The sequence below is a fragment of the Amblyomma americanum genome, chromosome 5 (genome assembly GCF_052857255.1).
Source record: "Amblyomma americanum isolate KBUSLIRL-KWMA chromosome 5, ASM5285725v1, whole genome shotgun sequence".
NCBI classification, from domain to species: domain Eukaryota; kingdom Metazoa; phylum Arthropoda; class Arachnida; order Ixodida; family Ixodidae; genus Amblyomma; species Amblyomma americanum.
In genome coordinates this window covers 153324348-153468526 of record NC_135501.1, presented here as the reverse complement: position 1 = coordinate 153468526, position 144179 = coordinate 153324348, and the positions used below count along the sequence as shown (strand labels likewise).

Here is a 144179-nt window from a genome sequence, read left to right as displayed (position 1 = left end):
CTGCTCTCCGACGTTCTGGAATCGGCATAATTGACTCGTTTAAATTATGCGGCGAAAATAAGTTTCTCGAACAATCTGCTTAGCTCTCGTTACTTTCGGAATGTAGCGGTCAATAACAACCAAATGCGCAACTTTTTCTCAGTAATTCTAACTTTCTGGGCACACAGGAATAAGATCTCTGTATTCATTCGCGATTTTCTTTTGGAAGAGCTATTTTTAAACGAAACCTCAAAAACTAAACTACTGTTATCTAAAATGGCGGTCTTCGGGAATCACCACCATCCACTGCAGTGACTGTGACGTCCCGTTTAAAGTCACTAAACTGCTCATTCTTAGGATGCTTCGACAAGTAAAGGTTCTTTAGTGATGGCCCCACCGTGAACCTTTATGCTCCCTTTCAAATGGCTCATCATTGTCGCGGGTGAAGAAAAGAAAGCTAGCGCATTAATGTTCTCATCAGCAAGTAATGAAGGTATTGCATGTACAATTTTACACCGTTTAGTACTGTTTCGCGATATTTTTACCTGATACTTTTAACAACTGTCAAAAGTAGCAAAAGGAAATTGAAAACAACGTTGGGAGTTTCTTAACTAACTTTCTGTCACCCGGTTTCTGCACACCTCACAAGCATTGGAAAGACATGATAATCTTAGAAAGAACAGACTAATTACATCCGCAGAATGTGTACAATAGGTACACGCTGCAGGCACTGAACATGTGCGCAAATACTTGAGGCCAGCAAGAACTCTGACATTTTTCGTTCCTAAGCCTTTCGCTCGGCTCCGGTCTCCACTTACGTGGGGCGACCCCAGGAGTAAGCAGGTGCAACGTACGCAAGTTAAGAGGGCTGCCATTAAGCTAATTTCGTTTTGCAGCTGAGTTTGGTGCGCAGACATGGATGAGGAAAATGAGAAGCTCGTACTGTCATCAGTAATGATATAACTTTCGATCGCCTTTCTTGTGACGCAATAAAAAGGGTCCATCACGTCCAGCAATACACTTGGGTGTGGCGCTAGTCAGCACCCCCAAGTTCGGGGTACAAAAACATAGTTCGAACATATTAGTTGGACCGCCTCCACAGTACCTGAGCTTGTAATGAGGAAGCAATTACTCATTAGCATCCACCCAAGCTCTGCCATACGGCTATCAAAGAAAGCTTTGAGTAATTACTTGTTACAAATCTACTCGACCTTTGGAGATTCCCTTAAACATTTGACCAGCACTGTTCCCGTTTTGAGTTATTGATCAATTCGCTATCTCACTACCCTAAGCTTGCCGTCCCGGTTAGCTCAGTTGTTAGAGTGACTGCTCCGATGAAGCGGTAGTCCCAGGTTCGAACCCCGGACCAGCGCGTATTTTCTTTAACGGCGAAGTTTCTGAGCAAGCTGTTTAGCTTATTTTTGTAGCCGTATGGCTGCGCATGGGTGGATGCCAATGAGTAATTACGCCTTTATTACAATCTACTATACATTGGGGAATTCCCCGAAAAATCCGACCAGTAGCTGTGCATCCACAGCACGCATTCAAAATTATCTCCCACTGAACGCTGTTGTCTTTTCTTCAACTTCTAAATAATGTTCTGTGTAAAATATTTTCCTGCATAGTTTCATTCTGTAATTCACCAAACTATCGATAAATAAAAGTCTTCCCTTTATTTTCCTTGGCCTCAGACTGTTGTCTTTCTTCGTGAACTCCTGTACAGTGGACACAATACGGGTTTATGGCCTTATGAGATCAGTGCAAAGCAAATCGCCGAGTCCCCGTTGTCCATACGTGGCCGATGAATGTTATCTCCGTCAGCTCCCTGTTCAACAATTTTCCAGGCCACTTAGATCAGGGTTCATGCAGCCTCCGGAGAGGTTCCTATATGGCTGTAGATGGAGTCCGGTGGACTACAACCCATTCTGAGCTCACTTGGGAAGGCATAAAAAATCCGACATTTTGCCTTGCGTAGTTATGAAGTTACAAAGAGCAGCACTATATCTCTACCGTCTATACCCTTCCCCCTCCATTGACTCGACTCGGAGCATCTTAAGAGTGCCCATTTCTATCACCGCTTTGCTCACCAGACAGCAGATGCGTCCTCGAGAATTACAAAATAAAGCTGGCCTATATCGACTGATTATCGCGTTTTAATGACTAAGAGGCTGCTTTGGGTGGAAATTCATCTCTTAATGAGCTAGACAAGATTAAAAAATACGGTTTATTTTTGGCAGTACGTTGCCAGAGAGCACTTTATCAAATAAAATTAGGTGGCATAAAGCGTTTTTTTTGTAGGTCCTTGAGGCTACACCACACAGCTAACTACTTCCGATCTACAATGGGGTAGTTTCTAACGCTATCAATAAAGTCATCGTCACGTGTTCGAGTCTGATGAACGCTGAGAATATTCTTTTTACGCTCCTAATATCGTTGCAGTAAATAATTCTTGCATTAGTATCTTCCCACGAATGAAAATTAGGTGGAGCTTGCCTCACCATACATTCCATAAGGTCTTTGACCCACCCCAAGAAATGTGAGGGTTCAGTTGGCACAGTCTACTGCCAGGATTACGCCGCTCAACCCGAAAAATGTCACCTATCCGCCGCGGTGGCTCATTATCTTTAGTGTTTGACTGCTAATCTTAAGGCCGTGGGTTCGGTCCCACCCGCAGCAGCCGCATTTCTCTGATGCGGAAATGTCCGTGCACCCTGCCATGTCAGAGCTCGTTAAAGAACTTCAGGTAGTCTAAATCGACCCTTAGCCCTTCATTATGGCGTCTGCACGGGGCACCATTTCGTTAAATCTCAGCGTGCCTTCTATATGCGTCTACACAGCAACAGCATTCTAATCGGCATGAGGATTTTGCGAGAAATAACTGTGCCCCGCCGCGGTGGCTCAGTAGCTAGGGCGCTCGACTACTGATCCGGAGTTCCCGGGTTCGAACCCGACCGCGGCGGCTGCGTTTTTATGGAGGAAAAACGCTAAGGCACCCGTGTGCTGTGCGATGTCAGTGCACGTTAAAGATCCCCAGGTGGTCGAAATTATTCCGGAGTCCTCCACTACGGCACCTATTCATCCTTTCTTCTTTCACTCCCGCCTTTATCCCTTCCCTTACGGCGCGGTTCAGGTGTCCAAAGATATATGAGACAGATACTGCGCCATTTCCTTTCCCCAAAAACCAATTAATATTATTATTATTAGAAATAACTGACATTCTTCAGTCATTTCCACAATTTCTTTCACCTCTTGGTCGTCGAGGCCAAAGCGGTCGATGGGCCGAACATCTGCAGTTTGTCAAAAGGATGGTACGCTGCGCTATGCAGGTCAAGCGAGCATTCCTGGCCTGCCGGGTGCCGCAGGAAGGCCTGGCGACAGCGACCAACTGGGCCTGGAGAGTTCAGACTTAAGCGGAAGCAAGTTTCAAGGACCACAGGCGGGTCGGCCAGGGGCGCCGGGACTTCCAGGACTGCCCGGTGAGAATCCTCCGGAGACGAGATTATAAAAATTCAGTACCACTCAAACAAAACTGTGTACAGGCTTTTGCGGTGTCACTTGTTCAAGTAGCATTATGGGACCTCTGAGACTCTATATTACGATGAAACCAGCTGCTCGCCATAAAAGTGTGTACTACTGAGAATCAAGTCACTAGATCGCTTTCTCCCGCAGTAGAAGTCCTCACAAAGTTTCCCGCGGTCAACATTTGTGGCACCTGAGGTGATACACTGGGAAATATATCCTTAAAGCGCCAAAGTCTGTATTTATTGTATCTAGAAATAATGCAAGGTACTTAGCTAGAATAAGTTCTAGCAAGAAAACGCTGCCTAAGAAGAGTGAGTAAGAGTGAGTAAGAACACGCACGTGAGATGTGCGCGTAGTCCAAACTAGTCTAATCTGATATGACTTGAGTCCTCGAACATACTTCATACTCAGCTGATATAGCTCGTTTTCCAGTACATCCAGGGTTCCATAAAGGGCGTCGAATAAGATCTCACCATGCGAGAGTAGAGGACACTAATTAAGGACTTACAGGTGGTCTTCGAACGCCTTCGTGTCTCCTGTTAATGCTAAGTGGAGTTGAGAGCTCTCAAGTGCACCGGCAGAGGCTACAAAAACTGCTTTGAAGCCTTACAGATCGAGTCAAATAGAACTGCGGAATTTCACGGGGCACAGGCGTCGTCAAAAGTGCACTGTCCGCAGGCCTCAATGTCTCGTTATTTACCAATACAATTCGTGCACTCCTGAAATTTCAAATACGCGGCGCATGGTTAAATGTCTTCTGTTTCCTGCAAATTTCTGCGGCATAAACGGCGCGTATGTGCCTTTGCTAGATTGCTCAGCAGTGAAATCTGTGACCACACTTAATGAAAATGTTCATTGCGCATGAACAAACGCTCCGTATAAGTAATACAAATCATGAATGCGTATTTTCTTTGCTGACCTGTTTGCCTTTAGTAGTGGAACCACATGCCTAGCTTCCAGCTTCAGTGGTTTGCATGTTTTCACGAAACAGCACAGCGCTTAGCACGAACCACCGTAGCGGGGTATCTTAATCGTTTCCTCCTCTTGAATTACAGGCTGCTTCTACTTCAAAGTGTACCTCCAATAAGTGCCAATTGTACCTATTGCCAGCTGTAACACTGTCTCGATCAATGACGTGTGAGCTTATCTCTATAGATAAGGCGCTGTTAACACTAGAATAAATTATTCTGCCAGCGCATCTGAATTACGGATTCATTTATAGGTTATACATAAAAACTATTTGCCACACCGTGGAAGTTTTATTTCTTTAATATTCTAGAGCGGCGCTTCAGTAAACCACTAATAAAAGGAGACGTTTGAATGCTCACATTTTGTTGGGTTTAAATAGTCTTTTAACCACGCGGAAACTTTCTCACACAGTTCTGTCATGTTCTGCTCCGGCCATTTTTGCTGGTCTTCGTCTTTTCCTCATGCCAACCGCGTATCTAAAGGCGGCTCCGTGTACCGTCACTGGATACAGCGTGAAATAACGGTCATTCATTATACTCATCTAAGTGTCCTAATTCGTGCCAGTGATTTTCCTAAGCCGGTAATGAATTTGGATTGGTTTGTGCGGGTTTAACGTCCCAAAGGGACTCAAGCAATGAAACACGCTGTAGTGAAGGGCTCCGCAAATTTCGACCACCTGGGTATCTTGAACGTGCAATGCAATCGCACAGTGCACGGGCCTCTAGAATCTCGCCCATCGAAATGCAACCGCCCAAGCCTGGATCGAACCCTAGTCTTTCGGGTCAGCGGCCGAGGCAATAACCACTGAGCCACCGAGGCGGCTTGGCAATGAAAGCCTCGCCCAACGATTTCTAATTCGCCCTTTCCTGAACTACATACGGCTACCCCATACGTTATTTGTTCACCTCACCATCTGCCACACAGTGCCGCGTTTGCTCTCTCTAAAACTACACTTCACTTCATGCCTCTTAACGGATCCTCGGTTATAACTTTTTTTCTATTACATGCCCCGCCCATGTCCCCATGTCCAATTGCTCTTCTTCATTTTATCGAGGTCACCATTATATCGTGCTTATTTCCTAACCGGCGCTTCTCACTTCCCATCTTTTAACGTTTTATCTTTTCCTTTCTTCAGCTGCAGCCCTTCTCTCAATTCTAAGTTTTTCTCATACGTCGATACCATGGAGGAAAGAATTTAAGAGAGGACATTAGACCACCATTTTTGAAGCCGGGAAGTTAGGGCCAGTCGGCCACCAATCCAACCAATCGGGGAGCTGAGAGTGACTGGTGTCTTCGTTGCTATAGCAAAGCCCCATCATGCGCCAAGAAGTTCGTGGCAGCTGCTCCTGCGGAAAACCTCTCGATCTAGCTTCGGGCAGGCGTCATTGCCATGACAACGGTCCAAAACGCCAGTGCTCTTTTCGAAAAAAGCACGTGGCTTCCGGCACGCTTCCTGCCATGCAGCTCGAGAAGCTGTGGCCTGTCCTGCGTTTCCTGCATCCATGGCCTACATGTTACAGCTCCATAACTGAATACTTAGAAGATGGAACTTTTATAAGCTTCTGTCCTCAAGAATACTAAGGAATTTCATTAGAAGATACTGGTTTATTGAAGAAAGATTCAATTAGACGTTAATGAATGGTCTGATTTATGACTTTAGAACAGTAGGAGTCGTTCTATCCCAAGCCTCTGTGCATTGTAGCAAGCATATTAACTGACATTTAATTCTTTTTGGATTCTTTGGTTTTAACGTCCTGAAGCGACTCAAGTTGTGAGAGGACGTAGCGGGGAGCTGCGTATTGATTTAGACCACCTGGGGTTCTTTAACCAGCACACGGGCGTCTTAGCATGAACCTCTGTAGCTTGGGTATCCTAATAATTTCGTCCACTTGAATGGCACGCTGCATCTACTTCAAGGTCTAACTCAAATACGTGCCAACAGTACCTAGTGCATTTATGACCATTCCTTCCCACCACTCCCGGCAGGTCAGGAACTCTCGCCTGACCTGCATGGCCAGCGTGCCTTCATTGTCACTTGCACTGAAACACAGCAGCCGATACCGGGTTGAAACCCATGACCTTCAAATCAGCAGCCGAATGCCAAAGCCACTGAGCCACTAGGCTGGTTAAGGACCTTGAGACGTATTTTGTGCATGGACGCGATCCACAACGCGCTGCCAGAGTTTGTGCTCAAACTCCGACCAAGCATTTATTTTAGCCATAATTCCTCACGCGTTACTTTGTTTACTTCTTTGTCTCCTCACTGGTGACTGAAACTCTTACCAAAAGTAACTATTGCAACCGAGGCACTGGTCCGATATCGTTTCTACAGAAAGAGTGCAGATGGGATATATTTAACCGCCAGAGGTGCAAAATACTTCGGCTGAAAACCACTCTATGATAGCAAAGTAACTTTACCATCACATGTTTTCGCGCATCTACAAAGCTAATGTGCGTGAGGTTACTCCTTTTAACAACGCCACTCAACGGGCAGCCCTGCGTAGTACAAGTTGGTGAGAGCACTGCAACTGTGTGCACCGTTTCGCCTCTTTTTAGTCACCGAGTCAATGTTGAGGGCTGAATCCTTCTTATTTGATCTGTTGCAGTTTCCAAAGCGGGCCAAAGAGGTTTACAGTATAGAGCATCAAAAGGTAATGAAGGCGCTGTTCTGAGGGGCTTAGTCCAAATGATATTCCGCCAGGCATTGCAGTTCAGCCTTGCTTATTTGTAAGACGGCACTCGCATGTATGTTGCTCTCTGCGTCCATGTTTATTTCCGTAAAACTGGCTTAACGCAGCCAACAGCGCTACCCTGACGTCGTCATCAACTGGGAACACTATTTCTCTCTTGTCTTTCTAACGCCGAAAAAACACCATCCGTTGTTGCTTTCTCAAAACCAGGAGCACCGGGGCAGGCGGGTCAACCAGGCCAGCCTGGACAGCCGGGCCAACCTGGAGGCTCCGAATCCCAGAACCCAGAGCGTAGGGCCCTCGGCGAGAAGACAGGAGGGCAGCCGGGTGCGCCTGGTGCGGAAGGGGCGCCAGGAGCTCCGGGACAGCCGGGTCAACCGGGTCAACCAGGACAGCCGGGGCAGCCAGGCGTCGTTGTGACTTTTTTGGTGACTCAGACTCCAGGTCAAAGTGTACAACTCGGTGACGGTGGTGGAAAGCCCGGTCAGGCAGGCGCACCTGGTGCGGCAGGAGGTCCAGGTCAGCCGGGTCAACCGGGACAGCCCGGACAGCCTGGGCAGCCGGCTGGCCCTGGATCACCCGGTGGCGAACCGGAGAAACGCCACATCGAAGCGAAAGCTGGAAAACCGGGTATTCCGGGTCTGCCGGGACTTCCGGGCGAGCCAGGACTTCCGGCAGTGGGACAGGAGCCGCCGAGTGGGCACGAACGACGCAGTGCCTCTGGAAAAACAGGAGGAACGCCTGGAAAGCCAGGGGCACCTGGGAAAGATGGTGAGTGAGTGTACCTCACCGGTGTTTAGAAAATATCTGGCATGAAACACTGTATTAAACAGTTTGGGGGAAACTTAACCTTTATGTAAGGGTATGACGCGATAGCCTTAATGACTCCCTTCGGTGTCCTGGGGTCCTCTTTCAGTATCACTTCACAGACACTATGGGACAAAACGCACAATGTCTCCCTTTAACCAATGCAACGAAGGTGCCTCTGTGGCCTAAGGGCCGCGTGTCTGACTCGCGATCCAAAGGGCACGGGTTGGATTCCCATCTCACTGCGACTTTCTAATCCAGTGCAATTATTTTTTACATTCTTAGATGTCATGATGTCTTTTGGCCATATTGCGACATTATGTTCAAAATTTACATGAGCTTATAATCTCTTCTCAAATCCACCGCTCCACGTATGACGTCACTACCTCTTTGACTAATCCGCACTTTCTCGCACGCCGCTGGCGCCGACGAGTTCTCCGCTGTACTCGAACCTGAACGCTAGCGCGTTAATGAAGTTTTCTGGCCATCGTGGCAGCTATGACGAATTCAACGCTGCCATTTTTGTGCACATTACATGGTCCTTACGATATTTCTTCCCACGACAGCTATAGCAAAGAAATGAATCACACAGGTGTACTGTCGTCAGCAACTTTGAGTTCACAAGGCAGACCAATGATGGGAGTTGCTAACAATTAACGCAAATGATAGCAGATATATATGCATGCTCGTGACTTCTATACGCCATAGAGGTGCAGCCAAAATTTTACGGAGCATGCTTTGGAGCCTAAATTTTCTCAAGAGTTCTGTACAGATGTTTTTTGGCTTCAGGCGCGAGTGCACCACCAGGATGTAATAACAAGTGTTTCATTAATATATCGCTACGTAAGGCGTGGCAAGTGTTCAATCGCCATTAGCGTGCTGCATATATTTTGGCCGGTATTTCCACCTAAGCTGGATAAAGCATATGACGCAACCATTCTTATCCTTTAGCAAAGCAGTGCACTTTCTTGCGCGCTCCATTTCATGCCGTCTTTGCCGCTGCCTCGGTTAGAGCGGGACAAGAAATTCCGCTAATGCTTTTTAGACTTATATTGAACTTTAAAGATGATGATGACGATAATGATGACGATGATATAGTGAATTTTTATCACGCAAGGGCATCTGTGGCCAAAGAGCGCCATGGCACAAGGTATTTTCTCTTGCTCAAGATGTAGTCAAAGACCCATTTCCCAAGCATTTCACCCTAAATAATCCGAGCTCCAGACCAGGGGAAAGCTTGTACCCATTGTGTCACCGGTGGGTAACCGGCGGCACTGGGGATCAGACCCCGCACCTCCCACATGCGAGACGGGTGTTCAACCACTAGGCCACCGCTGCGGACAACTTGAAACATATATGCTTCATTGTGACACTTGTAACCATTCAATGTAAGTTAATAACAATGTTCGGGTCCAAGTTTCGGAGCATGAAACGTTACAGGCCTCTATATTTCGCAAGTGTCAAAATGCGGTTACGTAATAAAAAATATTTAGTATAAACGAAATTTTCAATGCAGGATAACATCAACAAGTTCGGAAACAATGGCACTGTTCTCAGGTGCATGTGCCCTTAAGAAAAAAAAGCAAAAATTCAAAATCACGATTTCACCAGCCCAGGTACCATTCGGGAGTTAGCTTGTTTTTCTAGTGAGATCACCTTTTTTAATCCATTACCGAGAATTCAGCATCGCGCATAGCCAGAGCAGCTAAGACTAGTGGCCTATCGCGTTCTGTTCACCAGCCACTCGGTCAGTCTCTCACTTTATTACGTCACGGGTGATGGCAACGCGCTACATTTTAATCATCTGTGTAGATTTAAATTCTATTGCTGGAAGAAAAAAGAAAAGACTTTTGGCATTTGTACGGCCTGTAACGTTCATAGTGCCAGGGTCTTGAATTACGGAACACACTACTAACATAAGCCCTTAGCAGCTAATACCGGGAATAGTCAATAGTGCTCGTTTTCATCGTATAATTAACTTCACCCTCTAATATTCAAGTGACCCGGGCCTATTCGTTTATATGCCTTTATGAGGCAGATTTCTTCACAAAGACTGCTGAGCTTTATTTTTGCTTTTTTAACTACTTCACATACTGGAGACTTGATATTTTTATGCTTATTCGCATAGCCTAAACCTCTGGCGAACTTTGCTTCCGCGAGCTCCGTGCCGTATTTTCCTGCGTTTATAATCCCTCTGCCTCACCTGCAGGTACCCCTCACTCTTAATTTTAACCATCCCAATAAAAATAACTTCGCCTATTACTCACACAGTCTCAATGCCAAACAACAATGGAATGCTTTTATAACTTCCAAACACACTCTTTCAGAATAAGTTTGAGACATTGGTCACAATGCTCAGTAAATGGTCATGTACCGTCACAGTTTCCGCAGCCATATTTCTAAACTTAATCTTAGCTGCAGGACGTTCCTATTCAAGAAAGCTAATCTCTAGTGAAGTACTATTCTAATCTCTTGAGCACTTTCTCCGTGGAGTCTTCAATCCCAAGCTCCAGGCTCAGAAATGCGTCAACGATTATAACATTTATGCTAATAGATCGCTTTTTTCAACTTCCTACCGGATGATACGAGCTAAGCTATGGCATTAATCTGAACATTTTTCAAGTCAGTTAGATAAACTAATGCATGCAGCTACATATCCTCCCTGAAATGCGCTTGCTTAAAATATTTTAGCCACTTGGAAGACTTGGTGTCCTTTCGTGAAGTGCACACGACGCCTCCATGGTCCTCATTTACCTTTTTTGTATTAAAATCAGTTTTGTATTAAAATCTCCGTATGACAGTATTTCATTACCTTCCTCCAACAGTTTTTTTTTCAAGTTCACAGGCCGTGAACATACTTCCTCACAGTATACATTATTAGTTTTATCGCCTTTTGAAATTTGGGCGCTCTAACGCCCCAAACTAAATTTCAGTCATTGATTGCTTCAGCAACGCGCAGGTATAAATCGCGTTTTATACACACTTTCGCTGGCAGGAGCTCACGGCAGGCCCGGCAGTCCAGGAGGCCCTGGTAAGATGGGCGAAATGGGCGAACCCGGTAAGCCCGGCGAGAAGGGTGAGCCCGGACATCCTTCCATGGACGGTGGACCGCCAGGAGTTCCTGGAACCCCAGGACGCCCGGGCAAGCCTGGAATGCCCGGACCTCCCGGACCTCCAGCCGCGGCTGGACTCGACGAGGGCTCGTTGTTTTTCGAAGCCAAGATCACCAGCGGTCGAGGGGACGATGCCACGCACCAGAAGCTGGTGAGCGAGAATAACCTGGAAGGAGCGGCGAATTCCACGGCCGGAGCCCACGCTGGAGACGAGGCCGCCGTCCACAGCAGGCCTCCGGGACGCTACCGTAGGCTGCGGCAGTCCCACAAGCGACGTCACCACAAGCGCAACCACCCTCGCCTGCGCAACCTCGACCACCAGTGACACGAAAAACGACTCTCCTGAGACAGTGCACGTGTGCCTGTTCATCAGAGTAAAGGCTGCTGAGAGAGGAGGGGGGGGGGCAGTGCAGGGTGGAGAAAGCTACGGAGGTGGCAAGAAATTTGTACTTTAGCGCCAGGTAAAGATTTCATTCAGAATTTTTGTTCCTTCCGCACATATTCAGCCTCGTTCCTAAGGGTAGTCATCAGTTATAACAGTGCGACTCCCGTGATGTGTAAACGCTCTTGTTCCCCACTAAGAAACTTGTAACTGTCGTAACCCTAAGAGCTGTTTGAGTTCATCTTAAGTGGTCCACTGAGAATCCCGACAGCTTCTGATAACGCTTGTCCGGCTGACTTGGTTGAGCAGACTCGAGTCCACCACCCACGTGCAGCCTCTTTTCCCTCACCTCTCTGCAAGCCGCCTTTAAGTCATCATCATTGTCTTTCCTTCTGCGCTTATGGCTTCACTCTAAGGCACTGTCTTTTGTCGCTGCACAATAAAAGCTGAAGCCAATTTTAATTTTCTTCCTTTCGCGTACAGCCAAGTCTCTAACTTTGCAACGGAGCGTTGCGCACAGAAGAAAGGTGAAAAAGCCTCAATAGCGATGTCATGCACAGCTTCCAGTCAAGCCATACTTCCTAGCAGGATCTCCAGTCCACACAACTAAAGTAAATAGCTATAACCCTTCTAAATTCAGTGTGCCTCAGTAGCGTTCTAGCCTTTTAGCTATACACAACCATGTTTCCTGTCTCACATTTCTCTGATGACCAGCCCTTTTCTACAACCATTTCTTAAAATTTCAGTGATTACCGCTCTAGCATCGCCAACGAAATATCGAGGCACATGGATTGACCAGCAGATGCCAAAGAGCAATGATTTTTGAGTACTCGTCGTCATGGTCCGCTGCCCACGTATATCTCCAGCCGCCCGCCAGTAACAAATCAACAATCGGACACCTACAACAAACGTGCGTCAAACAGCCCTGAATTTTCCTATAAGCCAAAAGTGCTACTGGACCCGCCATTGTAACTTAATGGTTTTGGCGGCCTACTCCTGAACATTTCGCTTCCTCCATACCGGCCGGGTTGTCTTATCTAATTCCAAAAAAAAACTGTGTTCGCAGATTCGGGGTCTCGTTTAACTCCAGGCTGTTAGATCTACATCATCGTCTTAAACTGTCGTCCACAAACCTGTCTAGAGTACTCTAAAACATGAGGAGTGCACTTGCGTCATATACTAGAGGCCTAGAGCTGAACTGTTCGCGAAAACTATATATCTAACACGCCAGACGTTTGTGCCTGTCATAAATGCGCTTGAGAGCGCACCGTTCGAACGCTGTAGACAGGCCTGAGGACAACTGTACTGCATTTTGTCACTTTCGATAACATTGTGGGTTCCGTTTAGAAGAAAAGGTGGCATCCATCCGTCCGTGTCACGAAAAAGCAGGTGGCGCAACTGCCCACCGGATTGTCGACAACCTTCCCGCCATGGGAGGTGGCAAATGCGAAAAAGTCAAATGAATGTAGTTCCCACCATCACAGCGTGGCAACCTTGGTCTCGCAAGCCCCACTGGTAGCTGTCTTGAAAACAGCCGCCTGCAGGGCTAGAGCCGCATCGCTTAACCTCTGCACCACTGTGCCAATAGGGGTGCGGGACTCCGCGCGATCTATAAATCTTTGAAGGAGAAGGAATACATGCGCGGGAGGGTTCGCGTCACTTTAAGATTAATTACAATGCTGTCGCATTGCACTCATAATGGTATGTTAAGCGTCGTTCATTCTTTGTGAGGGATACCAGAATCATCCATGACTAAAAAAAAACATCTGGCTTCTTTCTGTAGCGCGGTGTGTTTTTTTTTTAGTTTGCGCTTCGTGCCTTGGCAAGCACAGTGCATTTTTTCCCTGTATTCTGATCGAAGCAGACCCTGGCTCATGTAGCTAGGAAATTCAGTTGCTCTCGGTTCTATGCTACTCGCGAAATTGCATGTTTTTTTAATCTCTATGAGAGAAATAACTTTGTTATATATAGGTGCATTTTCCAGGAGTAAGGCGATTACCATGCCTCGCCAACTAAGTCCCGGACATAATTTGTCAGGAGTGATGGTTTTGATTTAGCTGTGCATTGAAGCTATGTATTCGAAATTATTTCCAAAAAATTCTCACACCCGTATTTCTCTTAACTCACCGAGCTTTCAGGTGCCTTCATCTGGCAGGTTTCTTTTTTAGATGAATGCTGCTGAAAACGAAACTTGGTCAGGGACAATAATACATCAGGCAGATGACTATTGCTACCAAATTTTAAAGTACAGACCGATTGTGCTTTTCTATGAGCAGGCCTAATAGGAAATCATTGAGGACTTCCTTTTTCCTCTCAAATACATTTCCTTTGATTAGAGAGAAATTTTAATGAGAGGGAAGGAGGAGAGGTCGGCCGGTGGAAACATGACCTTGGCCTTTTGCTCCACACTGGGGAAAGGGGAAGGGGATGACGGCGAAAAAGCGAATGAGGGCTGATGATGGGATAATACAACGAGTTCCAAGGGGTGATGTCCACACACACAGACTGGCTAGCACCCGCATCACGGTGATTATATGCACGTGAAAACCGTGTCTTGAACGCGCACCGACGCATGTCGTTAACACATACTGGAGAAGCGGCTCCGTGAAAACACAAATGTGCGCACTCACGCATGATGTCAGAGCTGTCACTGTGTGTGCACTAACATGGTACGCTGTGTAAACCTTGTAGGCAGTGCACAGGCGGTCACAGACGGGTGTCCTGGCCTGTTTCACATAAAAATCTGAGGACGGCCTTCGTCGCCCACCACCCATCAGCGCTTTTCGCCCTGGCACCTAAAGGAGTTTCTTCATAGAAAGGGTGAGAGTATACAGTTGTCTCACGGTCGCTTCCAGTGTTCTTTTCTCTTCAGTGCAGTTCAGACACTCGAAAACAAGGTGCCCGATAGTCTCTGGAGTGTGGAACTGTATACAATTTGGGTTAGTTTTGATTCCGATCTTGTGAAGATAGTGTTTGGTGTAGGCAACGCCAAGCCGTAACCGGTGGAATAAAGTCCCTTGACGACGCATTACCCTAGATGGCGGATCTAATCGTGAGCTGGCGTCAAGCTTAGAGATGCGGTCCTGTTGATGACTCGCATCGTTCCAGCGCAACTGCATTGCAGCTTGCATTAAATGCGCCAGCAAGACTCCACCGTAAGATCTGGAAAAGGCTAGTTCAATCAAAGCCCCGTCAGGTGTGTGCCGCAAGGCATCATGTTGCGCTAGTCGGTGCTTTGATGGGCACATCCGGGCTTTCCTTCAGTCCTAATCACACGTGGCCCGTTCATACTATCTTCACCCAGCACACGATAATTTTGCGAGTGTACCTTGTTTTGTTACGTTGACAGCCTTGATAAGTCCCCTGTTCTCACAAAATATAGTCAGTTTCAGGTTCTTCATTTTGCGTGTGCGTCTTTGTGCTCTTCTTCTCCCGTCGTCTTCGCGCAGTTTTTTTTTTGGTATTCACTTAAATGCGTCAGTGTTTCAAAATTGTTTGACTGTACAAGGCAGCATTGCCAACCTCCACTGTGTGTATGTGCTACTCCAACAAAGGACAACAACAGCGCGACAGACATCGCTAGAACCTTTAGATATTGCTCAGAACCAAATAGCGATCTATAGAACCATCATAGCTTAGTTATTGAAATAGATAAAATATTTGTTCCACTAAGCTTTTCTTTAAGCCGTGGTAGCACTCATCCTTACTTATTCAAGGTGAAAGCGACTGGAAAGACAAAAAAAAGTAGGCAGTGTTCAACCACGGCTATATCCAAAGGTGGAGCAAAAGCATTTGTTCAATGGCCCGAGCCAAATTTGGACGTGTTGAGCACGCTCAGTTATGGTTGGAAGTCTATTATTGTCCAGATCGGCCAAGGTCAAAATTCTGTAGTGGGTCGGATCAAATCTTGCTATTTTGGAACCTACAGAGAATGTTCACTACATTCCAGTCAGACCGAAAGCAAGGATTTGTGCTGCTGCCGTTTAACACGAGGCGTGTTCGGCTGTGGCGATAACCTAGCACATCGAAGCACATCAAGAACCGCCAACCATTCAGGCGACCGTTCCTGCGCAGCATAAACTGCCCGCACCAAAGAGGATTGATCACTGAACAGGAACTTAGATGAACGAGCTGGTCGTGCGTGTCGATCCATCATGCTGCTCTTACATAGGCTAAAAAGTCCAATCAGCATTGCAAGGCCTCACGGAATACCGGAGTATCATCAGCATGTCATCAGCATGTCATCAGCGATGACAGTGCACGTTAAAGATCCCCGGGTTGTCGAAATTATTCCGGAGCCCTCCACTGCGGCACCTCTTTCTTCCTTTCTTCTTTCACTCCCTCCTTTATCCCTTCTCTTACGACGCGGTTCAGGTGTCCAACGATATATGAGACAGATACTGCGCCATTTCCTTTCCCCAAAAACCAATTATTATTATTATTCATCAGCACATCCAGGAACATTTTAGCGTAAGGCGATATTTCACTGTCCTTTTTTATTGTCGGCTGAAGTATGCAGGCGAAGTGCTGGCTACGAAGACATGAGAGCGTGTGTCTGCATTTCGGGATAATATGCGTGTACATAAAGCATTTCGTAGCTCAGCGGAACTCATTTTCATGCAATAAAGAAAAAACTGGCGAAAGCCTAGTTGTCTCACGCAGCATCCTGTGAAGCTGATCTGTTCGCGCCACCACGGATTCGACTCCCAGTTGTGAATGTAATTTCTTTTTCTGATTTTCTATAGAGGCATATTTTGACCTTGGCTAACCTGAAGGTATTCATAAAGCGGAGTGGTCACGTGGTGTTGAGCGGGGTTAAGGCATCCATTGAAACTAAAGATCTAAAAGAAACACGGCAACAAATTAGAAGCTAACACGAAGTAAGCTCCGATAAGTTGAAATTTCCTTTGCTTAAGAAAGCCCTCAAAAATATATTCTCTCTCTGCTAGATCTGCTTACTTCGGAAGAGAAATGAAGCACTATCCAATGCGAAGCACTTTACTTTTCACCTCTGCATTCTGGCACTCTTCTAGTGGCGCTTATAACTTTAAAAAAATTTTGCTCCTGAAGCTTATGTTTGCCGCCACAACTAGCTCCCGCTCCTAACACTCCCTTCATTAGCACAGTCTGTGCATTTTAGGCGCCACAGGAAGAAATACGACTTCTCTTGTTCTTCTGACTACAAACCACATTTTCTATTTTTTCTTCGCGTTCTATGCTCCATGCTCGTGAGTTTTTTGCGGACGTTTAAAGCAGCTCCGCGAATGCAAGTGGAATAAGAATGAGCCTTCTTAGTAAATCTTTTTTTCGCAGCAAGCTCGTTTCCATGGCACAAATAATCTACATGCTTTCAAAACGTTGCTTTAGTATGAAATGCGAGCCAACACCGCAGCTCACCTAGAGCTGTTTTCAAAGTAAGTCTTGTTAACAACAAGGAGAGAGTATACGTCAGCTCGCAACCATTGCCATAACCGGTTTGAGGCACGTCCTTTTTTTTCAATGCAAAATTACAAAACAGCGAGTTTTGTTTATTACTCTTCCGTGCCGCCGCCACAGTCTACTTCGTCGTAATTAGTAAGCGAGAACCCTACGCGTTCACCAGCTGGTCTGTAGGAATGTTGCGTTCTCCGTGAGCAAGATCAATGCGAATGCTGCTTTCTGGAGAATATGCCCTGTGGGGTCATGCGGCTCAAATGGGCCCTGAAAGGGTCGCTGCCAAAGCCAATAACATTCACATCCAGATTCATATTATGATTAGGAGCATTCCTAAAGCCCCGTTGCATAAGTAAATTCCTAAATGTTATTGGCGCTCACATCGCAGGTAATTTAACATGAACGCTCCCCACCAAATTTGCAGTTAACGGTGAAAACCGCAAGCATGAGTACCAAGCCTGCAACTACCCTACTAGTTCGTCTTCTTTACAGTTTCAGACGCCGCTATGCGTTTCCCTTCAGAAAAAAAAATTACATCATAATATCCCTGCAGACCCACGAAAACCATCCAGTCGACGTTGCAACCGAAAACGGCACAGCCATTATTTTTACAGGCAAGTGCAAAATTGTTTGCATGTGCTTCTTCTGCAGATGACCATGTTCGATTTCTACTACGGTGGTGTCAACGAACAAAAAACAGTTTTTTTTTTCGAGCGGGAACGCAGCAGGGCTAATTTACGCCCTCATAAATCAAATACTATCCCCGCTGGTAGGTGAAATTGTTAATTTGATTGAAGTAAATTGTGGTGCAGAGTCCTGGTAAACAGTTTAAAGCCGAAATTGTTTGCTTCTAAGCGGTGTATTGGAGAGGGCAGAAATAGAGTTCCTCTTCAAGATATGTGAGGCGCTTTCAATGCACAACGACCCATGTTGCGTAGCTCTAAGTTTTCGACAACTGGTACACCTGCACAAAGGCCGCTCTAGCGTTCGCGTTAGCTCATGCTTCCTTTGTTGTCAATGAGGAGTTTAAATATACTGAACTGCAAAAAATACTGCCTAACTTGAAGGAGTTAAAAGACAAAAAGACAAAAAGACAAGAACGTTTCTCTCTTCCGGCCAATTTTCTTTCTTCCTCAGCCAGTGTAGTCTAAAGGAAGACGAAGAAGTCTTGAAGCAGTGTCTGCGGCTACCTTCATGATTACATAAGTGCAACTGATCGATTACCTTGTTAGCTGTATACAAAATTTTGTCGCATGTCCAAAAATACTCGATTCTATTCCTGGTAATTCATATTTCTTTAATTCATTTGACTGTTTCAATTTTTATATTGATTTAGTCTTCTCACATCTATTTTTTCCCGCGAAAATACCTCATTGGAATTATCTACTGAACCTTGGCCAATCCCCCTGCCTGCATCTTCTGGTGGTTCCGGCTTGTTCATCCTTGGTGAGCCCGTACTACGTTGGGGGGTTTTGGCCAAGGCGTAGTTTAAGACGCAGTTCATGTGAACCTGAGAGTGCGTTTTGCTGAGAGATGTCGTTGACCTCCCCAGGTGGAGGGTCGGCAGCTTGGTTTGCCAGCTTGCCAGCCCAAAGCCTGCCACTTGAATTTTTCCACAAAAATGACATTGATGCGGTTCCCGTGGCTATCGTCCCAATCGGTGAGGGTGCGATCAAAATGAAAACCCCCAAACTAATTCAACAGGAGCTAAGATTATTGACTGCCCAATACCTGCAGATCTCTGAAGTGCGTCCATTTGGCCGTCGAGGAATTGTGTGCAAGTCCTCGGACATCGCTTGTGTTGCAGACTTGCTTAAGTGCACAATTTTCAGCTCGCTGCCGGTGAAAGCATTCATTCCCGAACAGCTTGCATGTGTCAAGGGTATCGTAAGAGGCGTCGACCCAGCATCATCCCCGCAAGAAATTCTACAGGAATTTCAGGATGCAGGCGTTGGGGTCCTTTCAGTCTACCGCTGCAGTAGAGAGGTAAACGGCTCGCGTGTTGCTACTGAGTCTGTAATAACTTTTGCTGGCTCTTCCTGCCCTGGTGAACTAAAAATCTGGCCGATTGTATACCGTGTGGACCGTCTAGAACCCCGCACTCTTCAATGCACCAACTGTTGGCGGTTCGGGCATAGCGGCAAAGCATGCAAGTCGGAGACCCGCTGCCGTTTATGTGGAAAAGGTCATTCTGCTGATAACTGCACCTCAGAGCAGCCTCATTGTTGCCTCTGCAGCAACATTCACTCAGCTGATGATGCCATCTGCGCAAAACGTAATGAAGAGCGTAGCTTGTTGGATATTATCAAAGAGAAGCGGTGCTCAAGAGCCGATGCTTACGCTGTTCTTAACAGGAAAAAAATTCATATGCTAGTCGTGTGCGCGATTCTGTTAGGTACATTGAGTCCAACTTGATTGCCTCAATTGTGACCACAGTAGAAAAAGCTCTTAATAATGTGGTTGAGCGAATGTTAAACACTTTCTCTGAGGCGTTGGCTCAGTTTGTTGCAGTTCAGTCTGCATCACCATCAACACCCGTCCTGGCAGCAACGTCTGCATCTGTTTCAGCTTCTGCAGCTAGTGCTAGCCGCTCTACATCGCCTTCTAATGCTCCCCAGGTCCCACCTCACATCTCTGTTCCTAGCAGTGAATGTCGCAGTGACATCAGTGAATGTCGCAGTGACATCTGCACAACAGATGTCGAAATGTCGTGCCCTACGCAAAAGCGCCGTGCTTCCTCATCACCATTTAATTCTAGTTCTCCACAGATGAAAGCTAAAAAGGGACCACCCAAACATCATCCCCATCTTGATATCCTTAAAGAGGCGGTTTCGGCCTCTTAAATTGGTCGATAATCATGACAGGTATGAAAGTGTTACAATGGAATTGCCGTTCCGTCTTGTCTTCTCTTCTAGATCTAGACATACTTATTCACAAGCATAAGCCTGATATTGTACTTTTACAAGAAACGTGGTTATGACCGTATAAATCATTTTCAATGAGAAACTTTCGAGTTTTCAGGTCAGATCGAAATGTTAGCTGGGGAGGTGGACTGGTAACCATGCTATCTATAAATTTATGTCATCAGGCATCTATCTCTAAGAAAATTCTTCTCCCTGACAGTGAGCTTTTAGCGATCAAAATTTCATTTCCGCATTGTGCTGATATTACAATTGCTAATGTCTATTTTCCTTTAGGTGTACACCGGACAGACTGTTTAGACAGCTTGGTGACTGGCACAAACATTGCAGTCATCGCAGGAGATTTTAATTCTCACCATAGTGACTGGGGAAGTCGCACTGATTCCTGCGGCCAGCTTCTCTGGTCGTGGCTGTCTGCAAATGCTGTACGCTGCTGCAATTCTATAAAAATAACCTTTATGCGAGGGGTTGCTCGCTCAGCCTTTGACTTAACATTATCAGCAGGTAGGCTAGATGTGTCTGATTGGTCGACAGAGAATTCGGGTACGTCTAGTGATCACTTTCCTATAACTTTCACTATCCGGTTATCTCCTCTTAAAACTAGTTGTGTAACCCATAAATTTGTCAACCACGAAATTTATAAAAATCTGATGTCCGCCTCACTTGCTTCTATAGTTAATACAAGCCGGGATGACAGAGCTCAGCAGACGGTTTTTATTTTTGCAAAATGCAATAGACCACTCAATATTCGCTGTGCCCGCAGCAGCCTATAATAAACAGCCGTCTTCTTGGTGGACAGAATAATGTGAGAAGGCCTATCGTTGCAGAAAAGCGGCCTGGAAGAAAGAGGCTGTCCTGCAACCTGAGTCCGGCTAATTGGTTAAATTACAAATTCTTCTCTGCATCTCTCAAAGGAACACTTGCAAAAGCCAAGGAGGAGTACAACGAAAATTTAAACACATATCTTTCCAATCCTCGTCATCGGAAAGCTCTGTATAGATTCATGGAACGTAACAAGCGTTCTGCAGACCCTCTTCTCACTAGTTCAACAATGTCATCACCACAAATGGCTCAGGAGAGCCTGGAGTGTATTGCTCAGGGATTGGCGTTACGCTTCCAGACGTAGAGAAACGTCCCTTTGTGCCCAATTTCACCCTCTTCGGATTATACCGAGGTTGACGCATCAGAGCTCCTCTCAGTCCTGGCAATGTTGCATCCTGCAGCTCCTGGACCAGATGGTGTCACTGTTGGTATGATTAAAATTTTAGCCGAGGAGTTTACAAGCGCCCTCTTAGATATGGTCAATGCTTCTCTGGAAAATGCATGGATTCCAAGCATTTGGAAGACGGCGATAATTATTTTATTATAGAAAGATGTAGGAAAAGGATACGTCTTAGAGAATATTCGGCCAATTGCGCTGACTTAAAATTTAGTCGAATTAATAGAAAGAATAGTGCACAGTCGCCTCACAAAACATGTTCATGACATCAACGGTCTCAGCTCAGCTCAGATTGGCTTTCGTCGTGGATGCTCGATATGGTCCGTGCATGTGGATCTAGAGAGCAGAATCCGGCTCTCTCTACACAGAAGAGAAGTTTCAGCTTTGGTCACTCTTGATGTAGCAAAGGCCTATGACAGTGTAGAGCATACTATTTTACTTAACAGACTCGCTCAGTTACATCCTCCAACCTACATTTATGCGTGGATATCTGAATTTCTGAAGGACAGACACTTTTACTGCGCCGAGGGAACCCTACGTTCAAATACATATTGTCAGTCAAGAGGTGTGCCGCAGGGATCGGTGCTATCCCCGCTGCTTTTTAATATTTTTGTTATTGACATCCCCATTCGTCCTGATATAACAGTTTTTATGTGTGCTGATGACATAGCTTTTTTCGCCTCGGCCAGGATTATCCACTCCCTTTACCACATTCTGCAGGGATATTTGGATGCTCTTGGAGTATGGTTGCAGGGTATTAATTTATCCCTGAATATAGACAAATGCGGAGTTTTGGTATTTCCTCCAGACAGGCCTTTGCACATTTCATTAGTTCATCGCTCTCTCCAGATTCCACAAGCAGAATCCGTAAAATATCTGGGTGTTACTTATCACCCAGCATTAGATTGGAGCCTTCATATAAAGAACAACGCGTTTCTAGGAGAACGCGCTTTAGGCCGGCTGAAAAGAATCGCCAATAAAAAGTTTGGTATGCGCCGCGACACGTTATTGTTACTATACAAAGCCTACGTAAGACCTATACTTGAATTTGGTTGCATTCTGTTCTCTGGTAGCGCAAGCTACAAGATTCAACCGTTAATCTTACTGGAAAGGCGCGCTCTCCGCCTCTGCCTTGGTCTCCCAAAATCAGTTTCAAACGCCCTGCTTTATCTGGAAGCCCGTATCCCTGATCTAACTTCCCGTTTTCAAATGCTCACGGTGCGACTTTCCTCAGGTCGATGGACACAGTGACTGATGTCAGTACTCCTATTTTTGTGTCTCAGCGGCCTTATTCTTTTCTCGTCATTGGCCACGGTATCAAATGCCACAAATTATGTTAACGCAGAACCTTTTAACACCGATTGGTGTTGATCTCAGTTCTTTGCAGTGGGTTGATGGCACGCCGGCAGCAGTGGAATTTCATTTCGACCACATCTTCCCATCTCATGCGAAACACATGCCCGCAAACATTTTAAACGGTATTCTCTCGGATCACATAGAGGAATACCCCCATCATACGGTGCTTGCTACCGATGCCTCCGTCAACTGCCAAAAAGCTGCAGTTGGCATCTTTTCGCCGGATTTGGCATGGAGCTATTCTGTCCGCATCCCAGATTATATTCCTATATTCATTGCGGAATTTTTGGCTCTTGGAATGTCCCTTCACAAAATTCCATGTCATGTGTCTCATGTTATTATTCTCGCTGATTGTTTGTCAGTGTTAGTCTCCCTTGACACTTCACAAGAAGATTTTTGCGCCGTATCCTGCGATTTTTGGTCCCATGCACTTTGAAGGTGGTCCATTTTGTCTGGGTCCCTGGCCATGCAGGTATTCATTCAAATGAGGTGGCTGATTACTTAGCAAGGTCGGCTCTTGACGGGTCAGTGACACATCCCGTCCCGAATTTCAGCCTGCTGGCGATTTCCAGGTTTCAGCGGTTCCTACATATATCAGCCAGGTTACGAGATTCCTTACTAAATACCACTAACCATCATCACTTAGCATATAATTGGAACGTCCGTTCGTGTAAATCCAGGCTGTGTGAGGTAACAATGACGCGGTAGCGGTGCAGGATTCCAAGTTTGAATTTATATCTATGCAGGTGTGGGTTGACACCGACGAACCTATGTGACGCATGTGGGAAAGTTGAATCTTTAGACCATTTTCTTCTCTACTGCCCAAAGTTCCCACTTCAGAGAAAGATTTACCTGGAGGTCCCTCTCTCCAGGTTAGGGCTCCCTTTATCTTTGCCAGTATTATTATCGTTTAGTACGAACACCAAGGGATTTGCCTTGGGTTCTATTTATGGGTTTCTTCACGATTACATAATTGCAACTGGTAGGTTGATGTGCTAATTCTTTTGAAGTTCTACGAGCTCTTCTCTTTTCACCAAAATGCTGTCTGTTATTTAACCGTCAATATTCTTCTCTTATTTTTATTCATTGATTTTTCAAAATTCACGATTGGTGCTACAACTTTGTCGTCATCTTCCATGGAAACTTCTTTGTTTATTCTACTACACCTTGGCCAATCCCCCCGCGTGGGTATGTGCCATATACCTGGGATGAAGAAGAAGAAGAAGTTAGTTTAGCGCTGCCTTACGACGTACGGTCACCTAACTGTAAGTCGATGATTCGCCCACTTATTTTCTTCTCTACGTCAAACTCTAGTCAATTGCTCATCATGAGTGTACGCGATCCCATCAACTGACAACACCAACTCACAGTCAATTTATACACAAAACCGCAAACAAGCCGATGTGGCCAGTGGCACTCGACCCATGCGAAAGAAGAGAGCCTAGTGATTTACTTGTCTGGAAGATAATTACTTGATAGCAAAATGTTTCAGGCGCTCGTGACTACCAGGGACTACTGAGCAGCTATGATGCGGTCTATGACTGAAGGCTGCGCGATTACCTCGTCCGCCTGGGTTTCTTTACGCTGCCGAAATCCCTGCACTCCAGCATTTTCCCCTTTCACCTGTGCAGTATTACATCCTCCATGACCAAGAATAGAGCACGAGACCTTGTTCTGTGTAGAGAAAAAACACCAGTGTTCAGCCTGCGTCGTTGATTTGTTACCAAGATACAAGGTCAATTTGACCTTTTTTCTTGTTCTGGGAAAAACTCCGAAGTAATGAAGAAGATAGCAGCGGCACCTTTAGCATAAATGAAAACTACTCTCGTTCAAATCGCACGCTTCGGTACGCAGATTTTAACGTAGAGGTAGCCAGTAGCAAATACACTTCATTATTTTTGCTCTTTTTGCAAGACACTAAGCATATCGAAGACCCAACTTCTAATTTGCTCGTTATGAAACGTTATCTTTAAGAACACTGAACATATCGCACACTTTTCTATTCCCGCTCTTTGCGAAAACAGGCGCAGCAGTGTTCGCGAAGCATGTTTCATCATTTTTCCCAGTTGTTTACTATCTTCACTACGTCTTGCGAAAAATATTGTAGAAGTAAAAGCGATAAATAAAATTGCATCAGAGAAATGGTATCATTTTCATTACTCTTTGAAGGCTGCATATTGTTCAAAGCTATCCATTACTGGTTATCGTCGCGACAACTGGATCCTCCACTGCTAGGAACACTACGTTTTGTGTTCCTAGCATCTATTTGCTGACTTTTTAACGTTTCTATTCTCTAGTTTCGGACTTTTTTTCTGTACTAAATCTCTTTCCGGTTAATCATTCCGCAAATTTTTGATACCCGTTCAGGCTAGATACTTTTCTCGTTAGTTGTCAGCCGTCTCCCTGCGTTTTTGTTGGAATGTTTGCTTTCAGTAACATTTCTCATTGTTATTCACTAAGTTATAATTCAACAATTGTTGAATTGCAACTAGAACATGATTGTGTGCTTGTGGTCCGTGTAGTGGTGCACATGGTTTTTGGGTGTAATTAGCGAATGAATATATTGGTGGAATGTTGTTTTTACAGAGGCTTACTTGTTTGTATTTGCCTTCTGCAGGAGCTTCTTGTCCATTCTAGAGTTTCAACCTAATTCTGCATGCCATGGTATTTTGCAAGAATTTCATGAGCTGTATGAAATTAATTTTCATTCTGATTTTGACGTCACAACCAGTGGCGCCCGACGGTATTCAGGAGAATGACGGAGTCGTAAAGACATGGTTTACGCAAAAAGCGTACAGGCGCTAAAAGACGAAGACAAGCACACTCAAGACAGGACAGTTCTTGCTGCAAAGACGGTCCTTGCTGACAATGGTTGGTCAGTAGCTCCAAAGAAAGCGACAACTTTCATCACATACACCATCTGAATATGTTCGACGTATATACCGGTGTGTTATCGTTGCACCTCATGTCACGTGTTCTTATCTGCCCACAGGCATAAGATGTGGGAATGAAGATGACGAAGCGTTGTTTCTGGGCTAATTACCGACTGATATTTAATTTTCTATAAATATATGTGAATTTCACATGTTAAAGCTGCATGAGAAGCAATATAAATCAATGACCGTAGTGGGTATTCTCACCTGTGTGGTGGTTTCACGGCAGTGCCTATACTTCAGTGATTTTCCTAGCGTGGGCTCGCAAAGTTCGCTCCGTGAGCATCCTTCACAAGTGGAGCACCGCCAGACGCCCTCCATACTTCACGATGAGGTGGGTCTTTGTGAACTTTCTTTATAATGGAAGCATTGCTTACAATATCTGCTATTAAACATACGCCCAAACTATATCAATCAAAAAGTGCTATCGATGACCCTAAGCATAAGACGGATGTGGTGTGCACGAAATACCGAAACCAATATTTTAACAAATTACGAGCCTGAATAGATGACCTTGCTGAAAACATTGCTTCGTGTGCAGTTCCAACAACATTTAGCAATAGGCTAAAGAGCCACCTTCAGTGTTTCGCATTAGGCTTATTCGCTTTTCTAAGTGTAATATTTCCATTTTACTACGTCTTCTCTTTATATTGTTGCGTGGCGGCCAGCCGAAGAAAGAGACGCGATGGTCGATGGCAATGAGGTGATTTAATGGCCGCTGGCCTAGAGCGAGCGATCCTGCCCGCGCCACTGCACAGTTCGTCTTCTTCGTCACACTACCCGGGGCCACCGAGCGATCGTCCCGATCGGTGAGAAAGAGACGCGCGAAGTGGTTACGGGCTCAAGAGTATGGTTGGACAGGAACGAGAAAGCGGTGAGGTGCTGGCCGCCACGATGAATGAGATGGCTGAATGATTCCTGGTCCACGAAGCTTGCGGGCCGCAGGTCGCAAGTAGCCGACGCTTGAGGCCCCAGGACGCGCCTAACGGCCTGGGCAGGGAAACGGTGTCTTCAGATGTAAGCGGCGTCTCGGGTCAGTGGGGTCGATAGGTCAGGTCCTTGCGCTGGGTTCAGTTCATCGTGTTGAGTGGTCTGTCGGGGGACAGGGCGGGGGGAACAACGGAGAGGTCCGTTCGGTTCTGAAAGGCTGGGGGAAGGCCGAGCGACACATGCCAAGAACTCACGGCCGACGACCACGGCAGAAGCAGGACGCCTTAACTCCCCGGACCAGGATGTCGATCATAACCCCCACCTCCACCAAATGTTACGTGGCGGCCAGCCGAAGAAAGAGACGCGATGGTCGATGGCAATGAGGTGATTTAATGGCCGCTGGCCTAGAGCGAGCGATCCTGCCCGCGCCACTGCACAGTTCGTCTTCTTCGTCACACTACCCGGGGCCACCGAGCGATCGTCCCGATCGGTGAGAAAGAGACGCGCGAAGTGGTTACGGGCTCAAGAGTATGGTTGGACAGGAACGAGAAAGCGGTGAGGTGCTGGCCGCCACGATGAATGAGATGGCTGAATGATTCCTGGTCCACGAAGCTTGCGGGCCGCAGGTCGCAAGTAGCCGACGCTTGAGGCCCCAGGACGCGCCTAACGGCCTGGGCAGGGAAACGGTGTCTTCAGATGTAAGCGGCGTCTCGGGTCAGTGGGGTCGATAGGTCAGGTCCTTGCGCTGGGTTCAGTTCATCGTGTTGAGTGGTCTGTCGGGGGACAGGGCGGGGGGAACAACGGAGAGGTCCGTTCGGTTCTGAAAGGCTGGGGGAAGGCCGAGCGACACATGCCAAGAACTCACGGCCGACGACCACGGCAGAAGCAGGACGCCTTAACTCCCCGGACCAGGATGTCGATCATAACCCCCACCTCCACCAAATGTTACGTGGCGGCCAGCCGAAGAAAGAGACGCGATGGTCGATGGCAATGAGGTGATTTAATGGCCGCTGGCCTAGCGCGAGCGATCCTGCCCGCGCCACTGCACAGTTCGTCTTCTTCGTCACAATATTTTTTTTATTTATGTCATTTCTTGGTTGCTTTTAATGTCCAGTGTTTTTATATTATCCGTTTGTTCTTATACCTCAGCACTACCAGCGCCTTATGTAAAGCCTGTGGGTCTTAGGACTTAATTAAACGAAATCAAATGCACGGTTAATAATTACAAGCTGCGTTTTCGTTAACCAAGGTTCACGCCGGGCGGGTCACGTCATGCAGTTATGCAACACCGCGACTTTTTGCATTCGCTATGGTGTCTTCATTTTTGAGTATGTTTCGCTTTACCATGCAGTGGGTTCGTGAACTGTTTTTGTACGTTGTTTTTGTCCTATCTCATGCATAAGGACGTACGCCACTAAAAGATAACTATTGCTTTGCATCCAGTCAATACTTAGACAACAGATTGTGTCTGAGATGAAGCGGAACATTGAGTTAAAAAGCATGCTGCAGAAGTGCCGATCACTTCTCGCAACACGTTTGAAAACAAAAATCCACTTCTTCAAAAATACCATTCAGTCCGTTCACATTTAGAAGACCCAATGTACTCAGAAATCCCGAGTTGTCACAGGACCTTACTGCCCGCCCGGGGTTGACTCCAGTAGAGTAGACAAATGCCAACTTTGTATTTATTCATTGCAATAACATCATTCCCATGCAATTCTCGCCGCCACGTCTAATGATAATTCCACGCTGATTCCTAAAACCTTTGGCATGCCGACACTAATCCTGTTTTCTGCAAATCGCATCTCATTTTACATGCCCATCAATCCTGGATAAAAGCATTTTTGAGTGGGAAACCGTTTATGAACGCAATTTTTTTTTCTTATAATGTTAGATTTCACTATAAAAATCAATACTACCGGAGATCACCTGACGGCATTCTTGTATTGTTTTCCTATTCACGTTTTTGCTATCGTCAAAAGCGCTTTGCATTGGTATTCTACGGCAGTTTTAACTGTTCGATGCGATCGCTGGAGACACCCTAAAACAAAGATTTTGCTACAGATCAGAATACCGAACCATTACCTTCAATACACCCATACCAGTCTCTTACAATTTTCCAATTTTCAAAATTTTTGCCCGAGAACGCTGGACTTGAACAATCTCTCAGACAACCGACGGACTAAAAAAAATCTTCAGACTTCAGGTTTTCGGTACAGTGCTCCCATAGCCTCCCATACGCATCGAAGGAAAGCCTGCATTTCTCGGCTACTGATCCGGAGTTCCCGGGCTCAACGCAACCGCGGCGGTTGCGTTTTTATGGAGGCGAACCGCTAAGGCGCCCGTGTTCTGTGCGATGTCAGTGCACGTTAAAGTTCCCCAGGTGGTCGAAATTATTCCGGAGCCCTCCACTACGGAACCTTTTTCCTTCGTTTTCTTCTTTCACTCCCTGCTTTATCCCTTTCCTTACGGCGCGGTTCAATTGTCCAACGATATATGAGACATTTACTGCGCCATTTCATTTCCCCAAAAACCAATTAGTATTATTCTCGGCGCATTGCGCAACATAATAATGAGTTAGCACAATAATTACCTTCCTGCAATCAGTCTAGTGGTTTAGCGAGCCTGGTCTACTCGCAAACCTTGTCTCACGAAAGAGCTCGACGTCAGTATCTCTGGAGCCCATCGCCTGATTAATCAGGATAAGTAGCAAGAGAGGCAAAAGCCACTTCTGTGCGTTTGACGAATAGGAAACATACTTAATTTTCATTAAATAATAGGAAACATACTTAATTTTCATTACAAAAATGTTTTAAGCGATGAACCAATGTAACTTTAAACTTTATTTCAAAATGATTTAAGGAAACTAATGGGTAAGTATTGTCCGCAGAATTTTGTCGCATAAGTGAAAAGCAGTTTCTACATTTCATTATCTCCTTAGACTACAACAAGACCAACGCCTTCAAATCTGCTCCTGCATGATAGGGTCCATGCTTAAGGCTAGCGGGACCCGAGAACTTTGACATAGGGTCCATGCTTAAGGCGAGCGGGACCCGAGAACTTTGACATAAGGTCCATGCTTAAGGCGAGCGGGACCCGAGAACTTTGACGTCAACGCTCAGTAATAGCTATAACGGTTGAAGGGGATTTTTGTTATCACCAACAATACAATGAAACAGCGAAGTTCTCATGCATTGCTCTAAATCTCGACATTTCAGCCAATCAATCGAGCTGGAGGTTGGAGCAACAAAGGTAAGAACATAATGATAGTATCCTGCTAAATGCGACTAAATCCCCTAACTTTCTTGCTTCTTACTTTCTACAACCCATGCCTGTTTCTTTGGAAAAAGATACTTTTTAGCAATTAACTCGGGCAAACGCTCTACAAAACACCTAGTGAATGACTCCTTCCTGTGAAAGTTTTATTATCCAACATGCTTCTGAAGTTCTGGCAGCATTTGAGCATTGCGCTCAACTTTCACCAAGGAAACACAGAGAGTAGGCACGGACTACATACGTGCCATTTTCAGCAACACTTGTATTGAGGAGTCTCGCACTTATGAGCCCATGGAATAATCCCATGCGACTTGGCAAAATGTAACTGGCTTGTCTTACTTTAACTTCTTATGCAAAACAATATCTGTAATTGGCCAACTATAACCAGATTTGTGTATGTATCAACCACATCATTTTGTCACTACTTCGCACTACAGTAAAAGCTGCACATCACAGTAAAAACAACACGCTGTTCACAAGCGCTCGAGCCACAGCCAGAGAGTTACGGAACTGGTCACCTTGCGCAAGTAGATCCCACTGCACTGTGAATTAGTTGTGAGGCGGAACATGACCATAGAAGGGAGAGAAGTGAACAGCACTCGTCAACACCCATGAATAAATTCAATGCAGATAACTGAATTGATGCTAATTTGCTAATTGGTACACTGCAGAGCAGCGTGAAAAGCAACGAAGCACGGCAGGACAAAAAAAACAGCCAGCCTCTGGCTGAAGCGTACCCAACAATTCTAGACAAAAGCATTTTTGAACGACAAAACAGTTTTTGAGCGCTGTTTTTTTATATAGTGCAAGACTTCACTATGACAGTCAATATCAATCAATCAATCAATCAATCAAATCTTTATTTACATCATCCAGATGTTAGGGGCGCAGACAAAAAGCTCTCACTGGAGCTTGATTGCGCGCCTGCGCCCCCGTACAAGGTCTCAAGGTTTGTTTGATTACATATATTGGCAGCAACTAACAAAACAATTGCGTTTGAGGAAAATAAGCGAGACACAACTGACTTGGAAAAAATAAAAAAGAGATAAAAACAGACAAAAACAGGAAAAGAAATAAGATGCAAAAAAACTGGTTTGTAAGACTAACACAAAGCATTTAGCAATAATGGTAAGAGGTAGCTGAGCATTTGACGTCCATAGTTTGTTCGTATTTGGGGAATGAACCATTTATCGCGGTTTCTTATAACATAAGTGTGTTCTCTGGGTGTTAGTTGAGACAAAGTTTCAAGTAAATTACGATAGGTATTACTTCTCCTATATCGTTTTATTAAGTTGACATTATATACCTCGTGTATTGGAGTTATGTGGAAGGCATTAAAAAGGGGTTTTGTCGTAACGACAGATCTCCTGTCGGCAGGCTTGAAATGTTTTGCTGTTAACCTATTTGGTATCATCGAAAATCGTTCCCAATTGGTTTTTTCGTGGAGTTCTTCACTGCTCAATGCGAGAGATGGATACACTGTAAAAGAAAGATTTTGCTACATTTTGGAAGAATGAACAATTGCCTTCAATACTTCTATATCAATACCTTACATTTTTCCAATATTCAAAATTTTTGTCCAAGAATGTTGGAATGTTTTACGCACAGACAGCTGTACATAAATAGACCATTCTCCGGAGTTATGGCTAAAAAAATATTCATCTTTATCGCCTAATGGTTTCAGGACAGTAATTCGTGTTATTCAAACTTTGCGTCATATTAAATTTTATTAATTCCTTATGATTAATTTCTTGTGAGCGCTTAGAAAAACGGTTCATCATTGTTACCTTCTCGCGCGCTACGAAGTGACAGTGACGGTAGTGAGTTTATTTATTTATTTATTTATTTATTTATTTATTTATTTATTTATTTATTTATTTATTTATTTATTGTACCCTCAGGGCCCGAAGGCATTACAGAGGGGAGTGGGAATACATAAAAATTCAGCCTAAACAGCAACAACAAGGAGGGAAAACAAAAATAAACCAGGAATACATAAAAAGTGAAAACACAGGAAGGCAATAAGATTAGAATGCAGTGGGGATATTTTAAAAGAGTGTGTAGAAGGTAAAAAGGCAATTTTTATACAGTAATAAACGACACATACTCAGAAAGAAACATTAAGGACTTTACGAAATGCATTGTTATCGGAAATACCTGCGATGTCGTGGGGAAGGTGATTCCAGCTGACACAAGTTCGGGGTATGAATGAGTCATGAAAACATTTGGTGTGACAAGATGGGATTCCAACTTTATGACGGTGATCAACGCGTGCTGATATGTAACATGGTCTAGACAGTAACTTAGGATTGAGAAAGCTGTTGTGGTAAATTTTATGAAAGAGACACAATGAGGCTATTGATCTGCGGTGGGAAAGAAGTGGTAGGGACAAACTTGATTTCATGGCGGTTACACTGCTTGTTCGGTGATAATTAGAAAGAATGAAACGGCATGCGCGGTTCTGTACAGCTTCCAAATCTGAAACGAGTGAATCGATGCCAGGGCTCCAGACAGATGCAGCATATTCTAACTTGGACCGAACCAATGTTTTATAAAGTAATAATTTTATTGAAGTAGATGAACGTGAGAATTTTCTGCGAAGGTACCCAAGCATGCGATCAGCGTTATTTATTATGTATTCAACGTGAGTTTTCCAAGACAGGTTACAAGAAACGTAAACACCCAGATATTTATAACATGACACGGTTTCGAGAGACACGTTGTTAATGTGATAAGAAGAAGGGGCATTAGAGAGACGAGAAATGCGTACATGTTTACACTTATTAATGTTTAGTTGCATGTTCCAAGTAAAACACCAGTCAAGAACCTTGTTAATATCGGATTGAAGACAAGATACATCATTACCATCTTTAATTTCGCGGTAAATAACACAATCATCGGCAAAAAGATTAATTGAAGAAGAAATGTTAGCCGGTAAGTCATTTATATAGATGAGAAAAAGGAGGGGCCCAAGAACTGACCCCTGAGGCACGCCGGAACGGACAGGCAAAGAATGAGAGTTTATATTGTTCGGTGTTACGAATTGTGAACGGTTAGAAAGAAAGCATTGTAGCCATGCAAGGACATTAGGGTCTATGTTAAGATTGCTTAATTTAAGAAAGAGAAGCTCATGTGAAACAGTGTCAAACGCTTTCGTGAAGTCCAAAAATATGCAATCTGCCTGAGACCCGTGGTCAAGGATGCAATGAAGGTCATGTGTGAAACATATTAGCTGAGTTTCGCATGAAAAAGACTTACGAAAACCATGCTGGGCAATGCTGAAAAAGGAGTTAGATTCTAAAAAAGAGATGAGATGAGAATATATGACGTGTTCCATGATCTTGCACGGAATACTAGTGAGTGATATAGGTCTAAAGTTATCAGGAGAATGTTTACTTCCGGACTTATGCAGTGGAATCACCTTCCCAATTTTCCAATCATTGGGAATACAACCTGTTGCAAGAGACTGCTCAAACAATTTAGTAAGAATTATGGAACAATAGTACTTTGTATTAATTAAAAACTTCGAATTAATGTTGTCAACACCGCAGGAAGAGGAAACCTTAAGATTTTCTATGATGCACTGGATGCCTGACGCGTCGAATATAACTGGATCCATAGGAAGAGCATCAAAAACAGGGCACACGTGATGAACAAGAGAAAAGTTGGTAGAAAATGCCGCAGCAAATATATTGTTTAGAACAGAAGCACATTCGTATGGAGGAAAGGCAACACCATCAGAAGAAGTAAGTAGTATTGTGGAAGGGTCTTTCTTGTTAACTACATTCCAAAATTGTTTTGGATTATTGACCAGCATAGCAGGCAGTGTGTGGTTAAAAAATGTGTCCTTTGCGTTTTTTAGCGCACCTTTGTACTCTGCAGCTGCGGAAAAGTAGGCCTCCCATCGTTGTTTAGAATTCAACAACTTCGCAGAGCGGAACAAGCGCTTCTTTTTATTGGAGAGTCTTTTTAAAACATTATTAAACCAAGGTGATTCCCGATCGCACTTCAAAGATCTTAATGGTACAAAAGTGTTAATGAGATGTTCAACGATATCCTTGAACAAATCCCAGTTAGCGTAAAGAGAACGCTGTGAAAAGCCTGGTAAGTAATCATCCAAAAAACCAGCTAGTTCGCAGTTAATAGCATTAAAGTCAGCCCGTTTATAATCTCTAATGTGTTTAGCCTGACTAACTCGGATAGATACAGGAATTTGTACATCAAAATGCAGCAAAGAATGATCACTGAGACCAGGTAGGTAAAAAATCGAAGGGATATGATCAGGCACGTTAGTTAGAACAAGATCTAAAACATTCGATGAGGATAAAGTAGTTCGAGTAGGTTTAGAGACTAACTGCGAAAAATTGAAATCCATACAAATTGACAAAAACTTTTTACACTCAGTAGAAAAAGAGCTGAGATAAGGTGATGTACTAGTCCACAGGATACTAGGGTAGTTAAAGTCACCAGCTAAGACAATAGGTGTACTCGGAAATCGTACAGTGATCATGTTAAGGGAATCATGCAATTCATCAACGAATGTATGGCTTGAGGACGGGGGACGGTAACATATACCCAAAATCGTTCTCTTAAAACGTACACTAAGTTCCACCCAAACCAGTTCTAGGCTAGTTGGAATATTAATAGGCGATGCTACAAAATTATCCGCGACAGCTATTAAAACACCTCCACCAGATCTCTCACTTCTGTCAGACCTAAACACGTTATAGCGTTTTTTGCAGTCAAATAGTTCAATGTCCGCTATCTTGGAAGAAAGCCATGTTTCGGTTAGTAAGACGACATCAGCATCACACGAATCAATGATAGGATTAACTTCATCGCGCTTGGGTAGTAAGCTTCGTATGTTGGAAAAAAGAAAAGAAAGCGAGTTGCCAGTATCGGACACTGGCCCACTGCCCCTCGCGCAGCCCTACGGCGCGTAGGTCGAGCCAGAGGTACCGTCATTTGACTGCTGATTGTGGACTGGCGAAGGAGACAATCGATCAGTCGGCTCAGCATGTGATGAAGCAGCGATACCGTGACTTGAGTTACTATCAAGAGAAGTTGCTGATGCCCGAAGATTAGCCTCCATGAAAACGCAGTCGCGAGCAGGGTTATAACTGTAGCATTTGTTCTTAATGTACAGTTTGTTGTGCCTAAGCTTGTAAAATGAGTCCTGACCCTTAGCGAATTGAAGCAGCTTTTTCCTGGCCTGACGCGTTTCCAACGAGTAATCTTCACTTACGGTGATACCTTCATCTTTAAGTTTCGCTGACTGGGATAGAATTTGTTGCTTTGTTTTAAAGGAGGAGAACTTCACGATGACCGGGCGACATTTATCATCCGTAAATGTACCAATCCTATGGGTACGTTCAAACGCATCCTTCATAAGCGCCGGACTGAAGCAGTTAGAGATAACGCTCAAAAGCTTGTCTTCCGTTCCTTCCCATGTTTCCGTTGGACTGTCACGTAAGCCAAAAAACAATAGATTGTCTCTTCGCTGCCTGTCCTCAAGCTGTGACTGACGAAGCCGCAATTTGGCATTCTCGCTAATCAGGTTATCAGCGAGTTCGCGCAGGGTCAGCAGCTCTTGTTGAGCTTCGTCAGAAGCAGAAGCTTGAAGTTCAACTGCCGACAGCCTCGCATCGATATCGGAGATATTCTTTTTCATAGATTCCTGATTTCCCTTTATTTCAGATATGGAAGCAATTAAGCGTAACTGTTCGGTTTCCATTCTAGCAGTGCGTGAGTTAACGTTCTGTAATAAAGTTAACACGTCATTAAGCTTTTCCTGTACAGAGTCATCCGTTTCACTGTTCTTAGAACGCGTACAGGGCCAGGGTTAAGTTCGACATCACCCGACTGCAGAACCAGCTGAGCACACACATCAAATGACTGCACAAGCAAACCTAATAGCACTTGTGGGCGTGGGAACAGCACAAGACATTGCTAGATTTCTTTGCAAACATAGGAACGTCATTACTAACCTGCATGAACAAACGCATGCTGTCAAGCAACCGTGCCACGATGCTGTTCACACGCCCACTGGAAGGCGCGGGCCGCTGGCGTTCGTTTATATCCAGAGGAAATGGTGATGTCGTAGGCGATGAGCTGAACTTCTGCGAAGGAGCCACGGTCCAAGAGGGTTGCCAGGACGGGTCATATGAAGCCAGGTCAGCATAACAGCAATAAGGTGCAGGTGCAATCCATGCGGTGTCTGTTGGAGCGGTCGATGCCACGTAGATCTGAAGATATCCTGCTATCTGCATGAACAAACGCATGCTGTCAAGCAACCGTGCCACGATGCTGTTCACACGCCCACTGGAAGGCGCGGGCCGCTGGCGTTCGTTTATATCCAGAGGAAATGGTGATGTCGTAGGCGATGAGCTGAACTTCTGCGAAGGAGCCACGGTCCAAGAGGGTTGCCAGGACGGGTCATATGAAGCCAGGTCAGCATAACAGCAATAAGGTGCAGGTGCAATCCATGCGGTGTCTGTTGGAGCGGTCGATGCCACGTAGATCTGAAGATATCCTGCTATCTGCATGAACAAACGCATGCTGTCAAGCAACCGTGCCACGATGCTGTTCACACGCCCACTGGAAGGCGCGGGCCGCTGGCGTTCGTTTATATCCAGAGGAAATGGTGATGTCGTAGGCGATGAGCTGAACTTCTGCGAAGGAGCCACGGTCCAAGAGGGTTGCCAGGACGGGTCATATGAAGCCAGGTCAGCATAACAGCAATAAGGTGCAGGTGCAATCCATGCGGTGTCTGTTGGAGCGGTCGATGCCACGTAGATCTGAAGATATCCTGCTATCTGCATGAACAAACGCATGCTGTCAAGCAACCGTGCCACGATGCTGTTCACACGCCCACTGGAAGGCGCGGGCCGCTGGCGTTCGTTTATATCCAGAGGAAATGGTGATGTCGTAGGCGATGAGCTGAACTTCTGCGAAGGAGCCACGGTCCAAGAGGGTTGCCAGGACGGGTCATATGAAGCCAGGTCAGCATAACAGCAATAAGGTGCAGGTGCAATCCATGCGGTGTCTGTTGGAGCGGTCGATGCCACGTAGATCTGAAGATATCCTGCTATCTGCATGAACAAACGCATGCTGTCAAGCAACCGTGCCACGATGCTGTTCACACGCCCACTGGAAGGCGCGGGCCGCTGGCGTTCGTTTATATCCAGAGGAAATGGTGATGTCGTAGGCGATGAGCTGAACTTCTGCGAAGGAGCCACGGTCCAAGAGGGTTGCCAGGACGGGTCATATGAAGCCAGGTCAGCATAACAGCAATAAGGTGCAGGTGCAATCCATGCGGTGTCTGTTGGAGCGGTCGATGCCACGTAGATCTGAAGATATCCCGCTATCTGCATGAACAAACGCATGCTGTCAAGCAACCGTGCCACGATGCTGTTCACACGCCCACTGGAAGGCGCGGGCCGCTGGCGTTCGTTTATATCCAGAGGAAATGGTGATGTCGTAGGCGATGAGCTGAACTTCTGCGAAGGAGCCACGGTCCAAGAGGGTTGCCAGGACGGGTCATATGAAGCCAGGTCAGCATAACAGCAATAAGGTGCAGGTGCAATCCATGCGGTGTCTGTTGGAGCGGTCGATGCCACGTAGATCTGAAGATATCCCGCTATCTGCATGAACAAACGCATGCTGTCAAGCAACCGTGCCACGATGCTGTTCACACGCCCACTGGAAGGCGCGGGCCGCTGGCGTTCGTTTATATCCAGAGGAAATGGTGATGTCGTAGGCGATGAGCTGAACTTCTGCGAAGGAGCCACGGTCCAAGAGGGTTGCCAGGACGGGTCATATGAAGCCAGGTCAGCATAACAGCAATAAGGTGCAGGTGCAATCCATGCGGTGTCTGTTGGAGCGGTCGATGCCACGTAGATCTGAAGATATCCCGCTATCTGCATGAACAGACGCATGCTGTCAAGCAACCGTGCCACAATGCTGTTCACACGCCCACGGCTGAAGTCAGATTTGTCCAATTCTTTTTATTTGTAAAAATTGATTGCGTAGCTCTTTAAAACAACGTTAACGCTTGTTCCGCACCAAAAAGGCGCGTTTGTTGCGGAGAGAACTATGACTAAAAATCTAATCATTTTTCTCCTCCACACTGTTCACACTAGTGACGTCAAGACTGAAAACAACTCTCTGATCACCATTTCAAAGTCACTCGAGCTGTAGCTCTAGGCCAGAGATCCGCGCGCAAGAAAATTGTCTTCACATCACCTCAGTTTCCCAGTAAAAATGTTCGGTGGAAGTGACACTTGGATTTTATTTTCCATCCTTGGGAAGCTTATAAAGGCGGCTTTTTTTTCCTTTTCGCTATTGCGAAGACGTACAGAGAAGACAGCCAGAAAGCGCTATGCGATGACACAACATGCAAAATGTAGGAAAATAAGGAGCCCATAACAATGTCAAAAGGCCGGCACATAGAGCACATAAGGTTCATGATGTAAAGAAATCGTTGCGCACAGGAGATGCGCTTTCGCGCATGGCGGAAACGGCATTGTTAATACCATAATCAGCTCTGTACAGAACTCGCCTCAAAACAGAGCAGAAGTGTCTGATTTGCTTGTGTGGATCCCTTCCTGAATAATGTTATCATGTATTGCTTTTGACGAAGGTTTGAAATCCGAAGCAGTCTTCGAATTTTATTGACGGTGAAAGGAATTCATGTCCTCACCCTTCCGAAAATTAAGACGTGCACTTCCCGTCAAAAGTGTACGGCCCATGGGGTTTGCTCGTGCGGCCCGCTGTATGCCTCGTTATGCATCCTCAGTGGCCGTACCCTCTCGAAAGAGGAATGGCCTCACGTCCTCAATCATCTCCAGCATTGGACTGCTAGATGTGCTAGGGTGCCCCGCTAAACAGCTTAGGAGCAATTCCTTTGTGCCGTACACTTTTGACGGATGCTGTACAGATTGCAAAACACATGTCTAGAACGATCGAACTCTGTGCTCCACGGGTTCAAAACCGCGGCGACCATGAAAGCAAGAAATGACGATAAAGTCCTATCAGTTTAACTCCACATGCTTACATACAGACAATAGTTAACCAAATTTCATCGCTAGATATCGCGTGTTCAGCCTGAATCACGCCCAGAACGTGTTCTAGAAAAGCATTTTGCCTTCTGTACATCATCAATCAACGGAATCTTTCATTGCTTTTCATCGGCAATCTTGCCTGCCTAATTATTCGAGCCTTAGACTCTACCACACCATGTCCAAGCGGGGGGGGGGGGGGGGGGGGCTACTCGTGATGACCGCTTGTCGCAACAATATCTAACATTCTTTTCTTCGTAATTGTTACGTACTAAATTACTCTGCTGGTGCTGTGCTCAGGAGACGCGGTTGTTCGTGGTTGCCGTCAGCCTGGCCGGCGTGGTGACCACTGGCTGCGTCATGACGCTCGTGCTGGTGTCCTCCTTCAAGGAGCCAGACTGCGGAGAGCTCCCAGACTGGGACGCCTTCGTAGACCCCGAAAGTGAGCGCAGGCGGCGTCTTGCTGCTTCCGTTGACTATGTGGCCTGTGCCTTTTATCCGAATGTAACCAGTTTTCCTCTTTGCGTGTAGTGTCCAAAAGTCATTCTCAAATTTAGTGGAGAAATATCCCGAAAAGTAGAAATTTTGTGCAGTCATTTTGTTGGCTCTCACATTACGACTTTACAGCCTTGGTGCAGTCTTTGTTCGTTTAGTTTATTGGGCGTAACGTCCCAAAGCGACTCGGGCTCTGGGGGACGCAGTAGTGGAGGGCTCCGGTTAATTTAAAATACCCGTTGTTCTTTCCCGTGCACTGGCATCGCAAATGTGACCACCGCGGTCGGGATCGAACCGTCGTCTTGCGATTCAGCAGCCGAGCATCATGACCACTGAGCCACTGCAGCGGCCGGTGAGGTCTTCAGGCTACATGGTCTGCCTTTCAGTAGTGTAGTGAACCACCTATCAAGCCCCTTATGCTCTGAATCCCAGTAAGCCTACATTCTAGCCTCTGAATTCCTTTTGTCGTTTATTATACGACTCTAAAGCATGTCATGCGACCTGGCTACTTTTTAACCAGCCACCTGTACGTGCTGTACATGTGGACGTACATGTACCTGTACATGCGCTGCCTTCTTTGTCGTTTCTTTACTCTGCCTTCGGCATTTACCTTACGGGGTAAAAAGTGATGATACTTGTAAAACATGGTAAAAAATTCGCTCCGTCTGAAAGGCGCTTCTCTTCTCTACTGCTGAGAACATTATCCCTGCACTATGGGTAACAGCAAATTCATGTGTCAGCAAATTCATGCGGCTGTAAAGTATATCCATACAAAAATGTCCTATGGCCGGCTATAGAATTTTGGCCCAAATACCTATAGATCTTTACTATTTCTATGTATAGCTGTAGATACCGGCTGATATATTTTTCTATAGAGAGCTTAAGAAAGTTGTATGGTTCCAAAGCTATAGTTTTAGTGGCATAGATTTTTCAATAGCCGGCAGTAAGCACCTCTGTGGGTGCTTATAGACGTTCATAAAAGGCCATAGACGGACATAGCTTTTTCCACAGACGCCCATAGGACTTTTTGTATATTATCTGGAGGGCACTAGTGAAACGCGATCTATCAAGTCCATCGTTTAAAGCAGCGTCTAATTTTACATCAGGAAGATGTAAAACTGCACAGTTTATCATCAGTTCAAACTTGCTACGGTGGCTGATATGAAGCAAGGAGTAGCCTAGTTTGTATGTTTTGTGCTTCAGGCTTTCTTTTCTTCGTTTGCATTTTAGTTCCTTCGTTCTTCGTTTTATTAGTCTCCTAGACTAAAAATATATAAAAAAGTAACTTGTGTGGCTTAACGTCATGTTGCGACACATGGGTTATGACGGGTGCTATAGTGAAGGGCTACAGATGAAATTCTACCACCTAGGGTTATTTAAAATGCCCTGGCATCGCATAGGACACAGGCATTTTTGGTTTATGGGGGTTTAATGTGCGAAAGCGACTCAGGCTATAAGAGAAGCCATAGTGAAGGGCTTTGGAACTTTCGACCACCTGGGGTTATTTAATGTGCACTGACATCGCACAGTACACGGGCTTCTAGAATTTCGCCTCCATCGAAATTCGACCGCCACGGCCGGGAACGAACCCGCGTTTTTCGGATCGGCAGCCGAGCGCCATTCCCACTGAGCCACCGCGGCGGGTAAACAGGCATTTTTGCATTTCGCTTCAATCTAAATAACTGCCGCCGTCGGGGCGTTGCATGGCGACCTTTTCTGGCATTTGCAACTGAACGCCCAACCTACTAACCCACCGTGACGGGTATGTGTACGTGCCTTCCCGTGGCACCTGAATTACCGTTCTTGTTATCTTTTTCTTGAATTCTCAGTAATAACTAACCCATTGCTTTCATCACCCGCGTGAATATTTCCAACGAAAAGCTATAGAGCACCGCACAGGAATATTCCGGCTCAGAAGCGAAGTGAAGATATGGTTCTTGAGGTAAGAACCACACCTAATGAAAGCCAGTCGTGCGAGAATTGGGTCATGAAACTTGCCATTTGGATCGGCAGAAACGAGGCGGCGCAAAACAAATCGTCGGTAAAAAGGAGAGGAGATCGTGGTAAAGAAGATCTCGGATAGCACTGTAGTCTATTAAAGATGTACTCGGCTTCACAAAAGGGCTCGGGTTCGTCGTAAACATGCTTAGCATTTGAAGAGACGCTGGAAAATAATTAACATGTGAATTACGTGTTATTATATATACTTTATGATCATCTCGCAAAATGTAGCGCTGCAAGTGTTTGTCATGGAAACGTACAAATATTTATACGGGACGGCGCTCACAGAGCGTCAGAACGCGTGCACCGGCGAGCCCTGCAAGCATACCACGTGTGGACCGGAGCCCGGGAACAGCACCTGCCGAGGGATGGTTCGTCCTTACGCCGATGGATGCCGCTGCTGCCACGCGTGCGTCCTTGACCTCGGTACGACCGAGCCTTCTGTATATCCTCGCCCAAGGGTGTCGCATATACTTTGCGCTTTAGCCGGATGCTTGTCATTGAAAACACGCAAACAAACTTTTCAGTCGCTCATCCTACCGATGGTTGACACAGTGGCTGAAAAATAAACTTGCGCGTCCATTCGTCACGATCTGTCTGTATGCTGTGCAATGTATTTAGATGAGGTTTCCTCCCAGTGAGAGATGATGATAAGGATGGAAAAGGTTGATGAAATGATCACAATGGGTGCTACCTCTATAATGCGGCTTGAAAGGAGCATTTCCGCTATTGCCGCCTCTTCTTAAGAACCCCATTGTAGAAATTCAAATCCAATTATAGTAAGTCTGCAAATTACAACTTCAGAGAGGGTGATACAACAGAACATTACGCAGACACAAAGTGTCAACTCTATGTGCAGTTATGAGGGTTCGAAATACGCATATTTTATGTGGTTGCTGGTACCGCGTCATACTGTTAACTCGTCAATGACAAACGCAATTAGCGTACACAAGTTGCATCTTCATCTGCTGATGAGACCTAACTTTACGGCCATCCAGTTAGATCCTCTAGTTAAATTTGATTAATTTTTATGATGGTATAATGCGCAGACACTTTTGCAAAGTGTTCTGCTCGAAACGTGAAAACAAACATGCAGGAGGCACCCCTTAGATGCCTTCTGAAATAAAAACACCAGATTTTTCGCCATTCTCAAACGCACAGTTTCCCAAAAACACCACGATGGAGAAAAAGGCAATGTGGTACTTTGTCCACTCTGGAGACACTGCGGAATGCTGGAAACTGTTAACTTCGTATTTGGATTGGCTAGTGCTCGAAAGGAAACCTTAATTCAGCCTAGCAATGCAAATTTTCGCTAAGCGAAACAGGACGGCGGCAAGCAGCGCCTCTCTCTCGTCTTGCACTGCGTTGCCGCCAGCGATTGTACTCCTACATGCGTTGGCGCTGCTCCGCAGCGCGTCTTAGTTCTGGCGGGCGACGCGTGCTGGCGCCACTACACCATTCAGCTACGCCAAGCTTCCATCCCAGCCGACCAATCTTGGATTTTTCACTCGCCGTTTTTTGCGCCGTGGCCAACGCCGATGGCGCCGCATTTTTCTTCGACACGGGACATTTAAACTGTCGTATAAAAATTAGGAGACATACAACTACGATAACTACGAAGTTTTCCCCTCGGAAAAGTCTGCTATGCAGTTATTGTTATATTGGCAACATGGCTGCGTTGTATGCTTGTGCTTGGGTTGACCGTAATGAAGACTTTAAATTCTTACTCCGCCTTGAGGCATTCTTCTAAATACAGTGGACTTGCGAGTTGTTCCATTTGTTCATCGATTCGTCCTCACATTGTAACCTCTTAGTTTTCCTTTTTAAACGCATTCGAGAGTCACGGTGAGGATCGCCTGGCCGAGGCGAAATTTATTGCACTACGCAGTTTCTACGAAAGCTGTATAGCATTCCTATGTATCCGTTTGGCTACCCATGCGTAAATGATAAAGGGTAACTGTTTTTGTATAAGATTACTCCACCTTGGGGATTCCCTTAAGCACGTTCAATAATCTATCTCACCACACTACCCCTGCAACGACATCACCATGACATTTGACGTAGCGTATCTGCTATTCGTCATGCTATATACAATGTACTATATATACTTAACACGCTATACTAAGATAATAATAAATTATATATAGTAATACACTATATATGATAATTTAATGTACTAGAAAATGCTATATACAATCGTTGTTTCTCGCAGGGCTGAACGATGAGTGCTCGAACAACGTCAATGACCACCGGGACATTCGCCAGTGCGGCCTCGGCTTTTACTGCAACGCGCGCACTTGCACCTGCAAGAAATACTTCAAGGCACCCTGAACACCACGGCTGAAACTGAGTTCACCGTACACATTTTCTTATATTTCCCTCAGGAGTACTGCCTCCAAATTTAACTACACTAGAATAAGCCTTAATCCTGGCGATTATTACCCAGTAATCTCTCAATGTTATTTCTGGTCATTCACTTATTAAAGACGGCGTATGTTGGGGCTGATTAATAACGTTCCTAAAAGTCATTTGCCTCCAAACAGACCACTGCAGCACGCTTGTCTATGAAAACTCTTAGCTGTTGTCCTTCTTCCAAGGAGATTGCGTGATTGGCGATAGCTCCCTTCGTTACCTAACCAATAATAGCGTATTCCTGAAAACGCGTACTTCTCATTACACGTTTTTATTACTGGTAAAGCTCGTCTTGAGCCGCACTATGTAACGTTCCGCTGCGTTTAATTTCATCTGGTCGTGACGTCAAACGCCACGGAAGCCGGTGGAGGTGAGGAAGAAGTGTCCAGTCAAAGTACGGCCGGTCTGGTCGGGCACCAGCACTATAGCCACCCTGATGCCACCACATCCGTTGGGGTGGAGTGACAGAGACCACACACCCTGCCAATTAGGCACGCAATCACGGCACAATTTCTTTCCTGGCAAGGGATTACAGCCGATAAAGCTCGTCAGATGTCTCAAACTGGCCGCAGTACGCCGATCCGCCAATTCGGCGTGGGCGTAGGACGCGTTTATGCATAAATTCGGCATCGTGGAGTTACTTCTGCTACGATGAGCGTGACGCAATTGTACGCGACTACCTTACCAGGAGGAGAGGCCAATGGGAGAGCACCAAATGAAATGAAAAGCAAATCAATCACCACATAATACAGCCCGGGTTAACACACGAAACAGAATTTCCTTACAGAGATAGTCCCCCTATCGTTAGCGCTGCAGGAATAAGCTTTGCAACTGTGACGCACATAGGTGGCTTTTGTGCCCTAGGCGACCGATTTTGCTGCTACGTAGCAAAAAAAAAAAAATCACAATTTGGTGCGCTGAACGCGGTGAACGAAAGGTGGTCGGACAGACGGAATACTGGAAGGCTGTCAAGGATAATGTATTTCTTTATTCATAATAGATATATCTGTACAAGAGTGAGTAACAAGAGTTCAGTGCTTCGGGCAGTCAGCAAGCCGCTGCTTTCTTAAGTTGACTCGAAGGCAAAACCTGCAGGATCTCAAACGGCGCAGCCTGCTGTGCTCTTCCATCCCTGCTGTTATTCAGTGCTCCCGAACCAGCAGCCGGTGGTAAAAGACCCCGCAGGATAAAAAGTATGACTGCAAAGAAGAAAAAAACGCAAATTATTCTAATCCATTCGATATCTCGCACATCGTTTTGTAGCGTAGTTACATTACGGTAGCATTTCGAGCCTTCAGCACGGTGGCGCCGCCACCCTGGGGCTGCGCCGCCACGCTGTCACATGGTCATGTTGTGTAGAGCGGCTTCCGGCGGCGCGGCGCCGTGGCTGATCACGTGGTTCGTCACGTGGTTGGCCACGTGACCAGCCACGTGGTGTGGAGCAGCTGCTGCTGCTGCTGGCAGCACGGCGCTCAGCGAAACCGAGCTTCCACAGCTGTGCGCATGCGCCGTGTCAAGTGGGACGGAGATGAAGAGGGAACGCCCAGCGAAACGGAGAGGCGAAAGACTGACTTTGCAATTCAACTGAGCAAGTTCCACTCGGCCAGCTGTAGCTATCGCGTTACTTCATGTTTCACCAGAGCTATACCACTGCCATTTTTTTTATTACGTTGTTACAAGCTAGAATTTTTTGTTCTCCGAATATTACGTAAAGGTGTCTTTTTCACTGTTGCTTGCGAACTTCTAACTGTTACAGGGCAGTTATTTTGCTTTCCATGGAGTTTATTTCATTCATATCGTCCGCCACTGTAAATCAAAAGGTTTCTGTGATAGCGGGCGAATGATGCCGCATAATATAACGATAAAGAGCAAAAAGAATAAAATTTAAAATGAAAGGATGACATTCATTACCTATGCATTCATTCGCCTAGTCATCTAAGGACTATTAATAACCTATTCCGAGCACTTGGACTCAGTTCCGGAGCACGCGGTTTAAAACGGGCACGTTTAAAACAAGAATTCTTATCTCAGGAATTTACCAACTCTTGCGGAATAAAGGTAAATGCTGGGAAATTAGGCATCATTTCTCTGTTATGGTTACTCGTGATCAAAAAACATGATGTTTAATTTTTTTATTCGGCGCCTGAAGCAAGAGGAAACACCTCTTCCGTTCTAATATGTTTTTTCCCTAAATCTAGGAGACTCGGGTCTTCTAGGGCAGTGTCTTTGCTTTTGCTTTCTCACTATGCGTCACAGGCCGAGCAATTCCCGATATCGCCAATCTAAGGCTATCCAAGCCTTCTACTTAACACAATCACCAACCCAAACGAGAGCGCGCACATCATGATTTCGCTCCGCAAAGCGCTATTACTGCTGAAGTTTGACACTTTTAACTCAAGAGCCAAACTCCGTTTCATTTCTCAAGAACCAGGAACTGACGTATACATCTTACTATCAGAGATACTCTCGGCAAACTCCATATGTAACGCCAAATAGAAGAGGCACCCACACTCAAAAGCAGGCACAGAATTACACGCACATATGAGGCTTAAATTGCAGTGCTCAGCGACCCCAATGGTATTATTAATAAAATATGTGAAACTAGATTAACCTTTTTAGCGTCTGAATCAGCAAACGCTCTTACAGCTTTCGTTCCGTCTTACAGGGCGTTTCACGTAAGACGTCACACAATTTTTAAAAGTAGGCTTTTTGAGTTACAACAGCGCTTTTTTCGGCATAGCATTATCAGTGGGTGTAGCACATCAGAATAGAGCTTAAACAGGCTATCCGGCAGGCTGGTTAACTAATAATTAATAGCTATCTTTTAACTATTACTGTTAGGCTCCTTAATTACTGGCAGGCGTTTAGCCCACCGTGAGTAATATTAATATCAGTATTTTGTATTTCAAAAAAGCGGTTATCTTCGGCGCTGTGGTTCAACAAGTTTTGGCTACATCGCGCCAATATACGTGAGTTTTTGAGAAGCTTGCAGGCACAACGACATCACCAGTGCCCATAAATCACTGCGATAGCCAAAATTTGTTAGGCCACAGAGCCGAGGGAAATCACGTGCTCTAAATTGTAATGACTTCTTATCTGTATTCTCATGCATTACAACGCTGGCAATGCTATGCCGAAAACAGCGCTCTTCTCGCTCAAAAAGCCTACTTTTATAAATTGTGCAAAGTCTTAGCTGAAACACCTTGTCTAGCCTTGCAATCTTCCGTGGAACCACCGTCAGGCTGCGAATACCACCGCCCTCGTCATAACCTCCACGTTCTACGGTAGCCGCCCTCTGCGTTCTTAACGTGGCAGCCACGTGCCGGGTGCGCATTCCTCCGCTATTGCGATAAACTCTCATGCCACCCGCCACGCCCAACCCTCTCTCTCTTCTCTCTAGCTCTTCCTCTCTCCCCTTCTTTCATAAAAGTGAAGAGCGGATTTTTTTGTTCCTCTACTTGGCCACCTGCCAACCGCTGAATTGAAGAGAACCAAGTTGAATTAATTCACTTCGCAAATTAAGTTTTACGGCTGACGGTAGAATGCAAGGCCATATGACCAAACCAAAGCTGTAACAGCTTTCGCTGTAAAAGTAATGCCTACGCAATCCATCTCGCGTTACGCCTAGATTTTAGTGTCCCTTATTTAGATGCCTGAATAGTAGCGCAATGTGGAGAACTAAAGCGTATGTCGGCCAATTGTATGCTCACCTCTAAAATCGCAAAGGCGATCATCAACGACGAGCTGACCGGATCCATCATCTGCAAATGAAAAAAAATTATGATATCCAATGGCAGAGCGAAAATCGTTCAATGCTGAACGGAAATCTCCGTATAGCAAACAATTCTAGAGAAAAGTATTTTTTAACGCCGAAGAGTTTATGAACGCAGTTTATCTCTGTATCCTAAGATTACAGTATAGCCATCAACATATCCGCAGATTACTCGTCCAAAGGCTTGCCTTTTTTTTTTTTTTGCTGCTATCATATCGCGATCGCGTTCCCCATTGGCTTCCTGGGGCAGTTATAACTACTCCATGCGAACGATGGAAAAACTTTAAAAGAAAGGTTTTGCTACAGATCGCTAGAATGAACCATTACCATCAATACATTCATAGAGTACCTTAAAATTTTTCAATATTCCAATTTTTTGTCCAAAAATGTTGGACATGCTCCGCTATCGTTGTTACATTTGTGTCCGCGAAAGAGAAAAACTGGGGGTTTTAAGGTAACATTCGCATGCGTCGTATGTTCCAGTATATTTTTTCCGAATATTCTGCAAAGGTTGAGAGGTACAAAATACATTCTATTCAGGCCAAAAGGTCAGCGGAGTTGGGTTGGAAAACTCTTGCGTGCATACATCTACTACGTTTTCTTTTTTTCCCAGGAAGCGGCAACGCTAAGCGGAGTATGGCGTTAGTGGTTATTGCCGGAAAATGCTTACAAATCTGCGTTATCTCTTGACAGAAACTAGGAGTTCTAATAGACGGTTTTATTAGACACATTGGTAACAGTAAGAACTGTCTCTGTTCATTTAGACAGCCTGGTTACATTTTTTTTTGTACTGATAGTACCTACCTTGGGGTTAATAGCGGCCCAGACGCCGGCTCCGACCAACCACAGGATAAAAGGGACCATGGTCAACAGCCATGGAACCATAAGCCGGGACATTTTCTGTAAATCATAAAAAGAGCTTAAATTAGAAAGCTGTTCTAACTGTGGCTTCGTTTGTTATAGCAGGTCTTCGAGTGCTGTTTTTTGGCTTTTCGGACTGCGTGCGGTGGCGGAGGAGGCTGGTAACGGGTGAGTGCAACGCTGGGGTAAAGCAAAGGTTTTGGTTTGGTTTGGTTTACGGAGTTTAGCATCCCAAAGTGGCTCAAGTATTAGCACGATGGGTTAAAAAAAAACTAGGAATCTAGAGACACAGTCAAGGTGCCGTCTACACAATAGACAGCAGGGCGGATCCTCAAGGGCTCGATCGATGGCAGCGCTGCGACTGTCTGGCTGAAGCAACGAAAACAGGACATCTCTCGCTTGGTGAAATCATCGCAGCAACGACAGGCCTGCAGCACGTGACCTCAGCTAACTCAAACTTTAACCTTTCTCTTATATTTTTCGGTAATCGCCTGCTTTGCCGCAACCCTTGACAAGGTGTTGCCACTTCTGATACCAGAATAATTTAGGTAATTCTGATCAATTTCACCTCAATTCGAGCCCATCTTTTGCCATTGTGGCCACTTACTGTTGTTTGCACTCATGCAGTAATGAAGCCATCACACTATATATCGCAGAACTCTTGTTGACAAGCTAATTGAGCAACATTGTTACTAGGCTCAATCGCTGCTGGAGCTAACTCGGCTTCGAACAATCGTAAACCTATTTCAGGCAGCTCTCACGACAGGGCGGCTTTCAGTTCAACCTGAAGCCGTTTACTTGCTCATTTCGATAATTATATTTATTTTTCAATTTAAGGAATCTTTAGTAAATATATTACATGACGATTTCCGGAAAAAGAGAGATCCACTTCAAAAAACGCAGCTTGGAGCTTCAAAATGCACACTGAATACAAAAAAAAATATTGATAAAATCGAGGGGTAATACTACTCTCAATCGCAAGAAGCGATATAATTAAGCAACAGTAATAACTAATGCAATTACTTTGAATTGGTGGAAGAAGCAAAGAAAACTTACAGAGTCCGTCAGAAGTGTCTAGTCCACAAGTTTCGATTCTTAACACTGTAGGAGAGCCCTTACAGCACCGGGAAAGCGTAAAATTATTGGAGGCTAATAAAGACACGCTCACAGCCTAGAGAAGCCCCAGAGCTTGAGGGATACAGTGAGTACCTCAGTACACTGAGGAGCAGTAAATCCTTACAGTAAATCCTTTTTTACAGTGTATACGGAACCAATGTCTAATAACAGCAAAATAAATCGACAGATACTTTAGCAAGAAATGAAACGAGAAGAACAAAATTGAAGCACAAAATGCGAAATGAAAAGATCGTAGCCGAGGGAAGCTCAATACCAGCGCAGGTTAATTTCACTTTGAAGATGCGAAGACTCTTTCAGAAGTTTTTATCAGCTCAAACTCGCTTGTATTTCCTCCAAAGAAGCTCTTAAGAGGTGGCATACCCAACGCTTCCGGACAAAAGCATTTTTCGACGGGAAAGAGTTTATGAACCCATTTTTTTTTCATATATTGTACGATTTCACTTTAGCAATCAATATATCCGCATATCTTGCGTCATCAGGCTTCCATTTTTCACTGTTTACGTTTTTGCTATCGTCATAACCGTTCCCCATTAGTGTTTTATGGCAGTCTTAACCGTTCGATGAAATTGATGAAAACACTGCAAGACAAAGATTTTTGTGGGAAAGTATTGGAATAATGGGCCATTTATCTTCGATATTTTAACAACAGTGTACAGTCTTAGTCAAAGTAGCGGCGAGGCATGCTTTTCCTCCGAGGCTTATATAGGGTTTTTGCAGCATACTCACGCGGAAAATATCTAGAAACTAAGTAGAGCCCCAGTTCTTACCCTGAGTCGTTGGAACTTCAGTGGGCCGTAAGTGTTCGACTGCGTAGTTCGAAAGAAAACCTACTGCCCCACTACTCTGGACAAAGACTGCCCATACATACCGCATGTTACAGGACTTGCACCGGGAGCATTCGGGCCGTCAGCCTTAGGCGCTTTCATTTACGCTACATGTTTAGTTGCTACGCGAACTCGACGGCACAGAAGGTAGTATTTGTGTTACTCTAGCATCTCAGCGTATTTGTCCGGTTTATTGCGTGGTGATCTGGGTGAATTTATTTTTGTTTCTTTTTCCCTTCGCCCAACTTGAAGTATGTATGGTTGGTTGGTTGGTTGTATGGGTTTAACGTCCCAAAGTGACTCGGACTATGAGGGACGCCGTAGTGATGGGCTCCGGAAATTTCGATCAACTGGGGTTCTTTAACGTGCACTGACATCGCACAGTACACGGGCCTCAAGAATTTCGCCTCCATCGAAATACGACTGCCGCGGCCGGGATCGAACGCGCGTGTTACGGGCTAGCAGCTGAGCGCCTTAACCACTCAGCCACCAAGGCGGCCTAACGTACGAGTATGTATGTCCGTGCTGCTTCAGCTTGAGTTTGCAACAGAGCTCAGAGACCACTCAATGAGTCCTATGAAAGGGGTATGGCCGCTTGAAAAGTAGCGTGTGAAAAAGAAACGCATGCCAATAAAAACAAGAAAGAGCACTCACGTCACCAACTCCTTTTACGAAGAGCAACGATACGACGAGCAGCAAAGCTGCCATGCAGATCCATGTCAGGTGGAAATCTGAAAAGGCTAGAAATATGGAGAGGATAAGTGCACAATGATGCCGAAACACGTAACAGTTGCGATTCGAAACACAAGAGTAAGGGAGTCAAAACGAAAAAATTCCGTCTTAAATGCGCAATCCAGCTCGCGATATACACATGGTCGATATAGGTGCTTGCCTGACATAGCTTGCAAAAGCTTCGGCAACTGAATGTGATTGTGGCTGGGGAGAAATCCAGTAGCTATTCACTGTATCAATGTAGAGTGAGCCGTTGTTTACGCGGCCCAAGCTTATTAGTTTTTAGCGCTAACACAAAATTCGTTTCACGAACTGCTGAGAACTTTCGAACAAGTCTGAATTCGAAAGATAGCGGGCAATGGTAATAGCAGTAAACTTTTGTGCCCCACAGCTCCAGTAAGTGCTTTGTGATACACTGTAGTGAGAGCTGTGTGTTGATATCATAAATTTGAATGGCGCAAAGGAACAAACACAGGAAGACACGGAGACAGAAAGGCGCTCTTCCTGTCTCCGACTAGCCCAACAGCCAGTGCTGGTATCCCCCACGAGGCGTTTTTGATGTGCATTGAAATGTCAGTGCCCTGCCGTTTTTTGCATTATACCGCCACTGAAATCTGTCTCGCATAGATAAGATTTAGCTGGTTAACATCCCGGCCTTTCCCTCCTCCTCTTTATCTATCTAAGATTTAGCTTGCAAATTGATCCCCAGGAGACAAATGGCACAGTCACTGAGTCACCGTGGCGGGCTATATCAAGCCCTTTTGCAAGTACCGCGCGTGAAGTCATGATGCATAGCTGGCAAGAACTTCACAAAAGACACAAAGGGAAGACAAGGCGCTGACTTGAATAACACGACTCGAGTTGTGTCCTGTTCGAAGTTTCCGGTGTTTTGTTTCGTGATGAACAATCGACTAGCTCGAGACGTGTTATTCAAATAAATATGCCACTTGTGTTCACAACGAGCACAGCTCCTTATGGTCGGAAATATTGTCGGCAGCAAAAGCACCACACGGTCCTTGATTAGCCTGCATCGGCTCGCCTCTTTTCGGCAACGCCTCCTGTTGAAAGAAGCAGAAGGGGACCCAATTCAAGACTGAACCAACTGGCCCTCATGAATCAACTGGCCCAACAATCCTCCCTTTTGCAGAAGGTAACCGTTTTACAGAATTAATTGAGCTTATTTCTTTTCTCAGTTTTGCAACACTGACGTCGGCGTCCGCAAGCCCACCGTCGGAAACCCACTGGCGAAAAAAATCGCTTCCCACCTAAGAGCCCTGCATCACCCACGTGCGAGGTTCCGCGAAGGCTGCCACTGCAGTGACCAGTTATGCGATACGTCGGCTACCTCAAGCCCAACGCCACCGTCTCGAAGGTTGTACATTACTTCGTCAAGATGTTGCTGTCCTACAGGTCCCATCCACGAAGGCTATTATTCAGGCAAGTGACGCCGATGCTATCAAGAAACTAAAGCACCATTAATGTTACAACGCCGAACTGACCCGAAAAACATCACAACATCACGGAAAACATGAATCAATCACATTTTTTTTCTAAAAAGAAGTATAATTATGCAATAGATATGCAGTTAACGGCATCTTGTCTTTTTAAATAGACATAAGAGCGCATTTCAGACACCATAAAACAGTTCAGGCTACGTAAAAAGCAACATCAACTTCAATATGTCTACATATATTTGCGATAATAAATCAGCAAAGGCTGGATCATTCGCGTTACAAACCCCTAACCGTTTTCCGACTTTTTACCTAGACCCAATATTTTTTTTTTCAACCCGCAGCCTTCGTGCTCAAAAAAATGCCGAAAGCCATCACGGGAATCGAATCGAGCCGTATACACAACTTTCCCTTCCTACAACACGTATAAATTGCTGGTTTTGAGTAAGTAACCATAAGTTCAGCGGCCTTTCTTGCTTCTTATCATAATATATTCGTTAGGACTAATTTTTTCATACATAAATTCTTTTTTCCAAAACTCCTCTATTACGTAATTTTAAATCTCTTGAAGCTTGGCATTGTTCACCTTCCCTAATTCGCGTGGAGCGCTCCTAGCTTTGTTGGCTTTAATATGACAAGACTCAGGGGATATACTTACAGGACTCGGCGTACGATGCTGAGCCAGCCAGGATGATGAAAATACTTTGCAGCTGTCGAAGTAAACGAGCGCAACAGTTAAAACTGTCGTTCATTAACTATTAACGCGGCATGCTTTAGTGCTCAAGTGACGCACGAAAAGTGTGGGCATTCGAGAAATGAAGGCTGGGCTGGATCTGTAAAAACAGGACTTCGTTGCGTAGCTGATGACGATGTGCAGCATTCAGGCAGTCGGCAGATGGCGACCAAAATAGTTTTATGCAAACTAAACACAAAATTGCAACGTTGTTTAAGTAAGCAACGCGAAACAAGTACCGCGACTCCTAAAAATGTCCGCGTACAGAAATAGACGCCCCAGATGCAAGTTGGAACTCGCTCCAGATTTGTTCCGGGTGCTGGCTTCTTAATTAAGGCTCAGCTTCATGTGATCAAAACGCGCAAATGATGACGAAAATACGAATCCTGGTTTCGCGGCAAACTTAGGGCATTATACTCAGTTTCCCACCTGATGTTCAACGTTGTCAAAGTTAGTGCTCTGGTTTGTGCTACCTACATCCGCGATAGAAAAGTAGTCCGTACCTTGTACTGAATGCGCAATAATTCAACTGCTTTGCCTGCAGGCTTATTACATGATACGTTTGCCGTGAGCTTGATTCAACATCATCCTCGTCATCAGCCTTATTACACCCGCTGCCCTTAATTCTGACGACACAATGTCGCTTTCTCGTGCCTCAGACCATTCGGCCAGAAAGCAAGCGCGGATTAACACGCCTCCCTTTTTTTTCAGGCGGAATACTTCCGGGCGTGCCGCAGCATTGCACCTGATGTATGAAATAGAGTACAGAATACTCCAGCACCTCGTTTTATTCATTGGGTGCGTGTTCGAGTAATTTTATCACGATAATAAATCAGCTATAACAACACATGCATAAAACATCTAAAGAAAGTTTTCATCTATTGACAACTTTCTTACCTTCCATTATAATTGCCAAAAATCGTTCGTTTCCTGTTTTAAACATCAGGTTGAAGCGTTTAACCTGTGGTGAAGGTTTAGTTGAAAATATAAACGTAACGCGCTGAAGTTGACCTACTTCATGACTACAGCCACGCGCCCTCCAAAGATAACTGCAAATACGTGTGACATAAAATTCAGGGATTTGGGGGAATAAACGAAACTTTCACAAACAAGAAATGTTCCGAATCTAGTAACAAGGAATAACCTGACTAAAGAACTAAATGCTCTTCGCAACTCAAGCGATTCATCGCCGTATTAATGGCTGACACTATTCCAAATCGTGCGGCTGTGAAGTTGTCAAGAGCAACTTCACTACAGCTTGACTTGCACATTTAAATATTCAGTCATCCTCCGCAGCGACACTTCAGCCACTAAAGTATCACAGGGTGAACGACATCCGAGCTTTTTTTATCTCACTTTCTTGCAGCTACGTGCTTTAGCAGAACTGAAGCCGTTGTAATTCCTGATGATTTTATTGAACGTGTAGATCCTAATATAAATAATATTGATAGATCGCGTTTTCCCCTGCCGACTGCTCCGCTTTTCGTATCGATTGAATTCTCTCTCTCTCTCTCCCTATATATATATATATATATATATATATATATATATATATATATATATATATATATATATATATATATATATATATATATATATATATATATATATATATATATATATATATATATATATATATATATATATCAAATAACAGTTCCTTCATATTAATATTTACCTCTACGAGCAGACGCGCGCTAAATTGCAAGTGAAATCAAAGGTCGCCCTGTAGAATACACCTCCAAGTTACCGCGACATCGGGCATGAAGCGTTGAGCACGTGCCTGTACGACATTAGCCTTAAGGCGTAGCATTTCGTCTCAATTACTCCTTTGTGCTCGAATTTAAGACTCCCATTTAACAAAAACCTTCACATCGGAGCACTGAATACAGAGAACACGCAACGTATGAAGCACTATATTTGCGACCCGCGCGGAGAACCAAAGCGCTCTCACCACAGACACCATTCCGATGAAAATGTTGCCGGTCCTCAGCTCAAAGTATCCCAGAAATTTCTTCATGGCTGATTCTTCCTTTTGTCCTTCACGTAACTGAACGGCTTCTGGCGTTGTTGAGGTTAATTTTGCTCAGAAGGCGCATTAAACAATGCCCGAAGCGTTCCCGGCAATTCGCAGGCGACGAACGCGTGTACCGTTGACGTTCCACATCCCGGAAGTGACGTGATTTCCGAAGGCGCGCTGTTATCACGCGATGCCGCGCGTGGAGTCTCCAGCAGGCGGAAGAAGGACCTCACACACAAACTAGCGTATGAGGAAGATTCAGCAGATGCGGATATTTACTTGATATCAGGCGGAAAAATCCCTGCTATGACGTAGTAAATTTTTTTTCTCGCCTTCCTAGAAGACAGACATCCGCTGATCTGTCATTACCTCTTGAAAGTACGCAACAACATAGACCTTAGTGGTGTGATAGATCTCATTAAAAATGTTTCTTTCTAGTGAAGAGGAAATATTGAAAGATTTTTACTGGTTATCTTCATCCTAAATATCATCGCTACATTCAATAAGTAATGTGTCTTTGATAAAAAATAAGAATATCGGCCCTGCCTGCTGCTGAAACAGGCATAGATAATTGTCTCTAGTAGAAAAGTACATGCCGGCGGTTATTTATTAAAATAAAGCAGAAGCCATACATTACTGATGACCAACATTCCCGGACGAAAATTTTGAATATTGGGAAATTCTAAGGCACTGTTATGGAAATATTGAAGGTAATTGATTATTGATCCGATTTGTAGCAAAATCTTTTTTTTGTATGGTTTCCACAGCTCGTATCAAACAGTTAAGACTGCCGTAGAAAACCAATGGGGAACGCTTTAGACGTAACAGGAAGAAAATGCAAGCCTGCCGGCTAGAGATCCGCCGTTATATTGACTGCTGTTGTGAAATCTTGCAATATATGAAAAAAAAATGCGTTTATAACCTCTTTCTTGCTAAAAAAACTATTTCGTCTAGAATTGTTTGGTATGCAAACTCTCTCTGAATATCAACATTTAGCCCCGTGAAATTCTCTTGCTGAGAGCAATTGGACACTGGATTTCCCAATTTCCTCGCCGCAAAACTCCAGTTTTCTCGCGCATCACTTTCCATTGCGAGCCAACTGTGAAAATTAGTAAGATACTGCTATGAACGTACTCATGGGAATGGTCTAACCTTCCGACGCATAGCAAAATCTTGCTTTAAAGTTAGTGCACTACCAATGTTTCCTTTGGTTCGTTTGTGGTATTCAATACGTTTGTGCAACTCAAGTTCGCGTTGGCCACGAAACCGCACACCATTCGGAGCACCGTGGGTTAATGCCAATATATGCAGAATTGGTCATTCTGCACTTAACTTTTATAGATGGTAGCGAGTGCCCGTACCACTACCAGCGTAGTTGCTCAGCGGTTAAATGATACGCCCCAGCACAGGTTCCTGTCACAGGAACTATGGCATTCCTCACATTCCATGCGCAGCTCTAGGTAAACTTCAAACAAGTGTCTTTAACATGCGCTGACATCGCACAGCACAATGCCGTCTTTAGCATTTCGGCTTCACTTCGGCGATGATCACAGAAATGGAGCTGAAACGGTGACCTGACGTTCTGGATAAACGTATTTTTTCCACGGGAAATAGTTCGTAAACGCTCTTTTTTTATATCGTAAGATTCCACTATAACAATCAATATATCCGCAGATCTCCCGTCGGCAGGCTTGAATTTTAACGCGATGGTGTTAATGGCTTTTCTGACACCCTATATCTGATCACATAATAACAAATTATTCTCCTCCACCCGACGCATTCGTTATGCGCACATATATCCCTGCTGACTTCCCCGTCAACGCTCGTCTTTGTTGCAATAGATCAACTTCATTATTCTAAAGATTAAATTCAGGCAAATTCAGAGCGCCCATTGGGAGGAGAAACAGTGCGTGTTCTCCCACTAATTTAGAATTGTTCCAGAGAGTTGTGACGTCACACGTTGAGCTGCGGAATGGAAACGATTCAAGCTCGAGGTTAATTGTGATTACGAGGTTTTAGTATGTCCTAAATGTCGTTATGGCTTATAAGGATGCGAAGTGACTTAATGGGGTTGAAAAAAATACCTGGAGTAGTTGATAGGGAATCGAACCCAAGACATTTTGGTTGCCAGTCCCGCAACTGAAAGGGCTCGCTCGTCCCGCTTGGTTAAAGGGAGATCTTGCATTTCATGTGGTCTATCACAGAGTCTAGTACGTCACCTGATGTATACTACTGAGTGTGCTTTATAAAAAGGTGCTAATTAGGAAAGCAAATAGAAAATAAACATTAACGCTGTCGCGTCATACCCTTTAAGTGGAGCTTAAATGTCCCCCTAATTTTTTTCTCAGGTTCCCGCTCAGAACGCAGCATTGTGTATTGCGACCTTACGCCTCCACCACGTGCAGTCGGGGACAGAAGTCTCTGGACCATGAGACTCGTAAACGAAGCACATGGCTCTATTATTAGCCGTCAGCTCGAGAGCACACTTGAGGAGGTGAAAGAACAGGGACTTGGATTTCACCATCCTCAATTGCGGTCTCGAGACGGCGGCCAACGATAAAGCCGTCGGCTTCCTTTATGGTGCACGTGGTCCAGAGACTCTTCTCCCCGACTGTACTTATCGGGATTCACTGAAGAAATTCAAAAATACCCGATTCCTGAGCTTTTGAACAGGATGAGGATCTCATTACAAAAACTGAACGACAATGGTCATAGCTGCAATTAAGGGTACTATTACCGATGCGATCTTTCATTAAGTTCATTGAGGGTACAGCTATTTGACAGAGTGAGTGCTGGGTTTAAAACACCGAATACGGATGGTCTCCTTTTTATAATTTTGTTACACATGTAATGTTGTGCCTATGTGTCGCTGGATAAAATATGTCTGCTGTAAGCGTCATGGATTCTGTCTACTACGTTTACAATTTTTTTTTGCGCTCCGTTAATTGTTTTGGGCGAGAACTCAAATTGTGTAATTTATTTTGACCCGCCGCGGTGGCTCTGTGGTTAGAGCGCTCGGCTACTGATCCGGAGTTCCCGAACCTGACCGCGGCAGCTGCGTTTTTATGGTGGAAAAACGCTAAGGTGCCCGTGTGCTGTGCGATGTCAGTGCACGTTAAAGATCCTCAGGTGGTCGAAATTATTCCGGAGCCCTCCACTACGGCACCTCTTTCTTCTTTTCTTCTTTCACTCCCTCCTTTATCCCTTCCCTTACTGCGCGGTTCAGGTGTCCGGCGATATATGAGACAGATACTCCGCCATTTCCTTTCCCCCAAAACTAATTATTATTATTATTATTATTATTATTATTATTATTATTATTATTATTATTATTATTATTATTATTATTATTATTATTATTATTATTATTATTATTATTATTATTATTATTATTATTATTATTATTATTAATTTATTTTGTTTTGTGTCGCACTGTAAAGGAAATGGACCACCGTAGGACTTCGTCTTTCCAATCATCTTGAAAGCGCGCACAAACGGCCCACACCTTGCAGGCGCGATGTGTAATCAAAGCTCATCTCTTCGCACCCCCTCTTCAGGGGCGCCAGCTTTCTGCATCGCTCCGTCGACATCCTCCTCTACGCAAAAAAAAAAAAAACAACCTTGGCGAAGCTTCCCACACCAGCACTCATTGAAAGAGCTCGGGTTTGTAAACCTTCCGCTCACTGGCTGACACCAAGGTCTCCACAGGAAAGGCTTCAGTTAGCCTGCGCCAAACAAAAGAAGATACCCCGGCGCCGAGGGTCCCGTTCTTCGCGCCCCGTCTGTACGCAGGTATGTCGGTGAAAGTCCTTTCTTTTCTCTTAACACGCTCCGAAGGCGTCCCGAGCAAGCAGTTCGAAACGGATGGACTGCTATTCTGGGACCGGCGCCGCACCCTCGGCCTAAAACACCACCGCCCCGCGCCGAGTCCCGCGCGGGGGCCGAGCATTCGAACCCCGGGTGCGGACGCCGGTTGCCACCGGTTTCTTTTTGCCCGCCACGTGTCTCCCACGCCCGGTGTTTTGCTTATTCGCATTCTTTCTATTTCGTTTATTTTTTTCCCTCCGTGCGCGTCCGTTGCAGAGTTTATCCCTCACTTGTTAAACTGCTCGCCTCTGTCCGTGCATTTTCCGTGAAGCCGCGATTCAGTCTTAAGTGCAGCGCGTGGCTCGTTTCAAGCACCACTTCATATTCGCGTGTTAGGGTTTCTGCTCGGTCTCTTCTTGACACCGCTCTTCTAGCCTGTGCGAAGGAGTTACAAGCCTTGTTTATCAGGTATGTACACTTCATGCTGCGGTGTTTATGATTTTCATACTTCAGTTAACGCAAGGACTTGTCCATTTCGTATCACCGCAACCAAGCAGCATGTTAGCACTCATCGCTGGCCAATACAAAGCAATGCAGTTTCGAGCGTCGGCCAAGCTGTTCTCCTTCTTCTAATAGCGGAAATTTAGACAGGGCAGTGCCGCATGGCGCGAAGTTAAACGGGGAGGGCTATGGAGTAAAGCGGGAACACTGACCGGATTGCACCACCGATGGTGAACAAAGCTTGCTATGTGAGAGTCAAAAAGGAATGCTTTTCGCATCATTGGTGTTAAACAGCATAAAGTGGGCGCTTTTAGTCATAATTGTATAAATAAATAAAAAGCCAAAGTGAAAGAAAAACAGACATTGCGCTGTGCTTTTCTTTAGATTAATTGCGCCAAGGAATTAAAGCTTTGAGCCAGGACAGGAGCTCACTAAATGCAGTGGTACTTAAAAAGGGCACATCTGGGGCTAGTAAATTTTGTCTCATTTGCGCGTACAAAGACTTTATTCTAATGATAAAACCTTAGATGGCAGCGACAATTGTAACTTTCTCTTCTCAGTCTTCTCATGCAACTGTACTATAATAAATATTGTACTGCTCCCAGAGCAGGTTTCATCTTCATTAATAATGTACTTGTCATGCACTGCTCCGCAGAATCTCGAATATACCGGGTGATATTTTTTAACGTTTACAGGTTTTGGTTTTCAAGGTGGACGCTTGCAAGTTACGGAGCTCAAAACACGACGATTAGTTAAATTAAGGTACTCTACCTATTGTCTTTTTATTTTAAGGGGCGAGATTTTACTGCGGTTCTGAAAAACGTCAGCACCGAAGGTGAGCCCAGTTATTTAATTTTCTCAATGTAGTTTGAAATATCGAATGTCAAAATTACGCAGTGGAAATGTGCCTGAGTTGGCTTTTCAGCATTGCACGTTTCTCAAATTTTGTCTCTCGAATTTCTAATGCAGCAAATTTAAAAGGCCGTTTGTGTGTTTTACGACACCAAGGCAGTTGACGTGATTTTGCCGACAATACTACGCGCGATTGCCTCCGTTTCATAAATGTTCAACACAAGAACACCATCGAAACAGGCTTTAAAATGCGTGTTTTTGACTGCCGATACTTCAAACCTCATTTCCGATTAAGATGATTTGAAAACATGGCTCACTTCAGATTCTGACGGCTTCATTTTCGCAATGTAATCTTGCCCCCTAAAATCAAAAATAAGAATTGATTAGTTGTACTGTTTAGTAGTCCGAACGACAGGGTGTCTATGCACAGTTCCCGCTCTAAGGCACAGGCTGCAGGTCTTCATTTCACGGTCCCTCCATTGGCTTCCACACAACATTTTTCGCAAATCACGTACCCCTTACACTTTTGACGCCGTGTGTGCATAATGTCCATTTTACTGCACCCGCCTGCATAGACCGAACTGAGACATCTCTCACAATTTTGGAAATAAAAATCTGTAATCTATAAACGTTCAAAGAAATCCCCCTTCATAGTCTGCCTCAGCAGTACTTGCGTTAGATACTAAACACTGCAATAAGCCTACATAGCAGTTCTTTCCTAAGCATGGCTTAAGATCTTGGACGGAGAAGCACGGCTGGAGGAACGCTTGACTTAAAACCATCGTTGGAGCGCAACACGCGACAAGGACACAGAACGAAAGGACACATACACTGTGTCCTTGTTGTTTGTTGCGCTACAAGGATGGTTTTAGGTCAGAACCAACAAGCCCAAGTTTCTACCTTATTGCTTGTCTTAAGAGTTCCCTTTTGACACCTCTCAGGGGCACAGAACATACTTGTACCTGTGACCTGGGATCTTCGAATGGTGCTAGCGTGGCTTTCATGTGAACGTGTATTATTTCATGTTGTATCATTCTCACATGAAGTAGCCGGCCAAGAATATCACGAGGCAAATGTATCTCGAGTCATCATCAAAGAATGTCATCTCATCCCCCATGCAGCTTTTATAAACTAAGGCTCCTATGATGTCTCGACATTTGCGGTTCCGACACACAGGCTCGAGATTTGTTGCACAGGCAGCGATGAAAAGGTAGCTGAGTCTGCAAGCTGTGAACAGCGTGTAAATACGAAGGAAAGGTAACACCCGCCTCGGTGGCTCAGTGGTTAGGGCGCTCGACAACTGATCCAGAGTTCCCGGGTTCGAACCCGACCGCGGCGCCTGCGTTTTTATGGAGGAAAAACGCTAAGGCGCCCGTGTGCTGTGCGATGTCAGTGCACGTTAAAGATCCCCAGGTGGCCGAAGTTATTCCGGAGCCCTCCACTACGGCACCTCTCTCTTCCTTTCTTCTTTCACTCCCTCCTGTATCCCTTCCCTTACGGCGCGGTTCAGGTGTCCGCCGATATATGAGACAGATACTGCGCCATTTCCTTTCCCCAAAAACCAATTATATAAGGAAAGGTAACTGAGTCCGAAAGTTGTGAACAGTGTGTAAATACGAAGGAAAGGTAACTGACTCCGAAAGTTTGGAACAAGGTGTAAATACGAAGGAAAGGTAACTGAGTCCGAAAGTTGTGAACAGCGTGCAAATACGAAGGAAAGGTAACAGTCCGAAAGTTGTGAACAGCGTGTAAATACGGAGGAAAGGTAACTTAGTCCGAATGTTGTGTACAGCGTGTAAATACGAAGGAAAGGTAACTGAGTCCGAAAGTTGTGAACAGCGTGTAAATACGAAGGAAAGGTAACTGAGTCCGAAAGTTGTGAACAGCGTGTGAATACGGAGGAAATGTAACTGAGTCCGAAAGTTGCGAACAGCCTGCAAATATGAAGAAAAGGTAACTGAGCCCGAAAGTTGTGAACAGCGTTTAAATGCGAAGGAAAGGTAACTGAGTCCGAAAGTTGTGAACAGCGTGTAAATACGGAGGAAAGGTAACTGAGTCCGAAAGTTGTGAACAGCATGTGAATACGGAGGAAATGTAACTGAGTCCGAAAGTTGTGAACAGCGTGCAGATATGAAGAAAAGGTAACTGAGCCCGAAAGTTGCGAACAGCGTTTAAATGCGAAGGAAAGGTAACTGAGTCCGAAAGTTGTGAACAGCGTGTAAATACGAAGGAAAGGCAACTGAGTTCGAAAGTTGTGAACAGCATGTAAATACTAAGGAAAGACAACTGAGTCCGAAAGTTGTGAACAGCGTTTAAATACGAAGGAAAGGCAACTGAGTCCGAAAGTTGGGAACAGCGTGTAAATACGAAGGAAAGGCAACTGAGCCCGAAAGTTGTGAACAGCGTGTAAATACGAAGGAAAGGCAACTGAGTCCGAAAGCCGTGAACACCATGTCAATACAGCAGTAATTGAGACCTCTTTCTAAACTGCTTTCTATTCAGAGTGCAAGCAGACGAGGCGAAGTGAGTGCTTATGTGAAATATGTGCTGAAAATGTGCGACTTCCCGAAGCCTGATGTCCGTGTAACGTCAGACTTGATGCAATATTTTTGTTCCTTGTGCTCTCTTAGAGAAATCACAAGGAAGCAGCCGACTGTGTTCCTAAAGGCCTAAAAAAAATAAAGATCGCAAGCCCTTGACAAATCGCTAGAAGACAACACATGCTCCTTTTTTCATTTGTTCTTCTGAAGCCTCTTCAGTGTATGCGCATTTTCTCGTTTTCTTGGTCTTGGCAAAGACCTCAATTTTTCAGAGCGTTGCTTGTATCCAGAGATCGACAAGATGACCTGTTCCAGATTTAGGTTCCCCTGTAAAGCTTCCTGTCCGCGCATTTTCCTTTAGCAGACACAATTTTTACACATTATAAAAGCAGGAAGAGTTGACTGATAACATTTATTTATTTTTTATTTTTTTATTTATTTACCCTTAGGGCTCAAGGGTATAACAGAGTAGAGAAGGTGGTTTAAAAAAACAAATTATTATTCAGCAAAGAGGAAACAAAATGAGCACTGTACAGCAAGAAATCACCAGTGCGCAACAAGATAATCAATGATTATGGATTTTTATGACACAAGGGCATCTCTCGCCAAAGAATGATATGGCACAAGGTATTTTCTTTCGCTCAATGTGTGGTCAAAGTCCCATTTCCCCAGCATTTCACCCCAAACAGAGCAGCAGGCCGCGGGAAAGCTTGTACCCGTTGCATTACCAATGCGTACCCGGCGGCACTGGGGATCGAACCCCGCACCTCCTGCATGCGAATCGGACGTTCAACCACTGGGCCACCGCTGCGGTTACCAAGATAATCAAAGTACGAAATCAGTACCAACATAGCAAAAAAACAAATGTGTTTAAAGAAACGAAAAAAAAGCGATGAACGACAGCAAGTATCATCTGTTAAAGTTTGGAGAAAAAGTGATTGTGACAGCGGTGCAAAAAGCAATGACGTCCGAAATTTCAGCAACCTCCTTTTTGCGGCATCTGTCTGGGGCATACACACCTGTATCCTGAAGGTTTGTCTCGCCAACACAGCCGTTGAACTGTTTATACAGATGTTCACGAGAAGAGATGCCTTTGCATACCCCTTTACTCGCCCCGATTATTTAGGCTGCTTTGTAAGCCTAATATTTTTTTCCCTTTACCGCCTGAGATTTTAATAACACTTTTCCGTTCGCGGTTGGGCCAGCGCCGCGTCATAGCGCCTGGTACAAATAATTAACATAATTGAGATGACCTGGGGCCTACTACGAGAAACTTTCTTTTAGGTAAGCGCCTCCCATCTTAACAAGGCTTATCCAAATGTGGAGTGCTTATGAATTTTATTGGTGTGTAAGCGTCATCCGTGAATCCCTTGTAAGTTTTTCGAAGTGCATAAACTGCATTCACTAGACAAACATGTAAGAATTTTCCAACATCAGTAAAGGTAAAATTTCAACACTTGTTCTCTTTTACCTGCTTTAAGCGCATTTATTTTATGATGAATGAGCCTTAGATGCTACGAACGCTAAAGATCACACCAAACAATGACCAAGCTGTTTTGTATTTAAGTATTGGGAGACGGAAAGAAGAAAAAAAGCGTCGGCTTCATACCTTGTCATAGTGCAGTCAGTCAAGACAGGAAAGGACGAAAGAGGAAAGCATGGCAAGCAAAAAGGAAATAAAGAAGAGAAAATTCCTGTATAAAGCCATAGTTTCTAAAGGAGGGAATTGAGAGAGGGAAACTTACGGATATCCTGCCCTCTCCCTCAGAGTGAAAAAATATACGTATTTTACTCTGCGCCTTAGACCCGCGTGGGGATTGAAGGCATCCGGCCAAGTGCTCGAGTAAATACGTTCCGTTCGAAAAACTGCAAGATGTGCCGCTGAGTTCCTATTAATAAATATCTATAAATATAACAGCAAAACTTTCTTTCCGGTGCCGTCAATCTCCTGTGGAAACGGAATGAACTGGGTTAAAGCCTCTGAAACGCCGGAAACTCTAGAGAGCGCGCTTCGATATTACTTCTTTTTGCATAATGCAGCCACCAAGATCCATCGCGGGATTACTGCTAATTGAGAAAAATTTGTATATGACAAAAGATTGGAAACTTCTTTTGCGACTTCGCAGCAATAAAAGTTTGTATTCGTACGCAAAACAGTATAAACTTATGTTTAACTCAGATAAGTTTTCATTAACTGCGTTTAAGCTTTCGCGTTTGCAAGTAACACAAAAACTCTTCAAGGTCTTAAAGATTCACCGCGAAAAAATAGCAGACATTGGCCAAAAAGGCATGCGTTCTAGAAATGACACTTTTCAATACGTTTATGGTGCAAGAGAGAGTAAAACATTTAAGTTGACACTTTCCTCAACTATTAAGTGCTCATTTCGTTTTCTACCAGGAAGAATTCTTACTTCTAGATAGTGAAGTTTCTTCGCTGTTTCGTCTTCGAATCTTCCGGAATTTAGGAATTGCAAAGATTTTAAAGTTTGTTTAATATTATCAATAACTATCACCGTCGGCTTTCTATGAAAGTTTCCCTGAAAGGCTTTCACTAAGTCTAGAGCAAGAATACAGTCTAGCATTATTTTGTTCGAAGCCATAACTTTAAATACACAGTGCGACCACATTTCGTTTTCTACTATCACTGGATATTGCCCGTTGAAAAAAATGCCACGCTCAGGAGTTGTACTTTGCACTGGCTGCATGTGATTGCCTTTTATTTAAAATATTGGCAGAATCTGGAAGCTTTGTTTTCTTTGTTCTATAGCTTCGTAATAACTCAAAAATATGTCGGTTTGCTTCGAACCATTTCTTCTACTGGTCTGGCGTATGAGAGCTAGAATTTCGCCGCACTTCTAAAAGTTCAAGATTACTTCTTTTAAGATCAGATTACCAGAATGCTTTGGTAAGTTTTAGCAGCCTTTTACAAGCGTAGCCCCTTTAATGAAAGAGTAAATCTCCATGAAATTGTATAATGTTTTTTGTGCTTTTAGCACTCTAAAATGCGCTAGCAAAGCCCCTTAATGCCCGATATATGAAAATGCCTTCATAAGTAAGCCATGTGCTTTCACCACAGAAAAATTTCAATTCAGTACTGGGCACGAGTGGCTTACGGGAACTTGGCAGTCAAACGGGATATTTAAAAAGCTCAGTCTTCTTCTTTATTATTAAAACAACTTAAAAGAAAGGCACACAATATCACTCACCACCACTACACAAGGCCTCTCCCAGTTTACGATATCTAAATATTTCACAAGACATCGCATTTCTCGCTTTATTTATGTGATCACGCAGCCCGTGTAAGTCGTGCGATGCTACAATTTTCTACCCCATTCACCTGCGAATTGAGTTCGAATCTACCTAAACATGCACTGAACAAGACTACAATGAATTTATTTTTGGTGCATGCTGCGGCCAACCTCACACTTGTCTCCTCTTATTTGTGAGCTTCAAGAACCCAATAACATTGAATTAACACCCCATCGTACTCCACCAATATTTCTTTCAGGCGACTTCAACTCTGCTAACATTTCGCGCTCATCAGACGTGTCTTTATTAAGCCCTGCGCCACCCAAGAGTAGTGAATTGTCAGACCTTTGTGCTACCTTCTTTTGTCGTTAGCTTGTTCATACACAGAAATTCTAGACAAGGACATTTTTCGACGGGAAATAATTTATGAGCGCAAGTTTTTTTCTTATATCATGAGATATCTCTGTATCAATCATATCTCCGCAGAAAATTTCTTTGCAGACGCATTCTTTTTTTGCTGTTAACGGTTTTGCCATCGTCATATACGTTCTCTATTAGTTTTCTACGGTGGCCTTAACTACTAGATGCGAGCGGCGGAGAAACTTTAAATGAAAAATTGTCCTACGCACCGGCAGAATGGAATATTACCTTAAATATTTTCATAACAGCAACCGTATCAACAGTTGTCTCACAATTAAAATTGATGTAAAAGAATCCTGGACTTGATTCCCCTAGGTCACTCAACCGTATCCCGAATACCTTGGATCTCATTCTTACCACTTTCCCAGACCTAGCCCTTCCGATCTGCTACCTGCTTAACTTAAGCAGTCACTTTCTTTTATCATTCAAAATCAATGCCACCAAACTTAAAGTAACTAACACCTTTCAAAGTAATCGTCACTAAAAGAGGGCTCACTGAGTTAATCAACATAGATTTAGCCACTTTTCTAGACTCATTCAGGACGCATTTTTCAGACCGAAGCGTTAATGCGAATTCGAACGTTTTTAAATCTAAAGTGAACGCTTTAAGCGAAAAATATCTTCAGGAAATCATAGCTTCAAAAATCATAACTCCACGGTATAACACCTACAAGCGAAAGTTATACAACCCAAAGCAACGACTATATAAGGCGGTAAAACAAGCTCTTTCAAACGGTTCCCTTTTACTTCGTAATCCAGTTGTCGGATCAGAGCCATGCAACTACACGAGGTCTTATTTCGGAGGTGTACGAGTTTCGTCTGAGCCATCTTTGCCTGAGACAGAGAAATTTTAATTATCTCAGTACAGGCTATATTCTGCTGACTGTCTTTCCCAAGTAGGACCCTCATAACCCTAAAGCGCTACATTCTGAAGAGATGGGGACATCATTGGTCCAACATGCGCTCCCAAAGAGTGCCCTGTTAAAGAAACTCTAGAAAGCAATATTGCCTTTTTTGTACATGCGACCACATGGAGGTATTCAGGTTTCCTTTCGAAAATATCGCTGTTCTAAAACGCATAAACAATAACTTCAGCGGGGATTGAGCCATGATTTAAATTTCACACACACATATATATATATATATATATATATATATATATATATATATATATATATATATATATATATATATATATATATATATATATATATATATATATATATATATTAAGACAATATTTTCAATAAATAAACAACAGCATAACATTGAAACACACGTGTTAGGAACAGCTGAATCTTATTTTTTGCTTACATTAGCATATCTACAGAGAGTGCTTGAAATGACAAACTTACTGACGTTTTATCATAATGAACTGGGCTAACTTTGTAACAGATTCAGCATTACTTTGCACACTGTTGAATGTGTTGTCTAGCGCTTTTAGTTACGATAAGAGTTATTTGTATTTTCGTATTAGAAGTGATTTTATTCTTTTGTTGGCGCTCTTTTTTACCTTTTTGTTTGTAAATAACCACCTACGATAACGAGTACGGGCACTGTATGTATTCGTAATAAATTAATAAAATGGAACCACATGCATTCAGTGGGAAATTTACATCGGGGACGTTAGTGCTTTTAACTGGCAATATCCTCGATGATAACTGAACGCATATTGGTCGTCGTTGAGCACTTAATTTCTTAGTTCAAAACAAAATAATGCAGAACTTTGTCGTTGCTCTACAACTGCCAAGTACTAAAGGTCATTGAGAGAAATTGTGAAGAAAATGAACGGTGGCAATATTTTTTTTATTTTCATTTGAATCGAAGTAGGACAATTCTCACAGTGTTTGAATTTTGGAAACCCTTACTAGACGATAAAATCAAATTCTCTTTGAATCTAGTAGAAAAGACCGATGAATACTGATTAACATTTGGTGCTTCAATATCTTACTGTATATCTTGTCCCATTGTTGCACTGAAAAGTGCGCTTTTTCGAACTTACAGCTCTTTGAATAATGTTCGCTTTTTTTTTTTTTGCAGCTGATATATTTGAACCAAAAGTGTTTCCACTGCTTGAAGGAAAAACGTTTGCGTACAACTCCTGAAAAACGATTCATGTTGGCCAAAATTTTATTTCGTACTGCACGGATTGAAATTCGAAACTTTCGATCGCAGAACTGGCGTTTCCAAATCTTGTCATATAACAATTTCTTCCCCAGAAAACTAAAGCGTTTCTTGCAAAACAGAGCTATATTACTTTTTGCCTTTTTGCTCATCACATATACAATTTCAGTATAAACAAAAAGATGTGCCGGGCCTCCATTACTGGCCTTATCTGAGCACATCCACACTGTACAATAATAATAATAATTGGTTTTTGGGGAAAGGAAATGGCGCAGTATCTGTCTCATATATCGCTGGACACCCGAACCGCGCCGTATGGGAAGGGATAAAGGAGGGAGTGAAAGAAGAAAGGAAGAGGAGGTGCCGTAGTGGAGGGCTCCGGAATAATTTCGACCGAGACTGAGTTTCACCAAGGAAGCGTTTAGAATACCATTGTTCGAAGAACACATACGTTATATAAGTATGTTGCAGCAAATTTTTATTCTAGGTAACCTCCTACCGCTGCTCTCTCAAATTTAACTTTTGTTTTTAACCTTTACTAGGAAATAATTTTGCAGCGAAAAGGAGAAATGACAAGCTCAAGAAGCGGTCGTAAGCTATTCCTGCTCTTTCCTCGCGTTTATGGCGCTTTTATAACCGCTAGAACTGCGTTTCTACTTAGTGTAATCCAACTAAAGCAACCTGCTGCCTTTATTAAGCCTGTGCCGCCTTTGTAAAACGCGGCTCATCGCACCCTCATAAATATAAAGGGCAGTTTCATTCTCATGTCGTTAGATGGCGCCACCTGTTCGAACGTTTTTTTTTCTTTCGATGCCGCAGATGGCAAGCGTTCCTCTCGCGTACGCGCTCTCTCTAAAGGCTAAAGATGTGCTCAGCTAAAAGCTTCGCGTATTGCCAGCCATACTTCAGGATGCGCTGCAGCTGGCAGCGAGAAGACGCACATTTTCACTCCGTCTCGCCTCTCTCTGATCCGGCGTGCGAATGCAACTAGGCCGAAGTACCCGCTGCGCAGCGGCGGAGGCCAGACGGAAAAACAAAACTTCGTTCCGCTTTACGGCGCCTCTTCACCCAGCCTGCCGATGCAGCCACGGGAGTGGGGTCAAACAGCACGGAGCTGAGGGGGGAACTTCGCTTGCGGTCGCCCCGACCGCCGAGTCTCTTGTTATCTGCCGCTGTACGATGCCTCCGCCGCGACGACTGGTCATGTGACGTCGCCTCGCGCTCTCAAACACACGTGCGCGGGCTCGTATCAAGCGCGTGTTCGCTTTTCCTTCGCCGGATGGCTGAACGCCGCTTGCATTACAGAGGAAGTCAGCGGTGAGTTTCCCGAGTGCGCGTGCGTGTGTGGCTGCTCTGCGCGCCTTTTGTGCAAATCAGGATTCGTATAGTGAAAAGTTTTTTGTACTACTACCCGTGCGTCGCCGACTGAATCCAACAGTAGCCAAGCCACATTATTGTTCTGTAGTGACCTGGAGACGGTGGACCGATGTTTTCTTGAGAAGTACGCAATGCGCCTAACATGCGGCTTGCCTACCGTGAATTATTAGTTCGATATTACAACAGCATTCCACTGGACAGCATTATCATCTGCGTAGAGCATCAGGAACTGTAAATACAGCCCCGCGTACGGCAATTTCTACCCCACTGCCTCTGCAATGGGATGTAACGAGTTGGGTTATCATGCGGTTAACGGTGATTTGAACTGTGTAAAACCTTTGGACCTCATTAGCACGTCAGAGTTTACACCATCTTGGTATTCCATAACTGGTGCTTTTCATAGTGGAAATCTCCGTTTCATGTAACCCATGTTGTCAATGAACCTGCATGGGAACCCTCCTATGACAAGAACAAGGTGATAAACCGTGTTTCAAGTGCGTATATAATGCTGTTCTACACAAATGGGTTAGTTATCTGTGTCACTGACCCATTTCGATGCTGTTCGATCTCTGAATGGGGTTGCTGAAAGCATTTGCGGATATTGCACCTAATTGCATGCAAGTGCGTTAGTCTGCGGTTGTCGAATTAAGTTGTTGTGTTCCAGAGAAGGCCTAACCGTGCAAACTTTTCATCTCCTTGAGACGCGGTTAGAGAACAAAAGTGACGTGGAATCAGTGTATTTCCGATCGCACCTGCAATTCACCATAGAACACTCACTTTTCTCTTTATTTTTTGTGCACACCAGTTCTCAGGAAAACCGAGTCAGCGCACCTGTCTATCGCTTCTTGCAGCATTTGTGTGCTGTCGCCCAGTCCTCGCCTATTCACAGTGGACGGGATGGGTGACTGTGTAACCTGCAGGCTCTGTCTAATTAGTTACATGCAACGGACCTAGCGCAGCCTATCGCGTCATCTGCTCTGATGTCTATGTTTCTCATCGGAAAGAGCCTGAAAATGTCAAACTTTCGAGCAGGACTCGTGTGAGGTACTGAGACATTTAGAGCCATCGTCTTTATATCCACGTGCGGAAAAGCATAAAAGCGCTTGGCATCACCACATGTTGCTTTGTTCTAGGCGTTCTGTCACGCGCGCTAGTAATTTCTCACTGTTTTGAGCAGCACCACGCCTACGTATGTATTTCTTGCGGCGGCCGGCAGAAGTTGCCACGGAAGCCTGTTTGATCTTATCGCGCTCGCAGGGTCGCCCAGAATAGACACGTAGCAGGAAAAATAGAAAAGGGGGAAAAATAAGCAAAAGTGAGAAAAGAAATGGAAACAGCAAAGGGCCTGGCTTGTCACATTGGAGCGAGCAGGCTGAGCGTCCCTTGTTCTAGCCAGACTGAGAAATGCCCCGGCGAAACGGGGCGGGAAGTTTAAAAATGACTTGTGCAATGACGGTTGCGTTTGTTTGTCCACTTACTTCCGTTCATTGCTAGGTGGGCCCGGTGGTCGTGGCAAAACTAATACAATTATTGCGCCTCTGAACACCATTTTTAGGCTTATCAGATATCTGGGAGACATACTTACGGTTTCAATGCGCGCCTCTGTTAGCTTCCAAATAACTGGCTTCCAAGCTATATTAAATCGGATAGAACGAAATGACTCAGCCTGAACTCTCGGCTGTTCTGATTCCATTGAAAAGCTACTACATAGTCAACCCATTGCATTGGCTCAGGGGCCACAGTATCCGAATGCTGAGCACGTCAATGAGGGCATCGGATGCCGCCTTGGCCGTCGCATTATTGTGGCGGTGAAATTTAAAACGCCGGCGGTTTCGGTCAAAGTTGAAAAATCGCAGGAGATCTGAAACTATCAGGAGCTCTCCACTGCTGCACACACTGTAGCTGTATATAGCTGCAGCTTCCTAACTTAAAAATGTTTTGACGAACGACGGCATAGCGTAGAAGCCTTCTTTGCTGTCCATTTACAGAGGCAGTCCGTGGCTCCGAGGGCAAAAAAATATCAACCGTCCAGGGAATGTCGCCTGACATCGTGCAGCCGAGCCAGCCCCAATACCGGCATCTTGATTTCCGTATTCGGCCTTCATTTTTCATACAGGATGACCGGACCTGTCGCTTGACTGTAAAGTTTAATTGGGTCTCCTACTGACAAAAAAGCGCGCAGAATCATTGCCTATATGGTTGTGCACGATGCGAAAAGTGTCGATGAGACAGCACAGAGCAGGACATACCGCAAACAAGGAGCGAAAACTCATAAACTCCGCGTAACCCCCGTTTGGTTGATGTCCGCAGAGGAGGTGTTATAGTGCCACCTGTACACTCTCCGTAGGTGTAGAGGAAATCTTTTAATCAGCCCCGCCTGGAAGCCCTATAAGAGAACGTATTGTTCTGTCGTGGGGAGGGGGGGGGGGGGGGGGTCGCATGATTTGCTGGAGCACATAAAGCAGGCACGTTTCCCCAAAGCTAAAAGGGAAAAAGTTCTATCAAAGATTTGGTGCTGCTGGTATCAACTAGCGTTTTAGGCCGGAAAGGAGAAAAACAGATTTAAGAAATGACAAATTCCACGCGCTTAAAAATGACTTAACACACCATTTGCTTGAGTTGCAACACGACACTAGCAAGGGTATCCCAATGCAATTAGCACATGTAAAGATGGGCAATGCACGAAACTGAAAATAATTTACAGTATGATCAGAGGAGTTATCTGGTCCTTAAATCAGATCGTCTAATGCTGGTTCTGAATGCTCATTTAGAATTCGAAAACCCATAGCTACTTTGCCAGAGGACTCAGCATCTATGCCCTTACCACCCGCTGGGGTGGCTTCTCGAATATGGCATTCGACTATTTTAACAGTGTTACTAGCCTCAGTGGCCTTAAGTGACTACTAAAGTTGAGCCCATGTTTCTAGCATCTTGATCCCTTTCAAACGACGTGAATCCAATCGTCTCAGTGCAGCCTTAACAGGTACTCTTTGAGTCTCACTGCTGTAAGAATCAGAGTATAGGTTATGCTGATTCCTCGCAACAGCAGTGGTCGCACGCTATAAACTCAGCCATTCTAACCAAAGGTAACACACAAAAGCGTCACTTCTCACTCAAGGAATAATGATGTACCGTCGGGGACAAGTGTCTACGGACCACGTGTTACTCAAACGAAGACGATAGCTCTACTATAAGTCGGCGGCTCGATACCAAGCTTGTGGAGATGAAAGGACGAAATGTTGACGTTCACCTCCTCTAGTGTCGTCTCCGGCTGACGGATAGTAGCACAGCTATCTGCTTCGTTTGAGGAAAAGGTGGTCCAGAGACTTTTGTCCCCGACTGTACATGTTCCAGGCTGAGATTTACACCTTGCAGCAGTTAGCTAAGACAGGAGGCACACTTGCACGGCTTGCAAGTACGCCGTGGCTTGCAAGTACGCCAAGGTACGATCGTTTGAGCATGCTCGGAAAAACCATCCCCATCACACCCCGGTTAAAACTCTGCTTCCCTCACGTGCTTCCAAACCGCCTCATTTCCATGCAACTGATAACTCGGTTATAGATATCAGGCACATTTATTGTTCAGAGAACATATGACAAATGAAAAAGTGGCGACACCACTTTTCAGTGGCTGTCAGCCCACGGAGACATTTTTCAGCACTGTCCTTGCTTACACAGCTGCACAATCGGCCCATGGGAGAGCGTAACATGTTGACATTCCAATGTTAAGTTGCGACGCTGCAGTGCTGCCGAGCGTGTGTGCTCGCAGCATGACATTGACTTGCTATTGAGGAAAGTAGGAGCACCACCTGTTCAACCTTGGCCGCTGCATGCAACTCCGGTTCCCGGCCGGCTTCTACCGCTACCGAGCGACGCGTTTGAGTCGCCTGTGGCTAGGAGTAACCTTTATGAACGCGTAGTCTTGCCCAATGTGATTGGACTTCCCTTCAACATGTGACCACTGCAAGTGCGATAGAAATGATCGCACTTTACTTCGCCGCTGCCCCCGTTGTGGTATTCAACGAGTCCCTCAAGGTAACACTGCGTTAATAGACTCCCTTCCCGTCATTGGGGCCAAGGTTGTCGGAGCGTGGCCTCAACTTTCATATTGGCACAGAAGGTCACAGAAACAACATCAAGGTACGGAAAACAAACGAAAATTTAAGCGCCCACCTGTACATGAATTGTGGATGTTTTTTGTTTATATTAGACGTTTTTAGCATACCGGAGACGTGCACCGGTTTATCGGACTCCCCTTGCGCATGCGCATTGGCATTGTTGGGGTGAGGGGGAGCCACTGCGCGTGCGCAGGAAGGGTCCGGTAAACCTGGTATACGTCTCCGGTAGTACGTCTCCGGCGTGCTAAAAACGTCTATTAACAACTATGAACCCATGACTATGGTCGGATCCCATGCGTGGAGAACGCTATGCTTCGTTTCCCTCCCACCGTATCGGTGGCCTAGTCGTTTGAGCATCCGCCTCGCATGCGGGATGTGCGGGATTCGATACCCAGTACTGCCGGGTAGCTACCGATGATACACAGTGGATACAAGCTTTCCCCTAGCGCGGTGCTCGGCTTCTGTGCGGTGAAATGCTTGTGAAATTGATCTTTGGCCGCACTTTGAGTAGTCGAATGTAGCTTGTGCCATGGCGCTGTTTCGCCACAGATGCTCTTTCGCCATAAAAATTCAGCATCATCATTTCCCTCTCCGTTTATAGTGCGGTCAGCTGGACAGCGCGGTGGTCAAGGAAGGAAGGAAGGCCTCAGACATTGCTGGCACATACCCACTACAGGGGAGTGGCAAAGACACAGGCGGTTAATTGCTGGATACAGGAAAGTTTTGACAGGAAAAGGAGTGGTAATAGTATGTAGCCTGATAGATTGGAAGACGGAAGGACAGGGGTCCTGTTAACTTGGAGATCGAAGGCGGGACAATGGCTTAATATGCATAATAGTATACAATGCCTGTAATGTTTCAATGTCGTACTGACGAAGAGCGATATTAATAATTAATGAAAAAAATTAACCCCTCACCTTACCATGACAATGCGCCGATATCAGCGCCGTGCCTACGAATTGAGCGTGTACTAAATGTCTCAATTCCGTGAGTTCGGGTGGTCGTGCTTCGCAGCGGAGTCAGGTGCCCAAGGGGAGTGAAATTACTGGCAGCTTCAGACGCAGGTTGGTTCGCAAATGTTGGTTGTTGTTTTTTTTTATTCCACCGAACCCTGGCCCACTTTTTATTATTCCTGTTTGCCGATCTGACCCTGTCAGCATTCCGGTGGATACTGTGGTATACCTCGCCTCTTGTGCTCGAGCTTATTCAGCGCAATAAGCGCGATTTGCTGCAAGGGTACCAGTACGCCCCTGAACAGAATAAAAAAATATGCCTGCTGGCTCACATCGTGGCAAAGCACTGAGCAGCAGTGAATGGAAGGCACATTTTTCTATTTTCTAAGTACGCACATTGCGACCTTGTGTCTCATATCTTCATACAGTGGGGATGGAAGAGGTGTGTGCTTTGGTTGCTTCGGCTTTGATATACGAGGGGCGTTCTTTAAGCTCTAAGACTAACACTGAAACAATAACTTAAGTGCCAAGAATGCTTTTTTAGTATTGATCGTAGACCTCTGCTTCCGTTTTTTTCCTGAACAGCAGCACAGTTTGCATTTCAGTTTCGAATTTCTGTGATTCCTGAAGGGCAGAACCGTTTTTCTCACCCTTGCAAAATAGTTTTAAGCGACCTTTTCAAGTACATTGTCAACGAAAAGTCGGTGTCGCCGAAGGTGCTGCCTCAAGTCTCCAAAACAGAGTAAAGTCAAAGAGGGCTTATTCTGGACAGTAGGCTTCAGGTTAGCGATATCAAAGCCGACATCCCATACAGCGCCTTGAGCAACGTGGCGCATGTGCGCAGGGCTCTCTCAATAGAGAGAGAGATCGAGAAAGAGAAAATTTTATTTCTCAGCTCAACTTTATATCAAGACGCGCATACCAAAACATCCAGGACTCACGGTCCTACGCCACTTACTCTAAACTTGTGCAATCCTTACACGACTCCCCTAAGGTTGCTCAAAAGGTCCAATGGCACTTAAGTAAAAGACGATAGCAAACTCTGGCTGAATAAAACCCACCGAGAAAAACAAATGCATGCACGCCCGCTCAACACCTCACAAACACACTTGCGAACGGTATTTTTATCAGCGTTCATGTGATGTTCCTAAACGCCAATATGAGCCTTCCCGGTTGCACTCGCTGTCCCTGCATGTGTTGGAGGCGCCGTGTGTCTCAGCTGACGCTATGAGCGCAGTTAACGTCCACTCGCCTGATTACTCGGCAGCCACAACAGAACAAAAACTTAACCACTAGTGCCCTCTAGGGTTGAAAACGTCATGGCCGTCAATGAGGCCTAACAACTCTTGATGTGGTGCACACTGCTTACGTTGAGCTTGGCGTTGCGTGCTTTGCACGGAGCTTAGAACTTTTTTTTTTCATTTCATTTTTTATCCAGTCACAACCAAAATCAACAGAGACAACATTGCTACAAGCATCTGGATCCCTAGCTTGCAGGCTAGTTGGGATCCATGCACGTAATGTTCAGAAACCTAAATAAGGAGACAGCACATTCATGGGATACGCTTTCAAAGGAGCAAAAACAGTCACAACTTGTTGCAATAGTGCCACTTCAGCCAAGCAGAGAAGTTAGTATTTTGCTTTATTTCTGTTGGCATTTCATTCCAGATTCTAGTCCCTACAAACAGAAGCGTTCTTTTGCCATACACATTTTTTTCTAAATGGAGGGAGAAAGTTATTTATCGCAACCATTCGTGATATATATTGTGAGGAAACAAAATGAGATTAGGATAAAGGATAGTTGCTGGTGACCATTATCGCAGTTATATGTTGAATTATTAGATCAAGGGCAAGCATCTCTAAAGATATGAAGAGAGGCGACGTATGAGCACAGTAACTAGTAGATGACTTGAACCTAATTGCTCTGTTTGAATTTTGAAAGTGGTACTTATTATGTCGAATAGGTGTGGCCCCAAGATTCAACACAATATGGCAAGATTCAACGCAACATGTGTGACCACAACAACTTCTTGTACCGCTCAAACAGATCAGTATAATAGCTATTGCTAAGCTTGCTTAGGCTTAGAGTTGTTTTGTATCATACCGCTCCACGCTGGGCCTTCCAATGTGGGAACCATGCGCACACTTCGTGACCACATTTCCCTCGAGGCGATTGTAAATTTCAATGTAAGGAAACTTTCGTATTGTCGTTCTCTGCAGCCCGTTGTTGCGACGGTAATGCGGGCAAGACATTTTTGTTTTTTATTTCTTGTTAGCTAGCCGAACAAATTTAGATCCCTGCGCGCATCCGAAGCGCTTGTCGATGTCGTGCCATTGGCTATCCGAGGTTTAATAGTTTCGTTTTCATGTGAGTCAAAATCGTGCTGCAGCGAGACGGGAGGGGTTTAACGGTAAGAGAAGGGAAGAGGGCAGAGTGGGTTGAGGATAAAATGCGAGTTGATGCTTTAGCTGAGATAAAGAAGAGGAAATGGCCAAAAATTGAAAATGCGATGCAGGGAGAAGAAAATCACTTATCGCATCAGATAACTGAGAGGATTCTGCGAGAAGGCAGACGTAGCAGGCGTCCAGAGGGAATTAAACGAGTGGATGAGATTAGGAAGTTGGCGAAGATAAGGTGGCCTCAGCTGGCGAAGGAGAGAGCTAATTGTAGTTCTATGAGAGAGGAATTTTTCCCTTCGATGGATGTTGTATCCTTTATAATGAGGATGGTAGCTAGCAGAGGGTGAAGTGAAACAAAAACGGTACAAATTCTAATATTCAATCGCGCATTGCTTTGTACGAGCGACGTGAAGGCCAAAATTATCGAACAAAACAATTTTAGCATAATCTTGCACTGAACAAAACACGAACCGTTTTACCTAAGGGCAACGGATTGCTCAACGTATTTGGCGGGAACGGCAGACTAGACATAGCCGTACAGTTCGGCACTACTGTTGGGGCCCTGCGGCAGGTGAGCCCGCACCGCATATCTATCTTTTACTGGTTGCTGAAGTTTAGAAGGCCAACTCATCGAATTGTTGCTCTGTACGGCGGTTCACGTGAACTCTGTAGCTTTTCCATGACATGCCAGTGCGAGAGTGTTACGTTCCTTGTTGGCGGCCGAGCTCTGTTTTTTTGCCACCGTCATTATCATCGTTCGAAGATATAAAATATTTTTCCAACATATCTGCTTACTGAGGTGCTTGATTCTCTTTCTGCACGCCAGGTCGAAAGCGCATACCTTGTACATTTCGCCAAGGACAAAACGCACACGACAGAGCAGTAAAATGGGTGCGCTTGTCTCCATTGCCACACGCAAACAAAAAAAGAAGAAAAATGCGACGCCAGCGTACAGATATATTGAAGCAGTTTTCGTTTTCAGCATACTGCGCGTACAGCTGCATTTGCGCCACACTTCGTTTGGCTGGATTCAGTTTCCAAGCGTGTACAAACCCTGACGGTGGCATTCGGGCTCTGCTCACTACACTGGCGTCGTTCGACGGCAGCTGTCCGGAATGCAGATGCAACCGAGTCAAGTGAATCCAGGGCAAGTACCTTGTGGATATGAAAAAGTGCTATTTAATGGGCGTTCATAGAGTTCCTATTATTGTCAAGATGGAAAACAAATTAAGCAATGAGTCTCGTGTGGGAAGTTCAACTTTTCTCATCATGTCCCCATCCCCGGGTCAACACTTTTTTGCGATCGATGGAGGTGCCACCTCGCAAACCGTCGGCCTAAATCTCCTCCTTTTCACAGTTCAGGAAAAGCTGCACTCGAGAAATCACTTCCTCGTCGTTCTCGAAGTGCTTCCCGCGCAGTGGGATCTTCGTGCGAAGGAAGAGAAGAAAAAAATCGCTGGGTAACGAGGTCGGGTGAATATGGGGGATGGGGCAAAATTTCGATGACTAAGAAGGACGCGTGGTTCACCGCCACCTATTCACAGTGAGCTGGTGCTTTGTCATGGAGAAGATGAACACCTTAAGTGAGCTTTCCTTTGCGCTTTTCTTCGGTAGTGTCTAACGCCTTGGTGAGAAATTCGCTCTAGTACTTCCCTAGTCTGTGAGAAGAGCAGCCCGGCAGTCTCAGAACATGTTCAACATGACTTTTCGTCATGATAGCACTGTCTTTGCCATTTTTGGCGCTGGTCACTTAACATGTCGCCACTGTTTGCTCTGTTATCTCGTTTTTCGGTCGTAATGGTGTATCATACACTTATCCGTGGTGATGAGGTGGTCGAGAAAGTCATCAGCGTCGCTATCGCACAGCTCCAACATTTTCTGCAGCTTCTTCCATCAACAAGTCTTTTGTAGCGATAGCTACAGTACGGTAACATTTCGAGCCTTCACCGTGGCGGTGGCAGCGCAGCCACGGCGTGGAGGCACCGCCACGCTGTCGCGTGGTGCGGAGCAGCTGCCGGCGGCGCGGCGCCTTCGCTGACCACGTGGTTCGTCACGTGGTTGGCCACGTGACCAAGTTCCACTCGGCCAGCTGTAGCTATCGCGTCACTCCAGGTTTAACCCGAGTTAAATCACCGCCAATTTTTTGCACTGCCGTCAGCAACCGTGAAGCCCACCGCTCCGCAACCTCTTTCGCGTGCATACTGCTGTGAAGAATGATGTGCACTAAGCCTCCACTCACGCTGACCTGCTGCATTATTTGTTCAGCAGTTATCCGCCAGTGAGCGAGCAATAGAACCTCCGCTTGCGTAGTTATTTGTGGTTCACCATCCAGCGGTGATCGGCCCATCCGTTCGTCGTCCAGGCTTGTTCGATCGCATTTAAATCGTCTCCGCTATTTCAGAATACTGTCTCTTTCTCAGGCATTGTCACCATACACTGCCGTCATCTCGGCATGAATTTCCTTGGCATTGCGACCCTTCAGATGCAGAAAGGAGATTAATGCCTGTGCGTCAACTAGAGACCCTACTTCAACCTTCCCGATCATGAAGGAAGCAAAGCTTTCCACCCATGTTCCCATTGGACACTGTCATTTTTGTTTTGATGCCCTAGCGGTGTTCCGTGCAACCTTGTCGAACACAGTTTTTATATTCCGCTAAAGCTAGGAGGACTGTGCTTACTTTGGTTCGTATACCGTGTTCGGCTGTTTTAAATTTGTGTTGCCAACTTAACGAACTTTGTAAACGCTCTCCGTAGATGGAAGTGTTGGCCTAACGTTATAAGACGGATATTTAACAGCGTGCTTAACAGATATTCAACAGAAAAAACGCCACTTGATGATATTTCAACTGAAGTGAACAGTCTCGAAAAAAATTAACCGCGGGTAGGCATCTAAGAAAAGACAACTGTTGGCCTCTAGCCCATACAATAACGTCCTCTGGGCGTCTGTGGAAAAAGCTATGTCCGTCTATGGCCTTTTATAAACGTCTATAAGCACCCATAGAGGTGCTTATTGCCACCTATTGAGAAATCTATGCCACTAAAGCTATAGCTTTGGAACCATACAACTGTCTTAAGCTCTCTATAGAAAAATATGTCAGCTTGTATAGACAGCTATAGACAGAAATAGGAAAGGTCTATACCTATTTGGGTCAAAATCCTATAGCCGGCATAGGACATTTTTGTATGGGAGTACAGATGCAGAGAATACCAAAGGAGGTTGAATATTGTGTAGTACGGCACAGGCTCGTCTAATGGGACGCTAAAGGTGAAGACTAAGTCAGACTTTACTGCTAGTCTAGCATCACGTGATATCACGCACACATATATCCCTACAAGGGACCTCAATGATACACGATAATTCGCCCCCCTGAGTTACTTGGCAAGACAGTGTCGTCAGCATATTACGTTGCGCGTGTCTGTAACCGGTATTTGTAGTCTCGGTGTGTTGATAATGTGCCTGCATGTATTAAAACCTCTCTTTTGTCCACAATGTCACTCATGGTACCTCTTTTTCCGCCCCATTCCCGCTTTCCCAGTGCTGAGCAGTAGCTGAAAGAGCCATATCTATAACCAGAACTCGCGCCGATTTCTGCTCTTCTTTGTAAACAAAACTCTCCATCTGCTTCTGAATGTAAGCGGCGAATCTTCGGCGTGTAATATTAAGTAAAAAATATCGCACATGGGCATTGCTATTTATGCTGCAGAGCATGTGCATTAGCATTATTGCTCCCTACTGACGGAGCTACCGCTGCCGCAGTGGCCGTGGGGCACGCAGTACTTTCGCTCCACTCTCCCCACCCCTGGACGCTGATTGGCGCCCGCGGTTTCCCTCTCGCCAAACGTCGCCTCCCATACCCTCTTCCTCTTCCCTCTAACACTTTCCCTATTCCTTCATGATATCCCCTGAAAGTGGAGAGAAGGATTACTCTCTCCACCTTGCCTCCAACCAACCGAAACTTCATCCGCCAACGCCGGACACTTTTTGCTATAATGGATGTTCTCATGCTAACGCATTGAAAAGCGTTTGTATTCCTGTAAGCAACGCTATAAGCAACTATAAGCAACGCTTTATAGTATTACTATGCAATGCGACAACCGTGAGAAAAACAATAGGCTTGCAATCACTGTACGTTCCTTAACCGCCCACTTCTTGCTAGTCAAGTTACTACAAGGCACTAAAAATTTGCTCCCGCTGCCCTGACTGGCACCTGTGTCAGCTTCGAGCTGTTTTGAGAATGACAGAAAAGTGCAAGAAAGCTTTGCCTACAGCAATGCACATACAAGGCCAGGCCAGGAAACCAGCGAATTTAGAGTTTCAGAAAGAACAGCCTTCGAAAGATTGTTTATGGTTGCGTATTACTCACTCGATTGCATGGTGCACGTTAAAACTCCTCGGATGGAATAAAAGGCGTTTTCCTATCTGCGTTAAGACATTTTAGTTTTAGAGCTATTATAAGACAAATGCAGTGTCGTTTACAGGCGTGTACAAATCGCTATTTGCAAAATTTAGAATTGTCATGCGCTAAACCATGCGAGTCCAGCTTTCTCAGGCAAAATTTTTTTTAACTAGAAAATTGTAAGGCATTGTTATGGAAATATTAAAGGTAATGGTTAATTATTTTGATATGTAACAAAATCTTTCTTTTAATGTGTTTCCAGCAATGGCATCTAATATTTAAGACTGCTGTAGAAAACCAATGGCGAACGCTTTTGGCGATACCAAAAACGTGAATAGAGAAAAAATACAACACTGCCGTCGGGTGATCTGCGGATATATTAATTGTTATAGTGAAATCTTCCATTATATTAAAAATTGCGTTCATAAGCGGTTTTCCGCTCAAAATGTTTTTTTCTAGAATTTCTGGGTACGTCCACCCTCGTGTCCCTTCCGCAGTCTCCATTTTTGAGCTTCGTTCTACATTATTTGTGCAGGAACGCTGAGTCCGGCGACGACATGAGGTCTCTACAGATGAGTTCCGGCTACACCGAAGACTTCCGGTTTGGAAACATGGTGAGCCGGAAGTACTGCTGCGCCTCCGGCTTGGCCATTTCCGTGCTGGGCGTCATTTTCGGCGTCCTACTGGGACACTTCGCCATCAGAGGTGGAAGCAGTTCAAAGTCTGACCACCTTGGAATGCCGGAAACTAAAACAGCCGACCAAGTTAGAAGCGTGGAAAATGATGTCATGGATTTTCTCTCTACCTACGACTACGAAACCGTGCTGCGGTAAGCCGAATCACCGTCAGTATATATGACGTTATCTTCACCGCTATATGAGACGCTGAAAGGGGCCTTTAACAGTGAAATATTAACAGAATTAGGTGGTCTTTCAGCTGGCTGAACTTCCTTAATTGTCACCGTCGGGTCGAAACTTCACCATAAGCCATTGAAATCAATCTGAGGCCAACGATATTAGAACGGAAATCAATTACCACTGATCATTGCTGTCGCCACCAAATCTTTAGGCCAAGGGCCAGTAGTCTAAAGGATAGTAATCGTATCAAATTAATTGGAGTTGAACTGAACCTTTTTGCGTTTTAAAATAGAAAAGGCGACTTATGCTACAGGTCATATAGTGCAGCTAGTGGCGATTTGCTCCTTTCGTATATTGTAGCGATAGCTACATTACAGTAGCATTTCGAGCCTTCAGCGTGGCGCCACGGCCACGTGGTTGATGAAATCGAGCTGCAACAGCTGTGCGCATGCGCCATGTCAAGTGGGACGAAGATGAAGAAGGAACGCCAAGCGAAACGCAGCGGCGAAAGACTGACTTTGCAATTCAACGGACCAAGCTCCACTCGGCCAGCTGTAGCTATCGCGTCACTCCCGGTTTATCCACAGCTAATCCACCACTATTTTTTTTTCGTATTTCTCCTACGCAATACCGGATAGTAAAAATAAGAGCTAGTGTGAAAAGTTATCCGTCGACTGATGTTCAGCCCAGTGTACGCTCGTTTAGATTTTGGGTTCAGTTTTAATATATATATATAAGCGTGCTCTGGTTTGGTTTATGGGGGTTTAACGTCCCAAACCGACTCAGGCTATGAGGGACGCCGTAGTGAAGAGCTCAGGAAATTTCGACCACCTGGGATTCTTTTACGTGCACTGACTTCGCACAGCACACGGGCCTCTAGAATTTCGCCTCCATCGAAACTCGACCACCGCGGCCGGGATCGAATCCGCGTCTTTCGGGTCAGCAGCCGAGCGCCATAACCACTCAGCCACCTATAAGCGTGCGCTGAAACCACGATTCTAGGGGGGGATTATGTAGATTATCAGCTTTAACAGCTGTGTGGAATTGTCTTTTTTGTTAAATTACGCGCCTCCGGCAACTCACATCATCAAGTAAACTGGATATGAAGGCTATCTTTAGTTCTTACCTTGGCTTGCAATGAATTGCTAATACAGCGTGCTCACGCATGCGTACTTTGCGTTCTTCGACGTCCTGTAGAATGTTTTCCCTTTCGTATTTTACCTCATGTTTCCATAAGAAATCAATGCTATTGCTGTGCATCCTCTGTGTCGGGTGGTATTGTGCACTGCTGCTGTTGAGTCTCGATTTTAGAAAGCTGCATTTAGCAGTGCGCTATTGGTCAAAAATCATCAGGCCACAGAGTCTGCTTTTCATCCTTCTAGTGCAGCACTAGAGGCCCCTGTGTACTTAGAAGGACCTGAGAGGAGAGAATGAGAATATTTCTCAGCGTCAGAAGGTTTTAACCTCCAGGGTATCGTAAGTTCTCCTTGTAAGGATCAGAATCAGGCTCCGTCCTATCAAACACAACGAAAAATTTTCTGCCGTCTCAACGTCTTTTGTAGTATTTTTGGCCATGAACTTGTAACAATGGAAATTTTTGAAGTAACAATAGAATTTTCTGTAGTGTTTTGTTGTCCTTTGTCGCAGTGACAAACGTACATAAAATACTAGAGATAAATACCACATTACCACAGAAGAAACTACAATACTGCGGAAAAGTCTGTCGTTGCGACAAAACAAATAACATTCTGTCGTCTTTTGGGTGTGATTCCTGTCGTTTTTTTTCTACTGGGTGCGGCTGTATGTAACATCAGCTGACAGTTTCTTACAACTGTTAAATCTCGCTGAATACCATAGCAAAAGGAAAATGACAGATATTAGTTAATTAGCTAAGAATTTTTTTTAGTACGTCACTTTTTGCTCAGGAGTACTACACACAACGTATAGATATATTCACAGCAGATTTTGTATAGTGATGAATTATTTAGTCCAGGCAAAAGTGCTGTAATGCTCTTTCATAGCGTCCTTGTTGCCGTCACTTTAACTTGCAGTGATGGCCAATGATTTAATATGGATCATTTTTATTCGAAACTGTTCGCGTTTTTTCCGTGTATAATGTTGGCCCTGAGGGGCCTACCGCCAGCAGCTCTGAAGGCACTTATTGTGGCCTACTTCATGCGCAGGACGTTCGTCGAAATGCCTAAATTGGGCGGCACCGAAGGCGACAAGACGTCGGCCGAGTACGTGGCCAAACTGTGGAGAAGCCAGGGCCTCGAAGACGTTCACCTGACTCCTTACAAATCTTACTTTTCACACCCGGATCCGGACCGACACAGCCAGGTACCCTTTGCATGTAGTACAAGGACCACACGCGTTTCTCAAAAGGAAATGCAATTTATTTGTTCTCTTTCTAGAAACGCTCTTCTTTTTTCGCCTAGCTTTTTCTTGAGTTCAATGCATATCATTTAGTAATGGCTATATTCAGTCATTTATTTATTCCAATTAATTATTAGTAATATCAGTACCGTTATCCACTTTCCCCTGGCAATGATTTCAGGGTTTCCTTTTCTGCAATTAATTTGTTCATAATGCAAAATATCTCTGACGTGGTCATCGAGTCTGATCTGGTCTTAAACCGTGCTTATTGAAAGAATCTCCAACGTAAGTCCTAAGAAATCTTCTGCTTTTTTATGAAACATTTGTACATTACAATAAAACACAGAGATGTAGTGGTTTTCACCTTAAGCTTTATTCTTGCACGCTGCTTTCCAAATTGCCCTTTTTTTCCCTTAGAATTGTACTAAATTGCCTAGTTATCCTATAAATGCTCTATTTTTTTTTTTGACCGTCATATCTCTAGGCGTTTTCAGTCACATTCTGCCATGGAGATGTTTGAAAACTGCCTCACACGTGTATTATTTTTTAATGAGCGAAATTAATGTATTTGCTTCATTGCAGATATCCATCATTGATGGGCAAGGAAAAGTGGTGTATTCAGTCACAAGGCAGAAGAGCGGCTCTGTCGAACCATACTTGGCCTACTCGGCAGGCACTGGAAGCACTCCAGTCGTGGTGAGCATGAGCGATTTTCAGAACTACAAGTCATTTGATTTAGTTTTGTCTGCTAGGCTCGCAGCGAGTTGTAAAATGGCGGAAATTTGGCGGTACGAGAACATTGTGCGAGAGCCAATTCGATCTTTTGGTGAAAACTCAGTTGACCTTTATCTGGTGAACACATAAAGCTCGAGCTCCTAGTCATAACGTTTTCTGCAGTCATTGGCGCAAATGGAATTTCTGTACAAGTATTGTTCACAAAGCACATGTACGCTTCATCTAACATTCGAAAGTATCATTTTTTACTAGTCTGTTGAGAAAGGACTATGGTGCAAGTCTGATGGTGATACGAGGGTTAATTTTAACAGGAAAACTAAGTACGTTTGGGTGTCGAAAAACTTGTGTTATATAGCACAGCTTACTCTTAACCGCGACATTTTTTTTGCAAATTATTCTCGCAGATTCTTGGCTATTCATTATTTGAGAGTTATTATTGCACTTCAAAGTACAAATGAGTACTTCTTAGTATTAAGACAAATGCTACACTGGAAGGCATATTGCACGTTACTGTCATTGTGTCTGCAACGCAATGAGTTCCCGCTCTCGTTATCATGACATATAGTCACCATCAGACATGGTGGCAAAGTTGAAATTTCGTGTATTTGGCTCATAGACGTGCAAAGTAATACCGTGGCTGAATTCGCAACTCACGGCGCATCTCAAGTTTGGAACACAGCCTGCGGTCATTTAGCCTACTTTGGACAAATTCTTCTCTTACCACTTGAATTGTTCTTTTCCCGTTTAATGGTGTCAGGATAGCTAATTTATTGCAGTCTGAAGCAGAACATGACACTTCATGATAAAGGAGCAAACGGTTTCTCCTCATCCACTTTCTCCTTAAACCTGAATTGGACTTTGTTGGTGCCGCTGTAAATGACAACTAAAATTGTTTAGTCATTGCTTTTCGACACAATTAGCGAGTGAAAACCATTCTCATGGTCCTCATTTTGAAAATTTTCCTGAATTCTTTTTTTCTCATTTTCTTTCTGCAGGCCGAGGTGGTCTACGCCAACTACGGTCGTCCCGAGGACTTCAATTATCTGCGCGACTCTGGCATCAATGTTACGGGAAAGATCGCCGTCATACGCTTCGGCCGCGTATTTCGAGGAAATAAGGTGATGGTTACAGCGGCAGCTGCTTCTGTGAACGCAACGGCGGACAGGCAAAACCATCGTAATGAACGAATCCATCGAGCGGAGCCATGCTGTTTTTACTTATGCAGAAGGGAGGCAGGGAAAGTGGCAAAGCGAAGGGGCTAATGGGACTCTTAGTAGAAACTGAACCTGGTTTTTATCAGTACATTACCGCGTCCTTCTGAAGAAAAGACCACTTTTACGGGAATCAGACGTTTCATATACGCTAAAACGATAAAAATTAAGATGCCAATGTTTCCGTTACACGCCCTCCTCGCTAACCAACTGTGGCGACGTCAATAATATTTGTTTGTTTTTTAATTGGTCTTCAAAGCTACATTACACCAGCATCCTCCGCCTGTCGGTGGTAAAGTAGTTTTTTACACCATGGATAACGGTTTTTAATCGAGAGGCAAAAAACACATGATATTTAATACTGATTTTCTCAGCAATAAAAACGTATTTTGATGCCGAGTAAACGTTAGCAGAGACGGAAAGCAAAACAAAAATGCTTTTACTGACAATAAAAATTTATAAGTGGTCTCCTGAGTGATCTTTAAGCAAAAAAAATAGTTCGTTCGCTATCCCGCTCTGGGAAACGGATATATGTTAAGGAGAAAAAGATAGATGAACACTTAATCGAGGACTCAAGTTAACGACATTCGTGGGGCAAAGTCGCAACTCCCCGCACCAGAATGACGCCTTCAGAAAGTGGTGAAGTGCCTGGCAAGCCTTCAGGGATGCCCACACACTTGCGTACCTTGCGGCGTATTCCTTTTTAATCAAATGCATGCGCCGGAGATGTTGGCCTCCTGCGGCAGAGCAGGTATACTCCTGCTGTTTTCGTTGAATCACAACAACATGTACCATGCCCTATACGTGACGTCATCTTGGTGGTTAAAAAATAACGCCAGTTCCTGTTTCCGTAGTGACACATACACCGTGCAGTTTTGCAGTCGTGTGTAGCAAGCATAAATGTGGATTCTCCATACTTGCATTCTACTAATTATCACCATTTAAACGAACATATGAAAGACAGTAATTTCAATCAATTGCTACTGAGCGAAAACGCTGAATAGACAACCTATACTTGAGACGAAATGACAGCTGGATTTGTGAAGACAGATAAGTTATTCAAAGCTTTCCGCTTTCATCTTTTTTTGTGTGTGATGTGTTTTATGTGTTAAATGCATTAGATTAGTTTTATTTTTCAGCTGCTTATTTTTGTTACTTTTTTAATTTATTCGCTTATTGATTAAACTATTTTACTCAGGTAAGGGAAGCGGAATCACGGGGTGCCTCAGCAGTGATCCTCTACCCTGACCCGGCCGACTACGCACTTCAGCCTCAGCGGCCGTTTCCCGAGTCGATGTCGCTGCCTGCGTCGGCTGTCAGCTCCGGGACTCTTTCCCTCATCAATGGAGACCCACTTACACCTGTCTACCCATCCACAGGTTAGCGCGCTTTGCTAAGCCGCTGAAATTACTCCGCAAGTGAATAGAAATTCTCTGTTTACGTTAGTGGGTTCGAAGTACATCCTTCGCTGAAAACATTCAGGCCATGAAGTGTCCGTTTGATCGTTGTAGTTCAGCGCTTAAGCACCCAAAAGTGGAGACGAAGAAGAACAAGGGCCAGCTTTCCCCTTCTCAGCTATATAATTTTCGCTATGGCGTTAAATGATGACCCTCTACTGGCCCTAAAAGCAAATTCAGTGGCTCGACAACATCTGGTTAAAGCTGTACATATAGCTTATTGTCTTTGCCTTTCCTTCGCCCCTTTGTTAAGACATCTGGAGCATCGTAAGCCATGAGATTATAACGCTTCAGTTTATTTCGGAAACTGTAGGGAACGGCAGCAAGGTTAATTGTTTAACAACATCGCGCAAAATTGTTATCTTATACACGTGAGTCTGAGGCCTAACTAGCTCCCAGGACGATTTTGATTCTTCGGTTTGTCGGGGCTGAGGTGTAAAGACGCGCATTCGCTTTTTAGTTTTGAGACTACGTTAATGACATGCCTGAAAAGTGCATGACGCAAATTCATAGAAACTGAATACTCCGAGAAACATGTTTTGCAACTATTTAACAGAACCGATTACGATTTGCCGGAGGGTTTTAATATGGAAGTTTATTTGAACACCTTGCGGCAGCGGCCGATTTAAGAACTGAATTTACGAGCCAAACCGCACTTCAAAACATTTAGTAATTAATAGAGCATCGCTGCGATTTCCTTTAATTATAAACTGAGGTTTTTAGACTAACGAAAGGATTTGCGGCGTGGGCATCGCCCGATCACTTTCATGCCTGCACCTTTTGGCACACTGGTAATTTCCTTTTATTTATTTATTAATTGATTATCTAACGAGAAGGAAACGTTCAGTGACAAACAAGAGATGGTTTCGGGTAAGGGTGTTTCAAAAGTCATTTCAAAGTTCTGATTTCTCAAATCTGCTCTGATCGTTCAAACTACGTATCTGCAGGGTAGCACGACCATGGCCTTACCGAAGTCATGACTTCCAGTGCTGTGTTTTATCCCGCTGTATGAGCCACATTATCCGGGTGTGCAGATATACTTAAGATATGGTCGCAATGATACCAGTGTCTCATTTGTACCTCGTGTGATCACTATTACCAATGGTCTTTGAACCAAGTGGCAGTTGATTACCCAGCAAGAGTACCCTTAGCGACAACCTATTCGATCTTCACCGGACATAAAATCGCAGCGACAGGGATATCATGACGGCTTGTGATTACCTGTTTTTCGCGGCAGGGGTACTTATTTCGGTTACGCATGCAAAAAAATGCCGAGAAAAGAGGAAAAGTCGGACTACCGGGATGCCATTCAGTCTAATCCTGTAATCTTAAGAAAGTCTCTTTAGTCCTCTCAAACATTAGCTTATATCGCTTGATGTAGTGATCACTGAAACTGCATGTCTGACATGGTGAGTTCGGATGTGGGCATGTACCAATTGAAAGACATAACTAGAGCCAAAATATCTACGTCGGCACTCTGAGTGAAGACTTATCCCGGCTCCATTGCTCCTCAGTAACAGGTCTCAGAGAACGTTGCGCGCTTCAAAAGTGTACTGTAACATTCACTTCTGCATCAGCCGACCTGTACCTTGTGCAATCTGTCAAGAGGACGCTTTCAGGATACCCCTCCGGGAGTCCCGACTCCCCGGCATACCGGCCTTCACGGCGTCCTTCGAAGAGGCAGCCCAGATACTAAGGTAAGGCGCCCATTGCATTTCGTTTAGTGCTAAAATGTGCTCTTAGGCCTTGGTAAAAAGCCACGCATGTTGGCACTGCAACGCAATACAAGTGCTTGAACCCGTCAATGAAAAACAGCGTTGAAAACGGCGCTTCGACGGGACAACAAGGATGAGACTGCCCGAAACGCGGTCATAGCTGTGTTCTGAAAGGACAGAAAGTATCCTATGTGAAACAATCCTTTTTCCCTCAGAACACAGCTGTGACAGCGCTGCCGTCTGTCTCTCTCTTTTTGTGCTGTCTTTGCGCTGTTTTAGGTTGATACTGGAAGCCATGCTTCATTATGTGTTTCAGTACCGCTTCTACCTGCTTAGTCCAACATTGAGTATTACTGCGTTCCAAGTATAGTCGGCTGAACCGGATTACAGAGTGCTGCCTTGCGAAAAAAGAAGTGATATCTCCGCAGTCACAAGGCAGTTATCTCCTGAAATTCCTGCAAGTATCGGGGATACGTCTCCTCCATCCGCTGGTACCAATGTTAGGTGACTAGGCCGCCACCAAGCCCTGCAATCAATTTCTTCCTCAGCACACGCATCTCAAGAACATTAGAGTTTCCAATAGCTAGCAGATCCATGCGCTATTCTCTAATTTGTTTGTACGCTGAGGATTCTCATAAAAAGTAATCATTCTGTAAGTGAAAGCTCTGGAATTTCGACAGTAAAAATTTGGGAAAGAACTTCCTCGCCGCGGTATCTCTTATTCACTTAGGCGGTTTAAATTTAAAAGCTAGCGTTTAACTCCGATTGCAATATTCTTACGTATTAAATTATTTTACGATCACTGTTGCATCATAGTAAACCTAAGATTCTTAACATAAGCAGTCATCTGCAAAACAATGCTGAAAAATGACTGATAACTATGGTTTAAAACTATCTTAATGTGGCCGCATATGGCTTGTGGTTTGTATCAATTGGCATGGAACGAGAATGTGTATCACTCAGCTCATAGTTGACTGCATTCGTATCGTCATGGCAGACAAAGGCCTTCTTCAGCATAGGGCACAGAACTTACAGATATGAAGAGTTGGCAACCTATTAGTGACCAAGGACAAGGTAGGCTTGCATTCAATGGTTGTTGGCTGTGGTGCCAGTTATTGTCGTCTCTGGTCCGAGTCGGCTCTTCGGTCCGTGATTGGCTGCCTTTGCTCCAGCCTCTTGTGCTGTCTCGGGGGTGCGCCATCTTCCGGCGCCGAGCAACTGAGTCAAACCGCGCTGATGACGTCATTTGCGTTGTGCATAGAGATCTACCATTTGTTTTTGTGGTGTGGAGCTCTGAAAAAGGAGGACACCGCACTCCAGTGCTGTAGACCCATGAAACTGTATACCCGCGAAACTTCAGCGATTAGGAAGTGTCAGATAAAACCTTTCGAGCAATACACGCCTATTTTCAATGATATTTATAGTTGACGTTCATTTTAGTGTGGCGAGGCATCGCAAATGACTTTCGAATGTCCCTCAGCAGAAGGGAGACGTTAAATTCATGCTCCCATTGAAACGCAGTCGAGCTATAGGGCACTGTGAAAGTGGTGCAAGGAAAGAGTTTTCCCAGCGGTTAACGTTTCTGCAAACTTTACCGTGCCGTCCTCCTTTCCAGACGTCTTACAGGACCGGTGGCGCCAGAGGAATGGACTGGAGATTTGGATATCGCAGCCTATCACCTCGGGCCTGGTTTTACTGATGCCAAGTACGTTAATGACTTCTGTCCGAAAAATAAAATCCTCTTATATGTGCATTTCGCTTAAATCAAAGAAGGCCACAAATTACGCGCAATTTTCCGTGCTTATAAGTTTTCTGCTCCAGCATCTGCATCGCGCCAACATTCTCGCTGAAAGCCGAGTTTTAAATGCGAAGGGACGAACGGCATATTCAAGCAGAAACGACAGCTGTCAGTACCATTGTCATGCGCTGAAACTCGTGTCTTTTAAGAGTGATGACCAATATATCTCTTTTGTATTGCGCCGTAACGTGAATTATGCCAGTTTCTCGCTTATTTAAGTCTACACAGATGAAAGCAGTGCGAGTTCAGATCCGTGCGCATAAACTGCTCGCATTCCAGAGCATTCCTTTCATGCATTTACCTTCTAGGGTGCATTTTCATACATTGGAGGCACATGCGCCAACAGGCATTCAAACGGCGAAGAAACCTTTTTTGTGCAACCGACTTTCTTCTTTCATTTTGCACCACACACGACTTCAAGAAGGAATGCTTCCAACATGCACGGCTTATGTTTTGATTTGTTCTAACGTCTGTGACCATGTTTTCTCACGGAAATGATAATCTGCATGGGAGAACATTGCTTCCTAGAATCTTTGTTCTTCATATAAAATAAACACAACCCTCGTTCCGTCCTCCACTGGCGACCGATGGAAACGAATCACCCCTAAAGCTTTCCTTAAAGCAGTGTGTCTTCTACATCATTTAGGTGAGCTTAGTATAAATAAAAGCCTGTTTCTGGAACATGCCGCAAACATTTTCACTGCACGAAGGCACTGTAAATTGGAAAATTGGTTGTTCGGGAAAGGAAATGGCGCAGTATTTCTCTCACATTTCGGCGGACAGATGAACCGCGCCGTAAAGGAAGGAATAAAGGAGGTAGAGAAAGCAGACAGAGGTGACGTAGTGAAGGGATCCGGAATAATTCGACCACCTGAGAGTCTTTACGTACACTGACATCGCACAGCACACGGGCGTCTTTACGTTTCGCCTCCAATGAAACGCGGCCGCCGCAGTCGGGTTCGAACCCGGGTACTCCGGATCAGTAGCCGAGCGCCCTAGATCCCCATGAATAATACTTCGTTTTTCGGGAAAGGAAATGGCGCAGTATCTGTCTCATATATCGTTGGACACCTGAACCGCGCCGTAAGGGAAGGGATAAAGGAGGGAGTGAAAGAAGAAAGGAAGAATAGGTGCCGTAGTGGAGGGCTCCGGAATAACTTCGACCACCTGGGGATCTTTAACGTGCACTGACATCGCACAGCACACGGGCGCCTTAGCGTTTTTCCTCTATAAAAACGCAGCCGCCGCGGTCGGGATCGAACCCGGGAACTCCGGATCTGTAGTCGAGCGCCCTAACCACTCAGCCACCGCGGCGGGGCCCTAGATCCCCATGTGGTCGAATTATTCCGGAGCCCTCCACTACGACACCTCGTTATCGCCGTCCTTTATCCCTTCCCATACGAGCGGTTCAGGCTGCGATATGTGAGGCAGATACTGCGCCATTTCCTTTGCCCAAAAACCAATTTTTCAATCCCGTGTGCTGTGCGATGTCAGTGCACGTTAAAGATCCCCAGGTGGTCGAAATTATTCCGGAGCCCTCCACTACGGACCTATTCGTTCCTATCTTCTTTCACTCCCTCCTTTATCCCTTCTCTTACGGCGCGGTTCAGGTGTCCAACGATATATGAGACAGATACTGCGCCATTTCCATTCCACCAAAAACCAATTATTATTTCTTCTGAAAATTGGTTTTTGGGGAAAGGAAATGGCGCAGTATCTGGCTCGCATCTCGGCGGACACCTGAACTGTGCTTTGGCAGAAGAGATAAAGGAAGGACTGAAAGCAGAAAGGAAGAGAGAGGTGCCGTAGTGGAGGGCTCCGGAATAATTTCGACCACCTGGGGATCTTTACCGTGCACTGACATCGCACAGCACACGGGCGTCTTTAGCGTTTGGCCTTCATTGAAGCGCGGCACTAATAATTCACATCGAGCTACCTTTCATGGGCAAAACAGCGAGGTATTTTATTACGACCACGTTCTGAGACGCACTTTATTTTAAATTTTAAGCTGAGGATTCTAACGTCCGAAACGTAACATGGGTTGTGAGGAGCACCGTAGTGGACGGTTGCGAATTAATTCAGAGCATGTTCTTTAACTGGCGCTGAAAGCGCACATCACATGGTATTTTTTTATTTCACCTCCAATTAAAAACAGCCACCGTGGCTGGAATCGAACCCGTGACCTTGGTACCAGCAACGAAACGTCAAAGCCACTTACACTTTGTAGCGGGTGAAACACCATTAGTGACAGAGTGTCTGTCTTTATATAGTTAACCACTCTAAGCGCTGTGAAGGAGCCTGCCTGTGCGAAGAAGTTTCATTAAATAAGCGCATCCCTGTACTGCGCAAAACCCGTTCTATTGGTTCATCGGCTCTGCTAATCGCTACTTTATTTACATAAGCAATGCTGTAATGGCGGCTAGTTGCTTTGTCATGTTCATGTTGGAGCGGTTCACATTGGTACAAGGACTAGTTACAAAAAAACACGACAAGGCTTTATGTTTTTCTTAAGTCGTGCAGTGACTTCTATTTAGGCTAGCAGGCAGGGGGAATTCATTTCTGTAACGTTATGACTATAGCTTTCCTTTTTCACAGTCTTCAGTTAAATAGGGGAAGCTCGATCAAAGCTCGATCGCATGGACTTGTGTAACCATTACCTCTTTACACTCTTTAGGGAAATGAAGCTTGAGGTCCACCTCAAGAACGGCCTGGCGATGACTTACAACGTTGTCGGCAAAATTACGGGAACCGAAGAACCTGGTAAGCCCGATGCATGTTTATGGCTCGGGTAATGTTTTTACCGCTTACAAATAGTGCCCATACTTCATTGAGGATTTTTTTAGTATAAAAACATTATCATCCTTTAATATGCAAGAAATATCCCCAGCAACATGTTTGTATCGGCACTAATTTTATTTCACGCATCTTTTTAGAGAATGGCAGAGACGCATGGCAAACCAACTGGTGTTTTCGGCCGAGGTGTTCGTACAGATAAGCATTTGAAATATTTCACTGACCTCGCTTTTCACAGCACCTCACTCTTACAGTTTTGCAGTCGCGTGAGGCACTTCGTAGCTTAGCGTCGCATGCGCGCTGGAAGATTTCATGAGTCATATTGACTGTGCTTGCCCGGCCATGTCCGGCTGATTGACAGCATTGTCAGCATGATTACAACGCCTTCTGGCGGCGCCGTCGTTACCGCCAATGCTGTGGCCAGTGCGTATGTGCTGTGTTGCACTGCAAGGCAATACAGGGTCACAATGCACGTAGCACTGATGATCAACACTCATAGTGACAGCACTGACAAGGACAGCATTAACTCGGCGACAACCCACACAATGGAGCATGACAATGCGACTCTGTGCCAATGAATGCACAACACAGCTATGCAGTGCTGGAATTTCTGTGCTGTAGCTCACAGAAGTTGCTGATAAAATAATATTTCAAAGTAAATAATATATGTGCCGAGTACAGCGGTTCAAACAGTGCGTTTTGTGCACAAATACATGCAATATTTACTTCCCTCGACAGATGATTTTAACAAATTTTGCGTCAAAGTACTAGCCGGCTTGAAAGATCAGTAGAAACAATTTCATACAATGCTCGTTTGCTTCCAGAACCAGGCGTCCAGCGCTCTCTTGCGGACTGTGCTGCTTTTATGCAGGTTGAGGGGCACATTTTCGGCCTGAAACGCGAGAAATCGGCGGACTTTTGCCACTGTCAACATGACTGCTGGTGTTATCGACGACATAATTACAATGTCCTTTACCGCATCATAGATGTGCGAGTTGCTGCTCTTCCCGAAGCAGATGCAGGCCTGCGAATTATAGCCTAGGCCGATATATGTGTCTTCCATTATACACGAACTGCCCTCTGCCTCGCTGTCAACGGAGCCAAGCGCTTGCCTTTGTATGGTTTTGCTGTGCAGTTGCTCGAGGCAGTTGAATACGTCGTGGAACGTACTGTACTGGGACATTTATCTTTTCTTTTTAAGACCAAGCCCCATAGTTGCTATGCAGTTGTAAAGACATCGACGGTTCGCTAAGACAATGGCACCAGTACAGCATGCCCGAACTAACATACGACATACCAACATGTAAAGACATTAGCTCACAAAACTGTCGATTTGATGTCTGCCATTATCTTCGCACTTTGTTTTTCTAATAAAAAGCCATTATGGAACAGGATTCAAACCCGAACAGTGCCTAGCGCCGCCTTTGCCACTTCTTTGCCATCTCTTCGCACTAGAGAATAGAAAGAAACATTGGTTTTGTATGCCTCTTCCAAGAACAAGTCTGCTATAATGCTGTTGCGATTTGAAGGGGATCACTTCAGATTATCACTCCATTTCAGCTCGCGTAGGAATACTACGCTTACGTGGGAATACTTAACGTACGAACCTACGTATTCCTGGGAATACTTCGGCTTAGCTAACCGAAGGGATTCTGCTGTCGTACACTGTCATTTTTATTGGAGGCTAAGCGGCCGGCAAGCCGGAACAAACATTAATTACCTTAAATTGCCCCGATAATCTTCCAATCGTGCTAGACGGTACATCGCTCCAAAGACTTTGCAACACGAGGTCAGCTACGGAAGTCAGAAGTTTAGCAGGTCCTTACTTACTGGCAGCCCAAGTTTAACGGCGGCAAAGTCAGCTGCCGTGCAGGGGATTACATTGATGCTCGAGCGTGCCACGAGGATCTTCTTTTCTTCATTTCATTACTATTTTATTCTAGAGAAACTGGTTCTGGTGGGAAACCATCGCGACGCGTGGACTCCGGGAGCGTTCGACCCTGTCAGTGGCACAGTGGCATTGATGGCTATGGCCGAAGCCTACGGGAAGCTGGCGAAGCAAGGCAAGTAATCGCTGGAGTACACTTCTTTCTGCACCCTTCTATTGCCGCATTTCTCTCTGTATGACATCTACCCAAAACAGGGTATCATGTCGGTCGTTTTACACGTCGGCCAAAATTGTTTGTTTGTTAAAGAGCGTGTTTCCTCTCTCCTAATCTGGCTGGCCTAGACCAGGCAGCTGCTCAGCCCCTTCACCCATTCTATTTATTTATTTACCTATTTATGTACCTTTTACCCACATCGCCATTGGCTTGACGATGCTGGAACTCAGTACACGGTCGCGTAAGCAGAAAGACCTAAGGGGCGACGCAGTGTGATAGATAAAATGGCGGAAAAGCGTTACTTAGTAGCAATCAGCATTAAAATCGTTCGGAGTGGTAAAGAAATGCTCAGGTGGGCGAAGATGCCTTCAGTTTTCTCTCCTCAATCCCGACAAAATTTTTTAAACCCTTTTATGACTTTATCCAGTAAAGCGATGTCAGTTATTTTTATAAGCACGTGGACTAGTTTGTGGCTCGGTGTAGAATGAACTTTGCAACCGCGCAAACAAACGAGTACACAGGCATGAAGAAACAGGGCCACATGTTAGTTTTCTTCCTTTCTTTATCATTGTTTATTTGATGCGGTTGCACAAATTTTCATATCTGAGGGGGCGCATTATTCTGCAAACTCTACCCTCCGCCTAGGCTGGAGACCCCGACGCACGCTGGTGTTCTGCAGCTGGGGATCTGAAGAGTTTGGTCTCATCGGTTCGCAGGAGTGGGTCGAGGTAAGTGTGCGTTTTCCGTCCTCGTAACATTGTTTTTCCTGATCAGCAATTCCACTCTGCTGTGCATAAATTAGAGTGGGCAGAAAAAAAGAAAGAAATAAAATTGCCGAGCCTGCACCGCATGGAGCACAAATAACTGTACAGAAGGATGTGAAGTCTGCCTTTTTTTTTCACTGTCACACAAGGTTTGACCAACTAGTAAGGCATAGCGTTTTCGCTCCGTAAAACTGCTGCAACACTTAACAAGGTCTTGCAGCGAGAAACAGGACCTGCACGAGACAGAGGAGAGCGGGAACATGACGCTGACTTAACCCGGCTTGATAGGGGTGGCACACCCCCTAGGTGGCTTCTCGACTTGCTCATTCAATTTCATGTAAGCGCTGTCCTTCGCCGCAAGATCATTCGCCAATCAACCCCACTTTTGACCTCAAATGACTTTTATCCCGCCATGTTTCCATACCGAAATAAAAATCAACTTGGCAGACCATTGCTAGCGCGGTAGTCTGTCACGATGTCGTGTGGCTAATGCGTGTACACGTAGTGCTAATTTCTTGATCGAAGCCCTTACTTACACAATTTCATTTTTAATTTTAGCACCTGCTCCAACTCGCGCGATTTGCAGCTTTCTCGCATAGGTAACTCTAGTACCATAGTGACAGTTGATTGCTGATTCTATTTTTTCGGTTCCCACCGTGTCTAATCTAATTTTAACCTCTCATGTCACACGTTATGCAGACTGCAGAGGTCTGTGCTGTACTTTCCTCGCAGTAAGCTCTGCTTTTTGTTTATGGCGCAATCGATGCACCGCGGTCGCTGGTGGCTTTCGACGCCGCGCTGTGTGGCCAGCACTTGGCCGTCTTCGAAGGGAGCTGATCGGTTTCGTGTCAGAGGAACTCTTTTTCTTGGGAGAGGAAGAGTTCCTCCGGCAATGGTCGTGCCCATTCATTTCTGTTAAAAACGATCGTCTTGTTCTGGTCTTTAGACCAAGCTGGCGCTAAGATCGCCTTTTCTTCCGTGTCAGATTATTGCTGTTTCACTCTTCTGTGAATAGGTATGTTTTAACGTCTTAAATCGCTCACAAGCAATTCCTGTTAGTTGCCCAAAGCTGCTTATGGTACCTCTTTAATTGGCTCGCCTTACATGCTTAGCGTCATGCCTACTTGTGAATGTCAATGTATCCGGTAACCTCGGCCTGTGTACATATGTAAATAATTTTTTTTCCAATCAGCCCTGCTTTGTTTCTTGTCCAAAGGCCGAATGCAATAACTCCTGCAATATTAAAGGTTACATGATAATTGCCCACTAAGAAGGGGACGCTAGCGTTCCTAGTGTTTCCACATGCGCCAAAGCCTCGTGCTTCCCCCATCTTAAAGTATGTGCATTCTGTGCAGCAACACCGTGTGCAGCTGAGCCACCAGGCTGTTGCCTACGTCAACGTCGACATCGCTGTGCAAGGGAACGGAACGCTGGAAGTATCCGCCAGCCCCTTGCTCGCCCACTTGGTGTGGGAATCGGCAAAGAAGGTTGGGAGATGACATCATGAAAAATGAAAATTGTTTTTTGGGGGAAAAGAAATGGCGCAGTATCTGTCTCACATATCGGCCGAAACCCGAACCGCGCCGTAAGGGAAGGGATAAAGGAGGCACTGAGAAAAGAAAGGGAGAAAGAGGTGCCGTAGTGGAGGGCTCCGGAATAATTTCGACCACCTGGGGATCTTTAACGTGCACTGACATCGCAGCACACGGGCGCCTTTGCGTTTTCCCTTCATCAAAACGCGGCCGCCGCGGTCGGGTTCGAGCCCTGGAACTCCGGATCAGTAGCAGAGCGCCCTAACCACTGAGCCACCGCGGCGGGTACATCATGACAAGGAGCAAAATAAACAGGAAAGCCGGCACTGCTGACGGAAGAGCATGCTACTGATAAATTTAAATGGGTGGAACGCCCGATAGATGGCGTCTCGACGTAATCAGAGGTAAAGTCACTGGAACAGTGACTTTAATCAAAAGCGCTGGTATAAAATTGTAGCCGCTATGCCCGCAGGTGGCACACCGAAGAAATCGTCTCCTTACTCATACCGGCAAAGGGGGTGGTGAAAACAGGAAAGCGTGCACAAAGGCGCGTTGGCGAGTCACGTGCACTGCAGAAGGAAAGCTCAGGGAAATTCAGAGAGCGTGGCGACAGCGTGACAGTAGACACCTTTAGCATACCGTGTAACGTGTTACCGTTACCGCTGCCGGAGTACCGGGAGACCGCCCACCACCAGTGCGCACGCGCTGACCCGGTGACTCAGGCGTCCGCGCAGCTGTCGGGTACCTGGCGCCATCTGGTGCCCTCAAGGCGATTTGCGCATGCGCATTGATGGCGCGCGGGCTCACGGTAACACGGTATACAGTATGCTAAAAGGTGTTTATTACCGGCATGTGTCGAATGTAAAGGCGGGCTCTAATCGGCGCTCTTGTCGGTCTTCCTGCACGCATTGGTATTATATGCTAAGGCTGGTGTGCTTTTAATGGTCATATTGACGTTTTCAATTTATTTTCTTCTAAACACGGCTGGCGAATTTTTGTCCACGAAATTCTCTCCGCCATTTTTTTACTTAAGGGAGAAGAGGTAGGGCGGTCTGTCTAAGCCATCGCAGCAATTTCGAGAAGCGCCACCTGCAGTCATGTTTTATATGTGGTCCTGGTACTAATGCACTTATGGGGCAGAGAGTAAATCTTTCCTCTCATATGTCAACTCTCCTACTATGTGCACGTGGCAGCGATTGCGGTTCGGCTTGAGCCAGCAGGCAGGCCCGTTCACTTTTATTTTCATTCTTCCTACAGTCGCAACAACAGAGTACGTCGAAACGCCGCGCTCATTGCGGCATTAAACCCGTCACTGCTGCATATTTTATTTACTGCAGGAGATGATACACTGCAGCTCTAACTTCTTTTGACGGGGAGGGAGGGTGGGGGGTGACAGGGCAGTCGCAAGGAATAAAATAAATGAGACACCAAGGACAAATGTCGCCGTATGTGTTTCATAGAATTTCACAAGTAGTTTGATGTTATTCTAGCCCGGGGGAAATCGCCTAAATTTCTTTCAAAAACGTAGAAATGTTTGAAGTAGATAATAAAAACATGACTTTGCTCTTTTGAAGCATTTACACCTTTGTTATTCACGTCATGCATTCTCTCTTGATGATCGCTTTGTCGGTAGGTTCCTAATCCCGACAAAAGTGAAATTTCCGACGGAAGGGCTTCTGTGTTCGACACCTGGCTTATGAACTCTCCTTCGTACAATAACCCCGACAGCGAGCCCAGGTATGTAACAGCGCTTTATTATACAACAAAATGGATATCATTACGCGTAAAAAAATGCAGCAATAGCCTTCCTTCTCAATACTTCCTCCCGTCCCGATTTCACCACTATTCAGATATTTTTGTCTCCATTTCATTTTCTATTTTTAGCGCATTTTGATAGAGACACGGCAAGTGTGTGTTTTCCTATATCAATACATTGCCTCGTTCTGACGACAAAGAAGCTTTTTTTCACTGAAAACAGATTTTATAAGCTAGGAAAGGTCAATACCTGATATACTGGTATTCCCATTCAAACTTCCGAGAAGTCGTGGCCTATTTTTTAGGGCGGATCTCTGAGACTGCGAAATCGCCATTCACTTCCAAACGCTGGTCACGGACTCCGTTTCTGGTCTTGACGTTACGAGTTTGCGACGAGTGGCGGCAAAAGATCGTTTTAAATGAAATTTTGAACAATTCGTCTTTGCTGGCGAACACACGGCAACCATATAGGCAGGAAGAACAATGTAACTGATTTCGCTAAAAGCGATATTAATGGCCCTCAGTAACCCTTTTCCGAATGCGATGCTGCAAGCAACGCTGCTATTCAACTTTTGACAAAGACATAGCGCATGAAGACAGGACAGAGCAGAGACGCACAGGAAGAGCGCTCGTCCTGTTTTGTCTCTCCAATGTCCTGTCTTCATGCGCTATGTTTTTTTCAAAAGTGACGCACCAACAAGCCCAAAGTTCTACCTTATTAAGATTCATACCTGCTATCCAACGACGCGAAAGCTTTAAGTCTCCCGTTGAGCGGAATATGCACCGTCGTCCTGTGTTGTGTTGAAAAACCCACGTCATGCGTGTATGTGTGGAATAAAGGGAAATGAAAAGGGAACTTGTATTGGTGAATTAAAGGTATTCGGAAGTCTCGAACGACTTAACTTTATAACGTAATTGATTTTGCATAAGCACGCTACCGACTAGGCCACATAAGCAAGTTGACTTGGTTTAGATACAAGGAAGGGGGATGTGTGTGTGTGTGTGGTTTTGGCTTAATATGAGGCTTTGTAATGTGGCAACTAATGGAATGAACTCCAGACGCGCTAATTAATGAGGTACTAATTAGAGTAACATTATGTTTGTAAACTGCAGTGTGAAAGAGTTCGAAGACAAGAATGCAGAAACTGCGTTGTGATAATTGTAATAAACATGTGAATGTGAAGAAAAGAACAATGGCTGTGTGTGCAGAGAAGCCGCTGAATGGAGCCATTAACGCTGCCGCGTCAAACTCTCTTTTTGTTACAAAAAAAAAATGCACTCGTGCATCAATGACGTCAGGCTTATTGCTCGTCATTGAGGTACGACTATTGAGTTCTTTTGAAATCGTTACTTCTGTAAGTTTACTTTTAGTGCTTACGTCATTGCCCAACGGTGTCTTTTTCTGAGTACTAAATTATTGCTTTCAACCCTATGCCGACTGATGCTCCTTTGGCGTCAGGAGCTTTATAAACTGCATGAAGGCACCGCTAGCTATTTGCAAATGTTTCATCATATGCCTTGCAGTATGTATGCCCCTTGCGTGCAAATAAAAATTAAATGACATGACAGCAAGTGAGTTTTTGCCGTTTCTGCAGAACATGTCGAAACCAAATTTTGTTGCAGGTTCTTGGATCTAGCGTCAGACAGTGATTATGCGCCCTTCTTCCACGACCTCGGTGTGGCCTCTGTGGACATCCGTTACGCCTGCCGAAATCAGGTAAATAATAAAGAATTGCAGCACCTGGATAAAATTATTGGAAATTTGCGCATGGTCTTTTTTCTTTCATTATCTGTCATTATCTGTGTTCGTATGTTTTATCTTCTCCAGAGTTTCGACTCTTGCCTGCCTCTTTACCACACCATCTACGAGACGGAAATGGCTTACAAGATGGTCGACAAGGAATTCTCGGTAGGTAGAAAGTTATGCTTATTAACTATGGAGGCCACGTTAATGTGGTGTGTTAGCCACGGCATGAAGGATGGAAACATTTTCTCTGTAATTAAAATGTCGATCGTAACGTAATTTATGACATCAAGCGCACAGTTTGACATGCACCCGGTTCTATGGCATCAAATATTACATTTCCGACGCCTTGTTTATTCTGGGCCAATATTTGTGATCTCTTATTCGTTCGTTTTATCACGTGGCAGGAACGATCCGCACGGAAGAGCCCGAACTTTCAGATAAGTTATCGGTTATAAATTGGCGCTTATAGAAGTTCCGGTCAACTAAACACTGTATGTGTGCAATAGTGTAAAGGAAAAATTGGGACGGAAATAGAGGGTAATGCAGCTAGACCAAAGGTCAATTACCGAACATGGCAGCAGATAACCTTTACTGCTAAGCAACGCATGGACGTGAGCAGTGGCGTCGACATCGCATTCAGCTCTTTGTTTGAAAGTAATCCTTGTTACAGATGGCATACTTGAAAGGAAGTTGTCTCATGGGCCAAAGCGCTTAAGAACACCAGGGACAACATGTCTAACAGGCTTGACCCGTCCAATCTATTCATCCTTTGTCCTCACTTGCGATTTTTGACGAGATAGGCGTACGTTTAGAGGGCACACTTGTATACAAGTGGAGGCGCTTGAAGAATACGAGAGCTGTTGCAAGAATGTATATTTAGCAGCGCAGAACAAGGGTAGAAACACTGTGGCGCGCACTGTGCGTACCAGAGGTGTTACATATTAGTGTCCAGCTGAGATTAAAAACCTTACTCAGCATTGGAGCTCTGATTACAGTTTAAGCTCCTGGTGTCAAACGTAATTAGTTTTTTCCCCTTGCATAATAAACGCACCTCTTCCTTTTGGTGAAAATGAAATGAAAATTGGTTGTTGGGGAAAGTGGCGCAGTATCTGTCCCACATCTCGGCGGACACCTGAACCGCGCCGCCTAAGGGAAGGAATAAGGGAGGGGAGTGAAAGAAGAAAGGAAGAAAGAGGTGCCGTAATAGACGGCTCGGGAATAATTTCGACCACCTGGGAATATCTGATCGGGAGTACCGGGCTCGAACCCGACCGCGGCGGCCGCGTTTCGATAGAGGCGAAACGCAATTCTTCTGGGGCGCAGTCTGCTGACGAGGACAGTGAAAGCTAGCAAGGGCCCTATTTGAACGTCGAAACTACTACACAATAACACAAAGCGCCATCTGTCGAATTCCAGGGCCTATATACGTCGCCTTTCGTACCGAACAGTGCGTAAGAATGCTTTGCGAGGAATCCAAGAACCAATCCAAACAACGCTTGCTCATGAAGAGGTTTTGCTCTTCGATCGGCCTTATTGCAGTTACGCTTCACGCTAAAAGCTGTGAGTTGTGTTAGCGTGAACTCTAGATTTGCTCTCCTTGGACAGAACTGCGGGCCGCTATGTGAATCCGATGTGCTGGTTTAAAATAAAAGTGGTTGACAGTGCTCTAGCTCTAGCGCAGAAGAAGTGCTGAAAAGTGCTCTGTTTAAAAGCGCAAGGTATGTTTCTGGGCGAATTCTTTGGTAATCATTCTGAAAAATGGAGCGCCAGCGGGCGACGCACAAAAATGAAAAGTGGACACAACTGCGCTGAACTAAAAACTTTATTTCAGAAGACACCCAAACCGTACCATTTATAATGTCACAGAAAGTTGATAAGCAAAAGAGAACAGAAGTACGCATGCGCAAAGTTATCGAAAGATGGAATAATGCACTAAGGTATATTGCCGAATGTCTTTCAATAGCCTTGTTTATGCCTCCTCTCACTGGTGAACTTTCTGTCACAGTATAAAAGGTGTGGTTCGGTTGTCTTTGGAACAAAGTTGTTAGTTCAGAGCAGTGCTGTCTACTTCTTATCTTTATCCATCGTCCGCCTGCCCTGCATTTGTCAAACTACTGCAAAGCTCTTTTTTTTTTATTGATAAGTTGATGTCATACCGGATGAAGAATTTATTCCACCGTCCTATTTACTCTCTTGTTATTGCAGTCTCAAATCTTTGCTGAATGTTTTCTTTCCTGTTATAAAAGCACCCCCATTTCTTTTTCAGATTTTGGGAAAAAAGTGCGTTCGCTAATGAAGTAAATATGGCAAACAATCTTCTTTATTAATTCCGGGTGTCATTATAACCCGCTAGGCACACCGCGCAGCTCTTAAGTCTCAATTTTCTACATGTGGCAGCTGGACGAGTGCAACGCTGGTTAAGCGCAGCTTGTAATTCTTTTAAGTTTTTCTCTTATCGCTTCACGCGCTTCTTGGCGAGCAGTTCCTTCGGGCCGTGACCCAGCTGTTGGCCCTGGCAGCACACGGACTGGCGGTGTCGGTACAGCTGCCGCTGACTCTACGGCCTTATGCAGCTGCACTCAATGAGAGCCTTGCCGAACTGCGGGTGCTGTACGCCACCCACATCGAGGACCAGGGCCTCGACGTCGGTACGTTGATAGCTAGCACGTGGCTGCTGCACTTGATTACTGCTCAAAACAGGCGCTTGGTGCAAGATGCTCATACAGAGTGGGAGCCCCTTGGACTCTTTGAAAACGAGGGCAGAATTTTTTTCTTCTTGACAGCGAACAAATATAAGATGAATAACCGCACAGCTCGCACTACATTATTATTCTGAATCAGTTTCGGATGAAAAGTTGTTTTCACGGCCGATTTATTTTTTTGCCGACAGTGATGTCTGCATGTGGGAATAATCTTTCGTTACCGTCAGAAACCTACCTCTGTCGCGAGGGCAGGGAGTTTTATCGCAGCGACAAATGCTTCTAGCACCGTGATATTAGCAACCTGAAAGAGAGCGACATAAATTCTCATATTTTTAGGCCGTAATTAATCATCTTCAATTGGGCTACTTCTGTTCCATCGTTTTCTATGCCATGGTGTACTCTCTAAAACATGATTACACCTATATAGGAGTAAAAAGGGGAGCAAGGTGACCTCAGAGCACTCCCTTTTTGTAAAAGGGACGATCCTAGAGGACACCTTACTCTTCTTTTTTACTCCTTTCTGTTCAGAGTGTAGCTGGGGCACGCCGCCATGTTAGCGCGTATTTCATTCCCGTTTAGTGAACAGCGTGTGCTGAGCTTCCCTTGCTTGTGTCCAGGCCCACTAGTAGCAGCTGTTGAGGGGTTCTCGAAAGCTGCTGATGCTGTGGAGCAGGAAAGACACCACAATAAAGATCACAAGTGAGTAGAGGCATTCAAATTTACAAAAACTAGAAACATATATTCTCTTGAAGTGTGTTGGCATCTGCAGAGCTCTTCATCGGGTTTCATGCAACATCAGAGCAAAATGTAAATATCACGTACAGCACAAGAAAGATTATAAATGGTACAATTTATTACTTTCGGTGCGCAAAATATGCAAATGCGGGTAGACTACTGAAGAGCTGGAGCGTATCTATCTTAACACAAACTCTTTACGTGAATAATAGAGAGTAAAAAATGCATATACAAGATTAATCTGACCTCGGGTTAGACAGTACAGGTGTATTCCATTCTGACTGGGTCGGCCACATGTGAATGTCAGGTCGTGCCTCAGGCTTTCCTGTTGTTGCTGCAGCTGGTGCTGTAGTAATTGTCTTTCTTGAAAACTGCGCACACCACGGGCCATTCCTTGTTCGTCGTTAATTTCTGTGCAGGTCACTGAGTCTTAAATGCCGTCTTTCGTATACTCTACCGGGGTCACGAAAACAAGAGCACAATGCCACAGCAACAACAGGGACAGGTTTTTCGCTAACGAATGGCAAAGATTTTGCGTGAAGAGCAGTTAATTGCGCGGCATAAGTGAAGATCGAAAGCGAAGACATTCAGTTTCCATCAGGCAAAAACTGCCTGTACGTATGCTCCAAGTCGACTTGCTCTGCCTCTCTTTTCCTCCACGTCAGGGCATGCAAAGAATTGCGCGAAACACTTGCATTCTAGAGAACCTCAAGTCCCGCGACGTGCATCGTATGCCTTGAAGTGTCGCACCTAGCAGCTACTATATGGACTTTACTCACGATTAGAAACTTGTTTCTCACCTAGAAACTTCAACAACAAACTTGTGCTCCTGGAAAGGGCTTTCATCGACAGTCCGGGCATCCTTGCTGGCGGCATGTACAGGTAAGTTACCGTAGTGACTTAAACGTGTTGATGATAAAGAAGACGTTCCTCAGTAGTTTCGCGACCAGAGCCGTTAATGGGAAGTGACTGTGAGTCATAGTGTAACTGAAGCCCGTTGCAGATGTATTAGTAGCAGTAGTAGTTCTTCCTTCATTAGGCTTGGCTTGCCTTGCCTGAACCCCCAAGCATGTCGGTGCCAACCCAGGGCAAGTTGAACCAAGAGGCAAGCCTAAAGTGAGAGAAGAGAAAAGTAGAGACAGACGAAGAAAAAGGGGAAAGAAAAGAGGAAGAGAAGGAAGGAAAAATTGAAGGACGGCGTCGTGGAGAGGCAAAAAGGACCAGACGGCTTTTGTCGAATTTTCATGTCAATTCTTTCATGCCGTGGTCGCTAGGAGCACATGACGTAAGACCCAATCTCAGCGCTGTGTTTGGTAAATAAGCTGGTGTGTTCGAAAATACGCTATGTATATGTAGAAGGCTTCAGATGTGGCGACAGGTGACCAGGAGGTGGTTGGGGAAGGGGGGCGTGAGACCTTCGCCATCAGGCACCAGGCTAGCGTGAAATGTGCAGACACACACAGCATTTTTGAAGATGGACAGCTAGCAGCGCCAAGAAATGCTGGCACATTTGTAAATGTATATAGTGTTCATGGTTTATGGCTTATGGGTGTTTAACGTCCCAAAGCGACTCTGGCTATGAGGGACGCCGTAGTGAAGGGCTCCGCAAATTTCGACCACTTGGGGTTCTTTAACGTGCACCGACATCACACAGTACCGAGGTCTCTAGAATGTTCATGTTGTCACGCTGTCTTTTGAAGCCACAATTTCATTCGTAAGTTTAATCACAAGCAATTTAGCCTACAGTTTTAAAGACTATTCACCAAAGCCTGAAGGATGCAAAACTGAGGATGCTTTTGAATGGCTGTTCTGTTTCGCAAATGTACGCGCTGTAGCCTTGCTCTAGTGCTCCAATGGGTCTTGTGAAGACTGACAGTACTTATCCGGTATGCAGTGCTTCCAGCAGTCTGATACCCAGATCTAAACACTAATATTTTCGGTCTCGAAATTGGTTCGCACGGAAGTGTGAAGCCAGTGCCAGCAAGATCCAGTTGTCAATGTTCTTTGCGTGCTTCAATGTAGCATGCTTAACTAGAAACTTTGCTATCTTACGCGGGCCTATCAGGATTGCCGAAGTGAAAGACACGCGACAGTGACACCTCGTTTTTAAGCTGATCTCTGCCATAATTAAAATCAATATGGTATGAACCTATCGTCTTTGATAATAGCTTTGAAAGTAGGCCTTTTGACCGCAGTCCACAGAACTCGTGACAATATCCGTCATTCAATATGTGCGTTATGCAAGTATCGATTACGCACATTTTGCCTCGGACGTTCTTCTTACGGAGGAAGCCTTATGCGGCCCATTAGCAAGTAAACTTGGCATCGTTGTCAGCGTCCAGGAAAAGTGGCCCGCAAAACTTCCATTTACGTCATACGGAAGGAAAAATTTCTTGCGAAGATGCGCGGAATTGAACCAAGGTCCTCGAGATTGCGAGGTGAGCATGCAACTCATAAGCCACAAAACGCGTGGTTGCGCAACGAATAAAGGTGAGCCTAGCGTATGCGTTGCTTACGACTGCATGCTATGAGTAGGTGTGCCATTACAAAGGGAGGAAAAATATTAATTAACAACATATTTCGCCTTCAAAGCAAGTAAGTAGTCTTGAGTGCTGCCTTCTGTAATTTCTTGAATTCCCTTTTGCAGAAACCATACATGGGCGACCTACATGAGCAAGCACGTCGTGTTCGGCATCAGCTTCGACGATGCGAACGTTGGTTCGAGGTTCACCGCCCTGAAGCAAGCACTCGTCGGTTCCTCATCGCTCGCAGCGCCGCTCATAGCTTCATTGGCGCATCACATCAGGGCAGCTACGGATGTTCTCATGGGCGCACTCTGATGGCGTCGTTTTCATAAACCTGGTACTTAAGCGAGCCGCACTTAGTGCGTGCAGACATTGAGCCACCACGAGCGGACCGAGAGCCTGGACGGATTGCTCTCAAGCACAAGATATTCCGTCACGAGATACCTGTGTCCACCCACGATGTCATAGCTTCGAAAACAAGCCATGCAGCCATTTCTGCGTGTGTTGAGAAGCGGTTCATCCTTTACAGCCATTAGATGCTCGTCCGTTTTCGTTCACATAAGTTTCCCAGGATTGTCTTGCTCTATCAAGCCGCAAAGCAGTACCGGAAAGATGAAATTGCCTGTTAATTTCTGGCTGAACATTTTCCGTCAGTTCCATTCAGCATCGCCTTTGTAATTTGCACTGTACACGTCAACGAAGAAAGAGCCTTGGCGCTAAACCATCTGCTTCTGATGCGCGCTCAATGCGCAGTTTTTTTTGTGTGTGAACAGATGAGCGAGAACAACATTTTCAGCGGAAAGAGGGGGACATACGCTTATAATGAAGTTGAACCTCGATACAACGAAGCTGAAGGTGCCCGGCGATTGCTTCGTTATAGCCGTAGCTTCCTTGACCGAGCTTCCAAGGGGAATCGTCATTCCTTCGTTATATTCGTTATTTCATTATAAACCGTTTCGTTATAATGAAACGACTGTATCGTGTATCTTGACTGTATCTTGAAACATGAAATGTGGTTCATCGATCCGGTGGGAAGATATACTTCAAATCTACGCAAGGATTGTGCTAGACACCATGTAAAGCAAAAGAGGGACTATAGCGTTTCCAAGAAATTGTGGCTTCATCTATTCCCGTTCTCTGCGGCACTTCTTCAAAGCCGGTCACGTGTTCTCATTCAGATAAACCGGCTGAAGAAGAAACATATAGTGCGACAGCAAGATGTCGGCCACTAACAAGCAGCTTTGCAAACTTTGGCGCCAAGTGTCTAGTCTTAGCCTCGTGCTACTCCTTTCGAATGACCACAGGAAAACCGGTACGTGAGTACTTACGCTGTCGGATAAGTACTTACACTGTTAAGTACTTAAGCTATCGTGGCTAGTTTATTTTCAGCTGACCTTTAGCAATGGACAGTCTCGTCAAAGTATTCATTGGTCGTAGTGCAAAATGGCTGGTTAAACAACAGAGTGATGTCACCCAACGCTCGCTAGCGAAGACCATCAAGCACTGCTGCTCTGTCAAAGCTACTGTGTCATCTTCAACCCTTGAAAACATCACAATCAACTCGTGGAGGCTGGGACAAAAGAGGATTGGGGCCCTGCTTTACAATATATACCGTCAGGACACTTCAGCTTCACTATTTGAAAGCATTTTCGTCTCCTCTAATTGTGTCAGCTTTTGTGTTTTCGCTGTCTTTCCTATATGCTCCTGTTTTCGGTTTCATTGACGTTGCCTGCGCTGTGTTACATCTGCCCATTTGTTATCCTGGCAATCGGCATGTTGCTTGCCTTCGTTTGTTCCTTGGGTCATCCGGTTTTCTATAACTTTTTTTCTACTTTTGTGTTTTGTAGATAAAAGCTGCATTAAAGCATGATCCTGGAAACAAGGCATTAATGAGACATGTTGCCAACCCCTGATCTTTTTAGTCGTAGGAGACATTTCCGCATCTGCATTTGGCAATACGGCAACATTGTTTGAATGCCTTTATTTGGCTTGCGCGAAAAGAATTTTCTGTTTTTGTTCCGACGCTTATTCGATGTGCTGTGAACGATTTGCTGCGAACAATTAGCAAATGAAAATACATCGACACTTCTAGTGCATTAATAAAAAGATTTAATAGCACAACTAGACATTTTCAAAACCACTCGTTTCTCCATCAATAGCTCCCATTGTATATGGAACAACTACATCGAAGTTTTAAAACCAAATATCAATTATTTCTAGCGCAGGACTACCAATGCTTCAGAAACAATAATTGTTTCTTTGTTGGTGTTTCAATACCCATGAACTACAAAATTACAATTACACCATAACAGCGGTACCGATAACAGCGGTAATAATAACAGCGGTGCCGTTCGATACAGACGAGGTGTAAGTTATAAGATTGCGTGTGCCAGAAGTAGGGGGTTTCATTGACAATGGCTGCAAAAAAGAACCAAACCCGACATTTTCAACAATGGACAGTATATTAGTGCAGACCGTTTAAATCTAATTACTTAATAGGAACACAAGTATTTAAACATGCTGAGTGAGCGCGAACTTCGAAGTCAACTAGGACCGGTTGACCACCTATCATGAAATCGCCCAACATCACCGACTCGACCGACCACCGGCGACAAGTCCTTACCTTGCACGCAAGAAATCTCCTGGCACCAGGTTCAATTGCACGCCTTCCAAGTCCCGCAGTTCTCTCCCATACCTACTCTGCCCTCAACTAAATTGGTTTATGATTTAGTTGAAAAACCAATTTAATTGAGGGCGGAGTCTGCAGGACTTGGGAACAACTGCAGATTCTGCAGTGGGTTAGCTTTCCTATTTCACAACATGTGTACCTGCCCTATCACCCACTTCCCCTTAATCACTACCGATAAGCAATGGGAGACCGCGCTGCGCAGCTCGGAGCCGGGGCTTCACGCTCGGCTCATCGAACGGGCTGACTGGGTCCTCGAAGCTCAAAGGCTTTTGGCCTTCCGGCGGGGTTGACCTGTTGCGTTATGAAGGGCTCCACCTCTCCCAATGAGCTAATAAAACTTGTCTGTCTTGCCATACCAGCCGGATTGGTGGGGAGGGGGGTATCTGTTACAGCCAGCGTTGTCGCTTCGCAAATTGGTCGTTGGGGAAAGGAAATGGCACAGTATCTGTCTCGCATCTCAGCGGACACCTAAACCGTGCCGTAAGGGAAGGGATAAAGGAGGGAGTGAAAGAAGAAAGGAAGAAAGAGGTGCCGTAGTGGAGGGCTCCGGAACAATTTCGACCACTTGGGGATCTTCAACCTGCACTGACTCTGCGCAGCACACGGGCGCCTTTGCGCTTCGCCTCCGTCGAAACTCGGCCGCCGCTGTCGGGTCCGAACCCGGGTACCCCGGATCAGTATCCGAGCGCCCTAACCACTGAGCCACCGCGGCGGGTCGACGGACGCGGTTGTTGCGACGCGAGCCTGTTCTTTCAATCTTTCCTCTCTCATTTTACAATCCTCCTCGGTCTGCCCGTGGCAGTGATTGTGGCTCAGCTGAGCCAGTGGGCAGGCCCGTGCACGTTCCTTTTCATCTTTCCTTCAGTCGCAACAACAATAACATACCTACCTAGAATCATGGTTTAATATGTCTTTGCCTTCCGCAGAAGCTTCTCACACCGAATTGAAAAAAAAAATTGAAATTGGTTTTGAGGAAAGAAAATGACGCAGTAACTGTCTCACGTATCTCGGTGGACATCAGAACCGCGCCGTAATTAAGGGAAAGGGTGTGGGAAAGAGTGAGAGTATAAAGAATGAAAGAGGTGCCGCAGCGGAGATGGTGGTGGTGGTGGTAAAACTCTACGAAAAAAAAAGGCCACCACCGTCTGGAGGACATTGAAGTAAGGTGCGTTAGCTGTTTGGTTTACTAGACGAAGAAAGCAAAGAAGAACGCGCCCGTTGTCATGTTACACCCCCTCAAGATGCGTCCCAAACGGAACTTGCTTCGTTTGGGGGATCAAGGTGGGCCTAGAATTCGGCTTGCGGTGCGATACGGTAACGCTTCAATTCGTGATTGTGTGTATACAATGTTTACCTATCATTTATTTGTGGTTTTATTTCTATACCACAACCCATAGGGTTTTACTTGCCTACCAAATTCGGTACACAACTGTCCCCGGATGGGTGCTCCTCGTTGTCGGAGTGTATGTAGCGGTACGAATGTATACACGTATAGCAGTCCCCTAACTGGACCGTTTTCCTCCCGTTGTAGAATATTGCGTGGGCGTGAGGGGGAAAGGGATGGGGAGGGCACAACCAATTTTATTAGCCGTCATCTTTAAATCGAGGAACCGAAACCGCCATTTCGTCCCTTGATGTCATGCTCACATAGTTCCGCCCCTATTCACCATATTGCAGCGAGACGTGATCATTCGCAGGCAGCAGGTGGTTGTTTTTAAAATGCTATTGTAAATGGTGCTACAAGTCTCCATGCGAGATGTGCTGTTTTCCAGTTGCTGCCAAATATGGCGCTGTGATCTCAAAGTGGTAGCAGTCCCCACAAAAAGTTGGGCTGAGGCTTAGCTAAAGTTTTAAGCCAGGATATCTCGAAGCGAAAAGCTTCGTGGCGATGCTAGTGGTTTAGCTTAAGGTTTTCAAACATAGGGTTACAATTTGGGTATACCTTTCTAGCTTTTCCAAAACGTGTTGTCTTAGGCATACAAAGCTTGTACAATCGTCTACCCGCAAATGCCATAGTCTTTCACAAACGTCACACACGTCGCCGAACGGGTTGTCCACAAAGTCTGTCGTAAAGACCTTGGTCGCGCTGGCACTTTCACCGAGTTTCAACATGTAGTCTGTGTAGCGGCGAGTCTTTACCGCTTCTTCCATAGCGTCGTCATCTTCACTCTGTTGGCTGCTAACACTGGTAGCAGGCGCGGCTAAGAGCCGCTTTTGAGCGTGTTGTCGTCGTCGTTTAGCGAGACGCTCCTCTCGTTGCTCGCGTGTTTCGGTTTCTCGTTTAGCTCTGGCCTTTTCATCCTTTCTTCGAAACCGCTCGACGTCTCTCGAAGTACAGTCTTCGCTCACCTGGCCACCCTCAATTGACGCAGCCAAACGGCGCAATTCAGCGTCTGTTTGCCGCCGTTAACCAAGGCGTGCCTCTCGTGATTCTGGCGTTTCAGGCGCTTGTCTAGCCTTGCACTTTTCATATCTTCGCTGCTTTCGAGCCAACTCCCACGCTACCACTTCTGGGTCTTCTCCTCCTTCCATGGCGAAAGGTCAGACGACGGAGGCAGCGCGCGGCGCCGACGACGGCTGCGGCAGCAGCGGCCACCTGCGCTCCGCGTGACGTCACTCCGTTTCACGGTCAGACGACGGAGTCAGCGCGCGGTGGCTGCGACGGCTGCGGCAGCAGCGACCACCTGCGCTCGGCGTGACGTCACTCTGTTTCGCGCATGAGCAGCTGTGGCAAATCTGTAGTGCGGCTCACGCGAAGCCCGGTGTTGACGAGCCTAGCGAAGCTTTTCGCTTCAAAATCTCGAAACGTGATGAGTTAGAGCTAACGTTCTTCAAAATTTCCCAGGGTGGTCCCCTACTGGTCCAGGAGTCCACGGGCTTGTGCTTCATATAAAGCCCGATCCACCAGCCATTTCTGGCCGGCGGGCTGAGCGGTCCGTAATTCAGCCTTCCAGCATGAATGAGTGGGATTTGGGATGGGGGGGGGGGGGGCGGGGTGAGGTACTGCTTCTGGGGAAGGACATTCCCAAGGGTAGTGGAAAAGTGTGGATTTGGGCACGCCAAAAGTGTTACAATGAGGGGGAAAGGTGAGGTGAAAGCATGAGAGACGGTAGGTGCATCACTGGGTCGGGTTTTAGAGGAGATTGGAGGGTTTCATCGCTCCCTTTGCCTGGGCTGTAGTCCTCATTCCGCGACACCATTGGCGGTAGCCGCTGACCGCGCTCGTCGAACCAGAGCCCTCTGGGACTCCAGGTCCAAGCAGTCGGACAAGGTCGTCACCCAGCCCTCTCTCGTTGGCTGAATTACTCTCTTCCGGATTTTTCTGGCAGGCCCATACCATATGATATCTGTCTGCCCGCATCTCACAAAAACAGAGTACCACCTGGGGATCTTTAACGTGCACTGACATCGCACAGCACACGGGCGCCTTTTGCGTTTCGCCTCCATCGAAACGCGGCCCCCGCGGCCGGTTTCGAGCCCGGGAACTCCGTATCAGTAGCCAAAAGAAACCCAGGTGGCCGAAATTTCAGGAGTTCACTACAGTGTTCCTCAATTTATTGCAGCTGGGCAGTGCGAAGGGCCAAGGACCTACGTGCCTAAACTCCCTTGTTTCAAATAAAACTTTCGCCACCACCTCATAGCTCGTGCCTCTTTTGGACGTTAAACACCCATAAACCGAAACCACACCATTCACCCATCACCTTTATCTGAAACAATTTCATCCTTCAGCACATCACAGCCGTAATATTTTATTCATGAGAATTTTTTATTAAAAACAGTATAAAAGCCTTACAGGCGCACTAAGAACGCATCAGGATTCGCAATTCGGGGAAAAATAAAAAGGACGTTATTACACAAAATCTGCAGAAAAAAAACTAGTCAAGCTTTCTGTACTTTTGGAGAGAACATGAAGATAGGAAACTGATAATTATGTTTGCGCCATACGGAGATATCTAGGAAAAGACTCAAGGGGACATTTAAGGCAGCCCCTAGTGGTACATAGTAACGACAATAGTACACTGAAGCGCATCCAAATATTCTGCTCTAAGCAAAGGAGTATATAAACACCATTTTTTGCGTTTAAATGGTGCGGAAGCAATCACTGCACATGAATGACCATGAGAAGTACGCCTTCGCAGAGGGTAAATTTAATTCCGCGTCGGGAGCGCGGCGGCGCTGGTGTCCGAAAACATGATCCATGTCCGGCTCTGCCTAGCCTTGTGCTCTTGGTGAAAAAAAATTAGATGGTCCCCTTCGCAAAGCCAAAGAAGAAAATGTAGTTCAAAGTTCAAATTGGTATCACTCTACCAAAAAATTAGCAGCCTGCCCAATCGAATGATTCTAATTCACGCTAAACGCGCCACTAAAAACCCCAACCGTCCTCTTCAGCTGCCAGCATCAGTCAGGGCGGCACTCGCGTCACGTACTTCTGTGTCGAGACCACTGGCTGCGACGTGCCCACAACGCCCTGTACTACGCGCCGCGAAGGCGTCACTGCCATGCCTATCGGCGTCCCACTCCTCGAGAGATTGAGCAGCGATGATGACCCGGATACCGAGCACACAGATCCTGATCCAGCTGGGGCCGCTTGCACCACCGAGAGGCCAGGAGGCTGCGGAGACACCGGCGCCGAGTAGGCCACCCGCGATGACGTCGTCGCCGGGACGCGCACTTGTGGAGAAAGCATCGTCTGATATCCGGACAGCGGCACGGCCATGGGCATTCCCAGTGTCGGCGTATGTGACCAGGTACCGCCTTCACTGCCACCGTAGACGTTTACGTTTGTGTAAGCCAGGGAAGCCTGCTGGTTCCCGCCCAAACAGCTGGTCATAACCTCCGGCGCAGCTGGAGGTGCAGGGGGCGCGGCGGGTAGCGCTGGCAATGATATTGATGGCATCACCGGAGCCATCATGGGCTGCGGCAAAAGAAGTGGTGGCGCCATGAACACAGGAGGCGGGGGTGGTGGTGGAGGTGGAGGCGGTGGTGGGTGAGAGCATTGAGGAGGCGGCATTATGATGATGGGTGTCTGTGGTCGACGACGACGCCTGCGCCGTACCGGCACCAGGACGGGCTCGGGAACTTCTACCTCGACATTCACGAGCTGCGGGGGTGGAGGAGGAGGTGGCGGTGGTGGTGGGGGTGGAGGTGGGGGTGGTGGAGTCTTCTTTTTCTTTTTCCGTTTCTTGACGATCTTCTTGCGGATCACCTTTTTCGTGACCTTTTTTTCTTCTGGCCAACAGCTAGAAATAAAACAGCGATGGCTCCCGACGCCAGGGCAGTAAGCATTCCGAATAATGCGGCAAGCACCAACGCCATCCAATGACCCAGTAAATCGTCCGTGAATAGTGGGCATGCCGCAGTCATATCCGTGTCAATTATCTTATACGGATAGAAACAATCTCCGATGGCCGTATTTGCTTTCGAAGGAGCCACGGCGCTGGAGGGCGGCGGCTGCAGCAGCTGTTCTCGCGGCGCAAGTTGATCAGCCACTACCAAGGTCTTCTTGTCAGCCTTAAGCGCACACTCCGGCAGGCTCTTGATCCCGGTGTTCCCTTTGGTAGAGCACTTGCCTAAGAGCGTGCTAGGAACGAGCCGGCAGAAAGGCTCTGGCCTGTTGGCTAGAGGCCAGATCCTTGAGACACTGTCGTCTATGATGGTAAAATCGGTGTCCCGATAAGGCCCGCAGAGGTACGCGTCCGCCAGCACGCAGACTGGCAACCAGCGCGCAATCATAGGCAGCGTCAAGACCAGATGCGTGAGGAGGAGGACAGTGCCGGTCAAGACAACCAGTGCCACGAACACTGGACTTCTGCCACCGCCCTCAAGTTTCCTTTTGCGCCTGTTCCAAGCGCCGCACGCTAGCAGAGCTGAGGCCACTGCTACAGACAGCGCCAAACCCAGCAAGCCCATCTGGAGCAGAGGCAATGGTCCCGTCAGCATGTCCTTCAGGCGAGCATAACCCGCGAAGCTGTTCTCCCAGGCAGACAAGTTAGCTTGCATCCACTTGATGCTATTCGTGGTCGCGGTTAGGGCCTTGTCAAGGTTGGTGTCTGGGTCCTTCGCGCCCTTGAGCAGCTGCACAGTGAGCAGTGTGTAGTTCCGCAGCAAATCAAAGGTCCAGTCGTAGGCTTGAGGCGCTTTCGTGATCAGGCCGTCTTGCATGCCGTACCAAGTGCTGATCATGGCCAGAAGGCAGATGAGTTGGACGGCGGCGCTGCCGAGGAGAACTAGCTCGAAAACCAGCAACGGTATCAGGCCCACGGCGGCAATGTAGCGCCTCAGGCCGAGTGCGGTCAACGGCAGCACCACGAACAGCTCGAGTAGCACCAGGCCAGTCAGGATGTAGAACAGGAGGGCGACGCTACTAACGGATGGCTGCTCGGTGTCCAGGTAGCTTACCAGCGCGCCCATGCTGCCGTCGCGAGCCAGCTCGGTGAATAGGTCGGCATTCTCCGGTGCGGAGGTCAGGCTGGCCACAACCGAGCGGCCCTTGCTGTTGAACCAAGGGCTGGTGCCGCCTTCGCTGAAGTCCATGTCCAGCTGGACTAGGATGGGCTTCTTTGCGACGCTGGCCATATCTCTTGAAGCGTTCTTTCTGCGAAACAACTGTCTTGTTTTTTTCCTTTGAGAAATGGCTATCGGAGGCGCAAGCAGGGGATCGGCACGCGAGCGCGGATCGCGCAGAGCCTGCGCCGCGAGGTCGTGCTTACAACTTCGCCTTCACTGTGAGAAATATCGTGGCTCGTGGTCTGACGCATTGACAAATGTTCTCTCAACGGTACAGTTCTACATGTTTATGATGATGATGCCGCGGCCATATCCTTTGCAACGGTTTGGCATTTGATAGGCTGGTTGCCGGTGATAAAGTAAACAAGAAAATAAAACAAGAGCAGGAAAAGAAAGATCAACGTTCCAGGCGGCCCCGCGTTTGGTACTGCGGTGGCCCATTAGTACCTGTGCACCAAGGCTCAGCATTCATGTTGATGCTGACACAGCCATCATCAGCTAGGCGGGTGATGATAATGGTGATGGTGGTGGTAGTGGTGTGCTGTCCCTTTGAAAGGGAGGCAATATTCAATGTGTTTCCCTGCCTTTCCCTCCTCCTCTTTATCTATCTATCTAATATTCAATGTGCCTTAACCGAAATACAGAAGAGAAAAACTGGGAGAAAGCCTTAGCAGATAATAAAAAAGAAAGAAGGCATGAAGGAAAAAACGAAGGAAGGAAGGCAAGAAAGAGAGAAAGGAAGAAATAAAAAATACGTAGTAATTAAAGTGAAGAAAGGGAAAATGGGGAAGAAATGAAGGAAAGGAAGAGAACATAAATGAAGAAAGAAGAAAGACAAAAAAGAAGGAAAAAACAAAAGGAGAGAGAAAGAATGAAATACAGAAAGAAAGAAAACGAAAAGGGAAGAGAAAAAGGAAAGGAGCAAGGAACGAAGAAATGAAGGAAGATGAAAACGAGCAGTGATCAGGAATGAAAGAATGGGCGCACCGCTTTGTTTCCTTGATTTTATTCCGATTTCCTCAAGCTCTCTCAAAATTTGGGATTTTCTTTTTCACTCAGGGTCCTCTGAATTTATGAGCCACTTGAGATAAACCTGGATGATATTTTCCCTGTTTGAATCTGCACCAAACCTTGGCCAATCCACCACCGTGGGTATGTGTCATCGTATTTGAGGCAACAACAACAACGGGCATGTTCGTCACTGCCAGGTGACTTTCCGCCACATTTGAAGCCGAGCTTTGTATTGAAAGTAGACTCAGCACCTCATCCTGCTTCAACAGATCCTAATTTAAGAGCTTGTGGAAACGTGATGCCTTCCTACAGTCACTGGAAAAAAAAAGTCTTCACTGACTCTGCGCCCTCCGTTTAAACAGAGCCAGTTAGCGCCGAACAGGAGAAACTTTATGAGAATTCCTAAGAGGAAAATTAAAGGCGCTCAATTTTATCTCTAATGTTTCTCAGTGTATTTTCGCTCCTTTTTTTTCGATGCGTAAGACAGCTGTAAAAATCCCCGACTTAAAAATGTACTGGTGCTTCTTTAACACCAAGAATCAAAAGCACGCCAACCATTCCACTTCTTCTCTAGGTGTGTGTTACCTTTTAAGCTGCATTTTGAAGTTGATTTCAGCCAAAGTCGTCGTTTAAAAATCTGTAAGACGAGCCTGGAGGTGAAACCGGAAGTTTTGGTACGTACCGTTGAGAAAGTGAAATTGAACTGGTCTGACTTGTGACATCGGCAACCCGGAGTAAACTTAATATTTTATGAACGATCACTAATTCTTTTCTGTAAATACCTAACCACTTCAACGCGGGCGTGAGTTTTAACGCGACACTCTTCTTGGCTCCATAAAACTCAACAAAGTATAGCGATAAATACAAGCCAATCCACTTGGGCCTGAACGGCAGGCGTTGCACAGTAAGGCTTGTAGACGCGCCAAAGCGAAATAGTCGAGTGTCGTCCGAAGCCCTAGTGGGAAAGTTCGAAAAAGAAAGCAGGCGTTATAACTCTCATTAACGTACTTCTTGGAGTTGAGCACGTTTTGCACCTTTTCACTTACCGCGATCTCATTTCTGCCCTATTAGGTTTGAAAAGTGCTCCACATTTTTTTTTTTCATTGAATTGACTTTTTCCTCTAGCAATTTGTTTTAGAGCGAAAGCTCTACTTCTTCCGTACGAAGCTGAAGGTCATGTGACTATGAAAGTCGACCTTCAAACCAGGAGGAGCGGAGGCTGGGCTCTGACGCCATGCCACGTGACTCGCCACGCCTCACCATAGGTGCGCGCGTTGAGCCGACGGCACTCGCTCGCATCGAAATTATCAAATCACGTGACTCGCTGCGCCTCGCCGCAGCCGCATATGTGGAGCCCACGGCACTCTCGCAACTGCCGGCAATGGCGTGAAGCGCCGTTCGCTATATAAAAGCGTGTGGCCTGTGCTTACCTTCACACAAAGCCATCGATGAATAACGTGCCGGAACTTGAGCTTCGACGATCTACCGTCGCCGTCAAGCGGAATCTGATGTTTTTTACAATATGGAAAGGCGTCAGATCGGATAACCATGTTTTACAGCACTTTCGCTCGTCTTACTAGGTTTAGCCTGGTAGAACCACAGCTTATTTTTGGTATTCATTCTGTATGGCCTTCGTAGATCACACCTGCAGTCTTGTTTTATCAGTAACTGCAAACGCTCTGATCGCAATAAAATATCATTTTGTGTATTTTATTGGTAGAATGTCAGGTATATTTTATTGTTGCTTTGGAGGTGAACAAACGAAGCTGCCAAGGGTTGAAAATTGAACAGGAACCACTGCGCTGCACACACCACCATATTTTGATGCGTCAGCATTAAAAGCCCCACCGGGGCAACTGTGACGCAAATTCCCCATTGACTACAGGGAAGTGTCGTCACCATAAAGCATCAACAGCTTACAGGGCTATCGCATTGCAACACTATCACCACGTCACTTGTGAACCCATCGGATTAGTGCTTACGCACTAATATATCCACACTTGAACGCGCCGCCGCTTATCCGCCGCTGGAAGCGCTACTCCGCAATCCCCGGCATCGCATGCTCGTCGGGAATAATATTTCAGAGAGAGAAAGTGAAACAACTTTCTAGTGGAACAGCATTAAGCGTCGAAAAAAACCTGCGCGAGAGTCAGCAAAGCCATCTGCTACGTCAGCTGGCCTGAGGTTAGCCAAGCCCACCACTTTAGGGAACAGGGGTACAGGGGAACAGGGGGACTGAATGGAGACAGGACAGGAGAACAGGGAACGCTTTAGGTCAGCATAGGGTTTTTGAGGAAATTTGAGCATGTAAGGGAGTGTTGGAGACATTAGAGGTGCGATTGGGCAGAGGTGAAGAGTGCTTTTAAGTGCATGCGCCGGAGGAGTCATAGGTGGTGGGTGGTTACCCACTGCAAACACCTTTGTTCCGCGAAAGGACCCACGACACGAACCTCTGTCGCACAACACATTGCACGAAAAGAAAGCTTGTCTCGCGACACAAAATTTTGACGCGCGACAGAAAATTCTGTCGTGCGTTTTGATCGGGTAGAGATTGGTCAGAAAAAGGAAGGGTACGAAGACTCTGTTACGTTGTCATAATGTTGGCTGATGTTTCTCATATGTCATATGTTCCCTCGTGTAACCAATAACTTAAGTAATGTCTTTAGCCATCATTCTCTGACCGTCGACTCAATAGCAAGCCATTTCAGGCGCTGAAGGATTCGCGGTTTCATAGTATGAGCGCCCAGTCGAATCAATCTAGGCTGTATTCGCCCCTGGAATGGGCTGCACGCTCAATGCATCTGCATGCCGAATTCGTCCCAAAGACTTCCTTAGGGAAGCCGAGGTCGCTTTCACTCTCGCGCTCAAGAGAACGCGACTAGTGCAATAATACGCGCAAGTAAATATTAGCGCGGGCATAAAATCAGAGTACCAGGTTCGTTTGCGCCTGCGCAGAAGCAGGTGTACTACCACGCTCACATGTGACTGCGCGGAAGAAACCAAACAGTGTGGCAGTACGTGCTTTCCAGAAATCGACTTCGCTCGGCGTCCAGACAGACCGAGCCTACCTCCAGCCTTTCTCTGGCAAGATCCTTCGAATAGAGTAAAAGAAAAAAGAAACGCCGCTTTGTATCACGCGAAGTCTTCTTCAGTGGGTTTGCTTAGCCCGCAGTGCTATATATTTAATAATAGCTCCGCAGCTGACGACTCCGTCACGACACCGTTTCATGCGTGATACAATACGAACTACACCAAAGAGGCCCCGCATGAGCTCCTGGCGATTGCGATTTCGTGGTCGATATTGTGTCTATGTCGATCCGTTGTTCTTCCCGCCAGCCAAGTCCGGCAAACTTTTTTCTTTTCTATTTGCGCCAAATGCACCTTTTGTCCTTTTGTCGCCATTAACTGTATCTGTACGAGTAAACAGAACATTTTTCGCAGCTTTGCTTATAGCGCGCGTATCCATACATCTATACGGGAATGTTTACCGCTCGCGACTCCGAGGAACACTACCGTCCACTTTGTGGCCTGCACATTGCTCAAGAAACCGCAGAGCTAAAAATGAATGTGTCTCATGTTATTCGCTGCATGTGCCTTTTGTGCACAGATATCTATTACCATAGTGACATCACCGATGCTGGCGAAGTGCTGCGGCTATTTCGAAAATCCTTGAGTGCAGTTCTTCGTTCGATGACGATGACTTAGGAGAGACACTCGCAATCGGAACTCTTCTTTGCCACGCGCACGCGATCCCCCGCGGTTTATTTGCCTGGCGCAAACGTTCTTGGTTATATCACAAAAACACTTTTTTTAGCGCGCTTGACTTCAAGCAAGCGCCATATAGAACAGCAGTGTATTTACGTAACAAAGCATGTCAATAGCCACACCACATTCGTTCCTGAATCGAGCGAACTAAAATATGCTTGTGTTTTCTACTCTCATGTGCGTATTTTGACATCAGAGCATCCACACTGATTCCGGCCAGCCTAGACATTTGAGTCTTCCCTAGGGGGTTCCGCTAAATCCATTGGCCACAAGCTTTTTGCAGCTTTTCCTTGCCCTCACCACGCTACAGGATCATTCGCCATCGGGCTCTGTGGCTTCGGGTGCTGCTATGTGGCCCACCTTTCCTGCCAAGATCCGAAGGTTCTTTTTTATATTGTGTGATTAGCCGGTGACAGCATATATTAGTTAAAAACAGACACTGAGCATCATACACATCGTTCTTTGCTCTACTTGCAAATGTTTGCGTATTTTCAAACATTGTGTGGGTGTGTGTGCGTAGACACTAAGCTTTCTATCTCTAACACCGATGGGCAGCGATAATATTTTGCGCCATTATATTAATCAGGCAACTTCTTACTCTGATTATTATCCTGATGTTTTCAGTTCTTTCGATAGATTAGTTGATATTTGTCCTGAGAACCCTTTCAATAACCTTCGTTTGCGAGCTACAAGTTTTAATGGCTCGCTCAAGCTTCTGGGTAGAAAGTTTTTAACCGCCGCTTTCGAAAACTGCCGCCAAGCCGACTTCATTCCCGCAATGCGCTTACCGGCTTCAGTCTGCAATTGTGCTACTGCGTCGTGAAACGCACTCCCTTGCAATTCTCTTCGATTGGTGGGGCGATTCGTGTATGCCACAATGATTGCTTCGCGGGTGTTAACATCAGGTGCCTTGGCACTTCATTATTTCCTTCTTGTAACCGCAGCTGGAAATGACGGCGATCGCATCTTCAAGCTGCTTAGTTCTCGCGTTGGGAAAAATGATCACGTTGCCATAGCCGCGTGCAAGGGATTCTGGGACTCCACCGGGAACAACTGGATGCAGAAGCTCCCGTGGCCATTAAGTCGGTGGGAACTGCCGAATCCCACATTCCTACACATGATCAAGAGGAACATCTTTGCGAGCGTCAAGACAAACGTCGTTGTACCAACACAAGGCAGGAACGTTTCCAAGTGCCTCAAAGCAACGTTTTGGATGGGATTATCTTTATATACCGTCGACTTGATAGTGATCAGTGATGGTGTAGACACAAGCGTGAGCTCGAATCTTGCGCTGATAAACTATTACAGCAAAAGCTTATGTTGCATGGAGGTGGCCGACAGCGACCGCAGTACAGGTGAAAATAATGAGTGTCCAGGAGTCCACCAACATGTCTCTGACTGTTTACTCCCAGGATTGCGCAACATCATCTCAAAAGACTGAAACAACGAGGAAAATGTGGACCCTCTTCAACAACAGCGTGGTGCGTGTTGCCTGCTACGACCCTGCCTTGATAAACGCATCTCGTCCCTGCAGTTACAGATCGCGGATCGAGCATGCCTTGCGTTTCTTTAACGCAACAATTTCTATTTCCTTACTCAGGAGTTCCAGACAAGCCTTCAGCGCTTTCATGAGAGGAAATGCCGATGTAATGTGGGATGTCGTAGCGGCGTCGCCCCACACCCCGTTCATACTCAGCGTTACTCCCGCCGTTCTCTACTCGTATGAAACTTTCTACTCAAGTCGTGGCAAAGTGGAGCTCGTGTCCTTGTTGAACCTGGTCACTGAATTCAAACAATCTTTCTACCATGTGCTTGCAGTACTGGTGTCCTCTATGACTGTGCTGGGAGTAGCAAATTTTGTGGAATCCGGATACTCCTCAATTTCCGCAACGTTAGACTCGCTAATGGTCCTCCTTGCGTCGTTGTTCGCCACTTCGTCCCCATTACCTAATACACGGCGTTGGGTTCTGAGCAGACGCCTGGTGTACGGGATCTGGATACTCGTCATTCTCCCGCCGTCCAACTACATTAAGAGCGAACTGACGTCGCGGCTCAGTTTCCGGCCCCCTCCTCAATGTCTCGACACGCTGGACAAGCTTGAAGACGCCCTCGACGCTGGCGCTGTCTCGCTATGCGTTGTTGGAGGCACAGCTACAGCAAGAGACCTGAGAGTCAACTTTACCGGCAATGTACTTTACGCTAAACTCCATTCCCTGTACAGAACTAAGGGTACCAAGTTGGAGACGAACGGCTATGGTAGCTGCCTTACCTGCGCCCGACAGGAAGGCCATATTTGCTTGATCAACCGCGCTCCAAGATGGGTCGTCGACATGGTGGCTCCTGGAATCGTAGAGTCGGTGGAACCACTGAGGACCATGTTAGGCATAACACCCGTACGCAAGAACTACCCCTTAGCGAAAGCCTACGGAGATTTACTGCGCAGGACCTTCGAAACGTCGCTGCGTATACATAACAAACAAGAGCGCATAAAGGAGCTTTGGTACGGCACGATCGAAATGAGTAGTGCGAGAAGTAAGCACTCGGAAAAAATCGACGAGTTTCGCCTCATCTTTTCGTGCTTCCTGAACATTCTGGGTGTTGCGACAGCAGTGCTTGCCGTTGAGATCCTTGTGGGCCGATGTCTGCACAATAACAAGGTGAGGAATAATTTTTCCAGATCTTAGTCCCCATTAAAACTAAAAAAAATATATTTCACTTAATGACAATAACCTACGCCATTGCAGAATATTCCAGAAAATCTGATACTGCCAGAAATCAGAGTTCTGGTACAAATCTATTGCAGTTTTTTTCAACCATAGGGGGAGACATGGCAGCGTTTGCAGCATGGATGGGACGTCAATTAATGATGTTTTCAGAGTTATGTATACGGCAGGGAATGCATTGGGGTGCCGGGCAGCCACCTAAGAGTTGCCTCGTGCCATGTTAGGGGGTTTGCCTCCCTCTGTATTGCTTGGCAAGATATGTTTTTCACCACCACCATTCTGTCGGAGTATTTCTCCTCCGACAGAATGCTGCCACTGATGGCTTCTAGGTCTGTGAGCTCATCATTGGTTTTCCTTAACCTCTCTTCATAGCCGCACCGCTTCAGCCAGCGTCGGGACTTCCGCCCCCCGCCAGCCTTTGCTAAGCCTCGTGCACAGAGACAAATGGGCCGACAGGCGGCGCCCAAGAGAGGTCTTCGCGGAAATGACTTGCGTGGAACAGGGGCGGTTGCAGCTGCGACATTGCCATTCATGTGCGAATACAAGAACCCGCAAAACAGCCCAGCAACGCCACTGCCCAGCAGTGCACAAGCCTGAATGCTGGAGGAAACGGACCGAGGTGTGCTCGGTCTAGGACGCCTGCAACAGCAGCCGACAGCCAGCGACGCACGAGATCATCATCGACGCCCCGCACCTGGAAAGGCTGCAATGGAGCTGGCTGTGTTCATCGGGGAAAGCACGCCGTGCTGGCATCGTAACAAAGATACTGGTCCTTTTCTTGGTCCTGGGACACCAATAGCAAATAGCTGCCTTCTGCTCAAAAGCGTAAGTAAAAGCATCCGAACGCTACAAGTACATGGATGCTTCTCCTTAGCAGAACGGTTGTGGGCATAAGAGTACACAAAGGGGCTCACAGGATCGTTAGCTGTCTCGTTGAGTCAAGAGCACGACAAGGGCCGACCGAAGTAAAAGAGAGGACATGCTGCGGCTAAGAACTGCAGCTAAAGCTCCAGCTATATTCCTCATCATCGAGCACAAAAGAAATAAAACTGGCCATTCGAGCTTTTGCATATACTATGTATATAAGAGTGTTGTGTACTATTTTGGCATTTTTGTGACACCTTGAGAGTTAAAGACGTAGCGACTTTTTTGCTCTGTAAGATTCGTATATTATTGTTCAATTTATAGAATCGTGTCGTGTCTTTCAATAAGAAATTATTTTTTCTCTGCCAGTTATGTTCACAAGTTCTGTTTTTTCTTTCTGTTTCACGTACCGATTGTATTCTGTCTGCCCTTGTCCTGATGTATTAAGGGCTGCGCGTTTGTAAAGTTCCCCACAAGGCAGCTTTTTCTGTCGCCTCCTGATGTGCTTCAGTGCGTGCAATAAATGAAATTAAATGAATGCGGTCTGAGCAAGAGCTTACATGCGGGTGGGCATCAAAGGTGTTCAGAGATGCTCGCTTAGCTCGCTAAGCACATAAACAGTTTCATTTCGCAAATTTCGCCTGTCAGTGTGCCTAGGGGGTATGGACAGAATTCACGGCACGGACAGCTTGCAGTCGTAAACCCAGAATCGAAGCAAACCACGCTCCCGCATTGCACGTTCATCACCGAGCGGAGTCCACGGAGAGTTGGCGCAACTGTAACACTAAGAAAAGGGTTCAGAATACATACTTACGAACCCGATACCGCGTATCTCGAGCGCTGTCCGGGCGCATGGAGACTATATTTCGACACAACTCACGGACAAAAGCGACTTTTTGCTGCAAAAAAACCTCTTCCAGCCAATGGCGTCGGCCAATTCGCATCAATGACTCTGCATGACAATGCAGGGAGAAGACTATCCCCGATTATGGAGGGAGGTGACCATACCCTTTCATATGCCACTCCCTGCATTATCACACTAGCAGGATGATGAGCATCGGCGACGCCCCTAGCTGAAAGGAGGTTCTTTGACGGAGAAAAGCGCTTTGTTCTTGAGTTGTACCCGACTTTTGAAAGCAAAACCTTCCTCGGGTTTCTTATGGCACTCTACCATGCACCGGCCACAGCAGGGATTGTTTCCTCTCATCAGGTTTACATGTCCAATATTCTTTGGACAAAAATTTTGAATTTCGGAAAACCGTAAATATGTAGCAATTATATTGCTTCCATCACTCGCACCGAGAAGTTAAGACTGGCATAGAAAAGCAATGAGCAACGCTTTGGACGATAGCAAAACCGTTAATAGCAAAATAATTCAAGCCTGCCGACGGGAGATCTGCGGATATATTCATTTTTGTAGTGAAATCTTACAATATATGAAAAAATTGCGTTCATAAACTCTTTCTCGTTCAAAAATGTTTTTGTCCAGCATTGTTTTATCTGAATACTGCCGTAGACTTTTGCGGTATTTGCACCTTCCGCGTACCCTATTCTAACTTGAAGGAACGCTGAGGAACACTTCATCCAATTATTTCTCTCAATAAAGATTTTGTCTTTAGCTTTCTGTGGGTTTTTTCGTTTGTCCGGAAGCAAGAGACCCAATTATAGCCCAGAAGATCGGATTTAAAATCTTTCCATTAGTCGATTCAAACCGGAAAGGACGGATTATTATCGTTTTGAAATTAATGAACCTGTAGCGTACCTTCTAGAATTTACGGTAAAAAAATGGCTGGGGTTCAACGATACTTGAACCTGGTTATACGAGCGAAAGTAATTCTGTTAAGCATGGTCTTCACTGTCTCAAATCAAATTTAAAGGTCAAGAGTCAAGGACAGGTACCCAATGGTCATAGTCATATGATCTCGTGGTCATACTACCCTAACTTGGGCCATACCACCACGCAGTTAACTTCGGCTTGACCTTGTCAGTCATTGAAGGTCATTGCCATTATGGTGCCCGCTGGCTTAAATCCTATGTCAAGGTCAAGAGTTGAAGGTTAAAAGTAAATGTCAGGTATGCCATGGTCATAGTCCTATGATTGCGTGGTCATACTAGCATAGCTTGGGCCATACCACCACGCAATTAAGTACGGTTTGACCTTGTGAGGCAATGAAGGTCATTGTCGATGTGGTGCCCACTGCCTCAAATCAAATGTCAAGGTCAAACGTCAAGGTCAAGTACCCAATTGTCATAGTCGCATAATCACGTGGTCATACTAGCATAGCTTGGGCCATACCATCACGCAGTTAAGTTCGGTTTCACATTGCGAGGCCTTCAAGGTCATTTTCTCATCCCCATTCAAATCGGAAGTTGTACCCCGACAAGTAGAGCTCTCGCTCTAATATCGGTGTCGACACACGCACTTCATTTGCGAAATCGGCCGATGATGGCGACATATGTGCTTCGTCTTTTCGTCTCTTCAAACTTCCGTTTTCAAAATCCGTTTTTGGTTCGAGCGGCCTCTTTCTTATTAGAACTCGGTACCCTATCGATACACGCTAAAATAAATACATGCCACTTTTCTGGGAGTTCCATATATGCATTTTCCCAATATTGAATGCTCGAAAATAATGCCCCCGTTACAGGCATCAGTAGAGCCAGCCGCGGAACCGCAATTTCTGACTTTGAACAGAAGTGCAGTGGTTCAAGAAAATGAACTAAAAGGCACATTCAAAGCATATAGAACGATGAAAGAATCTGACAATACAGCTACAAGGACTATAAGACATCCACCTCTGACGCTCATGTTCTCTAACAAAGAATTTTTTTTACATTCAAATTATTCGCGATTAGAGACAAACTGCGACCAGAGAGAAAAAAAAAAGAGATATGGAAATACACAAGACGAAACGTCGGGTAGATTCTTGCCGCAAAAATAAAAAAGGAGAAACTCATGTCAGGCGCAGTGCAGTTTCCTCCATCTTTTGTCTATACGGTTGGAGGTACATATTTCGTCCAGGGCGTACGGCAACTCAGGTTGACCACTTCACTGTCCATGATTCATTCTGCCGGCCAAGGTGTATGTACGATGACGGGATGTGGCTAAGTACTCTGGTTTTTTATTTTCTTAAAATCTTAGCATAGCTTAGGCGTTGATATTCTGCTGTGTGCCTCAATTTCATTTGTGTACTGGAATACCTCCGATTGGTGAAGAATACGAGTAGAGAGGTTAGGTGGGTTATATTAGAATTTTTTTTGTTGCTGACGTACAAACAACTAATAATGGTGTCGAACAAAAACGACAAGTTGGGACTAAAGAAAACTTGCAGTTTATTTCACGGACAGCCTTCACAACGGAACAAATATATGTTCCTTCGAAAGTGCTACGACTCCGGGCATGCAGCTACAAAAAGACCGAGTTCTGTACCACAGGCGTATTGATAAACTCGTAGTCAGGCAGGTGTCAAACGGGAAGACCCCATCTCTTCGCTAGTATTCGTCACGCGTTTCCGGAGGTATTCAGAGAAGTTGATTGGAATGGGTTAAGAATGAAAGTCATTTGCATGTACCTTGGTAATCGCCAATTTACCAACGACATAGCGCGACAAGCAACATGATTCAGGACCGAATCAATGCACAGCATGATTCAGGACTTAATCATTTGAAGCATAACGGTGGGTCTAAACATTTATTAGAATACAATTAAAGTATGGTACGACAGTCTAGGACGAAAAAAACAGTTTGCGATAGGCAGCGAAGCATTGGAAGTGGCATGGAAATGCAATGAGCGAGTAGTGACTGCAGATCCGAACCACGAGAGAGAAGTAATTATAGGATTAAGAAAGGCGTTATTTCAAAGTGAATTCGTTAGGCTTTGTGAGTTCAGCCAAAGACATGCTATAAGAGATTCTGCCAATTTCAGTTGTGGCTGTACGCTTAACCGCCTCTTCGAGCATTAACTTAGGGAGGCGGGGTGAAGCGACCAGCTACCACTAAAGTTCGCTGCAACTTTGATGGTCACCTGGCAATTTTAACGCGAAAGCGTTAAAGGCCTCGTTGTCGAGAAAATCGGGTGTCGGCGCTGTTGGCGTAGCCGTTCTCGGCGTCGGTGTTGTGAGCACAAAATCGCGAGCATGGCTCTAGTAGGTAGTCCCCGGAGAGCAACCTAGGAGCCTGGTGGGTCGCCTAGCTCTCACGACCTTGCGATGTCGTCACAACCTGCCCACCGGATAGGGAGCAAGCTGCCGACCGTGGCAGGTGGCAGTTAAATTAATGACTGGTCGCTCGCGAACAGCAACCTCAGTAGCACAAGTCTCACGGATGGAGCACTTGCCATCGCACTGCAGTCGAACATCGCTTAACCACTGCACCATTGCGCCAGCAGCGGTATGAGGAGTGATCAATTAATGTAATGTATAGAATGACATTCCGTATATATGGACATTAATTACGCTATCGCGTCATACCCTTGAGGCGGAAGCGTCCACTCTAATTTTTCGAGCGTTAGCTCTAATTAGGTCGTTCCTCAGTTTCGCGTCGTTGTCGTCTACATCCGCGGCAGCCCCGGTTGTCGGGTCGCAGATTGGAGAAAAGGAAATCCCTCTTTCTTCATTTAGATGAGAGGAGAGAAAGGGAAAAAGTAAGAGAATGGGAAGCAATGGGTGACCTTGTGGCTTGGGCGGTTGTTGGTTAGAAGCCCACCGCAGAAAAAGGGTGGATAAAAGCGTCCCACTGCTCCTCAAACTCCACTGCAGCCTTTCGCGGGCAAACCCCGTTTCGAACACCTCAGCCTTGAAAGGTGGTTTATGCTACCGTATTGACACGGGGGGTTCATGGTCAACTTCGTACACCCTAACCAGCGTGTCTAAACAGATGTACACGTGAACTGACGTTGTTGTGAGCGATCCAGAATACCAAGAAGTCAACTTTAACACTGATACCCTAACTCGTGATTACACATAACGAGCGGAGACTCACAGCCCAGACATATGTTCCACCTTACGACCAACTACTCTTCGCGCCTTGACACCTTACGATTCAACCGACCTACCTACCTCCTCGTAAACATTTTTTTTTTGCCGGATGCCTACGAGCTCTGCCGAATCCATATTGTCACTTACCTCAACGTCAACCATCAACAACGCCTCCGTCCAGCACTATATATGAATGCAAGCCCATGGTGCGGCGCCACTCCTACCTTTCTCCAAAATCACATGGACATGCACCCTTAAACCACACCGCCTAAATCTACCCAATGCGGTCTTGGATCAGTGAGAGGTGCAGCTGACCACAGCCACCCTGGAAGCCCAGCAGGCGCTTATTGCTATCTCCACGGTGTCGGCCATAGCCACTGGGGTCCTGGACTGAAGACTTCAGCTGCTTTGCTCCAACCACCTTCTTCTCCCCACTCATTAAATTTATTCCTTCCTTCCTTCCTTCCTTCCTTCCTTCCTTCCTTCCTTCCTTCCTTCCTTCCTTCCTTCCTTCCTTCCTTCCTTCCTTCCTCGCTAGTTTCGTAGGAAGTCAGAACAAAGAGCTCTGAGTGCGATGGCTCTTGGTTGCTCGCCAGATATTTATTTTTCAGGCGAACCTCTCTGCCCTTCCTATCAATAAACCCTCTCTCTCTCTCTCTTGGGAACCAAACAAGGGCCGAAACAGGACGAATTATTCATGCATTGCTTAGATGAGTATAGACACCGAATTTTGGGGTACGGGTTTTCTGCTTTGTAATGATACGTAAGGCACTATTATACATGAATTAGCACATGATAATGACAGCTAAATAATTTATAATCGAAATTCTCTGTCGTGTTGTTTCGGTTTCGGTTTCAGTTTCAACAGCATAACGGTGGCTATGACATCAAAGTTACGTATAGGCCACGCGAGGTATGAAGAAGCTGCGATATAACGCTGCTTCGTCATTTTAATTCAGCACATGAAGCCGGCTTACCTCAATAGCTGGAATGACAAAGAATGAAGGCACCGAAATTAATCGTCTATACTAAAACAGTTCTGCTTTTCCTCTTACAATGACCTCCGCGCGTGGTGTGTGTCTTTTAATGGTGCAAAAGAAGACGAGCAAGAAGAAGAGCAAGTGATATTGCCGCTTCGTCTGAAGTCTTCCACACCAACAGGAAACTATGAAGAAAGCGTCACGTGAGTAACCTTACTTCGCCCTTGAAGCGCGGCTCGCTTTAGCCATTAAAACAGTAGCGCGGGTACAGCAGCAGATGAACCCCGTCGGACGGCCAAGAGCTTACGCGCCTTGGCGACACAGTCAGCCCGTTGGACGAGCCGAGCCTGAAGGCCCTGCTCCGAGCTGCGAAGCGCGAGCTCCCACTGCTTTTCGGTAGTGATTAAGAGGAAGGGGATGATAGGGCAGGCCCACATGATGAGCAATAGGGAAAAGTACCCACCGCAGAGCCTGCAGTTGGGAAAGTAGAGGCCGTGGTAGATACGGGAGAGGACTGCGGGATTTGGGAAGGCATGCGTTTGAACCTGACGCCAGGAGATTCCGTGCGCGCGGGATAGGAACCTGTCGGAGCTCGGACATGATTTTACCGTTCTGTAGATCTTATACTTTCCCCGGAAACCCTTGGACTGCGAGAAGACGCCGTATTCTTGTTAGGAGGGGGGGGGACGTCCGAAAAGGATGGAGCGTCGACTTACACCTATCCAAAGCTCTCGAATGATAGGATCCGGAGTGAGGTCATCTACCGCCTTGTGCAGGGCCTCATGGGTAGTTTTTTGAGACACGAGAAGTAAACCGGGATTCATTTGGAAGTGCTTGCAGGATAGCGTATTTTTTCGAGCTCGAGATCACTTGTAACTAACTTCAACGCACTCAGTAGTACACCATTCGTGCCCCCTAGTGAAGTGCGTTCCGCAATGGTCCACCCTCGGTCAAAAGTCCTCAGGTCACACGGTTTGCTTTTCAGGCGTGTAGCCGAGGAGCTCATGACACCCTTGAAGTCCTAAATATATTCAGGGTGAGGAACTCTCATGTGCCCACCTTCCAAAATTTTTGGTCTTCAGCAGTGCCATGAGAGCTAAAGCTATAGGTTAAGAGAACTGTTTTTTAGTCTAGTCGGTTTTGTTTATTCTTGATTTTAAAGGCTCCAGAAAACAGGACGGAATACGAGGGTACGCCACAGGACGGAGTCTGCCTTTGTGTTCCGTCCTGTTTTATTATATTTTAGGGGGGGGGGGGGGGGGCTGCACTGTAGGACTGTAAGAAAACCATGTGACCCGAAGACTTTTCATTAAGACTGTATATGAGGTTTTGTTTGGGTCTTAATGGCAGTGCCTCGAAGGCTTCTCCACAAATATGCAGGCCACCTTCTCAGCCCACAAGGGACAGGTTGCCTCCGGTCTAAAACCAATGTTAGAGGTCTCTGCACCAGTCCCCTCTGCAAGCCTGACGAGAGGAAGGTGCTGTTTGTAAGCATGGTGTGTTACGTGGATTTCATTACTTGGAGCCGCCTCAAACTCCACCCTCGCAGGTCGCATCAATGGCGCATGTAGTCCATTAACATTGAGAAAATCTTGGAATCTGACATGGGCCACCGATCCTCTGATATCGTAGAACACCCGAGGTTTTTCGGGTGAGCGTAGAATCACCAGACGAGCGCAAGAACGGAAAATCTGCTTATTAAAATCATATTCGCATACAAGATTAAGATCGTCAATGAGGGTGATAATACTTACAATTGTACTGAGCACACTTCTTCCTTATAATAACACAGGAAGGTTTCTATAAAACACAAGTTTATTTAACGGTAACTTTTGATTTATAGTCGTCCTTAAGATGGTTGCTTGCCGGCGGCAGTTCACATGCACTGAAGTTGACGGGAATCTTTCAAGCTTGTATAATAGCCAGAAGGAGAATATTAGGAACTCTGGGAGCATATTTTCCACGGACCTTTCCAAGAAGCGCTCTCTGGACGTCGCCGTATTGTTCGCTGCAGACTGTCAAGTGTACAAGTCGCTATAGCACGATGGAAGCGGCCGTGCAAGCTCCCAGCACCTGCTCGTAACCATGCAAACACCAGGTGTTTCGATATCTGCCTGTACTCAATTAGAAGCTCTATAGTAAAAACTCGAAACAAAGTGATCAATGGTTGAGGGGGCAGCCTTAGTCCGCCATTCAGCGTTTCTACAAGAGGGCCGTCTTCTGGGCAAACAACTGTTAACTCCTGCGGCTGGTGCTGTTCTCTTTACCTTTCTGTGTGTAGGCTTTGTCAACAGTTAAAAGCCTTGAGGATTCGCTTCTGAGCCACACTGTGGCTCGTAATGTATTCTCAGCATTGCAAATCTCCTAAATGTAAGATGTCGGGTCCTGCTCCCTCCACTCAGTACGATTTCCACGAATGCTACCGGAGCCTCAGGATAGGGCTTAGAAGCAAGCCCTCTCGGCTCTGGTCTTTTGACGACGACATTACACCGCTTCGGTTCTTTTTCGACGGTTGAATTGAAGTCCTTTGACCCGCGTTTACAGCTGTGCACAAGCCTTCGGCGCCTTCCCGACCCTCCCTGAGATCCACGTCTGCGCCCTCTGCACGTCCATCCGCTCCTCCCCGGCAGATGGCACCACAGATGCCGGTGTCGGCCGGGGCGCCGGTAGCAGCAGTGACAGCAGCGCCTTCTTTGAGAAAAATGGCGCCGGCGGTAAGAATGGCGCCCGTCCCGCCAGTGGAGCCACCTGCCCTTCCTCAGCCGCTGGCGGCCCCGGTAGAGGCTGTGAACCAGGAGACCACGTTTGGCACCAGCTTCTTCGGCCTCGGTGAGGACTGCTCGCGGGGGGAACCCGGTGTGCATCGCCTGTGGACCCTAACTCGTCCAGCTCACTCAACGATATTTTGGTTTCGTCGTATTACGAACAACTTTATTGAAGCTTTCGTCTTTTCTGTCTCCAGATGCGTCGAAGATGTTCTCACAGTAAGCAAATAAATATTAAAACTCTTTGTACTTTAGTCGCACCTTTCTAATTTCGCTGTCACGACGTGTAGTCAACGCAAGTTTGAGTTGCAGGCTGAAGGCATGATTATATTTCTTTGCGCATCTGTTTGCACTGTAAGTTCGTTCGTACCCGCCGCGGTGGCTCAGTGGTTAGGGCACTTGGCTACTGATCCGGAGTTCCCGGGTTCGAACCCGACCGCTGTGGCTGTGTTTTTGTGTAGGAAAAACGTTAAGGCGCCCGTGTGCTGTGCGATGTCAGTGCACGTTAAAGATCTCCAGGGGGTCGAAATTATTCCGGAGCCCTCCACTACGGCACTCCTTTCTTTCTTTTACTCCCTCCTTTATTCCTTCCCTTAAGGCGCGGTTTAGGTGTCCAGCGATATACGAGACATACTGCGCCATTTTCTTTCCCCAAAAACCAATTATTATTATTATTAAGTTCGTTCGTAGAGTAATTAACTTATTAAATATGGTTTACTCGGAGCATGCATGCCTCCTTTATTCCTTCCCTTAAAGCGCGGTTCAGGTGTCCAGCTGTACACGAGACATACTCCGCCATTTCCTTTCCCCCAAAACCAATTATTATTATTATTAAGTTTGTTCGTTCAGTAATTAACTTATTAAATATGGTTTACTCGGAGCATGCATGGGAAGCAGCGACAAGTAGTCACCTTCATTTTAATACCTGTAACTGAAGCCATCCTGGCTTGAGAAGTTTTTGTGAATTCTTTATCTCCTCCTGCCATAGCATCGTTATTCCTCTCGTCCTCGTTCCGTTGCGCTGTGTTAATCTGTTTCGTAGAAAGTTCGTGCGTAGCTGAACGAATCGCCGCAGGAACTTATCCCGATTTAACTCGTGCATATGGTGGGGACGTCATGTCGTGCAACTTGTTTCCGGAGGCTCAAGGATGTACTCAGCAATTCCGGACAACAGCATTTTTGAACGGGAAACAGTTTATGAACGCGATTTTTCATATAATGTAAGATTTCATTATAGCAACCAACATATCTGCAGGTAGCTTGACGGCAGTCTTAAATTTTTGTTTTCTATCAATGTTTTTGCTGTGGTCAAAAGCGTTCCCCATTCCTTTATATAATAGTCTTAACTGCTCGACACGACCGATGGAAACACTTTAACAGAAATATTTTGCTACATATCAGAAGAATGGACCATTACCTTCAATGTTACCATGAAAGTATCTTACAATTTTCTAATTTTCAAAATTTTTGTCCGAAATTGCTGGACATGTTAAAAAGAGCAGGGGTGAACTTTAATTGGAGGAAGGGGATGGTGCACCTCTTCCAGCCCTTTCTGACAAAAGATTTATTAGGCTGCGATGATCAAACCAACGGGCACCTCACTGTCAGGCAATTTTTCCAGTACCTGAGGATTTTAGTAGGAAGCAGGCACAAAACTGATCCGGAGAGGAAATGGTAAAGCACTCAGTGGGTTGAAAAGCGGCAAAACAATAAAAGCTAAGGTGCAAAGATCGCCGAACAAGGCAGTGGTTATAACATTTCTCGACCACAAAAAAATGGTCTGCCACCATGCAGTTCCTACAGGCCAGACAGTATAAACGCCGAGTACTAAGAAGTGTTTTGGAGACGCGCACATCTCAGAAAAAAGGCCCGAACTTGTGGGAAATTCGAAACTGCACCTTGACGATGCATGGGCTCGTGACGTCACACACACAAGCTTTCCAGTAAAAATAATCCCGATTGAAGCCTCAAAACGACCATTTTTTGTTAATTTGCGCGGAAACGAAGCGCATCCCGTCTGCGAAGTTTGGCATAAAGGATCAGAAGACACCGGAGAACCTAGGTTGAAATTTTCAGTAAAATGCGTGGAGGACGACAAAATGCCATCGTTGACATTTAAGAGCTCATAGGTTCTAACCGTACGACGCCAACTCTAACGCCGTTGCCATAATGACGGACCAGCGTGTGCTCGTTACCCATTCGTCAGCTAAGCACAAACCGCAAAGCAAACACATGTAATGATAATGATGCATTTTTATGGCGCAAGGGCATCTGTGGCCAAAGAGCGTCACGGCACAAGGTTTCTTCCTTATAGTCAAGTTGCAGCCAAAGATCCATTTCCCAAACATTTCACCCTAAAGAAGCCGAACACCAGGCAAGGGAAAGGTTGTGCCCACTTTATCACCGGTGGGTACCCAGCCACACTGGGGTCGACCCCAGCACCTCCCCCATACGAGGCGGATGCGCAAACAACTAGGCCACCGCTGCGGCAAATACATGTAAAATGTAACAAGTGAACAAGTATTGCGTTGTAACGAGATTGTTTCAGCTTTGCATGTTTTGCAGGACTGCATCTCCTTCTTTCAAAAATGGGTTCTTTCTGTCTCTTCTATTCCTAGCTGCTTTTCCTGTTGCGATCGCATACTCAACCCCCTAGACGAGCTGCGCGAATGTGACAGCTCGGCGTTGCTAGAGTGGCAGAAATGGTTGTGTAAAACGCTGAGGCAGAATAATAAACGAGCATGAATGGAGCTGAGCTGACGAAAATGACGCAAGAAATGGACAAGTGCGTCTCGTCATCCGTTAAGACTCGCTCACGAGGCAGTTTCTGTTGTCGCCTCCACAAGCACCCGGATCGAGGCGGGTCACGTGAGGCGAGTTGTGATCGCCATCGCCATGGTCCTGTCCCTGGCGGCTGTCCTCACCGCTCTGCTCGTCGTCATCGTCGTCCAGGATGGTGAGCGGCATAAGTCACATTCCCGTGCGATTTTTTTTAAGGGAATTAGACTACAAACAATTTTAAGGGCTTTGCTCCAGATTCTATTAAAGCTGTCCTCGCAGCATGGCCTCCTGCTCAAGTATTTCAACAGACCCAAGTGATGCACGAAATGGTGCAATGTCTATAAACCCCCTATGTACTCTTTACCAAAATTATTTTAAGAGATCCGGAAAGCAAGGCCATTCATTGCCCTTGAGCAGTGTTTCTTTTTGCATTCGGCTCACTTGAGGGGTGTTAAGGACGTTTTAGGTTGTAAGGAGGATAGAGGAGGTAAACTGGTAGGGTGTTAACGTAGTTACACCGAGAGGACGTGCGAAAGCGTGCGCTTAGCCTGAATGGCTCGTGGTTTTGCTTTGCTGTGTCGCCTGCACATCTGGCGACGATATTAGACTCAGTTTAAGCTTCGATCGAGGTTAAGCTGAGCTGATCTGTTGGCCTCGCGGAAGGAAGTTGAAGAAGACGACGTGCAAAGCCCAGCGCGAGTGAACAAGGCGGGTTCGACAGCGACTGTCGAAACAGGCAATAAAAAAAAAAGTTAGGCTGTGGCGATAGCCTATAGAGCTGTCACGCAGCAGCCTTTGAAGCTGATCTACTCGCGCCGCCGCGGGATCGACTGCCAGCTGTAGATTACTGATTTCATTTTTTTTAACTTAACGTGGCGTCGCTGTTGCTAGGCAACGGCACAAGATCCAAAGATGACAAGATTCTTGGTCGGTGAGCGCACGAGTACTTTTGCACTAATTAATTCATCTACTTAATTGTAAGCATGAGAGTACTATACCACAAGGGTAGTGTTAATGGAAGTGTCATTGATAGTGGGAGTAGCAGTGATAGCAGTAATATACATAGGGATAGGAATAGTAGCAGCAGTAGTAGTACACTAGGGTAGTAGAAGGCTCTTTTATTTCCATAAGAATGCTCTCACCTGGTGACCAGGGTGGGGCCAATAATGCGTGCCCCAAGGACGCTGCCGGCAACGTATAACAATTGGAGAAATAGGGACTACAGTTCCTTCCATGAGTGATTTTTTTTACTAAAAAATAGTTTGCAAAGTTTCGAATTCACATTTTTTACTTTTTTTCTAGAAAACAGAAACTAGGAAAATATTTTTGTTTTCAACCTTTCTCCACTTCGTTTAGAGTAACTGATTTTCTTAAAGGACTACTGCATGAATGTTTGCTTTCAAATGATACGTTACACATAACTTGAGAGTTATCTAACTGCACGAAAATTAATCCAGTACACTCAGATTCACGATGTAAAATCTATTTTCGGTACGATAAATATCGGTGTCCCTCAGGGTTCAATTTTGGGACCATTTCTATTTATTTTATACATCAATGACATTGACAACGTTCCATTAGCTCCTAATATTATGATGTAATTTCGAACGATACTAGTGTCTTTTTCTGGCTCCAATCTTCAAGTACTCGAACAGCAATCAAATGCATGGCTTAACGAGTTAGCGTTTTGGCTCTTTGTTAACCAGCTTCAGTTAAATGTGAACAAAACAAAGTTTGTGCTCTACCATCCAAAAAACAAAACATTAGATCATCACATCAAATTCGCATTTGATGACTTGACATCGAGCAAGTTCATAGTTACCGGTTTCTAGGTGTGTATTTTCGCAGTGATATGGGGTGGACAGATCATGTAAACTGCATTAGACTGAAAATGGCCAGGTCTATTTGTGCTATCTATCATATTAGGTATGTGCTCCCAAAAGAGGTTAGACGACTGTTATATTGTGCCCTTGTTCATTCCCACCTTGTATACTGCAACCTGGTGTGGGGAACCTGCAACAAAACCGATTCGTATATTGTTTTCACTCCAGAAAAAAAAAATTCATGTTCGCAATTTTTTTCATTCCTACAATATCAGTTTGGTTGTTCACATTTTTTATAAAGTGAAGAATAATTTCAGTGCTTTACAAAATCTTATAATCCGAGAAATGTTACGTATGGTTTACGTGCGGTTGTCCTATCCACTGCAACGCCTAAAACAAACTATGAAAACAAACTATAGATAACCAAATTGTAACATTGTGTAATGCCTATCAGTCTCTTGTAGAATGTCATAGTGTATCTGGGTTTAAGAAAAAAAAATCTGAAGAATCTTTTTCCTCCTGTATAAACCTAAGCTAACTCTGTATACTTAGCCTTGTGCGTTGTTTCCTGTTCTACCCGAATGTGCATATTATGAATGTTTTTGTTTACTGCCAATTGTTGTTCGGTTTCATTTGCATCGTTTATCAGTGTTCATTACTTCTAATGCAATAATTTTTGTTTATTGTTTGAAAGTGTTTTTTTTTTTGTCCATTCGGCCACCATGTTCGATGTATCATTCGGGGTGTAGGCCTCGTCAGGAGGCATGCTCCCTTAGCCTCACCTCGAGGGCATATTTTATAATACGGCCAAATAAAAATACTACTACTACATTCATATACTTGGGTCATCCCGCGACATTCGCCTACGAGTGCTATATAATTTATACTTCATTTCTTCTTGACGCTGTTTCGGTTCCGGATTCATGAACTCAACAATGGCTGCCTTGTGTAGTTGGTCTTCACGTTACGTGAGATACGCGCACCAAAAAAAAGGGCAATATCACTGATACGTCGTTTGTTGACATTGAAGCTTATTTAAGTGTTGTATTAGCGTTTATCGTTCGGTTGATGAAACCGAAATAGCATGAGAGAAGAAACTCAATCATAAATTACTTAGCGGACCCACCGCGGTGGCTCAGTGGTTAGGGCGCCCGGCTAATGAGCCGGAGTTCCCGGGTTCGAACCCGACCGCGGCGGCCGCGTTTCGATGGAGGCAAAACGCTAAGGCACCCGTGTGCTGTGCTATGCCAGTGCACGTTAAAGATCCCCATGTGGTCAAAATTATTCGAGGCCCTCCACTACGGCACCTCTTCCTTTCGTCTTTCACTCGCTCATTTATCCTTGCCATTACTGCGCGATTCAGGTGTCCGCTCAGAGGTGAGGCAGATACTGCGCCATTTACTTTCCTAAAAGAAAAAAAAATCAGTGGTCGTGGGCGAATACTACGGTAATTCCATGCATTCTAATCTCTAACGCACCATTTGAAATAACAAAGCACGCAACTAAAATTTTATGTCTGCAGTTCTTTAATAAAGCTGGCCAGCACAGCTTGATTTTCTCTATTCGCATGCGTTTATGGATTTTTTTCTCTACTTTCGTCTATATGAAATAGCATCACCAATTTATATAATATAATTGGTTTTTTGGGGGAAAAGAAATGGCGCAGTATCTGTCTCATATATCTTTGGAGACCTGAACCGCGCCGTAAGGGAAGGGATAAAGGAGGGAGTGAAAGAAGAAAGGAAGAATAGATGCCGTAGTGGAGGGCTCCGGAATAATTTAGACCACCTGGGGATCTTTAACGTGCACTGACATCGCACAGCACACGGGCGCCTTAGCGTTTTTCCTCCATAAAAACGCAGCCGCCGCGGTCGGGTTCGAACCCGGGAACTCCGGATCAGTAGTCGAGCGCCCTAACCACTGAGCCACCGCGGCGGGTGGCTCACACGTGCTTGAGTGTCCTCTTCTACCAATTTCTACCTTTCCGGTTTTCACGAAACTGTTACAACGCCATCGCCATCATTAATGACGATTATAATCATTCTGGCTTGCATGTTTAGCTGACCTTCCAATAACTGCTTAAAATTTTTATTTTTTTAAGCGGAACCGCCTATACGTAAATTGATCGCACGGTCTCGAATCAGCCTGCTGTCAGCGAGACGTGAAAGTTTTTTTTTTCATAAAAAAAGTTTTTTTCTTCCTTCCATTGCCGCAAGCCATGAATGGGAAAGGTTTGGTGAAATGCTTTTGCTCGTCCGCAGATGCGACCACTACGACACACGATCCGTTTTTCATCAATCATGAACCGGAGCAGACGCACACCGTACCGACGTTCACATCGCCGACGGAGCCCAAGACAGGTGACGTCACCTACCGCTCCGAACGCTAGAGAGAATCGCTTCAGCGGTGCATCTTGAGAAAGGTTTTTTTTAAGGAGCGTCATCACATTTCTTGATTTCTTGGGGTATGCTACCACCTCCCATGGGCGTGAAATTTTCGACGTCCGAGCAATTCACGATGGCGGCCCCCATAGCAAATCGATATAGCAACCCAATTCTTTATTGATTGGTGACGTCACTGGTATACCAAATTGGTGACGTCACTGATGTATAAAATTGGTGACGTCACTTATAAATCCAAGATATCTGGCAATAATGGTAATTAATTGATGACATCATTAATTAATCCAAGGTGGCGGCTGCCGTAGGCCGCCACGTGACTGCGACGTCATTCTAGTAAACCAAAACAGCTAACGCTCGTTACGTCAACGTCTTCCAGACGGTGGTGGCAACTTTTTTTGCTACCCGCACACTGATTGATGGCAGCTAGTTTGAATAAAACTCCTTTAGCGCTGACAGAACCTTCAGCCATGGATTAAAGTGCAAGAGACGTCAGTCTGGGGAAAAAAAATATGTATATTTCTACGTGAACAATCCACTCTAATGAAAAGCTCGGCAGCCTGAAAGGACATGCATTCTTCTGCAAGAACCAGATCAATGTGTAGCAAGGTAACGCAGAATTGATTTTTTTTTACTCCGAACCTGCGTCCCATTAACTTATGTCCCTGTCTGTACATAAGTCCTACGTAAAGGCGCAAGCAATCTAAAAAGGGGGCAAAAGAGTGTGCTTTGCTGCGGGCCAGTCATGCGTCATCAGGTATGTGTGGAATCTTTTTTATGAAAGCGGGATGGCGCCAAATCACTTGTTCGGCGCACACTGTATATACCGTTTTAAATATTGGAGGCACTGCTCTTGACATTGTTATATAGTGCTCTAATTGGTGGCGTGTCCCATACCTACAGGGCATGCCCACAAGGTTTAGAATAGCCTTCATGGTCCCGTGCTCACATGTTTTCTCTCGCGTATTCTACAACAGGGAACGAGCTATAGGCTGTGAGTTGCTCTTTTAGTGTCGTTTCTTATGCCTACTTCATGCTGCTTGCTCTAGTGACGTAGTACCTAGCTTGTACTAATGCGATCAAAAGTAGGCAAGCAGATCCAATGTAATCTCTGATAACGAATTGCTTTACTATGACATGCATTGAGTCCAGGCCGTGCACACAAAGCCTGGGCTCGAGGTAAGCAAATTACAGATCATTATACCCTCTGATGCGTGGTCACCAACATGACGACTTTAACGCCACGTTGTTGCCATGTTGTACAGTCTCTGCCTTAGCCCAAAGGCTGCCGTCAGAAGCTTCTGCGGGAAGGAAGATGTCTTGGTATCTTGTGAATAAACGTATACCTGTGCGCCGGTGTTGAAGTCTGGTCACTATAAATAGACAGATACGCACCAATTGTGTTACACTGCACACAAACAAGTATGACGCCACGGCAAGACGAGACAAGGTGAGAGCTCTCAGCTTGCTGTCTCGCCTCGTCAGTACAGCTTGAAGTGGAGTCCAAGAACCTTAGTTTTAGCATTGCGTCGCAGTGTACCGTCAGCCACCAACAGCGCATGCGCAGGCGGGGTCGAAGTGCAGGAGCACGTACATATGGCCCCTCCATGTGCATGCGCAGGAGCATTGGCGACGTTCGGTGGGGGTATGCAATAGCGCTTGTCGGTGCCGCCATGCTAAAACTTTCCATTCTCAATACTCCTTCATTTGTCTGCGTCACAACTCTATCTATACACACAAATTGCACGAGCCACCTTTCAACTTGTAGCATCTGTGGAGCTCCTCATGATGAAAGCTTTTTTGTCAATTGTCAAAGCATCGTGTACTTCTCAGTGGGTTTTGTGTGTTATATGTGACAGTTTACACTGCTCCTTTATGTATAACATATCTCAAGTGCAACTTAAACGATTTTCTTCTCGAGATACACCTTTGCAGCCCAAGCGGTAAGCTGACACCACTAAATGACACAATACATTGACAAGCGTTTCGTAGCAAGTGGTGTCTTTTTCTTTGTATTGCTTTACTGGAAAAGCCTTTGTTTAAAATCCTACCTGCAAGCATGCATTGCACATGCGCTCAAGGACTTGGTGTGTTCTTATTTCAGCTATTCGGTAAGTCGATATGACTATAATGCATTCATTTTATATGTTTTTTGAGGATATTCGCTCACTCAGCAATCACTCCTCTCATTTGCAGAGGACGTAGTGTCACCGACGACTCAGCAGGCAAAAGGTAACTGGCGACCAGTTTTCATACATTTAACAGCGAAGCCTAGGCGTAGCGAAAAAAAAAATGAAAATTGCTTTTGAGGAAAAGAAATGACGTTGTAAC

At 45.6% G+C, this 144179-nt stretch overlaps 5 protein-coding genes across 6 annotated transcripts in view; 4 read left to right on the top strand and 1 right to left on the bottom strand.

Annotated features, from left to right (window-relative positions):
• LOC144135167 (uncharacterized) overlaps positions 1-11889 on the top strand; it is a 15132-nt gene extending 3243 nt beyond the window's left edge. The window contains exons 3-5 of the mRNA XM_077667908.1: positions 3306-3455; positions 7371-7931; positions 10963-11889. Coding sequence (XP_077524034.1) covers positions 3306-3455; positions 7371-7931; positions 10963-11405 — 1154 coding nt within the window. The 3' untranslated portion in view covers positions 11406-11889. The remainder of the gene's footprint in view (positions 1-3305; positions 3456-7370; positions 7932-10962) is intronic.
• An 11718-nt stretch (positions 11890-23607) lies between these two features.
• Positions 23608-43581, top strand: LOC144135166 (uncharacterized). Its single transcript, XM_077667907.1, has 6 exons — positions 23608-23656; positions 25580-25658; positions 29473-29506; positions 38890-39031; positions 41374-41511; positions 43298-43581. Exons 2-6 carry the CDS (start codon positions 25654-25656, stop codon positions 43414-43416), a joined length of 438 nt encoding a protein of 145 aa, XP_077524033.1. The 5' UTR covers positions 23608-23656; positions 25580-25653; the 3' UTR covers positions 43417-43581.
• Positions 43582-44465: 884 nt separating this feature from the next.
• Positions 44466-55174, bottom strand: LOC144135165 (uncharacterized). 2 transcript variants are annotated; one of them, XM_077667904.1, is made up of 6 exons: positions 54962-55174; positions 52933-52984; positions 50746-50831; positions 48074-48169; positions 47208-47258; positions 44466-44696 (listed from the first exon to the last, which is right to left on the bottom strand). In XM_077667904.1, exons 1-6 carry the CDS (start codon positions 55025-55027, stop codon positions 44640-44642), a joined length of 408 nt encoding a protein of 135 aa, XP_077524030.1. In that variant the 5' UTR covers positions 55028-55174; the 3' UTR covers positions 44466-44639. The 2 variants fall into 2 exon arrangements, with proteins under 2 accessions (XP_077524030.1, XP_077524032.1); XM_077667906.1 differs by having other exon boundaries at positions 54965-55174.
• Positions 55175-69520: 14346 nt separating this feature from the next.
• On the top strand, positions 69521-110461 carry LOC144132843 (N-acetylated-alpha-linked acidic dipeptidase 2-like). The gene is made up of 19 exons (XM_077665538.1): positions 69521-69837; positions 82300-82593; positions 84805-84961; positions 85580-85693; positions 86728-86850; positions 88142-88322; positions 90007-90097; positions 91731-91820; positions 94588-94673; positions 96650-96769; positions 97454-97536; positions 98928-99059; positions 100738-100841; positions 102483-102576; positions 102688-102768; positions 105089-105254; positions 105926-106007; positions 106848-106925; positions 108691-110461. The coding sequence occupies exons 1-19, from the start codon at positions 69800-69802 to the stop codon at positions 108881-108883; spliced, it is 2307 nt and encodes a 768-aa protein (XP_077521664.1). The 5' UTR covers positions 69521-69799; the 3' UTR covers positions 108884-110461.
• Positions 110462-132194: 21733 nt separating this feature from the next.
• LOC144135164 (uncharacterized) lies at positions 132195-141924 on the top strand. The gene is made up of 5 exons (XM_077667903.1): positions 132195-132283; positions 134625-134909; positions 135043-135064; positions 137692-137801; positions 141711-141924. Exons 1-5 carry the CDS (start codon positions 132268-132270, stop codon positions 141836-141838), a joined length of 561 nt encoding a protein of 186 aa, XP_077524029.1. The 5' UTR covers positions 132195-132267; the 3' UTR covers positions 141839-141924.
• The last annotated feature ends 2255 nt before the right edge of the window (positions 141925-144179 follow it).

Excerpts from the sequence above, each read along its gene's own strand:
- LOC144132843 (XM_077665538.1), top strand. The coding sequence starts at position 69,800 with ATGGCTGAACGCCGCTTGCATTACAGAGGAAGTCAGCG. Across the intron at positions 85,694-86,727 it reads CTGGAAGCACTCCAGTCGTG|GCCGAGGTGGTCTACGCCAA; the intron begins GTGAGCATGAGC and ends TTCTTTCTGCAG. Across the intron at positions 94,674-96,649 it reads TACGGGAACCGAAGAACCTG|AGAAACTGGTTCTGGTGGGA; the intron begins GTAAGCCCGATG and ends ATTTTATTCTAG.
- LOC144135166 (XM_077667907.1), top strand. Across the intron at positions 29,507-38,889 it reads TGGAGGTTGGAGCAACAAAG|GAGACGCGGTTGTTCGTGGT; the intron begins GTAAGAACATAA and ends TGCTGTGCTCAG. Across the intron at positions 41,512-43,297 it reads CGCGTGCGTCCTTGACCTCG|GGCTGAACGATGAGTGCTCG; the intron begins GTACGACCGAGC and ends TGTTTCTCGCAG.
- LOC144135164 (XM_077667903.1), top strand. Across the intron at positions 134,910-135,042 it reads CACCAGCTTCTTCGGCCTCG|ATGCGTCGAAGATGTTCTCA; the intron begins GTGAGGACTGCT and ends TTCTGTCTCCAG. Across the intron at positions 135,065-137,691 it reads GCGTCGAAGATGTTCTCACA|CACCCGGATCGAGGCGGGTC; the intron begins GTAAGCAAATAA and ends CGCCTCCACAAG.
- LOC144135165 (XM_077667904.1), bottom strand. The coding sequence starts at position 55,027 with ATGAAGAAATTTCTGGGATACTTTGAGCTGAGGACCGGCAACATTTTC. Across the intron at positions 50,832-52,932 it reads AGCATCGTACGCCGAGTCCT|CCTTTTCAGATTTCCACCTG; the intron begins GTAAGTATATCC and ends CCATATTTCTAG. Across the intron at positions 47,259-48,073 it reads GGGCCGCTATTAACCCCAAG|ATGATGGATCCGGTCAGCTC; the intron begins GTAGGTACTATC and ends TTTCATTTGCAG.